At 47.1% G+C, this 121600-nt stretch overlaps 4 protein-coding genes and 1 non-coding gene across 5 annotated transcripts; 3 read left to right on the top strand and 2 right to left on the bottom strand.

The window, feature by feature from the left end:
- Window positions 1-4226: 4226 nt before the first annotated feature.
- On the bottom strand, window positions 4227-37855 carry pasha (microprocessor complex subunit partner of drosha). The gene is made up of 16 exons (XM_077654249.1): window positions 36787-37855; window positions 35884-36026; window positions 35682-35790; window positions 31910-31999; window positions 31306-31375; window positions 28936-28996; window positions 26840-26921; window positions 25808-25909; window positions 23976-24074; window positions 23140-23228; window positions 21898-21998; window positions 18180-18279; window positions 18008-18064; window positions 14725-14808; window positions 8094-8204; window positions 4227-7177 (listed from the first exon to the last, which is right to left on the bottom strand). Exons 1-16 carry the CDS (start codon window positions 37439-37441, stop codon window positions 7088-7090), a joined length of 2043 nt encoding a protein of 680 aa, XP_077510375.1. The 5' UTR covers window positions 37442-37855; the 3' UTR covers window positions 4227-7087.
- Window positions 37856-38016: 161 nt separating this feature from the next.
- LOC144121179 (BLOC-2 complex member HPS3-like) lies at window positions 38017-43206 on the top strand. Its single transcript, XM_077654248.1, has one exon. It carries the CDS (start codon window positions 38548-38550, stop codon window positions 41788-41790), a length of 3243 nt encoding a protein of 1080 aa, XP_077510374.1. The 5' UTR covers window positions 38017-38547; the 3' UTR covers window positions 41791-43206.
- Window positions 43207-45369: 2163 nt separating this feature from the next.
- slx1 (structure-specific endonuclease subunit SLX1) lies at window positions 45370-51231 on the bottom strand. The gene is made up of 4 exons (XM_077654250.1): window positions 50878-51231; window positions 50292-50343; window positions 47642-47827; window positions 45370-46683 (listed from the first exon to the last, which is right to left on the bottom strand). Exons 1-4 carry the CDS (start codon window positions 51042-51044, stop codon window positions 46336-46338), a joined length of 753 nt encoding a protein of 250 aa, XP_077510376.1. The 5' UTR covers window positions 51045-51231; the 3' UTR covers window positions 45370-46335.
- Window positions 51232-69084: 17853 nt separating this feature from the next.
- Window positions 69085-90501, top strand: LOC144119680 (uncharacterized). The gene is made up of 15 exons (XM_077652247.1): window positions 69085-69237; window positions 69841-69965; window positions 72397-72546; window positions 73989-74477; window positions 74757-75533; window positions 76583-76982; window positions 78303-78348; window positions 78827-78946; window positions 80988-81104; window positions 83496-83576; window positions 84395-84475; window positions 84673-84850; window positions 86836-87003; window positions 88650-88784; window positions 90343-90501. The coding sequence occupies exons 1-15, from the start codon at window positions 69180-69182 to the stop codon at window positions 90499-90501; spliced, it is 3084 nt and encodes a 1027-aa protein (XP_077508373.1). The 5' UTR covers window positions 69085-69179.
- Window positions 90502-117124: 26623 nt separating this feature from the next.
- On the top strand, window positions 117125-117196 carry TRNAS-ACU (transfer RNA serine (anticodon ACU)). The gene has a single exon. It is a non-coding gene; the product is annotated as a tRNA-Ser (tRNA).
- The last annotated feature ends 4404 nt before the right edge of the window (window positions 117197-121600 follow it).

The following is a 121600-nucleotide window of genomic DNA, read 5'->3' as shown; positions in this document are numbered from 1 at the left end:
TTCATTTATTGCCCTTACAGAATCATGTATGGTTTCAACTAGCTGAGTATTAGTGGAATACCCTTGTCTAAAACCATGTTGTGCATTAGTTACAAAATGATTTCGCTTAAAGAAAATCAGTTATATGTTTATGAATAATATGGCCTAAAATTCTGCATGCTGTTGAGGTTAATGATATCAGACAGTAATTTAGAACAGATGTTCTATCTCCAGTTTCTTGAGTTGCCCTGATTGTGGCCGTTCTCCAGTCATCCGAGATGTGAGACAGATATTGCGCCATTTCCTTTCCCCAAAAACCAATTTTCAATTTTCAGCCCTTTGGAAAGTGGAGATAGAAAAAAAAACTGCACCGATGATTTGTATACAATTTTGTACTATACGATCTCCACAAGCAATTTTTCCGTTGTCTCGATGCTCATTAACTAACTGCTAAATAATGCGCAAGAAATTGTACCGTGTGTTCCGTATTTATCTGTCCGGGTTGTATAAAATTCGTTGGCTGCAGCAGAACTTTCATCGAGCTGAGCGGCGCAGCTAGTCAAATCGGGCAGCTCCATTCGATGTGATGAAAATTTTGCTGTAGCCAACTGCAGTTTTTCGCAGGATTCCGGACAATCCAGGCAAGTTCTGATGTCAAATTATTTATCGAAAAATGCAGGCTATAATAAGCTACTTTCAAGGTCAGTAGTTGAGCACCAAGAGGCCACTAGTCTGCGCAAGAGAATTTTCTAAAACCCGGACAGGTAAATATGGAACACATCATAGTGATAATACACGCGTGTTGCTAACAACTGGCTTTTAAAAATAAACTGCGGTGACCAACTTCATTTCAGGATCGTTACAGTGTACTATTAGTACTAGACTGCGCGATCGGTGATCAGGTTCCGTGAGTGTGCGATCGCTTTTCATGGCCGGTGCTAAATGTGCATTGTGCAGATAGCTTCGAAGGGACAGCTGCGGGCACATACGTGCCACTGCACAGGCAAAGTTGGGTTTATGCGGAATAGGATCACTGCAACGGATCACTTTATCCAGTCAGGCAGATATTTTTACTGTGCTTGGGCATTAGCCAATTTGACAGAGCAGCTTCTCTAGTAATTAAGCTACTTGGATTGGCACAAACTGGCAGCACCTAAAAGAAAACCTTAAAATTTCTCACGCCAGACAGCGAATTTCTTGCAGAATGTGCAACATTAATGAACAACTCTTCAGTCGCGTTTCTATCACTAAAACCTAAACACGCATCAGCCACCACACAATGCAGTGTTTGCGTTTTACCAAAACATTTACCATTATGGGCTACACTATAAGGCTTCTGCAAGCAAGAATCGTTTGCACACAGCACCATTGCCACACTATACAAAGCCTTGCTTTACAAGTAGATCTTACTTTGTCGTGCTAATATTCTCGTTATACCTCATTGGCCATACCTAGATTTACAGAGGAAAGATTTTTGCACCCGTCACTGCATTTTCACTGCAATTTAGAGCTGTCCAAACAATTTGATACAATATTCACAAACAGATGTCATTTTATTGTGATCGTTTACAGAGGCTTGACCACAAAGTACTGGGCAGACTAGAAAAGGAGTTCACAAAGGCTTCCAAACACAAGATCAAAGCAACAGAATGTAAAAAGGGCACAAACACATCGTGAATAACGTGCGAAAAGAACACAGCAACAGCCAAGCAATGTATGATCGGCACAACACGATATAGACGAGAACTACTCTACACAAACTTTTCCATGAAAAAAGGACCCAACATTTTGAGGCAGGTTCAGCTGCTTCTTCAAGGTTGACCACAACAATCTGCAGCAACCACTTACAAGATACAAGATGTGGGTGTACGCAGTCAGCAATGCTCCCAGCGGCCAGCAGAATGGACTTCCACGCTTAATGTGATCATCTATCTTTGCATTAATCAAGAGGCACCTACAGGGGTTCATGGTAAAAACAACATGAGCCACTGAGGTGCAATCTCGGGACAGCGATGCACAATCAACTTGCGCATCAGTGCTCTGTCTTGTTGTGGACATCTCAAGAACAGTGCAAAGGTGCCAGACCATGCAAAACACCCAACTTTCTCAGTTTGAAATGCTTAAAAGTGGCTGCTGCTGACTGTTCAAGTTACCCGCGAAGAATAATCTGAACTGGTCTCGGAATGTCAGGACCAGTTTTCCCCTAGCACAACAGAATTCTGTCGAAGATGTTTACCTTTATAACACAACACAAAGTGTATATAATGCTGAGGCAACAACTAAGCAATATTTAACAAAATATATGCACAAGGAACACTTTAAGACACATTAATGCACATGCGCATAGTCCTGAAAATAGCCTCACTCTTATTGCTTCAAAAATATGGCTACAGACTGATTACAGCGAATGGAGGAGGAAATGTCAAATCAAGATAGCTTACTGAATTTGCATAAAAAAATTGCAATATTTTCTTTTTTGGCAACAAAAACTCAGTGTGTAGACTGCAGTGATGTGCACTCTGCCAGAGCACAGAGATAGAAGAGGATGCATGTAGAATTGGCGAAGTCAAAGGGCTCAGAAATCGCCCTCAGTCATTATTCACGATATTAAAAGTAGGAGAGCCCCAACAGACAACTGCAAAACCACCCAATAATTCAACACGAGCAACAATGTAAAAGCATTTAAAAGAGAATGTAACTGTCTCACTGCAAACATGCAGTACAGAAAAGTGAATAATACTGTCAGCAAGGACAACATCAACCAAAATGGGTGTTCTGCAAGCACTTGAAATGCCACGAGAAGCAACAAGGCAAGGAATAAAAGGATAAAGAGGGTGGAGAGGGGTTGTTAGCGAGCATTCAATAACAAACATATATGTGCAAAGGCCTAGCCTCTATGAAGACTGCCATGGACCTGCACGGCTCTTAAAGATACACTCTGGACAACTCCATACAATTTCTGGCCTCAGTAAAAACTGATTCTAAGGTTTTTTTTCCTGGTGATGACAATTTTTGTTCAGCAGCAAGATATGCATTTATTGCTGAGAAAAGTTAAAAGGGGAACTTCTTTTGATTGGTTAAAACTCGTTAAGGCCAAGACCGAAAAAGAGACTCCGTGGTCAATTTTTTGTAGTGAACGGCACTGTAGTCAACCCTCAGGGATCCATGCGGAAGAAAAAAGACGATGTCACTGCAATCTGCTTGCAAAAAGAAAACCAGAGGCGGCAATATCTGTGTTTCAGTTTTCTTTTTCTAGCTTAGATGGTCGTTTTTTTTTTCGGTGAAAGTAGCCTCGTTGTCACAAGGATATGGCAATCTACTGATACAAGCCAGCTTTAATTTTCCCCACAGTCTCTTTAATAAAACATAATTGTGCGTAGCTGTCTTATGCTGCTAGCACTTGTGAAAAACCTATTGTGTGTCCTGGTGAAGGAGGAAAATCGGTTTCGCGACAGCTGTAGCCATGTGGAAAGGACGAAACCCGTGCATGCCAGCTGCGTAAAAGTCCATACATATTGTGCTAGCACACCTACGTAAGTAAATCAGGGATAAAATTTTTTTCAATCACCTCTGTGAACATACAAGCAAAGTGTAGAAGGAAATCCTGATGAGACAGAAAGTAGGTGACATGCATTGAACAAAAAGTGAATTTGGATAACAAAAGCTAATTGAAAAGATGGAGGGCAAAAAATTAAAGAAGACGGATTTTACAACACAGACCCCTTCAGCCATGGTATGTGGGGTTTAACATATTACATTTCCACATAAATTATGACAAAGCTACAGCTGTGGGCTCCAGGCTAATTTCGACCACCATTCCGTAGTTGCAACTGTGTACATGAGCCTCTTTATCAGTTTTTCCTTTCACACAAAAAAGTAAAAAAAAAACGCGTCAGCACAAGGCTCATGAGAAGGAATCAGGTAACCACTGTCTTGAGCATTGCTCCTGTTTATGAGAAATGAAGTTAAGGAAAGAAACCTTTATTGTTCGCAGTAACCACTCAAGACTGCACCAATACATGCAAAAGGAGCAAATTTCAACAGCGATGCACAACAGGACAAATTACTCCCCCCCCCCCCCCCCCCCCCCCACACACACACATACACACACACAACAAAAAGAAGAAACAATGATTGCTTCTTCAAAGGCTGATACATTGGAATGTACAAAAAGTGACTGCATCAAATATCAAAGCAATAGACACACCCTAACTTGGAAAAGTAAAAGAGCTGCTCACATCCCTTTCTTTTTCAGATTCTAGTATACAAGGCATTCCAAGTAAAGCAAGAAAACAGTTTAATATGAAACATGTTCTCCAGCCAGGTGGACAAGAGCAAAATAAGTACTTATTTGACTGTCAATAAAGCCACCCCTCTCTCTTTCTTTAGTATTAGTAAGACCTGGCCTGTGTTCAAAGAATAAAACTAACAGCTGTAGCTTCCATGTCAAAAACTGATCTGCATCAGAAGAAAATCTGCGTGGTTTAATTCTGTAATAGCTTAACTACATACAGTAGTAAAAGCAGTTCAGTGTTCTGGCAGCTGTTGATAACACAAGGCAAGCAACAGCGACACGACCATGCAATCAAACATGGTAACTCCCATAGTGTCATTGTTACCACATAGTTTTTTTTCTAAATCTTCGGCTCAGGTTGCACAGAACACCTCACTCATACTGCGCAGTACTATTGCAGATATTCTTGCTGATAAACAAACCCCTTTTGACTGGGCTTTCGAAAGGGTGTGGAAAAAGCTCGTTATTCATAACAGCAATCCTGCACTCCAGTCGCATGTCTAACACTTTGTACCAGCGAGAAGGCCAATGCAAGTTCTAGTCAGAGGGAAGCCGAAACAGCTATCAGAAACATTTGAGCAGAAAACCTGCAAAGTTCCAAGTGCATCAAGCACAAAACAGAGCAACCGACTTCTCTTTATTAGAATGCGAATTTGTCATAATTTTACAGTACTTCTGGATTCAAGCCTTGGCCATTCTCAGAGTGCACATGCAGTTCTCTGTACCATCCATGGCTATGTTTTGCAAGAACACCATTCACATCGTTGGAGAACTAACTACACATCACAAACCTTAAGTTCCAAGTTAGAAAAAAGGAAAGGACAAGTGTTAATATGCAGAAAACAGAGAGTGCAATTAAAAACACAAGGCAACAAGCTACAAGACTAGGTAAAATGAAGTGGCATACAGTGCCCCGATTCCCAACACAGCTACTTCCGTCCAGGGTGGAAACTATGCCATTTTTGTGCACAACAACATTATCGCACAAAACAGCATTTTTGCAACTACGGGCCAAGACACCACCTTTACTGCTGCCATACGCAAAAAGTCCTACCTCGGGTATAAACATTGAAAACATGTTCCCCCACCATGCCCTTACACAGCCCATGGGCCCAGAAATGGTGTCTTCTGACTGAGTAATTAATGTCTTTGCCATAAATGGGGTAGCCATCACTGAGGCAGCTGACAGATAGTGAAGGTGATGACTTGACTGCTACAAACCCATCCCCAACAGTGACAAGACTGCAAGTGCCCCCTGAGCACACTTCTTAAAAGTAGGTAGCAAAGAAAGCCTGTCACATCTGATCCGTGATCCACCTAAAAGCACTTTGGAACTTGTGAGCCTCACTATTTGAATATGACAGCGAGTGAAGTAAAATTACACAAAGAGCTAAACACAAGCACACAGTTTCACACATTTAAGAGAGAGACGGAATGAGGCAGCTTAAGTAACAAAAGCAAACCAGCCACTGAATGCCAGGCACAAAAAATGTTCTCATACCAGAACTTTCGCACCATTCCTTATATGTATATGTAATGACCCAGACAGACAGACTGACTTAGAGTCACTAAATAAAGACTTAGTCTTTATTTAGTGACTCTAGACTGACTGACTGACTGACTGGTGCATTCATGAAAACAACCGGACCTTGAAAAGTACCATTTGGTGTGCATTTCTTCATGACATAGGCACTCAATCAGGAAGAACTGTTTCGGTGTTTTATCCCTACGTGAGGCAAAAGAAAAAATAAGCCTAAAAATGCTTTCCTGAGCACTGTGATTACATAGTAGAATGTAAGAATAAGCTTGATACAGGGAACAATAATCAAGTACGACCAAGATTCCATTTCACAGGTTCACACTGGATCAGACCATTAAGGGGGAAAAAAAAAAAAAGCATTCTTGTGCTTGCGACTACACACAGACAGCTGCGCCATTTACTTTTGCCAACATTTCAAAACACTCAAAAGAAAAGATACTATATTTATGCATGTATGAGAAGAAGTCATACTGTTTACAACCCTATTCCTGGTTTAGATAAAAAGTCTCCATAATTCCCAAAACCCTTTCTGCACACCCCTCACTGGTTGACAAGAAAAACTGCATCACCAACTTCCTACACATAATCTAGGAGTGCCAAGGAAGCATAAAAATGTTTGGGCTGGCTAGCTCAGCGCGAACGACATTCATGCGAGTAAGCTCGATGATGCCTCTCTCATAGCTGCGCACACTCACGACGACATGACCAGAAGAATCATGAAACTTAAATTCAAAGCAAGGAAAAAGGGCGGAAACAGGTTAGACTCTCAGGTGAATCTTGACTAACGTGCTAAAGAAGGGCATCGAGACACCCATAAAATTCGCAGTATGAGCAAGCAAATCCGTCCCCTAGAGTTCTGACTGTTCCAGCATCGACAGCGAAAATTGCACGAAGGGCAAGATGATGCCCGCGAAAAAAAAATGTTGTGGAGCTATCAGATGGCTGTGACTTATGGGCCTGTTAACACTTGTTTGTTCCTCTGCATTAATTGTTAAAAGAACTTGTGACACAGGCTACGAAAATACTTGTGTGCTGCAGCATCATAACCACAACAGTGCACGTGGGAAGGAAGCAAATGAGGCAGACAGAAAAAATAATTGTAGTAAAAGAAAAAGGTTTTGCAAAAGCGTTGTACAGGGAGATAGTTGGAGACAATCAAAGAAACAACCATGACAAAGAGGTGGAATGCTTGTACAGAAGTCGTGTCTGCAACATACAACCGGAAAGCTGCGTGACCAGAACATTTTGACTACAACACTGTCGCGGCTGTGGAGTCACAACTCAACGATCTTCAGGTTCGCCGTTGATGTTGATGGTAACTCCACATCCTGAGGAGTGAATTTGCCTATGGGCTTCATGGCCTCCTGCGGCAATGTGAAGAGTGGCAAAAAAATAAAAATGCTTTAGTCAGGCACACTGACACCACTGAAATGGGACACTGAACGAAATATCAAGCCAGTGATCGAGCTCAGAAAACAGACATGCTGTAAAGAAACTGAAAGGAAAGATAAAAACAACCAACAACGCAAAACCATAATTCACACAAACTACTCTCTTCGTTATCGCTATGGGTGGTGACCATAATCGGCAGTCAGAAAGAAAGCAGAAGGCTTCCAACTGTTTAACTGGGCGAATTAGAGCCCTTGAAAGAAGAGTCTTCTCAGTGACGACAGTGACACTTGGAGGCTCATTGAGATCAAAATGGTTGGCGCTCTCAGTCCTGCTCTACACATTTAACGACTGACAACATTGCAGTTAACGTTCCTACAGCCTCGAGACCAGAATCAAACATTGCAGAAGCGATTGTACCTGAATGCTGTGGTTTCGGTTTGGTTTGGTTTATGGGGGTTTAACGTCCCAAAGCAACTCAGGCTATGAGAGATGCCGTAGTGAAGGTCTCTGGAAATTTCGACCACCTGGGGTTCTTTAACGTGCACTGACATCGCACAGTACACGAGCCTCTAGAATTTCGCCTCCACCGAAATTCGACCGCCATGGCCGGGATCGAACCCGCATCTTTCAGGTGAGCAGCCGAGCACCATAACCACTGAGCCACCGCGGCGGCGATGAATGCTGTCGTTTCATCTAGCGAGATTGCATAGACAACAAAAAGATAAAGCCATGTGCCAGCAGCGACAAACAAAGAAAAAAAATTACGAATAAAAGCAAAAGTGAACACAACAGCATAATCCCCCCCCTCCAAGGTCAGTGTACAGACGAAACGCAGTGCTCCACAATTCCCCTTAACGTTAATCAAGTGGTGAGTGTAACCATGCTCACCCTTCGTAGTTTGAGCTTTGTCATCTCTTCCTTGAGCTTGTTGAGGATGGACAGGTTGGGCTTGTTGGCACTGGCTTTGCTCTGTAACTCCGTAATGCGCTGCTCTTCCTCCTGCACAGCAATTGTTGGCACCAGTTATGTCAGCTACAACGCGAGTGAACCAAGGTGCCATTACCAAACAGCACAACAAAGGCCACCATTGTTGAAAAAAATGGCAGTTTTTAAATCTATCGAGCAATCACACCGGCAGCTCTAAAACACAAAATGCTTTCTCTAGGCAACTGTCCATCAGAAAAGACAGTGGCACTTTGCCAGCTAATGAAGACCTCATGCGGTTTTGCGTTTGTACCAGCAAATAAAAAAAAAGGCTTTCAGCTTTGCTTTCCACATAAAAACAATAGACTAGAGAAAGAAGGGTTGAAATGCTGAGCACCAAATTATAAACTGCAGTTAAATGTCACATGTCACTGTATGTAACAGGTCTGTTGCAAAACTTGGAAGCACTGGCTTTGCAAACCTTTGAGTGGTGGGCACTAGTGCCCAGCTACTAGTGTGATGTCAGGACAGCGCGAAAGGAACAATGACAAGAGAGGCACAAGAACACAAAAGGGCAGGACAGGACATTCATTTTTCAGGGTGGAGTTTGTGCATAATGAAGCTGTGTTAGCACTGGCTAAAAATTTGCCTGGCGTGGACAGAAGGGGTTTGAAGAAAGTTTGAACAGAAAGTTTAAATGAGGTTTCAATGCAAGCGGTTAATGTCAAGTGACATTTTATGCCTGAAATGGACAATAGCTTTTTTTTTTACAAGGGCTGCTGGTGCCAACAAGTAAAAAAAATCTCAGGTGAGGTGAACCAGGAACACTGAAACACTGCCCTGGGCACACTGTCTTCTGGTGTATACCACACATAGAATAGTACTACTACATCAGAAGGCAACATAAACCCGACTATCAATAAGGCCCGGTAAAATAATTACACAGGCCGTGAACATGAAAAATACCCTCTCCATTGCTGAGATGCGTTACATTAAAACAAGAAAAAAAAAAAAGAATGCCATGAGCATTATTTGCCCTCCTTGGCGGACTATTGTGTTTATTAAGAAGGTCTGTATGCCATTTGTATGTAAGTGTCAAAGGGTGTTAGCATAGCGCAATCCGTAATCCCAGCTTTTCCTGTGTGGTGACAGGTATGCACTTGCACCTGGCCCCTCAGGATCGAATGGCACCCCCAAATCTGCCAGAAACCATTCATGTGAGAGTAAAAGTTAATTAGTGAAAAAATTGGCAATGGCCATCTCCTATTAAGATGAAAACTGCGCGACAACAGCAATTTTTCACAGTTTCGTCAAATACTTTCATTCATGTACATTATCGGGAGTGTCAGAAGCAAAACTGCTCCACAGAATGGTAAGGTCTCCGCGACTTCTTTCAGTCGCGGTTGTGCTGGAGCTTCTTCGCAAGTGGAGTCACACCTGAGGAGGATTCACCGCAAAAAACAACTAACAGCACATAACGAGCATGGAGTTTCGGCACTGGAAGCATGAAAATACCACGCCAACGGAAACGACTGAAGTGCACATTGGCGCAGCAGCAGCAAGATCCCTTAGAAAAACAACAAAATAGATCAGTGACAAGCCAATCACCATTCCAAATGGCGTGCAGTATGGCTAGCTGGTTGTTATGCTCAGCTGATAGCTACCGTCATTGTGGGCTGGCGCCGAAGCTCTGAAAACGAAACTATGCAAATGGACTCTCTCGGCCTCTCGATGGGGACTGCTAGAGTTGTGTGAATATTTGAACGTTTTGAAAATTTAAGGAGATAGTACGGTATGCGAACCGGGCTTCGAAGCGAATAGCAATATTCGGAAACCTCGAATATTTTCAAAGTATTTCAAAGTTTGAGAATTTATGGATTAAGCTGCTGGATGAACCAGTTGGTGGTCTTTTGTACGTTCTGATATACTTCCACATGGTCTCATAGCTCTAGGTGCTCTGATACTTCCACGCGATCTCGCAGCTGTATATGGTGGCAAGCATTGTGCACACGGTGTGGCTGCTCGGCACATCGCCGATGAGCATATGTGATGGGACAAAACCCTGACGACCAAAGTGCAAAAGCGAACATGCTGCGGCGGGAACTGCACTGCACCCACTGCACGAAAGGCCAGAAAGATGAAGATGACGAAACAGATAATGCAGAACTAGTACCAACATGACCGATGGCGAGTGCTCTGTCGGTGTTTGCTTTTGTATTTGCGGTGTCGCTGGAAACCAACTTTGAAGCAATACCTTATTCTTTACACCCTTTGACAGCTGAAATTAGATGAGGGGTGAAACGCCATTTATTTTAGGCATTGCTTCGAAGAGCAACACCCTTTTCTTGCGCTCATGATTTTGGCGTAGGGGTACGCTGCCTTGCATTTCTATGCCATCTTTTTGCGTATTTGGTCAAAAGTACTTGCCTCCGAAAGAGTTTCTTTTAAACCTGCTCACCAAGGAAAAGCACACCCCATGCCTTTACACAGCGGTGCATCTGGCGACGCAAGAGGGCATGCTCACATCCCCGCGCGCTTGTGCTGGCCACTGCCGACGAAGAGCCTCCGTCCAGAGTAGTGCAATGTTTGCGAGGTTGGTCTATGCAGGACCCATCACAGAAATCGTGGCTATCACATCCTTCGATTGGTATACGATGGCGCGCCGCGTGCCACTTCCGGCACCTGAGCAGTGTCTAAACTCATCCTATGCTGACATCTTTTGACTTTCGTGATCACGCGTGCACAGTGCAGTCATGTGACTGTATGCCAAGCAAATGAAGTTGGAGAAACTGCGGCATCAGAAGGAATGCGCCCTGAAGTTTCACGGCCAAAAAATCTGCCAGCAACTTTTATATTTAGAATCAGCAGCATGTAAAGAATTTCACGGTAAGAGCTTGAGACTATGATGCTTGGTGCACTTTGGCTTGCTGCTGTTTGAACATTGCCTAATGTAAGTTTGAAAGTATTTATTTTTATTTTGTTTAATTTTTTTTATTGCAGTTCCCTTAGTGAATTTTGCAAATCACATCTTCTGGCATATGCTACTGGGCTCTAATGAATTGCATCTTTAGGCTCGCTATTACATTTCGAGTAAGAAACTACATATTCACTCTGATTCGAAAATATTCGCTTCACTTTGAAAGTATTCGAACAAAATAACTAGTCGCTTAGTATTTTCTTTGAACTAAAAATTCACTATCTGCACATGCCTAGGTATGCCAATATTGAACACACCTGCCATTGCGTGTATGTCACAGGGACATGGGAAACGATATAAAATACAAGTCAGGCCTGGGAATAGGTATTTGTATGATTACTTGTCGAGCAGATCAGAGCTTGACATGGCGCACTTTCGGAACCTGTATGAAAAAACGAGCTTCAGATGCCATAGACTTATACCCGTGCTACACGGGCGCTTCGAATGCCTTACAACCAAATGTCATTCGGCTCGACTGCCGAGCTTACGCTGCTACACGAAATTTTTCGACGGCATTCGGTTCAGATGCCACTCGAGTCGACGGAGCTCCGCGGAGACATTCCAGATTTTGGAATGCCTTCGGAACGCAAACACAGCCCGAACCGACGAATAGGCGTTGCCGCCGCCATCACTTCGCCCCGCCCACAGCCGCGCGACTGCTTTCGGCTCTGTGGTTGCTCATTTTGATACCCGCCGCTCGCTTTTTCCTGCTCTTTGCTTAGCAAATAGCTCGTGTTCTGTCTACGTAAGTGCTTGAAGGTAATAGTACACCAATGAACATTTACCGTATGAGCATGAAATTTCTCCAGCTGTGCGCCGATGAGGACGGCTGCACTCATACTGTTGTTTACATCGCTGCACACGAACAGCTAGCGCTCGTTTTCATGACAAAATGCATTCTACACTTTAGTTCTATTAGATAAGCTCATCTCTTTTGTACCGGTTGTACCCGTGCTTGTTAACGCAGTGCGGCAATCTGTGCGAGGAAGCGCCGATACGATCGCTTGCCTGAGAAACACTTGACAGCCGGGCTGCTGACATCGTGTACGACCGGCGCTTGTCGCAAATTGTCCCGACTTCCTCCGACGCGATCAGTAGTTTATTTTAAACTGCTTTATTCAGAAGTGTGATTGGTGACCGTTCGTGGTCACCAATCAAACTTCACGCCAATCACACCAATCGCAGTGGGTTTTTAATGTGAAAGCATTACATGGCTCATCAGCAATGAAGCCCGGCATCGACTGTGACCAGCAGCTGCGGTCCCAAAAATCCCAGATGCGTCACAATGGTATCAAAGAAAAAATACAATTTTTTCTGAAGGTATGGGGAATTGAACAAAGGACTTTCACACTGCGAGGCGAGCACCCCCACAACGGTGCTGCTTCTTGGCAAACAAAGGTGAACCTAGCATATGTGCCGTTGCCTTACGACTGTATTCTAATAAGTAGGTGTGTCATCAGAAAGAGAGAAAAAATAAAAATAAATAAAAAGTAAATAAAATTTTAAAATATTGCTGTTGCATTTCAGCATGTGAGTTGTGTTAAGTGCCCTCCGTAATTTATTATTTTTTATTTACTGTGATTACACACGCATATACACATTCATCTTTGAGCTCACACAGTTGCACTGTAATGTTGCCATTATTTACTGTTATAGCAGCATATGCTAGCCCACATCCCTTCTGCAACACGTTACAACTACTCCTCCCTTGTGCTTGAACAAGTTTACATGCTCTCACTCATTGCCACTTCTCTTTCCTCTCTCAAAAATACTGCCTAGCACCTGCACTTTCCTCCTCATTCGCTAACTGGCTCACCTCTCCACATTTTAAGTTCAGACAATGAGGACTGGCTTTCCCACTATAACTGTCTTTTTAACTAGCTGATGCAGTAAAACAAGCACCACGACTTGTTTTTCAAAACTTCTCTGAGAATAAATGATGGCTTTGGTGGTTTCGATGAATTGTACGCAACAAGCTACACAATCCGCATTACGATGTTAATGCCGCAAAAGTTGAATGCATGACCAAATGTCCCAATCGGGCCAAACTGGTTCTCCTAATGTCCCCGATCTAAAGAATTACAGGTTTTGAAGCGAAAGCTTCACTACGCCAGCTAAAGCCAATTTCGCCATGCGTTGTCGATTGACCTTCAAGTGAGCCAGAGGTCATGTGTGGCTATAGGCTTTACATGTGGTCTACCACTGTGTTGCACCACTTGACCTTTAACATTTCGATTCACCGGTAGAGGGCGGCAGGATAGGCTGCACCGTTGACTGGGTGACCAACCTCTTGCAATGAACCATTAATTTTAGTGCCACCTGCCAGGGTGGCAAGGGCGGGCACGCTGCCTATCCAGTGTGCGGAATGCATTCAACGTTACAGATGCCAAGCCGCGTCTACTTGGCCGATACACCACAGCTTTCGCTCTCTAACCAGGTTCAGCAGTAGTTAAACTGCAGCTAATTTTTTTCCAGAAGGCTACTTGATATTTGTCATGTGATGCTTAACCACAGCGCTGCACATATGTGATTTTAGCAAGAACAGGTTAACACTGAGGACAACTCCTTCCACTGACTGTTCTTGATAGAAACTGATTCTCCTGCTTTTTCTGGCCATGTTGACGCTCATCGAGCAGCAAAAGACTCATTTATCACTGAGAATAATGTATTTAATAAAAATCACAGGACGGGTTTAGTGTGTAACACAAATATTTGAAAGTAAGCTGTGGTGTGACAGCAAAATAAGCCAGGAAGCGGGCAAGGGGACGCTGGTACCCACTCTTGTCTGACGGTGGGTTTCGAACCAACCACTTGCCCCAGCCACCTGTACCTCTCACCTTCTTCCCTCTTCCACTTTCCACTCTATCCCACAAGAGTGGAGAGGGGGATTTCTCTCTTCACTGTGCCACCTGCAGGCCTACAAACTTGGGGAATGAGCTAGTAAAAAGTGGTAGCGTTTTAACATAGTTATGCAGAGTACACGTGTGAAAGCATGTGTTCATTCTTCACCTCTTCTTTCCGGCAACTGCATGCACACACAACTGCGTTTTTTCTCTCTTCACCGTCCTCTCTCCACTCGGCAGCTGCTGGCTCAACGCTCTCCTCCAATTGGTTACAGATGGCACGATGCTCCTCCGAACTTTCCAAGCTTCCTCCCATTGGCTGCAGCTTGCGCGACGCTCCTCCGAAATAACCTGAGTTTGCCTGAGTTATTCCGATCATGCAAGACAAGATTGCTGCTCGGATATGGTATGTATGGAGTAGTGCTTTTGCACTAAGAGCCACCGCTCAAAAATCTTCCTGCCAGTCGGTTCAAACGCGTGACACCCTTATGAGGATAGGTTGTCGCCATTACAAAATGAATGGCTCTGCAGTGTAGCCTCTGGGATCCCTGCCAAAAGAATCAGCATAGACACACGCATTTTACTTGCGATACCAGTCAGTGATGATGACACCTGTATTTCGTTTTTTGATCTTTTTAGCTTTACAACAACCCCATTTTCGGCGAGAATTGTCTCTTCGTGATTAGAATGCAGTACCCTGTCAAAACAGGTCAGCTTCTAATTGTCCTCAATGCCCCTCCAAAGAAAGGAGTGAGAACAGAAAAAAAGAACTCGCCTTCTTCTCCTTGAGTGTCTTGCATGAGCCCTTGCCGTAAAGCCTGAGTAAGGAGCCCCATGAAGTGATGTGAGGATGTAGTCCCTGTAAAACCAAACAAAAAAAGAAAAGGAACACTCAACACCTGCCTGCTCATCTCGAATACCAAATGTCGCCATTTGTGAAGAACCTGTACAGCTGTAAAGGACCATAGCTATCTTGGGCTGAACCGCTTTCACCTCAACCCAACTGAAAATATGATGTACCCTTTCCATGTCAGATGCCAGCAAGTTTTGTAACATGGATGTCTGCAGCAAAACCACAACTGTTTAGCTGAGGAACAAGTGCCTATAGACTGACAATCGTTTCCCCCCCTACCAGTAAATCAGCAGTCTTGGTTGTCATATTAAAGGGACATTGCTTCATCTAAAATCTTTATTAACCATACCTACGCCTTTCTCTCTTTCACACAAACATGCTCATAGCAACCAGCATATTTATATTCTGGCATGCTTAAAGAAACTTTGAATAGTGTGCAAGTTTAGCATTTAATTTTTACATAAAGTGTGTAGCAATTTTTGAGTTTGTGTGTGCCAAGTTCAACCCCTCCCCTCAGTCAATATTCTGTGCACAGATCTTGGGTTACTGTGGCTATGGATTCAAACACTTTGCATGTTCAAAAGATTGTGCATAAAAATGTCAATAACAAGTATATTTGAACTGAATTCTTTCCGTTACACTGCTGGCTCAAATTTAACATGGGAACTGCATCCTGAGGTCTGTTTAGTAGAGTAATGCATTTCGCACCGATGTTAGCCTTGCTCGTGCGGTAGTAGTACAAAACTGCTTAAACGTGCAGATCTAGCTTTCCAAATAAAGGTTTAGACAGCAGAGAAGACAGTGCTGCAATCATCAGAAAAATGAAATAAGCAGACTGGCTGCTGGTCTTCATGGATGGTTTTTTTTTTCTACGCAAACAGTGACAACAGCTGACTAGGCTAACTGAATTTTCTTGAGGGTATAGTGCAATGTAATTTTAAAAGCAATCTTGCTGGTAGTGGCTACTGATGGGCCTGATCTATTTCTTCACCTTAACTAGTATCTTCGTATGCATACACAAATACACTAGAATCTTAATGATACGAACGTCACGGGATTTAAAAAAATATTTACATCATCCGAAGTTTGTATGATCCAAAACAAACAAATTTTATATGCAGAAGCACAAGGACTGCATTCATGTTGATCTCTTCACGGCCGCCGGGATTTATTAATGGTAGCACACCGTCATCACTCACTGCTTGTAGTGCATACCACGTGATGTACCGTATTTACACGATTGTAAGTTGACCCCCCCACATCACATTTTTGAAAAAAAAAAAAAACTTTGAGATCGTTTACACTTGGCCTTTAATAATAGAACGCGATAGCACAATCCTGCGGCCTCCACTTATCACCAGCCGCTATCCGCTGTTGCACGCGGGTGCGCCCGTGGGCACATTCCAAAACGAAAATGTATTAGTCACTGAATTACTCGTCCACACTTACGCCATTGTCCTCACTAGCGCTGCCGCCGTAATCGCTGATGCTGTTCCACAACACGTCGTTCTAACGTCACTGCACAGCGAAATCCCGTAATTCACAAACAGCGGCATCATGACATAGCGTGGAACAGCTGAAAATTTTGCCTCGCTGCAGCTGCCGCACCTGTATCACCTGCTGCGAACGCCCAACTTGTGACCCGGTGCGCAGTTGTTCCGTTTCTTCAGCGTAAAGAATGGCAGCCATCTTGAATGTAGGTGTGACCGAGCGCCGGTCGCTTACCGGACCCGGAGCACAAATGACGACTGACGAAGCACTACATTAAAAACTTGTAAAACGCGGTCTGCAGTAGTCAAATACGTCAGAGCCTAATAGAAACTACGCGTGAGCGCCGTCAGCTCTTCCGTCAGCTACCGACACTCCCAGGCGCCGCTGCGGTTCCGAGTGGTGCTGCCGCCGCGACTGGAACAGCAGCCTTGCCATCAACTATCGACACTCCCTTGAGCGCAGAGTGTGCGGTTTGGTTGAAAAAAAACAAAACTTGGGCGACGCTTATTAAGAGTAGAACGCGAATGCGTTATCGGCCGCCGCCGCTTATCAGCAACTGCAATCTGCAGCCACGTGTGGGGAGTGGGCTGGTGCAGATTTGCTGCCTATCGACAGCCACCATCGGCCGCCGTGCAAGGGGTGGGGATGCCGGTTCTGCGCGTTCACATAGCAGCTGCTCAAGGCCAGCACCAAGAGCGATGCGACGGAGCCGCCCAGCAAAAATGCAACCATGCTGTAGCATGCCCAATACCTCGTTTGAGTCGTCTTTATTTAAGGTGCGATGATTTGGTTTCGATTTTAGGTCGACCCCCCCACGTTGGGATTTTCAAAATTTTAAAAATAGGTCGATTTACAATCGTGTAAATATGGTACGGGCTGTGCACCGCCACTAGCTTGAGACGTCTGCGATGTGCAGGTCATGCACCGCTGCTCACTGCTCACGGTGTGTACCACATGATTGGCTATCACACGTCAGCAATGTGCAGGAGGCGCTTAGTGATCAAAGATGCGTTCATGGCTCGTGTATGTGTGTTATCTGTAGTGGCGTAGGAGAATGTATTGATTACCCGAAATTATGCACTTTGTAAATAATGCATTCCAGACAGGGAATTTCACTAATTTGTACCACCCTAAATTCGTACAAACCGTGATCACATCATCGAGGTTCTACTACAATTTAGGTCGGATATACAAAGTAGTCCCCAATGCCTTGAACCTACAGTAGAATGTTGATGATATGATCACGGTTGATACGAATTCATAAAATGCCCTGGCCAGAGCGCATTGTGTGCAAGGGGCAGACATTCGGATGTTATCAACAACCACGTGCCCCACTGCAGATGATATGAATGCGCGAGCCGTGACCACGCCATCGAGCACAAAGTACTTGCTGGCCGTACATTGCCAATGCAGGGATCGCCAGTGGCGTGGTGCACACCGTGAGTAGTGAGCAGTGGCACGCGGCCATCAGTAAACCCCATCAGCCGTAAGCTAATTTCCGTAAATTCCGCATAAGAATTTTGTTCGTTATGGATTATATCAATTTCGAATGCTACGAATATTTTTCGTGACACAAGATTCATATGACCGAGAGATTCTACTGTATATGACAGCCTTCCATACTGTTTCAGGAATTCCAATCAAATTCAGAGTGAATAATCAACACTTGATAACAGGTTCTGCTTTGCTCAAGCATACTGCGAACACAACTCACCTGAAGAATAGCTTGTGATGCCTTCTGCTTACCGTCCTTTTTGTTTCTGCATATTACCTAAGAGAGAGAACAAGAAGAATACAGCAAAGCTTTCAAGCCAAGTCAAGACAATACAAGACAATCATGCAGGCACTTGAATAACAGCATGCAGTTAACAAGTGGTTCTCCTTACACTCGCTGTGTGCTTTCCAACTGACATGATGAACTCGTTGCGATGATGCTTCATGTTCTTCATCTCTTGCTTAATCTCTGTGTCACCCATGCCATAGTTCCTGCGCAGAGAAGAAGTTAGCACAAGAAAATGGATCAAGTGGCCTTCAAACAATTCCGAGTTATTGAAGATAGAAACTTTTTTTATTGGTTTATTTTTGGCATTGCATTATTTTTGGCACAAAGGCCCACAAATTATATGCCCGTCTGTGATGTGTGCACAAGCACCTACACAACAAGGCAACAAGTTTTAGTTATTGCCAAAATTTGCAAAAAATACTTTAAATTAGTTTTATTACTAACTGCACATAAAAAGAACAGGCTACAATATTGAGTGACTTTGTTTAAATACAGCCAGCATGCAGGAAAGTTCTCAACACCAACACCAAGTTACACACTTTGATTAGTGTAGAACCCTGCTATTATGCTTTTCATGGAAGAAGAGAAAAACACGCATCAACCAGGGAACTTAGTATCTTACACCTTTTTTTATTAATATAATAAGTGTGTGTGTGTGTGTGTGTGTGTGTATATATATATATATATATATATATATATATATATATATATATATATATATATATATATATATATATATATATATATATACACAGTAAAACCTCGTTAATTCGAACTCGAGGGGGACCGGAAAATTGTTCGAATTAAGCGGAGTTTGAATTAACGAGCGGGCGCTAAAAAAAGCGGCCTTCACGCCCGGCAGCACGTGCCGAAGCTAAAACAGGCATATCTGAGATCGTTATCTCTTACTATGCGCTACTACACATTTGCGGCGGGCAATTGCACGAATTAAAATCATAGAGCCCGAATGTCGAAGGAAATAAAGTTAATTTGTTTATGCGGTTGGAGCTAACATCAAAATGCATTCACGTAAGCAGCAAGCTTAATGATTAAATATGACACTATGCTTCAAAAACATGTTTAACAGCAGATTGGCAAAGCATATCAAAGAGAAAAATAATCGGTGAAGCGCATTTGTTTTCGTTTTCTTTGCCGTGACTCGACAAGCATCGTCTGCAACTTGCCCAACAGCTCCAACGCAGCGTCCGAATTATCAAAATATCATCGGCGGAGAAGTAGCGCGCAGCCAGATCGAGTGCTGACGCTGTTTCACATGCACTCGGGGGTGGCAATGGATCGTCGCCTCCGTCGGAGTCGTCGTCGCTGTCAGCTGTGCTCGCCGCGCCGGAGTTGTGCGGCATCTGGTCACCGCAGGCCGCTTCAATAATCTCGGCATCGCTTAACGGCCCCGATGTCTCCACGCCGCTGTCAACGTCTACGAAGCTCTGGAAGTCAACACCCTCCGATAAAGCAGCGTAGGCAGGGTGCAGCGCGACGGAGTCATCACACTGAGCATCCAGCTCTGCCGTGCTGCAGGCTTCTGGGCCTTCAATGAAGCCGCACTTTCGATAACAGTTCGCGACTGTGTCCGCCTTGACAGCATTCCACGATGTTGCCAGCATGTGGCAGGCTCCGAGGAGATTGACGTCGTACGATTTGCCGCTGTCCATACACACAAGAATCCGCTATAGGAGGTGGCGCCTGTACAGTGTTTTGAGGTTTTTAATAACCCCAAGGTCCATAGGCTGCAGCACAGCCGTAGTGTTTTTCGGCAGAAATGCCAGACGGATCGCCTTCAGTTCGCTGATGTCGCAATGGGCTGAACAGTTGTCGACGAACAACAGAACATTCCTGTTCTGTGCCGCGAACTTCCTGCCAAGTGTGCGCAGCCAATCCGTGAAAATTGCTCGCGTCATCCACGACTTTGTTGAAAGTGTAATCAACAGGGAGAGTTTTTAGCCCTTTAAAGCAGCGAGGCTTCGCTGCTTTGCCTATAACTAGCAAGCGGCACCGTTCCGTGCCAGTCGCGTTTGCGCACACCAACACCGTCACTCTTTCCTTGCTTCTCTTCCCGCCTGAACACGTGTCGCCTTTGTAACTGACAGTCTCGTTCGGCAGCAACTTAAAATAAAGCGCGGTTTTATCTGCATTGAACACATCGCTGAGCGAGTAATCGGCAAGGTAGTCCTTTAGTTGACCTGCTGCAACGGCAACGGCTTGCGCCGGAGCCACCGTGGCCGGAGCATAGGCGGCGCCCGCGGTAGGGTGGCTACCCGCGTGACCGCGCGTCAGCCAAAAATAGACAAGCCAATGCTTCGATGCTCCGGCAGCGAAAACCTGCTACGGCATGCACCGGAGGGTTGGTTCGGGCAACGAAATTCACGTCTCACCTCGTGCGTGCTGACATGCGTGCTGGCTTATTTTTTTTCTCGTCATTCTGTATTTTTTAAAATTTTCAGCGCATTGTATTTGCTACGAGGTGACTTCTATATGCGAGGAGCAATGCCAGCCATCGGCGCCTAGTTCGAATTAACCGACGTGGATACCGGCATATTTGAATTATCGGGAGTTTTGACCCATTGAAATACACAGGGCTTTGCCGGGACCCGGCCGTCAGTTCGAATTAACCGGAAGTTCGAATTAAGCGATTTCGAATTAACGAGGTTTTACTGTATATATAATATATATATATATATATATATATATATATATATATATATATATATATATATTCATTTCTTGTAAGCTCAACATGCTTCTTTGAAATTTGCAAGGCTTGTGGCTTTCACCGTTGTTTTGCATGCACAAAACACCTAAGCCGCCCTACAATGATCCTCCATCTGCCTGGGCGGCCTGAACAGTTGTTGGTGGAAGGGAAGCAACGGCGAGAAGGGAGCAAGCATAGAATCACCCATACGGCATATGTGCATTTCTGCGGCTTCCGAAATGGCCACTTAACCCTATAACATCCTTGCCTATTGGGTTCTAGAAATGGCGTTCTTTAAGCTGCAGAGAACAAGAAAAAAACAGGACGACAGAAAACAAGTGCCTAGAGCCAACCCGAGCAACCGCATCTTTTACAACACTGCCTGCACTGTGCCTGTCGCGGCACAGTTTTGTTCTTAAGCCATCAGGCTTGCACGACAGTGGCAACACAACCGCGCCAACAGCCACAAACAAGACCGCCAAGTGTGTGTTATGTCGGCATGGGCGCAGCAGGCTGGAGTCACCGAACACAGCGGCAGTCAAGCGCCAATGAGTGTAGAGCCCCGCTTCAGATGGTGTGCTGTCGCAATTACGTGCATGCTAAATGCAGGCGATCAAAATGTCAGCCAGGGGTAAACCACCATCGCTAGGTTAAATTTGCAATATATCAACAGGAAACACTGCCAAAATTGCAATTTAACAGTAAAGTATGTTTTGTGTGGGCTTATATGGGCGCTGGAAAGGGAATGGCTCATTAAAACATAGCAGCTAGGAAAACACAACACCAGGGGACATAACAGCCGGGTTGTTCTGTAACAAGAAAAAATTGATTGACTGAAAGTCCTTCATTTTAAGAGGAAGGCACAAGGCCACTGTGGGGGGAAATGGGGAAAAGAAAAAATTGTTTTACTGCAAACTGGTTCCAAACAGAAAACAATAAAAAATAAAAAGAAGAAAGAAAGAAGGAAAATATGGCTCCAACACTTACACCAACCACCGTAGCTGTAAAAGAATTAAAACTGCACTCACTCAATACTCAACAGCATCAATCATGCAGGTCACACTACATCTGATGCCAAAAATGAAACTGCAGCAAAAAAATCATGTACGGCTACCTTTTCAGGCATTCCAGGAGTATCTGGTACGGAGAGAGTTGCCCAGTCTTTGCACATAGGTCATTCACACGCGGATCTTCCACTTTAATCTCATCGAAAAACTGCAAGAAAAAGAGCAGAAACTTCAAACTAAAATTCAATCCATAATTTTGCTGCACAGACAACTACAGCAGTATGCGCATGAAGCCCTGCTATAAGATTCACATCATGCCACACCCAGATACACATGGACTGCATTAATCTTGGTAATCTGACAAATCCTTGGCCATGTAGTGACAGCAAAAGCTGTGCACTCTTGAGCACATGCCACCTTTCCAATTTATATAGTTCAATCTCTACAACTCAAAGACTAAAAAATTGTTTGAATGAATTGATATTCAAATTACCGTGAGGCCTTTCAATCGTAAAATAGTTTGATGTAGCCTACCCAAAAGTCTGCAATATAAAATTTAACCAACAACAAACGCAACAGCAGCGCCATTAAAAAAATCAGCTACTCAGGCAACCCTTAATAGAAGGTGGGAAGAAATGAACCAACTAGCCCACGAGAACGTTCTACGCCTGTTTTGAATGCACACTCAGCGATTTCAGAGGCCGCAAACGCGCCGAATGTCAGCTTAAGGTGGTTTCCCGTATTACGGAAGTGTTACGTGGGAAATGACATGCCAGGACAAAGGCTATCGTTTTCACCGACTCTGACCGCGAGAGTTGAACAGCAGCACTGCAGGATGGCTACTGCAAGGCTACAACCACTCATGCCTCGCTTCACGGGTGTGTGTGTGTGTGTGTGTGTGTGTGTGTGTGTGTGTGTGTGTGTGTGTGGGTGGGGGAGGTGCATGCCAACCACCTGACTACCGAACCTCCACGTTGCTGCATTTTCCGTGCTACTGTTGGCAAGTGGGATATAAAGATGTGAACCATGGTGTAAACGCTTGCCACACCGGCGCCAGTCCCTTACGTAGCGTGGCGAAGCCCGCTACTTGGCACCTGTTTGGGCATTGTTCTGCGCTGGGGAGTTTGATATATCTGTTTTAGGCCAACGTTGTTTGGTTTATGAAGTATAAATTGCATGTGCTTCTCAAAAAATATTTAGAAAACATTCGATGTGGCCAACAAACCATAATATCTGTGTTTAATATAATGAGGTTCAACTGTATCCATACTTGCTTCACAACCGAAAATTCGAAATTCACATAGGTCTAGTTACAACAAAAAACATTGCAGTAAGGCTGCCATACTTACAGCAACGTCCTGAAAGAAATCTTCGCTCTTCTCACTCTTCAAATTTGTGTCCTTCATTTGTGGGATGAGGATTTCCAGAGTTGCTTTAGCTACAGAGAAATGAAGAGGCAGACAAGTCAGAGGAAAAAAAATTCTTGCACAGGCCGTTTATCAAAGAAGACAAATTTGTGCGGCCTAACAATTGCAATATACTGCATACTTTTGAGACATGAATCCTTGGCTCATGGTCTCAATCCTACTTGATCCACAACACAAACCTCCAACCTTTACGCAAACTAATAAATTGTTGCTGAAGGCTGCATAAGAACAGCACTCCTTCAGCAAACTCGAAACTATTGCAAATAAGGATGAGTAATGACTTAAGCTTAAAAGCAACAACGGTAATTCTTAATGGGCATACCCATTTTTATTATAAAGCATGTGATTTTGCATACCAATTTCTGAATTTTTGATTTGCACACTTTTTGTGCAACATCATTAGACATCATAAATGATGAATTTCGATGTGCTTTTCCCGTAAGAAAATGGGCTTGTAACACTCCTTGGCTTGTGATTTGCAGCATATAGAAATACATTAGTGACAATTTATGGAAAGATTTCTTTGCCAGCACTACTGCAGTAAGCAGACAATGACTTCTGGTTATGTTTTAGCCTACTTAACATAACTAAATATAACTCAGTGATGAAGCAGATGAACGGTAACAAGTTCTGCTGAACTTGCTTAAAAAATGGAAAGAACAGCGCCAAGATGACATTCCAATCTTTTATGATGAAAAATGGTGAAGGAAGTAACAGAAAAGAGCAAGCTCATGAAGAAAAAAAAGGTCACCACTTGCCTGCCTCAGACTTAGCCTGCTTCTTGCTGCTTCCATAGCCAGTGCCATATTCGATTCCACTAATGACCACAGTAGCTCCGTACGGCATGCTTGAACTCTCTGAAAGTGCAACATGGACAGACTCTTGACCACTGCTATGCAGGGTTTACATAATGAAGTGCGCACTACGATTTGTGCTTACTTAATAAGCAGCTTAGTTCACTGCATATAAGCGAACAGCTTGGCCTAGAAGGCCGACACAAACAAGGCAGGGAAAGAACACAAGTATTGAAAGAACCAATCACCCTGCGCTTATGGCAGATATACCTTTAAAGGGCAACAGATGACTGTTGTAATATTCCGAAAAAATTTTGCACTAAGAATACTCGTTTTCAAGTGATAGCTTCAGGTGTAAAGCATCATTTTAGACAGCAAAGCCTGCACTTATGCAGATTATGCAGGACATACCGTATTTACTTGCGTATAACCCGCACCAAAACTTGGGGGAAAAAAAAAGCGAATTTTTTCTTTGCAAGGGGGGAGGGGGGTGTCGGCTTCACGACAACATGCGGCCCCTGCGTAGTCCGCCATCTCCATCATTATATGCTTGTCAAGCCGAGGAGGGGCCAATGAAAGACATAGCCAAATCCACATTCATAGTCTGTTTATTCTTCCTTACGCCATTCGCCACGTTTTCTTCAGACAGCGCTGTTGAGCCTTGTGTCAGGCGCTGTTTCGTGTACTACACCCCAGTTTGCACTGTTTGCCTGTTTTGTTTTGGTGTCATAAGTGCGACAGTGTTTCACAGCGAAACAGAAGCTAAAGATTGAAGCCACTGTCAAAGAAATAGGCAGCAGAGCTGCTGCGAGACAGCATGATGTCGACGAGTCGTGCATTCATGACTGGAGGAAGAAAAAAAAGTCTTGAAACAACGAACCGGGACAGGCGCTACCTACGCTACCTAGCACACCACTGCCCCCAGGAATCATTGTGCGTGCGGAAGAAAATTCCTGGATGAAAAGTGGCCTAGTCGGTGACTGGCTTCGAATAATCTGGGAACGAAGACCAGGTGCCTTGCTGGCACGCCGGTCGATGCTTGTACTGGATTCCTTCTGAGGCCACTGCAATGATGCAGTGAAGGCTCGCCTCGCCGAGACTGGCACCGACCTCGTTATAATACCTGGTGGCATGACGTCCAGGCTACAGCCAGTAGACGTGTGCCTGAACAGGCCGTTCAAGGCACACGTGAAGGCACTGCATGCCCAGTGGATGGCCAACGGCCTTCACGCCCTCACACCGACAGGACGCGTGTGAAGGCCCGATATTCCATTGCTGTGCCAGTGGATCGTGGATGTGTGGAAAGCGATACTGGCAGACTTGGTGTGTAAAAGCTTTAAAAAATAAGCCATCAGTAACAGCTTGGATGGTTCAGAGGATGACTACGTCTATGAGAGTGGCGGTGAAGCCTAGGATGGCAGCAGTGAGAGCGGTGACGATTGAGAATCGGATAACCAGTGACATGGTGGTGATCGTTTGAATAATTGTTCTGAAAACGAAATAATCGCTGAGTGTGCTGTTGTATCTTTCTAGCGCTGATTTTTGTTTCAGGTAAACGTGCAGGTTATACGCGTTTTTCCCCCCATGGAGTTCGAAGTTAGGGGTGCGGGTTATACGCAGGGGCGAGTTATACATGAGTAAATACGGTATCTATGGCCTGCTTTCCTTGCTATTTATGAAGATGTGGCATGAGACGAGGCAATTGTTGCCTGCATTGTCGCCAACATAGTCATTTACTAGAGAAGTTAGAACACACCAAGAGTTGATAAGACTACAAGTAGTTGGGAACAACATACCAAGTTCTTTGAAAGTATACTGGGGTTGGGTCCTCATGGCATGTTGCACATACTCATGCAGAATGCACACATTTGACTTTCCACTTGGATTCATGATGAATTCTGAAAGAAGTTGAAAGAAAGACTAAGATGAGTTCTACAAGCATGGGGAAAGCAGCAGAAAACATCAATGAAGTCTTGCATGGTCTTCCATACCCTGACACACACACACAAAAAGCAAAACAAAAGGTGAAAAAAAGGGGGGGGGACAAGGAATAGTATGCCTATGGCTTGGTACCTTAAGCTCTTTGCCTTACAGAAGGCCACTGACTTAAAAAAACTAGACCCTTTCTACCCCCACCCAGCAAAAAAAAAAAAAAAAAAACCCGACTGTAATAGCAGGAAATAATAGAGTCAAATATGCACAAACACTAATTAACTGCACCACTTTAGGATCTTCCCATAGTCAGCCAATTTACCCAAATTGCCACAGAGAATTACAGCAAAACACTCCAGTACAAGCCAAATTCAGCATACTATACCAATGGCCAAACAAGATAGCATTTGGCAACGCTTTACCTAGCTTTCATGTTTTGCATGACTGAACGCTTTGCTATATACAAACCAATACCAAAAACAAAATACTTGATTCTTGCAAATGGGTTCCCTGTTAGAGTAAAACCTCCATACATTTTTTTGCATTTTTTGAATCTCACATTCCCTTTACCATGTATATATTCATGTAAAGTCTCTCTTCTGAAATTCATTAAAAAAGAAACAAATAATAAAGAACTCCAAAATTCTGCCTTATAACTTTTTTAATCCGGCGACAACTTTGTGACCACGCTGATTCACCCGAATAGCCAAAGTGATTTTAACTCCTATTTTTTTCCTTAAAATAGAACTGGAGCCTTTTTGAAACACATTAACCATAAGCACGATAAATGCACATCCCTTTCAAAACGAGTTCAACCCAACTTTACAGAGTGAGTTTAAACGAAGGCATCTACAAACAACAAAGAAGCGCTACATGCTTATAAAGTCAAGGCGTACCTCTCTTGGAGTGACCACTAGTGATCTGGCTTGTATCTGATGTAGGTGGCAGTGAACACGTGATCAGCTTGGTACCTTCCGGCTAGATGCAGACAGAATGAAAATAAAAAGGAAAAAAAAGAATCCACTGGTATCAGAGCCAACTTGCACCATAATGTAATGAGAAAAAAATTAGGAGGACAATTAAGCTCCACTTAAAGGCATGATGCAACAGCGTTAGCAGTTTCTCTTCAAACACAGCCACTGCTCTGTGTTCACATTCATGCATTTCTCACAATTATCACAACACAGTTTCCCCATTTGTTTTTGAACTCTTCCACACTGCACACATAATGTTACTCTGCTCAGTATCTCACTAATTAACACTTAAGCTCACTCCTCTAATTACCACATTACTAAGCCTCACATTAAGCCAACACCACACATATATCACCCCTCTTGTACCTCAGGCAAGTCAACATGCCTATGCGGCCTACTAGGTAGCTTGCCTGTCTAGCAACCCATTGACTCTAGGTTCATATCTGAACTAAAATATATTAAAATTTTCTTTTAAGTAAAATAAATTACTTTATAAAGTTAAGTTGTTTGAGACATGCGCCAATCTTTAATTCACCTAACAAGTCCTCTTTTCAATTACTTTCATTCCAGACATTAACACGTGACGCGGGTTTCTGAACACAACAATGCCTTCAGGACACCGCCGGGTTTTCTGTAGTATGGGAGCCTTAAAGGGAAGCTGAAATAGTTTTTAGAGAATTCGAGGCGATTCAAGAATTAGAATGTATGAAGCTTCTAGGTAAAGCATGCCAAGTAGTTTTGCGCTACCATTCAAAATGGTGACGTAATTGCTGATTAAGAACATGACATTCAGGCTTCTCCTCACTGAGCTTCCGAAGTGCGGGGAAATTCGTGATGGCGTCATAGTTGCCGAAATTTCAGATCTCTGCTGCCTTCACCCACATGCTGCCGTGCTTCGTTCAATGGTGCCAAACAACGCTTCGCAGGCTTCACCTTCAGTGGCTTTGGTTTTCTTTCTTGAAGCCACGGTTTCTTTGCTGAAAACGTAGTGTCGCGGTACGTGGCATTGTCAATCCGGCCTCTGCCCATCAATGTGCACTGCAGAGATGCCTGAATGCTGACGCGGCTTTAATCGGGGATTATGTCACCATTTCAAATGCTAACACAATAAGATTTCCTGTGCTTTACCAGCAACTTTCCCACATTTGACCCCTTTCAATTCGTTGAATTATAAAGCCTCTTCAGTTGCCCTTTAACGCTGTCATGTTAATAGCGTGAGCAAAACCACCTAAACCCAAGAGTGACCACGACTAGAGCGTACTGAGCTTTCAGTAGGAGCAGCAAGATCTAGACCAACATAAAGCCATATCAACATCAACAAAATGAATGAAATAATAGCCAGATCTGTGAATTGGAACTGCAAATAGCCAACTCAGAAGATGACCCCCCCCCCCCCATTCCTGTTTCTTAGTACTAACAGTGCTGCCACTTCACCTTGTGCCATTTTCCCCCCTCTCAGCTCCCCTTTCAGTCTTCACAAAGCTTCATTTCTCCCTTTAAAATAAAATTCTTTATTCATGCAACACTTAAATATTGTAATCATAAAATTATTTTGCCACATGACAGGGTTAATTGGAGAGACACAGGAGGGACATCTGCTCTGTAATGGGATAGTCAGGATGATGATAATAATTTATACTAATGCATGTAACTCCTCCTCCCAGATGAACACAAAATCGAAACAATACACACATTACAATCACACGTGAACGCATTAGCTGCATGAATGTTGACTTTCCTTTTCTTCCTCAGCTACAATGAACAAACAAGCACACAAGTTTCCCAAGCAAATCATGTGTGGCCACAGCAGTGAAGAAGAAACACGCACAGTGAACAGGTTGCACATGTGCACAATGAGAAACCAAGTGCTTGCTTGTCCACTCCATCTACAAACAACCTGCCATTCTCATTGTAACCTTGTGCAACAGCTAAAAAAAAGTGAAATCCAATATCAATGTAACGAATGCATCGCATTATAACTCTGACCATGACTTCTGTTGTCATGTTTGGTCACTCACAAGCGTGGGACGCTGCATCTGTTTCAGCTTCTTCTTGTGCTTACGACGGCCCGCCCATGTTCTGAGGAAAGATGAGGAACAAGGAATGCGAGGTTAGTAATCAGGGAGCAATTATGGTCAACAATCACCATAGCGCGGCCATGTAGCTACAAGTTAACAACCGCTTCACCATAAAGCTATACACCTAAAGACGGTGGACTCACCTGACCGTCTCCCGACCATGTGGGCTAGCTTACTAGTTGGCACAGCCCTACCTTGCAACTGTTATCGGTTCAGCCTCTAGGCCAGGATGTACTTAGGATGTACTTCTCATCAACTTAGAAAAATACAGAATACAGCTTTCTTTGTGAACAACTGCTGGACCCACTGGACCGAAATGGATGCTCATAACAATTACTGCTTAGCAAAATTCCCCTCAATGCATTAGAAGAAGTGCGAAGAACATTGTATCATTTCTCGAGCAATTACCTTGCTTCTCTTAAAGGACTATTTTTAGTTGAATGTTTTTGGCTCTGTAATGATGCATAGGACATTAGAACACACAGACCACCACGCCGTATTCCCCTACGACCGCTAAATAATTTATAATAGAATTTCTTCTCTCATGCTGTTTTGGTTTCAGTTTCGTCAACTGAATGATGGCTGTGAGGTTTAAGGAGTGTTTAGGTCATGTGAGTCATGAAAGAAACAGCAATTTAACCGCTGATACATTGAGTTGAGTTGAAAGTTCTTTATTAGATAAAGAAGACGCATGGCCATGGGAGGGGGTAATGAGGAGTGGGCAGTCTTCAATGTTTGCACGGTCGTCAGCCACCTCACATTGCTCTTATCAGGCCACTAAGGAAGCCATAACTTGCAAACACCATTTGGATGTTATAGTCAGTTGCTAAAAGGGAGCGGTAGTACGAACGGTATGGTGTGATCTCGGAACGTCCGGTGGCGAAGCCAGAGCACTCCCACAGAAGGTGGGACATGCCGCCATGCATTAGCATCGTAGCAACACCAGCGAGCCAGAATATGGGGCATATAAGCCGCATGGGTGAGGAGCTTATTCAAGAAGGCCTTCTGACATCGGATGGAAGGGGTCTTGTGCAAAAAAGGTGAGGCAGGCGCGACTGCCTGCATTCGACGCTGACTGAGGCTGTGAAGACAGGTTCCTGTGTAGTGCATCAGGGCAAGTAAAGGTGTGTACTACCCGCACGAGGTCTTGTAAGGATGAGGCAAGAGGGGTAGGGAGGTAAACATGGACATCTCACCTTTCAAAGCAGTATTGTTTTTTGTAATTCCAACTCTTGAAGCAGGCTAGCTTATCCATTATAGTGACCTAAACCTATGTATCAGTGATTAATTTGCACTTTTTTCCATGACTCACATGACCTGAACACTCCTGATACATCACAGCCGTCGTTCAGATGCTGAAACCAAAACCCAAACTGCATCAAGAAGATATTCAACTGTAAATTAGGATTTAGCGGTCATAGGGGTATACCATGGAGTAATCCATATATGCTGATGTCTAACACATCTTAGAAAGAAGAAAACATGCAAGCAAAAATTTGGTGTCTATAGTCCTTTGAATCGCAATGACCAGGTTAGAAGCACAATAAAATCAATCATAACGCAATGCAGTAGCGGTGATGCATCCTCGCAAGCGGCGGCATCCATGTGAGGCGGTTTCACAGCATAAACAGCGAACAACTTGTGATGAGTACGCAGTTTAGGCATACAGGAAGAACCATGTGGACAAAAGCAAGGAGAACGCACATTGGTGCCGGAATGATAAGATGCCTTTTAAAAAGAAAAATACTACAGATATGCTAACCAGCATCCAAAATGGCGGGCAGCTAGGCTTGGCTCATGCGCAGCCAACAGTCTGTCGCCCCAGGCTGGTAGCAAAGGTCAGAAAATAAAAATATGTGATGACAGGGCCCACCGACCATTGTCACACCTGCTTTTGCACGCAGGATAGTTTGCCGTGTAAGACCTTGACACCTGCCAACTTCAGGACCATGTCTGAGCAACTGGTTGGAGGGAACGAACTTACACCTGATGCGGCCCCACTAACCTGACATACCCAACCTCTGTTCCTGCTCTTTCGTGCACTGGGAACGTTGGAGCAATAAAAACAGTTCAAATTAAGTGAAACTGCAGAACAAATTAAGCAGCTTTAAAATACATTGAATATACAGTCAGCCAACAACCAAAAATATTAAAATTTGTTTAAATTAACTGAAAGCGCAAATCGTCCAAATTAGAATTCTCGCGCGTCTGCTGTATCTCAGTTTAACCACTGTAAGCCCCATAATTACTAATGCAATCATATTTCAGCGTGCCCCCCCCCACAAACATACACATTTGCAAAACACTTACTTGAACTTTCGCAGTTGAACAGTCTGGAATTCAAATACTGCTTCACAGTACTCCCGAAATGCTACAGCATCTGCAAGAGAGGCAGCAGGCTTAAAAAGTAAGCTTGGGCCAAAGTTATCATGACTCTACTTGAGCAATTAGTGAAAGTGTTTAGTGTAGAATACCACACTCAAAATAAAAACGAGAACATCAGAATTTGCTTGCAGGAATCAGTGTTTTCATAATTAAACTGTAGAAGTGGCATCCATTCTCGATTACCAGAAGTGATGCAGAACTCAAAATACATCCAACCGGATGAGGTGAATATGTTTGCTATGTGCACCACTAATGTTTTGCGTGTTTAAGCACCAACAAGCATTGAACCACAGTACAAAAAGGGCCATATATATGCTTATTAACTATTTCAAGGTGCCCCACAAAGAAGCTGCAGGTTCCCCCTTTTTAGCAACCTGATCGCCCTTTGCACATATTTTGATGTTGATCCCCCAGCGTGAGCAGCAGAAATTGAGGTGCACTGCTCTGCAAGTAGTGTGCACATTCCTAGCCTGAAAATTTTATGACATAGGTCTGAATATTTTCTGGAATTTTTCTGGTTTTGTGTTACCTAACGATCGCTCTTTCTGGCTCTCCTTCACACTCTCAACCTTCGCAGTGGGGATCCGAGCCGCCAGATCTGCAAGCTTGTCTGGAACGCCTGCAAGAGAAATTTTTAATGGTGAGGAAAGCAAATGCCCACAGCCAGCTGAGAAACGTGAAGGTGTGAAAGGCAAAAGTTTCAACGGATCTAAAAGGTACGAATACATTGGTGACGGCCTTTAGTACTTCTGGTAAACTGATGAGGATATGTAATAGAGACAAAAAAAAAACTGCTAAAAAATTCGAGTTGACATCATTCCAACTGAAACTGAGAGGACGAGATGAGCACGAGCAAACTATGATTCAAACAAAATGCAGCAAAAGCTTGTTAATTCGACCCTGTTATTTCGAAAATCAGGATAATTCAAACTGCTGACACGGTCGCAGCCAACACCCATGTACGGCTATGGCATCATTCACTAGCTAATTCAGACACTACGTGTCTCACACTGGTTCATTCAAACGGGCTCCCAAGGGGACGCCATTTCCAGGTATGACCGGCGCGGCAAGAGACCGACCGAATAGGCCTACTTAAACATGAATTCCATGCTGCAGTCAACTGCGCGCCTCTGATGTGCGTGCACCGGCAGGTGTGGTGACGAACGACCCAGTCTCCAAGAACAAACAGATCGTGTAGCTTCTGTTTTGCTTTTCTTGAGCTTAGCACCAGCCTGCATCAGCCAGCCAACTGAGCCCAGCTGCGTGCCGTTTCTGGCACTGATTGGAATGCTGCTGGTCTTTTTTATCTCAGTTTTTTGTTCTCACCACTGCAACATTACTAAGCGTTTCCGTTCGTGCGGTCCTTCCGTTCTTCCGGTGAAACTGCTCGTCACATGTCATTCACAGTTTGTGCAGTGAAGCCTCCTCAAATGTGATGCTGGTGCTCGTGAGGGGTGGGACACAGTAATGGTGGAGCTCCGTAGCTACAATTTTGCACCATGAAGGATGCCGGAGAAGCCCTTACCATTTTGAAGCAGTTCTGCTTTGATGCTCTCGACATTATGCACATTATAAAGCATTGACGGAAATGTGAAAAACAGCAATTGTCACATCCTTCTCATCTCAAAAGCAAGCAAGCATTGGCCAGACTTTCACCAAATAATTAACCATGATGCAATCAATCCTTTTTAGTTTTTTCGGTGTCATTCAATAATTCACATTTTTTTCCAGTCCCTTGAATTTGAATTAACACTCTTTTACTGCATAACAGTACTTTATTAGAGTGGCAAAGTGAGCAGCAAGAGAAGGGAAATATAACCGAAGTGACAATGACTAAGATAGAGTGATGAGGTTACAAAGCTTGCAAATATGGTTGCTTGTAACTAGTGCAAATGACTCACTGCAACATGGAAAAATGTCAAGAAAAAATGCTGAGCAAGCAAATAAGACGCTATAGTCAGCGCCACAAGGCTAATCCAAAGTTCTCATTCCACCTGCTGCACTAAACAAAAGCAGAACCTGTTGCAGAACAGTGAGGACAAACTGAAGCTGGTTTGTCACCAGACTGCCACATTCTTATGACAAAGAAGGTAGCTGTTTTCACAAGCGAACTGTGGCGACATCAAAACAGTTTTTACAGGGGCACCTATTATTGACCCAACGCTTTCAAATCCGTGCACTATGGCAAATTGTGCATGCCTGAAAAGACAAAATGTACACTCCAACAAATGGCACATGAATGAAAAGATCCAGGAAAAAAAGAAACAGACACTTCTTGCAAATACACGCGCTAGTTTCCTCCTCATTCGTCACTTAGTAGTCCCTTGTATGACCTTTATGATCACTCACTGTTAGGAAAGACTCACCCTCCCCACTTCATCCTCGCCATCACCAACGCTGCGTTTGCCACTTGTGGGCAAGGGGTGCCACTCGCTCAGTTTTCGGAAAATATGCATCCCAGACAACACAAGATTTGCATGTTGTCCGAGGACCAGCAATGGTAAGCGAGACGCATAAGCAGAACAGGTGAAGTGACGAGGTGGGTTGGACACAGGACCCCAACCATCATGCACAGGATCAATATACATGTAAAAAATGTGTTTTGACCCCAAGACCTGCAACCAACATGAATCACGAGAGCGTGAGCACCATCCTGACCCTGACCTTCAGCATATTACACGGATCACAAGGCCACTCTCGTCATTGCTGAATAATGCAAAACAGTGTATCAGTAACTCCCCAAATGAAACATTTTCTATAACAGTGTACCTCACAACCATGTCTTACTACCACCTCTCAAATCCTCTGCTGCAAACCACCTCTCATTTCAACCATTTCTTCAACTCCATCTCTCTAAACCATAGGTCGGCTCAGATGCCGCTGCCATTTGCAACACACTCACAGTGATTGTCCTATGCAATCCAGGGAAACAAATCAACGGGGAAGCAGACAATGCACGGATCTCTGAGGCTAGGCTACACCATCATTCCCTTCTGAGCAGTGATCAGAGAGTCCTGGGTCTTGACATCACGAGTTTGAACCAAGTCGCGGGAAAGATATGCTCCTGTATTTTAAGTGCAGTTCTCAGAAACAAATTTGTCTTAGCTGCCAAACAGACATCAACATAGCTAGAAAGAGCCATGCAATCAATTTTTACTAAGATGAAGATGACCTCAGCGTCGTTTTAAGCCGGCTGCATGCATGGCCACTGTGAAATTTTCGAATAAAGATAGCCAGACAATGCCACTCATAAATATAATGGAAGCATCATAAATATCATTTCAAGAACAAAATGATGAAACTAAGAACCAAACACATGTGCTTGCATATTTAGTAAGCTCCTATGCCTGGTTTTCCTCCCTCCAAATCCAGAAGACAGATATCGCTCCATGTGCGAAGTCCTCATTTGGTGCCAAAAATGGTACTTCACTGTTTCTGTGGGCGTGTGAAATGGTTTGCAATAGTAAAGAAAATGTTATTATTATCAGTAGGTGAATACAGAGTTGTTTGTTGTTTCAGTGAAAAGTGAATACCTGACTTGTTCATTCTTTGTTCATTCATATCAACATCAATGCGCAACTGCAAGTGTACTCTGGTGCGGTGCAAATTTTCTTCACCTTGTCAGCCACTCCGTACACTAGAAGGAATCGGTTCAAAAACTACTGTTCCAGAACATTTTTTCACAGCAACGTTCTAGAGTTAATTAACGTCATGGCAGATGCCATGTTTCATACCACAAACAAAGCAGAAACCTGTGCATCTTTCTAATTTGTTTGCTGCCACCTGCTCTGACCCACGCAGCGGAAGCTATGCCTTGGGCTGCATCATGCTATTTATTATGCCACATGCAATCCATCTTGTGACAGTGATTTTTTATGGCGCAAGGGCATCTGCGGCCAAAGAATGCCATGGCACAAGGTATTTTTCATTAGCTCAAGGTGGGGTCACAGACCCATTTCCCAAGCATTTCACCCTGAATAAGCCGAGCACCAGGCCAGAGGCAGCTTGTACCGACTGTATTACCGGTGGGTATCTGGCGGCACTGGAAATCGAACCCCGCACCTCTCGCATGCAAGGTGATGCTCAATCACTGGGCCAACGCTGCGCTCATACAATTTATCTATGCAGAACAAAGAATGGAGGATCGCCCGAAACCACAAATTCAACGCTGTTTTTCAGAATCTGGTGATAACACTATGCCTTTGTGTTAAAAAAAGTCCAAGCTTTTTATTTTTATGTGTCAAGCAGAGAAGGCTTATGTGCAGTCTATATACAATGGTGCAAAGTTTTGATGCACTTACCATCGCCACTTCCTTCCGAGACACCATTTGTGACAGCGCATTTTTCCTCCTTTTCCTTTTCCCTCTTGTAGTGAAGGCAGGGAACGGCAGAGATGGGGACTTCATGTTTCTGAGAAATCAAGGCACAAACTCCATAAGCATGGTGGCAAAAAGTGAACAAAGAATCTAAGACTTTCTAACCCCATCATTTTGTTGCACGTACCCGTATGCTACCTGGGCCGAGGAAGTATGGCTTGGACAGGGTGCAGACTCGCGACTGCTTGTGGAGGTAGACGGGCATCCCGCTATTGTGTGTCACTTGTATCCAGCCTTCAGGCAGCACATCAAAGTGATCATGCCCCCGCGCTAAAAGAAATGGTGCGATTTCATCAAATTTATTAATCCGCTAGTCTGCAGGTCTGATGCAGGCAGAGGCTCCTCTCTCAGACCAATAAGCTTTCTATTCAATCAACCTCGACAGCCCCTTTTGCATGATGCAACAGTGGCAGAAAAAAATACGTAATGCAATGCAGGGTAAAAAAGCACTTCTTTCTGTCTTTCCGAGGTTAACTAAGTTGTTAAGGAACATTGTGATGAAAGGTTTTCTCAGGTTTTAAAAAGTCATGTTCAATCGTTCTTATGACGTTTACACGTTGTGCTTCAGGTTCGAGCCTTCACTTCTCACTAAACTTTCACTCCTAAAGTAAAGAAGCCTTATGCAGCAACTAGCTTTTACTCTCTCTCTTTGCTTCCAGTACAACACATTATCACTTAAGGCTTTACAACACACGAAGGGCCGATGACGGTCAAAACATCACTTGTTTACGTCACCAGAAAGTCCTTAGATTTTTTAAAAATTTGCTTGCACCGGACAAGCTCACTCAAACTGCATCGCTTCACCCTTTAATTTGCCACCAATAGAAATCGTGCTCGCGGAACCATTAGCAGTGGCTGAAAACGCGGCGGAGACCGCAGCAGCCGATGACAGTGGCGGGCCTTCATTATGTTAAGGTAGCAGTGAGCTTGGAATGAACCACAGAAGCCACTTTGCATGAAACCAAAGGCACCATCGGTCGAAGTCGTTTCCACCCTGTTCCTGTTCCCGCAGCGACGGGGACCTCCTCACCTTTGAGGACAACTTTCTCCTTGACCTCGTGCGCGGTGTCATCGTCCTCCTCGACTCCCTCCTGCCTGGGCGAGCGCATGCCAGCCTCCAGCATCGCTTCGATCTCGTCGTCCGAGATGTCGCTGTCACTCGCTTCCTCATATTGGTCATCTCCGCCGCCACTGCAGCTGCCGCCGGCTTCGTGCCCGTTAGCGCCGCCGTCCTTATCTTCCTCGCCCCGACCCGTTGCTCCAACCTCGCCTAGGACGTCGAAGTTCAAGGCTGGGCGCTCCCTCCCTGTCGCGCTGCCGCTCTGGAATTCGGTACTCTCTTCGCCGAAGCCGTCGATCATGTGGTCGTTCCGGAAGTCTTCTTCGCAAAAGGAAGACATTCTTGTTTGATCGAAGGAGTCGGACGAAAGAGACCCACCGCCGCAGCGGCCCTGCTTGGCCGGCGGAGACTCATCGCGCGACGCATCGTCGGCGGCGCGTTTGGCCGCCACAGCTGCCGTTGACGTTCTGGACCCAGCGCTCGCACCTTCGCCATGCCCAAAGTCCAACCCTTCGTCTATCGTCCGATTGGACATTCGCATGGACAGGGGTGAGGCTGGCGCTTTCTCGGAGCCGGCGGCCACCACCGTGGATTCGGGCTGAGCGGGATCGCCACCAACGTCCATCGGAGACGCCGAGAAAAACAGTCACTGCAAGATGCGCTGGTAAAGAAGGAGCTCCTTTCAAGATGCAACGGCTCCTTCTTTATGAGGACATCTGCAGTGCTGCTGCTCGAAAGACTTTTTTACGCTTGCCCCAAGAGGGGCACTTTCTAGAGCTACACGAGAAAGGGACAAAAGAAAGACGGAGGTGAGGTGTGCGACCGCGCGCGCTCTGCTAGCGAGGAACGGGTATGCTTATCTAGCATGACTTGAAGAGAGTGGTCAGGATGAATCGTAGGAATGCGAGGCGCCAATGTGCCGATGATCCGTGGTTGAAGACATGAAGCGATTTCATCTTGACACAGATTGGACGCAAACTCTCGTGGCGATCACCGAACAACTGCAGCGCAGCCACCCACTAAAATGGCGGTCTGCGCTAATCTTTTAACCGCAGCACCGCAGTAACGTATGCCCATGTAGCGTGTTCTCGCGCGTGAATCTGGCTAGTTAATTCTCAAATAACCTAAAAAATAGGTTTCAAATAATACAAATATTTTAACTTCCTCTCAGTGCCCAATTCAAATTTAACGATCGTCAGTAGTGTTCTGCAGTGAATGCTGCTATCAGGGTGTTTGCGAAGCTGGCGAAGCATTGATCGCTGGACAGGCGAAACGAGCTGCATTGACCGACAACGCGTTTGAGATGTGCAGTTCAGAAGCGCAGGCCCGTATTGCAAGCAACGTTTTCAATTATTTGAGCGAATCGAGCGACTGGTGGGAAATCGAGTCGAAATTTTGCGAAGATTGTAACACGCACTACTTGCGGGGCAAGCGGACGAAGGATTCGGAGTCGACGGTGCTGCTGCCCATCTCGGTTAACGTCATGCTGAATTTTGAAGCGATACAAAACCTTCTGTCGTGTCTGCCACCTGCCCCGAAAGTGACTCTCGCTCTGCAGGACGGTGACACTAGTGTGGTCTTCTACGACATGGCTCCTGGAATCGTCCATCCTTCGAAATTAGGCGCTGCTGCTGGCGACGGTGCACACCCGACTGCTGAAAACTAAAATCTTGCTGTCCGAGTCGCTGAGTGCGAAGACCTGCAAAAAACTCGAATTACAAGTCTCCAGCGATGAAAAGCGCTGCAAAAAAACCACCGGCCGATAGCGCCAATTGGCGCATGCTGGCTTGCCACAACTTCGTTTCTCAAGACGTCTTCGTTACCCAGGACAAGGACATCGTCGCGATGTGCGCAGCCAAGGACAAGCTTCTCATTGCCACGTCCAGGATGAGCGTCGAGGTCCGGGACCTCAACTCGAAGGGACTTCTGCTGTTCGCGTTCCCAACCACTGACCAGGTGCAGATGATCGAGTTCTGTGAAGGCGCAAACTTTGTACTGGCTCTGGAGAAAAAGATGACGCGCTCCGTCGACGTGCTCCACGTGCGCGCTTACTTCAATTGGTGGGTGGAACCTTGCAACCAGGTCCCAAAGACTAGGGAGGCCGGTTCGGAGCCTCAATGCAATGGCACTCCCGACAGACGCCTCGAAATAGTCGAACTGCCCACGAAGAGGCACGGTGTGTCATGCATCGGTTGCTGCCGTCAGTCGGGAACCACACTGGTGGCAGCAGGCGACGCCATCAGCGTGTTTGTTTTGAAAGCGCAATACGACAAGACGAGAAGGCAATTGTACAATGACTTTGAACGGTTAATGACGCTTAAGATAAGCTTTCACCCAACCTCTGTTAATGTGTGTGAGGATCATGTGGCTTGTTGTTCTCACAGCGAAATTCTCGTTTTCAAAATCAGGCTGGAAGCCGAAGTGAAAAGCTTGGAGTCCAGCACAGAAGCTGCAACTGGCAGCCAGAAGAAGAAGCACGTGTCATTTAGCACTAAAGAAAGCAGCCTTATAGATGACCAAAGCCACATAAGTCTGAAATTTGAATCTGAAGATAATATAGAATGGGCAGATGCCAGTGGAGAGGAGGAACTGAAGGCTGTCTTGCATCCTGCATGCTTCCCAGTGGAGTTAACCCTAAAGTCTGCAAGCAAGTCCCACAAGAATGAAGATTCAGACATAGTTATTCTTGGTCCCAGGGTCAATCCTCCAGCAGCCTGCAAAGTTGGTGTCATCATTGATCCTGACACTGACCTCATTTCGTCAGCAGATGAAGTCTCTGCAATTACGCTGCTGTACAGGAAGCTCTGCGCAAAGGATGGTGGAAATTTGATAGCATTCCACTGGGTGCCGTACTATATCAATGACAGCATGTCACATCCACTTACTGAGGCCATGTCAGCTGTCCCGAAGACTGTTTCATTTGCCTTGCACTCCAGAATTTTCACCAAACTCAAGACATTGGCCTGCCTTGTGTCATCTGGGAAATGTGGCTACCTGTACAAATTGAGTGGTACCCCACGGCTTGTGAGTATCTACAGGTACTCAAAAGAAGCAACGAGTGTGGTGGTAGACGCACTTTTTCTTCACGCTCTTACGAGTACAAGCTTGGAGACGTACACACTTCCTGTTCCGTTCGAGCCTACAGATTCTTCTGAAGCATATAGGAGTGTAGTGGGAAAGCCAGCATTAATGGTTGGCTTACAGCCTTTTCTGGGACTAAAGAGCTTACTCATGTCGGACCAGCATCTTATCCTGGCTGCTGCAAGTAGCGCCTTTGACCTTATGGAACAGTCGTCATGCACATTGTATTCTCTCATGAAGCCTGCTGTGAATCAGTTTTTTTGTGACCTTAAAGAAGCAGCCAGTTTACATAGTGATAAAAGCGAGCTATCCTATATAAATGCAGTCAAGCAAGGGTTTTGTCTTCTGAACCTCAGCATCTCACTGCAGGGCAGGTATTCTTGCAGTTCTGAGTTGCTTTCTGCATACTCTGATGCATGCTGTGTTCTTGGGGATGCTTTTCTGAAGAGTGAACTGGCAGCTGAGAGAGACAAGGCAGCATTATATTACAGCTTCTCAGAAGAATGCCTGGAAACAGTTGTCAATAGAGTGCTATTTTTCAAAGGTCTCGTGAACAAAAACACCTTGACAAGAACTGTGGTACAGTTCATTAAGATTACCTATGACCAGTCTGTTCTGTCCGCAAAAAAGTTGAAGCCTGTGTCACCAACACTGGCAAATACCATACTCGAAATTGTCTGGGACGAGTGCCCAGAATACTTGCACAAGCTTGTCCTTTGTTCTGGAATCGCAGCCTTCTGCTCGGAGAAAGCACTGAGCCTGCTAAAGAAGAACATAGCCTACAGACAAGGTCAGGGCCATGCCGCAGACAGCTTGGCGGTTGTGCACTTGCTGCTGCGGGATGGAAATATGGAGGCAGCAAAAGGTATACTGAAGACTCTTTCCAAAGAGTTTCTTATGCCTGTCCTTCTAGAGCTTCATGATCTTGTTCACTGGAGTCAGAGCATCACACAGCTTGGTGAAATGATCAAGGCTACTAGGCCAGATGTTTACTTTTCTCTGCTTGTACATCTGAAGAACAATGGAGTGATGTCACCAGAACAGATTGTTCTTATCCTTCAGCATGCCAGTCCTCAGGCTGAGCCTCACTGCGTGCCGTTGTTGAGAGAGTTCCTCGAGGCCACCCTGTCCAGCAAGCGAACCAATGCCCAGGCCTATCCCCACCTTCTAGTCACACTTGTCAAAACTTACTTGGGCAAAATGGCGCCGTACAGTGGTTCTGGAAGTCCCCAGCAAGCACCTCTGCAGCTGGTCCACACCAAGTCATCGACTCTGTTTGGGAACCGTCACCCATGGCTTCTGGAACTGCCCCCTTTCCTTGGACGGGCCATAACGAAGACCTGTAACCAGTACTCGACGACGATGAACCTCGCAGAGTGTTGCATCTGCTCCAGCTGCTGGGACGAGCTGTTGCGAATGCAGTCACTGCTCTGCTCTGACTTGCCGTCGGCCTCCTTGCGGTCACAGGTCCTCGAGCTTCTGGAAAAGTTCTCGCTCTCAGAGTCCGAGAACTACATCTCTGTGAAGGTTCTTTGCCTGCCTCCTACCAAGGCACTGTCAATCCTCCTCAAGTCTTACCCAAGTGCTGTGTTGGGCTTTATGGAGACCAAGTTCCCGGAAGACAGCAGTGAGTGGGTGTCATTGTACACAGCTGTGAGCAACAAGCTTCAAGCAGCCAGCAAGAAAAAGAAGGCAGCTGTGTACAAGAGCATCATGGAAGGTGTATTGTCTTACCTGAGTGATGCACTGACACCGGAGCAACTTGTCGATCTGCTGCCGCCAGGCAAACAAGAGTACACAGATTATGTCAGACAGTGCATGGAGCGATACCAAGCTAAACTCCTGAGGGAGAAGATAATTGCCCTGGGGACAGAGCTGAAGGATATGATGTAGTTAGTGTAAAACAACAACAAAAAAAAACAGTGTTATCTCTCATGTATATTTATTTTTTCCCCGAACTTTGTTGAATATGTCACTGCCGGAGCCCCTTTATCTGTGACAAACTTGTGTGCTCTGGCAGTCATTTGACTAACTTTTTGTTATTTTGGATTGCTGGTAAAAAAATAGATTTAGTATGGTACATTGCCTGTATTAATGCCGCATATACATTTGTCACAGCTGGCTGCTAACGTCCTGACAGATTTAATGCAATGCTGCAGATATTTCCCGTTAAAAATTCAAACCGGTTTGGCACCATCCAGTGACGAGATTCAGAGCATTTGAACATTTTGCACAAAGAAACTTTTGCTGCAGTTATTGATGGCAGTGCTGAGTTTATTGGGAGCTGCTTTGCAACAGAGAAAATAACTGGTTTGGTTTTATGGGGGTCTAACGTCCCAGAGCGACTCAGGCTGTTAGGGACATATTAATGGAGGGCTCTGTATAATTTTAACCATCTGGGGTTTTTTAACATGCATTGACATCGCACAGTACATGAGCCTTTAGTATTTCACCTCCATCGAAATGTGACCGCTGCAGCTGGGAACCCCTTGTCTTCGGGTCAGCAGCTGAGCACCATAACCATTGATCCTCTGTGGCGGCTAAACGAAAAGAACTAAAATTCCTGTTTCTTAAAGCTGCCTTTATGGTCATAATGACATCTATTGTTAAGACTACAAGATCACAAGATTAAAGTGGCACTGAGGGCTAATTGAAGCTGGCCTGTATCTACAGGCTGCCGCATTCTAATGACAAGGTACTCTACTTTCACTGAAAACAGATCTTTTATAAGCTACAAAAGACGAAAATAAAATTTAGGCGTTGTCACCACTGGTTGATTTTGCAAGTAAAATGTGGTGTGTTGACACAACTTTTGGCACAAATCTTGGAGGATAGGCTGCACCGCTGTTCGTTTCAAAACGGTGATCACAGAGTCATTTTGGTGTAAATGTCACAGGTTTGAATTCATCAGCCTGACTATGCCCACTGCAGGACCAAGGCCTCTCCCATATCTCTCCACTTAACCTTGTCCTGTGCCAGTTGCGGCCACCCTATCCCCGCAATCGCATCTGCCCACCTAACTTCCTGCCGCCCTCTGTTACGCTTCCGTTCCCTTGGAATCCAGTCTGTTACCCTTCAGGACCATCAGTTATCTTGCCTTCGCATTACATGCCCTGTCCATTTCTTTCTCTTGATTTTGACAAAGATGTCATTAACCAGTGTTTGATCCCTGACCTACTCTGCCCTCTTCCTGTCTCATATAGGTTGGAATCGTGTGGCAGAAAAATTGTTACATGCAATTTTCTCAACAAATTTATCTTTTGCTACCGGAAAAGCATCAACATACCCAGAAATAGCGATAGAATGGACTTTTATTGAGAAAAAAAAAAAAAATGTCAAGGATACCGACGTGAAACTTCTGAGAACAACAAAGGATGTTATTTCTTTACTCAACGCATAGGGATGACACCCAGCAAGTTTCGATGGCATCAAGTGGAATGCAATTTAACATGGCTTTCAGTATTGGCTGGCAAGCATCTTCGACACCTCCATCCGGACAGAATTTGACAAAATGACGTGCAACCCAAGCAGAGCAAAAATTGTGACACATAACCTTGCAGGTTGCTTGCAGGCGCAAGCAAATTTCTCGTGTGAGAAGTTTCCGTGCCGATGTAATCACCAGTGCTGCATAAGCGCGAATGTGACATCACACAGGCGTCGCATGATGGCACTGACCAAAACAAACTGATGGCAAAAAAGCGGCTTGTAATTAATAATCCATGCTGGACTCTGGCTTTGAGTTCCTTTCATGATTACTGTGCTTATGGGCATCTTTCAAAGCAACAACACTGACATGAAAAAACTTGTGTGTATATGCTTCTGAAGTGAAAAAAACAATTATACTTGCCTATTAACATCCATGTGAGGTTACACCTTTGCATATATATATAATACCCTTCAATTTTCGGTTTTTGCAATTCTTGGAGGAGCGGGGTGAATCGGGCACTATTTTTTGACATCAGGTAGAAATCTGGTTTTTGGTGGAAATGTTGTGCTATTTAGGATTTTCAGGGTACTATTATAGTGACAAGAACTCAACTGTGAGCTGTGAATTTGTTGCAGGATATAAAATGTAGTTACAGGAACATGATATAAATCCTAGGTAGCAGCAACGAACTATTTACTTCATGTTTGTCTTTAATGATACTGTAATTCATCTCTCATTTTGATTTGCGTTCAACAGTATTTTCATGCACATTCTAGGCCTGCCAGGAGATGTATGTATTCTTACTCCGAAGGCATCCAGTGTCAAAACTGCCACACAGAATGCAGAGCAGATAGCATTTAAATATTGATGCCAACCAGTGTTCAGGAGGCTCCATAATGGGCACTGCAAGGCACCATCCACAAATGGCACCTTGCTCTGAGTAGCAAAGCAGGTTAGAAGGGAAGTGTTGGTGGTTAATTCATGTATTAACTGCAGAGTCCATTCTCTTGTGGGGATCAGTAGCTTCTGGTTTTCACAAGGTAATTCAGCTAGTCTGTTTGTATAATAAAAACATACATCTGATCTGCATACATATCGGAAAGGCAGTTCCTGAATTGAAACCGGGCTCGAGTCAATTTTTATAAAACTTTTCAGGGTGTGGAAATTGGAAAATTGGTTTTTCGGGAAAGGAAATGGCACAGCATCTGTCTCACATATTGGCGGACACCTGTACTGCCATAAGGGAAGGAATAAACGAGGGAGTGAAAGAAGAAAGAGGTGCCATAGTGGAGGGCTCCGGAATAATTTGGACCACCTGGGGATCTTTAACATGCACTGACATCGCACAGCACATGGACACCTATGCGTTCCGCCTCCATCAAAATGCTGCCGCTGCGGTCGGGTTCGAACCCGGGAACTCCGAATCACACTGAGCCACCGCGGCGGCTGGACTCGTTTTTGTTAAAAAGTGGAGGGCCCTTTATATGAAACTATGCAGGACAGACAGTACTACAGTTGTGGTGTAATTGATATGAATCTGCACAGTGGGGTGCTACCATGTCTCAATATCTCCACAGGAAAATTTTAAAAATATTGTGCTCATGCAAGCTGAAACGCTCCCTATAGCATAGAGCACATGCGCACTCTAGACATGCTATCGTGTAGCATTCTCAAAGGCTATTGTGCAAGGCAGTGTCTACTATGCAAAGTGCAAAATAAAAATTTTTTACGTGCAATGATACATTCCACTAGTTAATTTGCATGCTTGCATGTTCTCATTTACCTGCCACGTGTTGTAGCATAGCGTGATGCTCCAAAAAACTTAAGAGGAGACTGCAAAGGATACAAACCATGAGGGAGAGAAGGGCAACGGGAGCATTGTGTTCATTTATTGTTGATTCCTGCTGCTTTTTTTCAGATTACACATCTTTGCTGCATGTCTGATGGGTAAAACCTTTGAGATAGTATACTAAATGTTTGAAACAAACACAGTCATTTCAGCGAAACGTTTCTTTTAGTAGTGCATTTATTGAATAAATATTTGCATCCAGTATTAAGCTTGTTGGTGCAATATTCTTCGACATTCTATTAGAACACTGTACCAGTGCTTGTTTGGGCAGCATTGTCATAGTTTAAAAGTTTATGGCAAAATGAAGAGAAGATAAAATACACATGCAAGAATGACAAAGTATTATGTACAGGCAGGGTTACCACATATATCACATGAGTGCAAATCGGACACGTCGAAACAGGCCAAACAAAGACACTAGCTTGTTTATGTACACTATAACTGTACAGTCCAATTTTGCAACATCGAATCCATTTTCGTTAACACAAACAAAATAAATTTTCCTGTTGTCCTAGCAGGTATATAGTCGAGATGCATGACGGACTACCTCTGTGTTGAATAAAATTACCAGCAAGACTCTACAGTGGTGCATTGTCAAAGCATCGCAAAGTCATTTTGTTGAATATTATGGTCCCCATGAAAAATAATTGTTCTTTAAAATTAAACTTTATTGCAACTTTGTCTGTAACGCTTACATGAACTATTTGTTTTCAGCCACATGGCTGGTCAAAGAGCAGTTAAGTTTTATATGTGTATACAAGTTCCTCAAGAAATATGAGCTATAGATCTGAGTGTTGAGGGCAGATGAATTTACTTCATGCTTGATGTAGTAATGCTGGCCCCCTCATGCATTTCTTTTCATCCCGCTTTTCCCTCTGAGGTGTCTCAAACAACGGCATAGTCCATGCATACCACTGTAGAGGCATAGATATGTACAATAAAAATATCTATAAAAGCATGGTTTTTAATATTCTGCTTTCATGCCTGCATTCTTCATGCTACTAACAGGACACAAGTCTCTAATAGGATACATCAGTATACAATGATTTATGGAAACAAGTTCCCTAAATTTTCTTTTTTTCAAGCTGGCTTTTTAACATTGTAAGTAAAAGTACAAATGTTCTAAAATGTTTCTAGAGCTAATAACATCGCATCATGTCCATCACTTTGAACTAGTGGTGGCTTTTAAAAGTGTACGATTGTGCCTGTTGTGCCGTACCACTTCCCCCCACAACAGCCAGTTGTGGCATTCGGGGCAGCTGCCACTAACTGGTATAGTCTGACTGCGCTCGTTCTTGAGAAAAAGCCTGGCGAGGCAGCAAAGGTGTGAAACGGTGCGGCATTCCGGGTACGGGCATTCGGCCATACTTTCTGCACGCTCCACTGGCTTGCCACAGATGGAACATGGTGTAATGGTGGGACAGAAAAGGGGCTCACAAACTCTAGGGGCACGGACAGCTTTGACCGGTCCATATGCAATGGCCATGTGAAGTGGTGGTCTCAGGTCGGGCTGCAAAGGCACCAGTGCATTCCACTCATGGACTGTGGCATGCAGTGACTCTAAGTTTGTGATATTTGACTTTACCAAAAGCATTTGCGCAAAAATATGCCAGCTAGCATGTGTGACTTTAGCTGTTGCCAAGCCCTCGAGAGCACTTGAGTTTGGCTGCTAGCACAATGAAGGCTTAAAGAGAAAGGGGGACTGTCCTTGCTCCAAAGCACTTCTGAGTGCCAAGTATTGTGGGTGCTGCTTCAAATTCCCTGATAATTACTCTGGTTGCAAGCACAGTAGCATGTATACTTTCAACAAAAACTATAGATGCAAAACTGTTATACATACTGGTCAATGTCTCGGGTTAAAACGGTAAAAATGGCGTGAAAACAAGCTTGACAAGGTAAGCATGGCATTGTGTTTTTAGTGCAGTGCTTGTATTTCGCCTGGACTATCCTTGTTTTTCACTTTGGACAGAACTGCAGCTAATACCCCCGAGCATTTGGGGAAATGGTGAATAAAAACAGCCCCAGTGTTGACGTGTGCATGATGATCTCCAGTGAAATGAATTTCTGGTAAACTAAACAAATGCGAAATTACTGACAGCAAAGCTTGCATTTCTACATTAGCATTTCAGGTGAAAGACTAACATGCACTAAAGACCAAACTTTTTAACACTATTGCAAGCACTCGTATATCTTTCTAGCTTGGATGTTTTTCAGATAACATCCTGCTCAGTTATTGTCCTGAGGGTAAATATGAAAAACTATTACGAAGCAAAATTATGATGAGAAGGAGCAAGGACAAGAAAAACGCTGGATATTAGCATCTCATAGGCAAATTCAAGGAGGCAGGGCATGGCAAATTCATGAAAATTCACTGCCGTACAAATCTGCGTAACAACCAATGCAGTTTATGTGCCCTTCACAACCAAAACCACACCAGTTATTGAGGTGACACACAATTTCATGCTCACCTGAAAGTCGATTTGATAGCTCTCAATGAGCCACTGAATGGTAAGTGGCAGCCTGACCCACGGGACAGCTCTTAGCATGTGAGAGACAACTCTGAAGGCGTATGCAAATCGGCTCTCTTTTCTAAGCTTTGCACCGACATGGTTGAGCCGACGAGACCGCTCGGGATGCTGCCAAGCCCATTCAAACTGCGTTTTCAGAAAAAGAAACGCGTCATGTATTGCACGGGTAAGCAAGTTCAGCACCATGTGGACACAAAGTTAGGTGCCTAGTAGTTGCAGTGTACTGATTCTCTATAGTAACACGTGACCTATTACTGGTTCCAATGCCTTCATAGAGAGATAGAGATGCCTGCAGGTGGCACCACACAAGAGAGTATTAAAAATAATTCACAAAATGTAACAAATATACAACGGGAAAGCACAGATTAATTCTATGGAAATGTATGGGCTTGTGACAGTTCTCCAATACAGGGGAAGGAGGGAGGGCCAAACATATGCTCTGGCAGAACCCCTTCCCCCCGTTCTTTCCCCCTTGCACCACTCTCTTAAAGCAGCCAAGGGAGTGCAGTGCCCCTTTAGGCTATCGCTGCATACGCTTATGCTTACACAAGAAGTATTTCCCAATAACAAAGCAAATTAAAAAGCACGCATGAAGTTTGTATTGGCAACAAAGCCATAAGGTCAGGCAGGTCCACTTTAAACTGTTGTCTTAAACAAATAAAACACAAAGCAGCTTGAAACAAGGGAAAGGGATTTCTATATTACGATGGTGTTCAGCTTGTTCTGACACATACGTACAGTTAAACTTTTGTTGTGAAGGTCCAGACAGAGGAGGCTGTTTGATTCCTGCACTAAGTGACAAGAGGGTATTCAAATGTAGGCTGTACAAGCCATGGGAAGTACTATTTTTTTCAAGAGAGAGTGCAGCGAGTTTGCTTTGAGGCCCTGCTGTGTGTCTTGCATAATATCCTCAGTGCTCCAGAAGGTGAGGAGAAGTGCTGCCCTTACCACATCAAAACTGAATTGCAAGGGTTCTACTACGGTACCATTCCACAAATCAGGTGTCATGGGAACTTCTGAGAATGACTGCACGTGAGTATAGCTATACATGACATAAAACGTGTCATGACTTGGAACACATACAATGGACTTCTTGTAGGATAAACTCCGTCTATGATAAGCCGGATAGTTTGTGGGCCTTATTACACTATACATAACAGGAATATGGAAAGATGGGCAAGCTGGTGTCCTGTCCTTGCATTTCTATCCATCCATCGTCTTCCCTATGTTCTACTTTTCATCACGAGCATAAAAGGAAGTCCGGGTAACACAGACCATCTAGCTCACTATCTTTGGTTAACATGAAGTCTTGCATTTCACAGAACCTAGTGGCTGACCTGTTGAAAAACTCTGTCTGCGATAAGCTGAACAGTCTATGAACCTTAGTTCAGGTTCCCATGGACCCAAACATGAGAGGAAGTCTAGCTGACACAGACCTTTTAAATCACTGACTTTAGCATCAACTCTTGCATTCCACCACATCAAGTGGTTGACTGGTTTATGTAAGTATGTAGCAATGAGTATTGAAAGACAATGCTATAGAGAAGGCAGCAACATAAAAAACCCCGAGCATAATTGGGACAGTTTGTTCCTGTAGACAATCTTATAGCGTTGCGAGAGCAACAATGAATTATAGTTGACCTCGTGTGTGTAAACAGGTACACGCTGCAACACAGTCGCAGCTTGTCAGCAGCCTTACAGTTATCAGCATTATTTAGCGAACACTGGTCAGATGTCCTCGTGTGTGACAAAAAAAAAGCAACTATGAGAGAAAAAACTCAGACCCACAACAGCTGACCGGTTGGCTGTAGGTGTCGTTTTAACACTTTTCAAAATTTCTTTTTAAGTGTGCTTAATGAGTGCTTCTTTGTAAACTCTTTTCGTGCTTGTCTTATCCCCTATTTATTAGTAGCAAACATTTTGGTGACTTTAAACTGAGACTGATAAAGAAGGCAGATTTACAACGCCAAATTTTGTTGATTTTTGAAGGCATCGAGTCTGCTGTAAATGAGCTTATTTGACTCTGCTGTACAGGAGCTTAGTGTAGATAGTAGATATTTATGATTACGAATTTTCTTTTTCCCTTCCTCTTTGCTCCTCTGAAAAAGATAAGAATTAAGGAGCCCGCAGTCTGCTAGCTATCAGAATTGCCCTTCACAGCAAAAAAAAAAATATATATATATATATATATATCCACTGCAATTAGGAGCAGTAGGGAACTTCAGCAAGAGTTGTTGTCGGGTTAGTTAGCTTGGTATTTGTAATGCCATGAAAGGTTATGCGCAAAAAAGATGCTACGAAGACAGAAGACGCGACAGGACAAGCACAACGAGGTGCAGTGGCGTGTGCAACATACATTGCTGCCATACAAGTGCACATATTTTTTTCTCTTGCTCCACCATGCTGTCTTTCTGGTGACTGCAGAAAAAGATAGAAACATAGCAAGAATAACGTACTAGGAAACATTGCTCCTTTTGTTACTGTTTTTTTTTATCTGCCCAAAATCTCCCCTGTAACATCACGCTTTGAATTCTTCCTTGTGTGGCCAATCCCCCACGCGGGTATGTGCCAAGGAACGACGACAACATACCCGTAAGGCAGATATCTCGTTCGGGAAGCCGTGCACAATGAGTGCCATGTCCCTGAAATAATAAGAGTACATTCTCGGTTTCAGGAAGACATTTTGTAATCGAAGAAAAATTTGAACTCTATTCTTTTTCCTGTGATTACAAGGAGAGTAAAGACATTTTCGCGGCAGGCAGTCGTAACAATACTTGCAAAACATTACGGGGTTTGAGTTCAGATATGGAATCGACAAAGCGACATTTATCCCGAGTACATCAGCGAAACCGTGTTAGCTCGTGACAGAGACGTACGCTAACATACAGACTCCGTGCTCCATAAGTACACCTTATTCTTCTTGGAAGCAAAGCGTGATCAGAATAACCCGGCCTACTACGGCGGACAGCGTGTCACGTCTCTTCACATTTACAAGATCCGGATGTTAAAAGTGGCCGTTCATGTATTACTACCAGCTCAGTCTAGCTGCCAAAATGCGACAAAGAGCCCGGCGAGAAAGCCGTACCTATATGAAATGTTACTATAGCAGCAGCGGAAAAACAGTAATTCACGAACAACTTTACATTCTAAACAATAAATAAAATAACTTGTCCCACCATGGTCCTTTTCGACTTGTGCGCCATGCTCCGCCAGCTTTTAATCCCTTATTGTGCTGCTTGATTCTTCTGTTAGGGTCCACTGTGAATCCAATATAAGTGTGCCCCTTGTACTTGGGATTCGTGCAGTAGAGCAGGTAGCAGCCGTAGAACTGCTCGACTTCCATGACCGGCAGACATATACACGTTTCCCTGAACACGACATAAGAGATACTTCAAGTGATCGGTAGTCCCTCCTGAGGTTTCTTAATAGCTAATTGTATGAGCGGACTATCGTTACAGGTGCATTTCGACCGCAACGTCCGATTAGCGCTCTACGGGTACGCTTGTATTTAAATTCGATCTTGCCACCATGGATGGCATGGATGCGTTAAAAGTGGATGGATGTTAGGAGCATTAGGAGCGTCTTCTTTGAAACGGGCAGTAGTGGGTGCTCATATCTCTGGCGATATCAGTAATATTGCCGACAAAAAAAAAACATCAAATATCACTTCATTTTTATTATTGCTAACTGCATTTTTGTGTAGATCATTTGTTTTAAGACTTTTGAAGATTAGTACAACTTTTGTGCTACCCTCTCATCATGTACAGTACTCACGGATTGAAATAGGACATTCGGAGCGCTAGCCTTGCAGTGCCACGCAGGCATGTGGTAAACCACAGGCCGGCTGATTGGCTACTGGAATGAACAATTCTGCTTTGTAGATGTTCTCCCTCTCACGCCATACCACAATGCACCACCTTGGTTCCATGAGCGTCTACGGGCGGCGCTCCATGAAGCGACGGCCACGCGCTCCGAATGTCCTATTTCAATCCGTGAGTACTGTACATTTAGTAGAATGCAGCTTATAATCAAGAACTTTTGTAAACAAATAAAACTATTCATATTTTTTTTTAATATGCGGATTGTCTCAATAAATTCGCATTGAACATACATTTGGTTTCAGTTTCGTTTTTCTGGGTCATAGTGAACGTTCCTGTTTCATATGAAGTCGCCAAAAACAGAGTGCTGTGCTGTACGTGTAAAGAGGGGTGTTTTCCGAAGCTTACCAAACCAGAATTAGTACCGTCAGAACAACTGAAATAGACTTAAAAATGTTGACCCAGTGATCACATAGCTATTCGAGCACTCGCCGAAGAAGCTCCGCTGTTTGAAATTGAGACGGCTTGAGCCATTAACTTGCAATCTTACTCATGAAGCACCGCGCGAAAAAAAAAATGCTGTAATCTAGCTGCGTGATTTTGAAGGCAACGACTGGCGCAACCATTGCTAGAGCGTATTCTATTACATTACCATCGTGTGCAATGGCGCCCGTGTGCTGTGCGATGTCAGTGCATGCTGAACATCCCCAGGTCGTCGAAATTATACCAGAGTCTTTGTTATACAGATTAAGCGTGTCGTGATCTACCGACTGATCTGGCCGGGCGTACGAAAATATTACAGATTATTAGAGAACTCTCCAGTACGGCGCCTCTTTCTGTCTTTCTTCGTTCACACCTCTCCTTCATCCCGACTCTCACGGCGCACATGAGGCGTCCACCCAGATGAGAGAGAGAGTAAGTATACGTCCTCCTCTTTTCTCAAAACCATTTTTCATACGAGGAAAAATTGGGTGGCTCAGTGGTCAGGGCGCTCGGCTGCTGATCTGGAGTTCCCGTGTTCGAACCCGACCGCGGGGGCTGCGTTTTTATGGAGGCAAAACGCTAAGGCGCCCGTGTGCTGTGCGATGTCAGTGCACGTTAAAAATCCCCAGATGGTCGAAATTATTCCGGAGCCCTCCAGTACGGCACCTCTCTTCCTTTCTTCTTTCACTCCCTCCTTTATCCCTTCCCTTATGGCGCGGTTCAGGTGTCCAACGATATATGAGACAGATACTGCGCCGTTTCCTTTCCACAAAAACCAATTATTAAATTGGGAGGGTTTTAACGTGTGGGATTGGGTTCACCATGTTCATATTGATGCACTTGAGAGAATTCAGTATTTTGCTTCCAGGTTCGTCCTGGGTAAGTACACTCGCCCTCTTAGTTACACTGTGTTAAAGAAAGACCTAGGCTGGGTGTCCCTTTGTGAACGTGTAAAAAAATCTACGACTGAAACTTTTTTATATTTACCATAATCAAACGGGAATCTCGGCGTCTTCGTATCTTCATTCCCCTCATTATAGTCTTCCAGAAAAGATCACAACTGTAAAGTACGACCTTACACCTCTAGGACTAATCTTTTTGAAAAATACTTTTATTTTGTTCGGTCCATTGACAACCGGAATCTTTTACCTGCGAATGTGGTGTGCCGCAACTCTGTGGAAGGATTTTACAAATCTCTTTCATGCCTCTGGCACTGCGGGTTCTTTTTGAATAAATAATAAAGATTAGGATGTGCCAAGACACTTGAGGCACCACCACCTGAAAGGCAACCGCATGCAAGATCAAGGTCAAAGTTCAAGGTCAAGGGTTAGAGGCTGAGGCTTCATACGTACCCTAGGTTTTCCAGCTTTGCAAGTGAAGTAGTGCTCTCGCACTAAAAAAAAAAGCAAAGCACGTACGGAAGGAGAGAGGCGTAGAGTGCATCGCCACATCCCGCCATTATATATATGAATCAGTTTTTTGAGGAACGGCCAAAGGCCGGGTCACCCCCGTCACCCTATTTCTCCTCCGCTCCACCAAGGACCAACTCCGCCCGATCCAATTGAACTGGGTCCCTGCACACTCATCCCATGCAGGGAACGAGGCGGCCCACAATCATGCCCGAGGATTCGTCGACCGGGATGTGTTGTCGCCCGTCCTGCGGACGGCGAGAAATCCTATGGTTACATTTCATGACATAACCATGCACTACGGCTTAGGTAGACTTCTATATCTCCCCACACATATTTCTCTAACCAAACCCCAAGAGGTTGCGGGGAGGCAACTCCAAACGAACACCTTCCCCAACCCCGCGATATATGCCCGCATATACCCTGTGGTCTACTCTCCCTCCTGTCAACTATGTGGCCACTCTATCCCACATACTCTGGGCTTGCCCTCAGGACTCCCCTCCGCGAGGTTTGCAGCTCTCGAATACAAACCAGTGGGAGGCCGCATTGCTCGGTTCCGACTCGGACACATAGATCCGGGTTGTGACAAGAGCCCTAGAAGTCGCCGAACGCATCGGGCTCATGGCCACTTGATGGGGCTATAACCCCTCACCAACCACTACCTTGGTCGACGAAAATAAAGTTTATCCTCCTCCTCGTTGAGGAACGGACATGACACAATAACTGTCTCACTTCTATACGTGGACACTTCAACCGCGCCGTGAGGGAAGGGAGGAAGGTGGGAGTGAAGGAATTAAGGCAGAGAGAGGAAGAGGTGCCGTAGTGGAGAACTCCGGGATCTTTAAAGTGCACTGACGTCGAGCGCACGGGCACCTTTTGCGTTTCGCGTCCATCAAAAGGTGGCCGCCGTGGTCGGGTTCGAACCCGGGTACTCCGCCGCAGTAGCCGAGCGCCCCAATCACTGAGCCACCACGGCGAGTTGGATGAAGGCGGCTTTCTTCAATTCCTAACCTTTTCAGACAGAGCAAATGGGCTCGTGAAGTGTACTGCGACATTATTTTTAAAGACCCCAAACGGTTGGGCGCCTCCACTATATAGTGCCTTTTGCGCTAATTTCTCTGACTCCTTCATCCCTTTCCTCATGCGCTGATGCTGTCCTAAAAAAGAAACAAAAAAAAAACCGCGGCGCCGTGCTTCAATGAAGGCGAAACGCAAAAGGCGGCTGTGTGCTGTTCGATGTCAGTGCGCGGTAAAGATCCCCAGGTGGTCGAAATCATTCCGGAACCCTCCACTACGGCACCTCTTTGTCCTCTCACTCCCTCCTTTATTCCTTCGCTTACCGTTCACAGACCATGCTGTTTTGCAGCTGTCGTCCTTTTTTGGTGTCCACCGGGCTCGCTTTCATACCCCACAGCTATACCCCACAACTCCAAAACTAATTCTTCGGCGCTAAACAGTGGGTCGTCTATTCAAGCTGTTTTCGATGGCAGTTCCCCCAAAATGCAAAACTTTTACCGTCCCACATTCTAAATGAATTATTAGAAGATCATTTAAGAACCCTAAACCTACTAACGTTATGAAAGCAACCGGCGCCCCGCAATGCAACGAAAAGGCAGGTGTGGGAATATTCTGTCCGCGTCTATATAAGGTGGTCCTTTTCTCTGCGTCTTCCGCATTACACCCCAATTTTTTCAAGCAGCGTTTCTAGGAGTAGTGCTTGCTTTTCGCAAGCTACACGTCTATCCGCAGTGGCAGTCATTATTGATTCGTTGTCTGTGCTCTTCCCTCGCTTCGCCTGTTGACTCCCCCATCTTAAGCACATTCTTATTTCTGATTCCTCCATATTTGAACCTTGTACATTTAATATGGGTACCCGGTCACGGAAGTACAATAAATGAGGCAAAGGAGTCCCTCGGCGTCCCCGTGTTACCCATCCTCCCCACTACAACGTATATTACAACAGCTATAGGGTTCGGTGACGTGTGTTATTAGGCGTGCAAAACAGGTCTCTTTTGAATTTAACTTATTATCAGCAGCTGAGATTATCAACATCTTAGGATAATTGATTAGACAACAGAAGAAAAAAATCAAGGGGTGGGGTGCCCTTAAATCTCTTCACGTGCGGAAATGCGAAAGCATTTAGAGTACCGCACGCATCGGCATCCAAGAAGGAACTGACAGGGAGCTGCGCAATTTCGTGCAGACGTTTTTTCTTGTCTTTTGTGACGTCACCAGCTCGTCGATAACTTCTTGGTTAGACATGTTCCTATATCTGACCAGTTGCGTCCCATCATATGACTGGTTGATGACGTCACCATAACTGTTACTATCACTATGATTACTGTAACTAACTGTTGTTGTCACTAATTTATTACTGCCACACACTATTTTATTATTAATTATCGGTTATTATTTTGTTTAATTATTTATTACTTGTTAATGACCTGATTATATCTACTTAACATCACTCTTATCGTTGCTATCTCATGTACAAATCTCGTAGTCTCGCCATCCACTGAGGCAAGCTTTCGCAATAAAACAGCCTCATGCCGCCGGTGTCATCCGAACCCACCGGAGGCATGTGGTTGTTTTTTCTTCTGCAGTCTTATCAATTATCTTTAAGCCATAAAATAATATAACACTTAGTTTACAATTAACACCACAAATTGAAAAAAAAATCGCCTATGCTCCTTGGTTTCGGTACCTGTTGGCTTCTGTTACGTAACGTATGTCATAACGAGCACCTCTTTTCCCTTCCATTGTCTTCCCACCGAGAAGCGAGACAGTTACTGCGCGATTGTCTTCGCTCAAAAAAAAAAAAAAACACCAATATCATTTAGGAACGTTCGTTCAGTTCGTTAACTGGAGTCCTTGTACAAGCATTTCACACCGTACAGAAGGCGATTTACATCAATGAACACTTCGTTAATTAGGCTCACTAATTAGCTCGCTCCACCAGATGTGCTCCGCTGGGGTAGAGGAAGAGGAGGTATATATATATATATATATATATATATATATATATATATATATATATATATATATATATATATATATATATATATATATATATATATATATATATATATATATATATATATATATATATATATATATATATATATATATATATATATATATATATATACATACATACGCGCTTCGCCTCACCCTGTCCCCTACCTGACCCCTAATATCTGATTTAATACCTGCTGCGGATCGTTGGACCCAAGATATTAAACTTATTTTTCGAATATGGCGGTGTGCTTTGCTTGAGGCACTCTGGCACGGGTCGGCCCGGCATTGCACAGCCTCTGGGATCGGCCCGGGGCATTAGCGTGCGCCATTTCTTTCTATCTTTGCTCTCCTATCCTTTAACTCTCCTACTTTCAGCATGCAGCAGCGAGCGTGGTTCGGCTTGAGCCAGTAGGCAGGCCCGTGCACTTTCCTTTTCTTTCTTCCTATCAGCAGCAGCAATGTATTGTAGTCGTTATGGAGAGCGCGAAAGAGACGCCACAACGACAGAACGAAGCGAGGTAGAGACAACGCGCTCAAGAGACGCCAGAAGAACGCGCCGCACGACTCGAGAAGCGTCGCAACGAAGGTGCGGCTAGAAGTGCCACGTCCCGGAGTGACTCTTCAACGTTGGAAGAGACCGGTTTGAGTTCTCGAGAGCGTCGGAATGAGACGCTGCGTAGACGACGTGCCGAGGAAACGAAGCTTTCGCAATTCAACTAGGGTTAACCAGAGCTAAACCACAGCCAATTTTTTTTTGTCCATTTGATTGGAGGAAGCTGACATAACTCTCTTCACGTGGAAGATTCTTCAACGCGTGAAGCAGGGACGATTTGCTGTTCTGCTCATAGTCTTGTTCAGTTTTAGCGGCTTTAATTTGCTGATCTGGGGCGCGTCTACAGAAAAGCGTTTCATTCCCGCGTGAAACCGAGGACCAAGTTTCGCGTCACGTACACAGCTGTTAAACGGCGATAGTATAAAATAATATTCGCTATTGCGAGAGCTTACTCTCTAATAATAATGGTGGTCTGTCTGTCTGTCTGTTGTTGCCAGGAAGAAAGAAATGAAAGTGCACAGGCCTGCTCACTGGCTCGAGCCGGGCCACAATCGCTACCACGTGCACATAGTAGGAGAGTTGAAAGATGGGATAGAAAGACAGGATAGTAAAGACGCGCTAAAGACAAGGCCGATCCCGGAGGTAGTGCAATACCGGGTCAACCGGTGACGGGAGTGAAGCATCCTTCAAACTCTCCGCCACATTTCCAAAAATAAGTCCAATTGGACCCGTAACAGATACTCTACGGGGTCCGGACTTTCTATTCCTATAATGGTGAGCGAATGGCATGAATACTGCTATTCATTGTGTTGCATACTCCCCTTTTCCTAGCCATACTTCCGAAGCAACTGCAGCGCATGTTATTTTATGAATTATTCTTATTTAAGCCTCCTGCTTGTTTAAGGGCTAATGTGCTTAAACAATAAATATCTTAAAAATTAGGATGAAGTAAAGAATAAGCTAAATACAAGCTACACATACCAACCTGTAAGTGGTTAGGGCGCTCGGCTACTGATCCGGAGCACCCGGATTCGAACCCGGCCGCGGCGGCCGCGTTTCGATGGAGGCGAAATGCAAAGGCGCCCGTGTGCTGTGCGATGTCAGTGCACGTTACAGATCCCCAGGAGGTAGAAATTATTCCGGAGCCCTCCACTACGGGACCTCTTTCTTCTTTTCACTCCCACCTTCCTCCTTTCATTACGGGGCGCGTTCGAATGTCCATCGAGATGTGAGACAATTGCTGCGCCATTTGCTTTCCTCAAAAACCACTTTTCAATTTTTGTCGCAAGTTGGCCACAGGTGGCTACGTATACGTGTTGCTTCACGGCGCTTCGTATTTTGGCAGTTTTATTGCTCTCCTATTGGTTCAGCCTATTTTGTAGTCACGTGATCGAACGGTGAGCGCGTGCTCTGCGCTCGCTGAGTTCGAGACGCTCTTTTCTTCCCAGACAGTGGTCGATAGGGAGGTCCGAACTGCACCTTGCTCACTTCCCGCGCTGAAGGCCAAGGAGTGTTTCGCTGAAGTCGGCGGCGCAGGGCTCCGACGCGTCGAGAAGGCAGAGTGAGTAGCAGGTTTTTTCGTTCGAGGTCGTTCAACAGACGGCACCATGGCTACCGGACAAGGAGCATCACCGGACCTCGTCAGGTGCCGTAACTTGGCCGTGTTACTGGAGGCGCTGGAGTCGCGCGACAACGATGACGACGTGCAGTACGCGTTCTACTGGCCCAGCTGCGAGCGCCTGGATCTCCTTCGCTGGGTTCTGGTCTCGATCGATCCATCGGGAGCTACAGAACGCTACCTGTTCTCCACAGAAGACGTAGTGGAGGTGCGGGAGCGCGTCCTGGACGTGCTCACGCAGATAAAGCACTTCAGTTCCGAGCACTATGCCGAGTTCGTTTACGGTTTGGCGCTGCCTGCGGTTCAGAAGGCCCTGTGGATTCACCTGATGAAGACGGCAGAGTGGGCGCAAAACGAGCTGCTGCAGCAACAGCCGGAGCGTTAGTCGCAGCAGTGGTTGTCTCTGATCGCCGCGCAGATCTCGCGTGGAGAAAAGGTAGACTGGTCGACTCGACAGTGGACCACGCACTGAGTGCTGGACTGGACTGCACACCGTGCGACGCTTGCCAGGCCTTCGATCGTCGAGCTGCGAGTTACGCCGTAACAACGCTCCGCGCCCGTGTGTCTGTGTGTGCATGTGTTTGGTCCAGGTCTGCACTGCGTGCATGCATGTCTGCTGGTAGAAGCAGTGAGGAGAACTTCCGGCCCATCTGAGAAAACGTGCGGCGTACGAGATGATCCTGCGTTTGTAGCGAGAACACTACTGCCTCTTGTATGTTCCGCAAGGCGAAAAAATAAAAAGTGTGAAAATAGCCTGCCTCATCATTTAACAGCTCCTTCGCTGTGTGAGAGCAAGCCCGCTGATGGCACCTTGCCCTGCGCACTCGAGTAACGTCGCACGGAGTTACGTGACGGGTGAATTTGAGTATAGATCGCAACTGGCCCTTTATTTATCCCAAAACTCCTTTGCAGAAAAAAAAAACTGCAGGCACACTTTGTGGGCCTAAAGTGTGCATGGCGAAAGCTAACCTGATTACTGTGTCACCTCGACTGCCTGTTACTGTGTTACTATGCTACTTCAACTGTTCTTGATGCACCTGTCGGCGCGGATGTCGTAACTGTTGCTATACACAACTGTGCGTACGCCCCGCGCCGCAGCTGCCACGGGCGGGCGGCGCGTCTGACGTCACTGTTGCTATGCGCACATGCGCATGCGCCGCCTGCTGATGGGGGTGAGAGGAGGATGCGCGCCGGTGAAGGGGAGGGTAGCAGCTGGCACTGCGCCAAGATGAGCCGGACGGACACTGTCACCTCGATTATGAGCGCTTAAAGGCTTTCGCCTTAAAAGCGCTCCGTGTTCGTCGATATTTCACTGGCTGTACTGCCGTGTGTGCATGTGTGCTCGAATAAGGGAAAAAGCAACAGCGCGAGCGCTCCCAGGTCCGTGTAGTACCTTGAGTGTTCTGCAACAGCTCGCAAGAGTACAGAGCCCGCGTTTTTACTCAGTTGTTTTAAGTGGTGGCATCTGATGATTTGCACCCCGAAGCCACATAGTGCTACGAGTTGCTCAGCTGTGAAAACAATGCAAAACTCGGGTATTTTTAGATATTCTGTTTCTTCATTCTCTTGCGTCGTTGGCATTGGTTGATGGCAACGATGTACGATACTGGAGCCAGCGAATTACAATGTTAGTTGAGCTGTAAATCATGACGTCACAAGTCGCAATTGCCAACGGAACATGAAAATTTCTGTGGAGGATGTATCCGGAGCAGTATAGGAATACATGTCCGTGGTGCGGGGCAACCCCCACGCTGTATCATATGACATGGGAATGCATACACAATATAGCTTTCCGAGGTAACAAAGAGCCAAATGCGGAGCAGTGGGAAGACCGGCTAACCAGCAGCCAGCTCAAGGTCCAAAGGGACCTAGTGAGCCACGCATGCCGTATGGCCAGGGACAGTGGTGCCTTGGACTAGGGGCGCCAACCACGCTCAGCCTGGAAGACATCGGCAATCTTCGGGCAAGATGCAAGACTCCTTTATTAGAGCAATAAAGTTTATTCACTCACTCACTCACTGTGGAGGACATGAGGGGCGCAGAAATGACACTTCTTGTTGGACGATGGCCCCGCCGCGGTGGCTCAGTGGTTAGGGCGCTCGACTACTGATCCGGAGTTCCCGGGTTCGAACCCGACCGCGGCGGCTGCGTTTTTTGGAGGAAAAACGCTAAGGCGCCCGTGTGCTGTGCGATGTCAGTGCACGTTAAAGATCCCCAGGTAGTCGAAATTACTCCGGAGCCCTCCACTACGGCGCCCCTTTCTTCCTTTCTTCTTTCACTCCCTCCTTTATCCCTTCCCTTACGGCGCGGTTCAGGTGTCCAACGATATATATATGACAGATACTGCGCCATTTCCTTTCCCCCAAAACCAATTATTATTATTGTTGGACGATGGAAACACCCTAAAGGAAGGGAGTGAAAGAAGGAACAGGGCTCCGGATATATCTCAACAACCAGGGGTTCTTTATTCACTGATGACCCGCCGCGGTAGCTCAGTGGTTAGGGCGCTCGGCTACTGATTCGGAGTACCCGGGTTCGAACCCGACCGCGGCAGCCGCGTTTCGATGGAGGCGAAACGCAAAGGCGCCCGTATGCTGTGCGATGTCCCCAGGTGGTCGAAATTAAAGCGAAAGCTTTGCTGGCCGCGAACGTGCGATTTCACCGCGCGGTGCTCCGAGGAGGCACATGACAACACAACGCGTGCCTCGCCGCGCCTTTCTCCAAAATCCAATTTTCAGTTTTCTCTTTCTTCTTTCCCTCCCTCCTTTATCTCTTCCTTTACGGCGCGGTTCGGGTGTCCACCAGAGCTATGCGAGACGGTTACTGTGCGATTTCCTTTCCTCAAAAACCAAACCAAACAAGTGAGCCGACGGCGTTCATAGATTTCATTGGCGTTGACAACTTTGCAAAGGTCGTTCATTTTCACGAAAGGAAAGGTGCACAACCGGCTCCGTGGGTCAGTGGAGACCCCAATCTCGCTTTCATGTATGTGGCGTTGCTGTTCAACTGCAAAAGCGTGCTTTGATTGCGTTCCGCACACTGGATAGGCAGCGCGCCCTCCCTGCCACCCTGGGAGGTGGCATGCAGTTAATGGGTGATCGCGAGAGGTTGATCCCCAAATGAACGCTGCGGCCTAGCTATTGCTGCAGTGCCGCATGTCAGCAACAACGCTGTCAGCGCTAAGGCATTCTGGCCACATCTCTTTGAAGTTGAAGTTTATTCCTTTCTTACAAAGGAGGAGCCGGGACTAAAAGCTGTGGCGACAGCTTGACAATGGTCCCGGCTCCTTTACATACCCGGCAGTACAGGAGGAAAAGCGACGGCTATACATACCACAAACATACATACATACAAAGCAAAAGTAAATAAATCAACACTTCGCAGGCCACCTATGCACATCATGCAAAAATGAAAAAATAAAATGCGATGCGATGAAAAGGTCATAAATAATCATACAAAGAATGGTGCATAATAATCAGAAAGATTGCATCTGAAATTCTCAAGGAAAAGAATTGTCCCGGCAGTATTCCCGAATTTCGTGTTTTGATTTTCGGGTTATGTCAAAATTTTCTTCGTTTAATCTTTTCAGCAGAATTGGAAGGTTATAACATAAGGATTGATTCACATAATAGGCTCTTGGTGTTGGGGTAAACCAAATTTCTCTGTCTTGTGTCACGGCAGCTGGTGTTTTCTCTGAGTTGTGCAAGCAAAATGATGAGGTTGTCGGGGTGTTTTAGGTGAGATTTGTAACATGATAGTAGTCTATAAGTATATAACGCAAATATTGGAAGGATTTCATACATTACAAAAATATTCCTGGTGGGAGAAAAGAGAGGTACATTGTCAATACATCTCACTGCTTTTTTCTGAAGCAGATGTATCTTGTTAAGATTAGTTATGCCTGTTGTGCCCCACACTATGTTACAATATTGCAAATGAGAAAGTACTAACGCATTGTAAAGTATGATCTTTACCCTTATTGGAAGAATGTGCCTAAACCGCGCAAGTATACCAAGGGCTGAGGCGACCTTTGAACGTATGCAATCAATATGTTTATTCCAAGTTAAATTGCTTGAAAAGGTAACTCCCAGTGTTTTTACGGACTCAACGAGCTCTATAGGCTGGCTATTGAATACGGCTTTGATAGGTCGCGATATTTTCTTTCCCTTAGGACGGAACAACATAATTTTAGTCTTCACTGGATTTATTCGCAGATAATTTGCTTCTGCCCATAAACTGAGTTGAATAAGTGCATTGTTTGTTTGTTTTTCGACGTCTGTTTCGGAAGTACCTGTGATAAAGAAAGATGTGTCATCAGCATATGATACTACATGAGCGCTACTTGTGCTGTAGCAAATATCATTTATATAAATTAAGAACAGTAATGGCCCAAGTATGCTTCCTTGAAGCACTCCAGATGTTATAGGGAGAGTAGAAGAAGTTGCTGTGTTTATATCTACATACTGAGCTCTGTGTGATAAGTAGGATTATAATAAAGTTAGCGCTACACCACGTACACCATACCTATTTAATTTAAAAAGAAGGACATCATAATTAATGAGGTCAAATGCCTTAGTAAAATCGATATAAATACCAATAGCGAGTTTATTTTCTCTAAAAGCCTGTATTATAATTTCTTTTTGTGTTAGAAGTGCCGTTTCAGTAGACCTATGCTTCCTAAAGCCATACTGAAAGTCAAGGAATAAGCGATTGTAATCAAAATATGAAGTTATTCGGGTATGGATTATTTTCTCAATGCCCTTAGAAAGCACAGGAAGTAGTGAAATCGGTCGATAGTTATTGAGTAAATTTTTATCTCCACGCTTAAATATTGGCACCACTCGGGCAATCTGAAAATTCCAGTGGATATAATTAAGTTGAATATGTAGGTAATAACAGGGCACAGGACGTCGAGAACATACCTGACAGGCAGTATTTGCATACCATTCGAGTCCTGTGATTTGCTATTTTTGATGTTATTTATGCAAGCGAGAACTTCGGCTGAATCAGTTGGGGCTAAAAAGAGGGACTGCGTGCTATCGTTTCCTTGTACGTACTGTACGTTCCTTGTACGTTTCCTTGTTCTCACCACCGCCACATGTATCAAAGCATGAATGAGGCGTCCGCATAACCAGGGAGCCAGTCATGCGCCCTTCCTTTCCTCAAAGCCATCGCCGTCTAGAACATTGTCAAAGTCAACGCCAATGAACACAGTGAACGCCGACATCTTTCGCTTTGTATATCCTGGGTTAGCTTAGCTAACCCAACATTTTTCCGGAGCCCTCCACTACGGCACCTCTTTCTTCCCTTCTTCTTTCATTCCCTCCTTTATCCCTTCCCTTGCGGCGCGGTTCAGGTGTCAGCCGAGATGTGAGACAGATACTGCACCATTCCCTTTCCCCCAAATAGACGTGGCTTGGCGTCTGCAACGTTGAGTGCGTTCGGCACACTGGATAGGCAGCACGCCCGCCCTGCCACCGTGTGAGGTGGCCGTTAATGGTTGATCGCGGGAGGTTGGTCACCCAGTGAACGCAGCGTCCTATTGCTGCAATGCCGCGCGTGTCAACGCTAATGCATGAAGCCCACATCTCTCTCTCTCTCTCTCACCACCCCACGTGCCTCAATGGGCGATTGAAGCGTCTAATGACCCAGGTTGCCAGTTATGCGCCCTTACTTTCCTCAAAATCATCGCAGACTAGTCTTCTCAACGCGAACACAATGAACTAATCACGCGTGCAACCTCTGCACATTTCTTATTGTGTAAATATTTTGAGTATATTGTTACGTGGCGGCCAGCCGAAGAAAGAGACACAATGATCGATGGCAATGAAGTGATTTAATGGCTGCTGGCCAAGCGCGAGCGCTCCTGCCCGCGCCACTGCACAGTTCGTCATCTTCGCCCCACTACCCGGTGCCACCGAGCGATCGTCCCGATCGGTGACAAAGAGACGCGCGAAGTGGTTACGGGCTTAAGAGGATGGTTGGACAGGAACGAAAAAGGGGTGAGGTGCTGGCTGCCACGATGAACGAGATGGCTGAATGAATCCTGGTCTTGAAGCTTCCGGGCCGCAGGTCGCCAAGAGCCTACGTTCGAGGCCCCAGGACGCGCCGAACGGCCTGGGTTGAGGAACGGTGTCTTCAGATGTAAGCGGCGTCTCGGGTCGGTGGGGTCGATAGGTCAGGTCCTTGCGTCGGGTTCAGTTCGTCGTGTCGAGTGGTCTGGGCGGCGGACGGGGCGGGGGCGGGGGGAGCAACGGCGAGGTCGCTTCGGGTCTGAAAGGCTGGGGCACGGCCGAGCGACGCACGTCAAGAACTCACGGCTGACGACCACGGCTGACGCAGGACGCCGAAACACCCCGGACCAGGATGTCGATGGTACCCCGCAAGCTCCACCAAATGTTACCGTGGCGGCCAGCCGAAGAAAGAGACACGATGATCGACGGCAATTAGATGATTTATTGGCTGCTGGCCTAGCGCGAGCGCTCCTGCCTGCGCCACTACACAGTTCGTCGTCTTCGTCATCACAATATTACCTCTCCCCCGGTCCTCTCTTCCGGTCCCCTCACCTCTTTCATTTCATTTCTCCATTCTACATGCTATCCTTTATTTCCGCTAGAAAAAATCTTATCCTTGCTTTTGATTATTATTTTAATAAACCACTACTATTGCTTCTACGCCGGCGGCCTATAGAAACAGGCGAGCGCTCGGTTTCGGCGGCGGCGGCAGAGTGACGTCATAGCTGTCACGTGCTTTCTCCTCTGTTCAAGGCCAAACTCGCGCACACGGCGCCCTCGGCGAAGAAGCTACGGAGGGGAGTAGTAAAGCTTTCGCTTTAAAAAATGAAAACTGGTGTCTGAGGAAAGGAAATGACGCAGTAACTATCTCACATATCTCGGTGGACACCCGAACCGCGTTGTAAGGCAAGGGATAAAGGAGGGAGTGAAAGAAGAAAGGAAGAAAGAGGCGTCGTAGTGGTGTGCTCCGGAATAATTTAGACCACCTGGGGATCCTCAACGTGCACTGACATCGCACAGCACACGGGCGCCTTTTGCGTTTCGCTTCCATCGAAACGCGGCCGCCGCGGTCGGGTTCGGACCCGGGTACTCCGGATCAGTAGTCGAGCGCCTGAACGACTGAGCCACCAGAACGCTTTGACGTGCACTGACAGTGCACAGCACACGGGCGCCTTTCGCGTTTCGCTTCCACTATGGCACCTGTTTTTCTCTTCTTTCACTTCCACCTTTCTCTCTTCCCTCATAGCAAGGTTGAGGTGTCCACCGAGATGTGATGCGGTTGCTACGCTGTTTCGTTTCCTCAGAACAGCTAATGGGTGATTGAGGGGTCCACCGAAAAGTGAGTCGCTTCGCAATTTCCTTTCTTTAAAAGCGATAGATTAAAAGGCTCCCGTTCTGCTGAAAATCCGGCGTGGTGGTGGTGGACTTTAATACATATTGAGCCTTCTTTTACAGGCTTTTCTTGGGTTGTATCTTGGTCTCGTGAAGTGGGCAGCAGTTGGTGAAGCTCGGCGATTTCCAAAGCCCAGACCATCCGCTCTTTTTGGACAGCTGATTGGCGCTGGACACCACGACAATCCCGTCTCTCGAGATCAGTGAGTAGCCACTCTGATTGCGGCTGGAACTCAGAGCGTATGTAGAGTGTGTGGTGGAAATAAAATTTGGGGCTCCGCACTGAGTACACTCTGGCGAGAAGAGTCCTGGCTAAATTAATGCTAAACGGGCGTGGGAGATTGTAGATGGCGCCACGACACTTGCTATAATTTAGTGAGTTATTTGTGAGGCGGAGGATAGCGACGTCGTTCCTCCCTGCCGTGGATTGAGATCTCGTGGTATGCCTCGATTCGGTCACGGATGCTCCCTGGCTCGGCGGCTTCCCTGCTCAGTTGACGTACGCTAAAAACGTCCTATGGGCGTCTGTGGAAAAAACTACGTCCATCTATGGCCTTTTATGAACGTCTATAAGCACCCATAGAGGTTCTTATAGGCAGCTTATTGGCAGCTTTTGAAACATCTCTGCCACTAAAGCTATAGCTTTGGAACCATACAACTGTCCTAAGCTCTCTATATAAAATATACCAGCCTGTATATACAGCTATAGATAGAAACAGGAAAGGTTTATAGCTTTTTGGGCCAAAATCCTATAGGCGGCCATAGGACATTTTGTATGGGGAGCGGCGTCATGGGCGGCTTTGCTGCCTCGATGGCCCGCGTGCGCGGTTACCCATGTGAGTTGAATGGGCCTAGTGGGTGGCTGAGAGGAATTGAAAATTTTATGAGCGGCTCCTTCAGCTGCTAGCGAGGTGTCTTCGTCGGCGGCGTTGTGAGCGGAAAAGCAGATGGCACACCTGCCACCTAGGTCTCGTAACCTTGTGACGTCAATACAGCCTGACCACTGAGGCAGGTGGCAGTGAAAATAGTGACTGGCCGCGAGAGGTTGCTCGGGACGGGCAACACGGGCAACACGGGTCTCACAAGCCCCACCAGTGGCTATGTTTGAAACAGCCACTCGCCGGAGAGTGGCGCTTCACTTAACCGGGCTATCACTGCGCCAGTAGTTGCATGAGGATTCCCCGCGATCTACACATGTAGAGAATGACCATTCCCGAGTATGCGGGCATGTAGGCAAAACCTATACTCCGTTTCATACAGAGCGTGCAATGCTGTGAAAGGAACGGAGGTATAGTCCACGTAATAAAATGAAGGGAAGCGTGTTACTCCGCGCTGGTTTTGTGGTTAGCAGGCCTAAGGCACAAAAAAGCGATAGCGTGTCGTCAGGAATAAGAGCGCATTTAATCAAGTCCATGGCAAATGTATCATGTAATAAGCCAGCATGCACGCAGGAGTATAGGCCAGCACTAAGGCCCTAGTGAAAAAGAGCGCTTGCTCCGCCAAGGCCCGCTGATGATCTGCCGAGCCCGAGTGAAACCAAGCACTCCAGGAAGGGTGGGTAAGGGAAATAAGGAGAGATAATGGCTGTGGTAAATGAGTAGAGAATGTGCTTCGTGTCTGCCTTGATCTCTGGACAGTTGGGAGAGTGAGCTGTGTCACGCCATCCGAAGTTGTAGAGCATTAATGGGGTGAAGATAGTGTTAGAACTCTGCGAAGGACGTGTGCTTGTTCCGTAGTGAGTGACGGGTGAGGTTGGGGTAAAATTGTAAGATTTTCCATGGTGTTTGGTAGGTTCAGCTATTTACTCCTTGTACGGTGCGGCATCTTCCACTGACGTGGAATTTTTCCAGGGGATCAAAGGTTTCCGGATGCTGCTTTCGCGGGCCCGCTGATTAACTAACTCATTTCCCTCGATCCCAGCATAATACAGAGCGAAATCTCTCTTAAGCATGGTTAGACACGGTTTAGCTCTGGTTCATCTCTATTGTTAAACTTCAGCGAGAGCAAATCACGTGATGCATCACGTGTCACAAGTGCAAGAGCGAGCGTTCAGGGCGGCGGACGTGACTGCCAAGCGCGCAGGTGTGGCGACTAAGGTGAAGAGGAAGATCGAAGCACCTGCCACGCGCGATTTTGCACTTGCGGCGCGCCTCCCGTTAGAGGTCAAATCTAAGAGCCAGATGACCTTCAGGAGGAGTAAGAGGAGTAGAGGTTTTCGCTCTAAGAGTTTCATTTTTCAAGTAGCCTCCTCGCGTTAGAAAATGAAAAACAAATTTGAAACCAAAGAAATGGTGTTATAGAAGTAATCTAGAAGGCGCGGCTTGTTCAGGAGCACAGACGAATTTTTGGCGGCACGTTCAAAACGTCGGTCTGATATGGCATTGACGCGGAAAGGGGGCCGTGGCCTTCCTTGACATCATCATAATAAAGAAAAACTGCTGGCGTATTTGGTGAATATATCTTGGAACTATGTTCGAAGAACCCCAAAGCAGCAAATAAAATCACTGTCATCATTTACAAATTAAGCGCACTATATAAAATACAACGTAAAAGGCAAAACGATACATGTGCGAGCACGCGCTCATGTCCCGGGCATCTGAGACCAAGTCTTGCTATCTAAACTAAAATCCGACCATTCCAAATGGTTGTTCAACTCACCAATACTGCCCTAAAGAAAGGACAGCATACGAACCGACAAAAGTGCTCAGTTTTGCCTTCCGCCTTTGAGGAGCGCGCGGAGAAACGGAGGCCATGATCGGCGATTGGCTGATTACGTCCGGTCAAAGTTTAATTTCTCACGTCGCCTCCTAGCGTTAGAGAATTGAAAAAAAAAACTGAAACCAAAGAAATGGCGCTATAGATGAAAGCAAGATGGCGCAGCTTGCCCAGGAGCGCCGAATTGAATTTTTGACGCCTTTTTCAAAGCATCGGTCATATATCACCCATGGCCTACAGCGCGGTAAAGAAAGCCTGAATGTCCCCTTGCACGTGTCGCGTGGTTTCATACACGGGCAGGCAGAGAAGTAGAAGACAAGGAGATCGCGCGCCTTTCGCCGTGTGGTCTTCGGAACAGCGAAGCTGTGCACTGAACAGCCCTTCCGCGGAGCTCCTTTTCCACAAGACTTCCCCACGCTTTACCCGTGCTGTCGACAGCAGGAGGCCCAGACGGAGACATGGCCTCTGGGGGCCAACCGCCGACACTTCCGCCAAGCAGTGAGCGGTACATTCCAGGTACGGCGGCGTAGTCGTGGCGTGGTTGTCCGATCCGTTCCAGTGTCTTTACACTGTGAACCAGGGACACTTCTAGGCCACTAACTTGGAAACAGTGCACGGAGAAATCTATTCTCCACGCTTTTTGGCAGCGATAACTCTCTCAGGGGGAATTTCCTGGTTCAGGGCATAGTATAGTTAAAAGCTTTTTTAAGTGGAATGCAGGTTGATAAAGGAGGAGGTCTCAGAGTCCGCGACTGCATTGTGGCTTCCTCGCTTTAGTATCTTGGAAATTTATTCATTGACTGTTTCCCATTGCTCTGGTCAGTGCGGCAAGGAGTATGGCCATTAGGAAGGCGACCAAGCTGTAGAGGCGAGGCTGGGTCAAGTTACCCAGTCGCAACCAATGTACACATATCATTGCTACAGCTGTGTCTCCTGGAAAGGCGAAGAGTCCGGGGTGCTCTTCTTTTCCTCAGATCAAACGCCGAATAGCAACTGCGGAAGATGTATGGCGGCGATGAAAGCGCAATGCACTTTTTCCGAGACAGAGGCGGCCGAAGCTGTTGAGCGATTTGGACAGGAAGACCTCTCGTTGACCATCTGGGCTTTGTCTGCGCACAGGCGACGCGACCAAGAAGAGCTCGACGACCCAGGAAGCGGAGATGCAGCGAAAGGAGCGAAGCTTCCAAGAGTGCATCGAGTTCCTCATGCCGGTCTACCTGCTGCCTTTCCTCTTCGGAAACAAGGTATATAGGTTCCGGGGTGAGGAAAGGTGGTGTCGTTAAGTTTGTGTATATCATGCCCAGATTTTCGGACAAAAATTTTGAAAATTGAAAAATTATCAGACACGGTTATGGATGGTAATGGCCAATTATTCTGATATGTAGCAAACTCTTTCTTTTGAAATGTTTCCATCAATCGCATCGTACACTTAAGACTGCCATGGACAACCAATGGGGAACGCTTTTGACGATAGAAAAAACGTGAATAGAAAACAATATACAAGACTGCCGTCAGGTGATCTGCGGATGTATTTTTATATGAAAAAAATTAACGTTCATAATCGGTTTTCTGCTCAAAAATACTTTTGTCCATTATTGCTGAGGTCGAGTATGTGAGGTTTATAGAAATCGAGTTTGCGTAATTGATGCTTGTATAGTGTAGGACGTACAAGAGAAAAGAGGGGTGAACTACGCGATGACCGGCGATGAGCTGACATTCACCATTTTCTTCAGCAGACTAAATGTTAGAGACCTGAAAGAGGAGCGAAGGAAAAAAAAACGACGAAAATTCAAAAGCAAAATGCAAAAGCAGCCACGGTCGCTTCATCCGCTGCGGTGGCTCAGTGGTTACGCCGCCCGTCTACTAAGCCGTTGTTCCCGGGTTCGAACTCGGCCGCGACGGCCACGTTTCGATTGAGTCAAAACATAAAAGGCGCCCGCGTGCTGTGCGATGTCAGTGCACGTTAAAGATCCCCACGTGGTCGAAATTATTCCGGAGCCCTCCACTACGGCACCTCTTTCTTCCCTTCTTATTTCACTTTCTCCTTTATCCTTTCCCTTACTGCGCGGTTCGTGTGTCCACCGATATGTGACAGACAGACAGAAAAACTTTATTCAGCAAGTGAGTTTTAGACTCAGCTGAGTCCCTGGGCCACTGCGCGGTCCCGCACTGCATCAAGTAGGTCATGCCGGGACATGACGTCGGCAGCCCGAGTCACCGCAGCAAGCTGCGATGTCGGGTCTGCAGACATAAGCAGGACCTCCCAGTCCTCCCAGCTCGAGATGGCGTGCTGTCCCCGCGGGGGAGGGTCAGCAGGGCAGCCGAAAAGGATATGGGAGAGAGTGGCGTCGGGGTCACCACATAGGGAGCATGCAGGGGTTGTGCCGCAATAGTGGGATAAAAGCTGAGGGGATGACAGAGAGCGGGTCTGGAGGCGTCTGAAGAGGATCTGTTGGGAGTGCGTAAGAGAGGGGTGGGGAGGAGGGTAAGTCCGACGGTCCAAACGGGGTATCTGCGTGAGCTCTACAAAGGTGTGCGCCCGCTCCCTCGAGAATCCTGGATCGAGACTGTCTTGAGCCCGGAAAATCAGACCTCGGGCCAATTTATCGGCAGCCTCGTTTCCAGGGTTCCCAGAGTGAGCCGGCGCCCACTGAAGCTCTACCCTGCGCGGTAAATTTTGGGTAGGGGTGTTCAACAATTGCCAGGCAGGGGCGTGAATCCTGCCCCTGGCAAAGTTGGACAGAGCCGTTTTGGAGTCGCTGAAGATGTATTGGGCGTCCGAATGTGCAAGGGCTAGGGCGATGGCGGTCTCCTCTGCCTCCTCAGGCGTAGAGCCCGAGGGAAGACGGTGAGTTAGGGGGTGAGGTAGGGTTGGATTGTAGGCAACTGCTACCGCTTCATGCGCTGTACATGCGGCATCTACCCAAACGGCATCGTGGGCTTGCCCATAGTACCTATGGAGGGCATTAGCGCGAGCTACGCGGCGAGGGATGTGATATTGGGGATGGACGTTTCGAGGAAGGGGTTTCACAACGAGAGGTGTATGGATGTGTCGAGGGATGGGTATAAGAGTTGACTGGTTAGCGGGTATGTTGATGCGAAGGGAGGCGAGTATATGGCGGCCAGTGGCGCTCGTGGCAAGTCTAAGGTACTGTGTCTGAAGGTGCGCGTCAACTAGTTCCTGAATGGTGTTATGCATGCCTAGTGCAAGGAGTGTGGCTGTGCTAGTGCTACGAGGTAGGTTTAGGGCTGCCTTAGTCGCAAGGCGGATCATTGCGTTCACGCGTTCGGTTTCCGTGCGGTTCAATTTGAGACAGATACTGCGCCATTTCGCTTTCTCAAAAACCGATTTTTCTATTTTTTTTACTGTCGCTTCGAAAGCCATGATTTATCAATAGTAAGCCACATTACTATCTTGTCATCACTGGAAAAGCTTAGTTATTACCTTTTACGCTGGCTCTTAACCAGTCGCCACTCTTGGAAATGCTAAAAGAGAACATACATCACTTATTCCTTGGAGTGCAAAACGGATGCCTAGAAAATGTATACTGTAATGAAATGTACTGTAGAGAGAGTGTTTATGTACTGGACCCTCACGAATAGTTCCGATGCCCGAGCAGCATTGAGAAGTCGAGCAGATTCCGGCAAGATGAGCTGGTATTTGGTGACGTGCAGGAGGGTGCCTGCATCTACTGCGTCCTCCTGACAGTGGCGGGTCTCATGGGTCGCCTGTTGCCGTCGCCCGTGGCTGCCATGCTGCCCTTCGTCATCCTGCCGCTGGCCGAAGTTTGCAGCGTGGACCAGCTGGCCGCAGATTTCTTGGGCGTCAGTATGAGTGCAGCAAACGGGCCTTTGCTAAAATAGGCCACACTGTGTTTTCGCGTTTAATTTCTGGCCCGTTTATAGGTACAAGAGGCGTCCGACAATTACTTTTGTAGGCAGCTTAAAATCGTTAACAAAAGAAACCTATTCACTTCTCACGTTGCTCGAAGCTACGCCGAGGTCGGGCAGTGAAGCTTCTGCAGCAGCTTGTGAGAACTAGCAGTTACGAAGGACACTGTTCTTTTTTCGCTTTAACGCTTCGTTACAGTGGGCGTGCCACGCAATATACAGAGCCCAGCTTCATGTAAGCCCTCCCAAAGATGCAGGTTCGATTCCGGCCGTGGCTGCTGTGTTTCGATGAAAGCGAACTACAAAAACAGCCACGCGCTGTGCGATGCCAGCGCACATTAAATAACCCCACGCGGTTTAATTTAATGTAAAGCCCATCCACTACGGTGCACCTCAAATCCCATGTGTCGCTTAGGAACGTCATACGCTTTAATTTACGATTTACGATTCACGGCCGCTGTGAGTGCTTTGCAGAAACGAAAGTTTGTCGCGACTGATGCAGGCTCGAACAGCGGATAACCTGCATGTGCGAGCGATTGCGCGGCATATACCGGGAGTTCAAAAATAAGCATTTTTGTTAAAATGATAACTCTTTCGCGACCGCAGCGACAGCATTGGCGAGCATCATAAAATGTGTGGGATAAGTTGATTACTCCAGTAAATTACTGAAATCTCATTATTAGCTGAGGAATTTCGTCTTTTCAGGCACATTGGACTGGCGCGCGGCGGCCGAAAAGCGCACTTGGCCGCGCTCACTACTTACTGTTCGCGCGGTACATCACAACCTGTTGCTCGAACCAGAGTTCAGGAGGGAAAGGAGTAAGACGCGTCCGCTCCAAGCGAAGTCAGCCAGTGTACGTGGATCCAAAACTCCCAGCCGAAATCGACGCCCCATAACGACAAGGGCAATTGCATTTCTCCGCATATAATATCGGACACTGTATGCCCTGATCGCCCACAACAATTCGCTAATTGCGACCAACCAGCTGAAGTTATAAGTACCACAGGAATCAACTTATCTCACACGCTTACGCCGTCCACCGGTGCCGTCGCCATGATCACGACTGTTATCATTTTATCTTAAAAAATTGGCAGTGGCTTAGCTCAGCTATTCCAGGATGTACGTAGCGAAGGCTAAAGCATAGCTTCGTTAGCCTTGGTTAATCTTGATTGCAAGTCCAGGTTAGTCTGGTTGTCTGGCTAGTTGTTGTCACGTGGTTCGTCACGCGGTTGGTCACGCGGAGCGGTGCGACCACGGCGAGTTCGTGGCCAATGTAGCGAAGCCCTACACCCTGTACAGTTGTTTGATCTGTGCGACGACCGCCCAGCAGAACCAAACGAAGCAAGTAAATTTTCTTCCGAAAATACCTGCGCAGCCCTGCGTCCTGTCGGCTTCCCTGCTGTTCGCCCTTGCCATCATCGGCGACGAGACGACCATTTTCTTCCGCCTGTGCCTGTACGCGCTGAAGCAGTACGCCCTGCGAATGCAGCCGCTCTTCGTCGGCATGCACTCGATCGTGCTCGGACTCAGCTTAATCTTACCCAGCACGCTGGTCGTAATCTTCAGCACCGTGTTCATCGACCGCTTCGTCACCACTGTCAGCAACGAGATCCTGGGCACCGACCAGAGGAACGGAGTGCGCTTACAGACAAGCTCGAACTACTTCGACGGAGGGCGGCGACCACGCTACGGTCGAAAGAGCAGCGTGAGCACTTTCGCTAGGAGGGTCCGGAGCGTGTCCGTCAGCGACTCTGGCACGCTGGCCAGTGAAGCGTCCGGCAGCAGTTTGGTCGCCAGGCCGCGTAGGAGGCAACCTTCCTTTTCCACGTTCGAAGGACAGGGTGCACCACGAGGACAGCTTAGGGTAAGTAGCGCAGCTTTGCATACGACAAGTGCTGGATGTGCGTAGCAAGACGCTGCAGTGGAACGCATAGTGAAATATTTCGCACTCGGAATTATTAAAACTTAATTCGGTGCTTAAGAGACAGCGCGCTCGTAAAAAGATGCCGACATCGGTGGGTTTTTCGTTGCTCACACTGTAGCTCTACGCGATGTCGGACATGCTGAATTCTGCTTGTATTTATACACTCACTTCGATAAACTAAGAGTGGTGCGGGCCTGAGTTCAAAAGTCTTTTCCGCAGGCGCACAGAGGACCTCGAAAGACATCGTTCGCCGGTCTCGGCAGATCTCCGGGCGGAGACGACCGGCCGTGCCACTTACCCGTGAGGCGCATCCGGTCGTTCAGCGCGGAGCCCAAGCAGCCATCTTCCATCCTGAAGCGGAACGTGCCTCCGGCAGCGCCACCTCCGTCGCGTCGAACGCCTACATCGACACCCCCATGTCCACATCCATCGCCATTGGTGTCGCCACCGCAAGCCATCGCGGGTACAGAGGACCGAAGGGGCACCTTCCCGATGGGATACTTCCTGACGGCATCCGCGCAAGGGACTCCGGAGCCACCCGATGTCCACGAAGACACGCCAGTCTCGACAATGCGCTCAGCCCTGTCTTCCGCCATTGCCACTGCGTCTACGCCTGCAGCGGTCACTGCGCTTCCGTCGCTTTCCATGACCAGCCCTGAGGCGAGCCAGCTCATCTCGGCGATGCAGACAGCGCCATCTTCGGCCGTCACGTCTTCGTCCACGCCCGCTGCAGTCACTGCGCCTCCGTCCATGTCGATGACCAGCCCGGAGGCCAGCCATAGCGCGGCGGCGGATTCTTCTCCCGCTGCGTTGGCTTCGCGAGTGCCGAGACGTTACAGCGCAGCTGTGACGGCGACATCGCCGCTGTCGGCCAAGCGCTCAAGCAGCGCATCACGCACCAGTTCTTCGAGGAAGTCTCGCGCGCGAGCCAGCTCCAGGCGAAGCACCGACGGCGAGGTCGACTCTTCGGCGAGGATGTGCGATGACCACGCTGAGGTATCGGAGTGCATGCAGTTGGAGCAAAAATGCGCCTGCCAACTGGGCCTACTCAGAAATGTAGTAGGGATCTCATTTTGAAATGTTTCATTTCGTTTTAATTTCATTTGGCTCTGTGCCAGTGGTCGCTGCTCCCAATGAAGTAGAATGGGCGGCACGACGACATGCTGGTCGTGGCAGAAAAACGTCCGTAATGTTATTCAGTTGCAAAATGTGCCCCAGAGCCATGCCGCACTGGTGGACCAGCGCCGACTGATGATGCAGCATGACATGTTTATCATGCCTAACGAGCTTTATTGGCTCTTATCCCGTCTCCGAAGACAAGCTGTCCAGTGGCTGGACGATAAACAGGCGGATAATGCTCTGTCCGACTGTATGCTGCGGCAGTGGTGTAGCTAGCAGCGGCGCCGAGACCAGACCGGCCGTGCCTATGGTTGGTCATTAGCTTCCCTATCTCCGTTTGCTTTCGCCATCATTCACGGCTGAAAAAAAAGAATGTAAAACGAAATGAAATGGTAAATGTTAAGATTACTTCCTACATGGGCCTAAACACGAGGGATATGTGGGTGTAATGTGACGTACGCTGTCTTAAACGTGCCACATACAGTGATTTGATCAGGGACCTGAAAGTGAGTGCTCGCGTGGGACGGAAAGCGAGTTTAGTGTGCAAGAAAGGATCACGGTAATTTTACTTCACATGTGTTCAGCAGTACCAAGGGGTCCTAATGCTTCTGGCGTACCAGGCGCTTGTTTGCAGTGAAGAATCACACCAACTTGACTGATGATATATGCATGTAGGTGCGTAACTTAGATTCAGATAAGGTAACCGATGGGTATTCAGGGCAACGGACTGGATTCTAAGGAAGGCCAGGGCAGCAGGGTGTGACAGAAAGTCGGGTGGGTTGCCCGGATAAGGTGGTCGCAGCTGCGGCCACCTTATCCGGGCAAAGTTCCTAATGGGAGAGGCCTTTGTCCTGTAGTAGGCGTAGTTAGATTGTTGATGATGGTGCTGATGAATGTGGCTAAACGTTAGGTGCCATTTATTTCAGACGCCCCAACAGTTCCAGTCGAACTCGACAAGTGATGCGTATCAGCTCACGCCACTTGTTGATCGGTCGGGAGCTTCAAAGGAAGACACAAAGCTCGAAGCACGACGCCCGGGAAAGGCGAAGCAGAAGGGTGTGCCCCATCCAAATCCACAGGCAAAGGTCGACCCTGTGCAGGTGCCAAAATCTGCCCTAAAGTCCGATCCGAGGGCGGAGGAAAAGCCGGAAGCCAGCACAGAGCAGGAACCGGAACAAAGGCCAGAGGTGCGCAGCGTCCTCAAGAGACGCAACCCGTCCCTTCAGCCCAGCACCGGCAGCCGCAGCGGTAGCGTGCGCAGCTGGTTTCCGTTTCCGCAGTTCGAGAATGAAGAGTTCAATCTGGATTCTAGGACCACTCCCCGCGGTGAGCTCCCGAAGGTAGCCTCTGCTCTGAACTCGTCTAGCCGAGGAAACTTGACCGCACGGCGGACTTCTGTGGGCAAGCTCAAATTGCCGGTGCAAAGGGGTTTCGAGCTTGTGCGAGCTGTTACTCATCTTTTTCATAACCAGCAATTCTGGACAAAAGAATTTTTGAGCGGGAAACCGTTTATGAGCACAATTTTTTCATATAATGTAAGATTTAACCATAACAATCAATATATACGCAGATCACCCGACGGCAGTCTTGAAATTCTTTTCAATTTACGTTTTTGCTATCGCCTAAAGCGATCCCCATTGATTTTCTATGGCAGTCTTAACTGTTCGATGCGAGCGATGGAAACAGTTTAAAAGAAAGATTTGGCTACGTCTCAGAATAACGGACCATTACCCTCAATATTTACATAACAGTGTCTTATAATTTTTCAATTTTCAAAATTTTTGCCTGAGAAAGTTGGGCTTGATCGCTGCTTTTATACCTGCCCTGATGCTTTTTACCGTGACAGATTACGGCAGTGTGTGCGAGACTGGCGCAACTTACTCGTTTCCTTTTTCTCATAGTACAATTTCTGTCTAAAAAAAAATGAAATACGGATGCGACAGCAGAATTGCAATCAGTAAAAGACCGACCTTCTGGCTAATGGATCATACGATCGATTCCATTCCATTCCAGTCAGTATATTAAGTGACACTGGTATTTCCGGTTTTCCGCTGCTATATGGTGTTGCAGCTCTATAGATAACTGCACCACTTCCCCGTCTTCACCCATGTCCATTGAACCTATTATTTTTTTACGCTGTGGTTTTGTTTTTGCGTAAGATGGCATGCGTCTTGCGTGGGAAGTTGTTTTGAACAGCGAAACATATGCGTAAACACAGCAAGTGGCGTGGCGTTTTCAACATGCTGTACCTCAACTGAAGGCAGCCCGGCCGAATCAGAACATCTTCAGTACTCTCTCCGTCTTTAAAGTGCGCTGACGTCGCACAGAACACGCGCGTTTTAGTATTTCGCCTCCATCGAGAGATACGGTCGCCGCGGCCTTGATGGAACCCGCGACGTTGGGACCAGCAGCCGAATGCCAAAGGCTCTCAGCCACCGTGGCGGGTTTGTTGAACTATAGGATCCATGTTTGCACCCTGAAAATGAATTTTTAGAAGCCATTTATTTTCTTAGGATGTAAACCATGCAGGCGCGTGTCATCGATTCGTTAACGTGCAATATATTAATTACGTCCCGTTCGTGTCTGTCCCTTGTGTTTTTTGTCGCGCTACAAGCATCCCCTCGAGCAATATATTAATTGTTGCAGGCTTCACCGGAGCTGAACCACAGACATCATCTCTGCGCGTACGAGCGTAAGTATTTTGTGCTTGATTGGTTGGTTTATATGGGTTTAGCGTCCCAAAGCAACTCAGGCTATGAGAGACGCCGTAGTGAAGGGCTCCGGAAATTTCGACCACCTGGGGTTCTTTAACGTGCACTGACATCGCACAGTACACGGGCCTCAAGAATTTTGCCTCCATAGAAATTCGACCGCCGCGGCCGGGATCGAACCAGCGTCTTTCGGGCCGGCAGCCGAGCGCCATAACCACTCAGCCACCGCGGCGGCTGTATTGTGCTTGAATGACGGTCCCTAAGAAAAGACGTGGAGAGGGCGTCAGTCCTGGCCAGGTCTCTTCTTTGATGCCCCATTTCGCGCTATATTTTGGTCTTGAATTTCCAGTACGTTCACATAACCAGCTTTCATGCCCTCTAGTCAACCTTGTTATGTTGGGTTTATTATCGTCACCTCCGGCTTGCCACGCGTAAACGGGTCCCGTCCAATCTTTGCAGCCTCACGATGGCAGCGCGCCCGGCGTTCATTGCCGGTGCCGCCTACACCGCCATATTCGGGAACGTCGCCAGCTTGAGCACCGTGCCCGCGCGCAACACGGTCCTCGTCACCCTTGGCTGGTAATGGACTATACCACTTGCTCTACATGGATGCGAAAGCGAGAGAGAATATTTTGTAAGAGTTCAAAAGGGTAAAATTCTAGCTCCACTGCTGGTTGATGGTGGTTGTCAACGAACTGGAATAAGATCTGTTGTGGTAATCGCTCTATAAATCTTGCAGAGCTTGAGCAATACGACAGGAAGACACACTGCATGCCTCCGCGGCGACTGCGTACAAACACTTTGCGGCCTTTAAAGAAGACAACGACACTTGATGCCAGCAGCGCAGAAGAAATAGTGCGAACAAAATAATTTTGTTGGTGTCTCACCACACGAGAAATGCTGCAGGTAATCATAGCTGCAAAAAAAAAAACAGCAGGAAATATGTGTTCAACCCTGCAGTCTAAAGAGAGGCTGTTTATGCGTTATTTCTAGTCATAACATTAAAAAATGAAAATACGAAAAAGGAAATAGCAACTGCCCGTTTCATGGCACAAGCCACAAATTTTAGGTGAGTCTGGTCATACTGCTTCTCTGAACCACTGAAGTTCTCAAGCGGCGGTGACAAAAAATTTTTGCCGGCGGTTTAGCATTGCTAAGCACTAAATAGTCTGCGAAAGCACGCTTTTTGTTGTTGTCGTTGTTGTTGTGACTGAAGGAAGAATGAAAAGGAAAGTGCACAGGGCTCTCCACTGGCTCAAGCTGAGCCACAATCGCTGCAATGTGCAGACAGATATGAGAGTTGAAAGAGATGTGAGAGGAAATATTTAAAGAAAGGACGCTCGTCGCGACAACCGCGCCATCTGAAAAGATGACGGTTTAGCAGCAGATGACACCGGGTGACAAGGAGCCCTCGCCACATTGGTGAGAGCTCCTAGATCCCAGACCCGGGTCAGGAAGCCACCCATCACACCACTCCCAACCACGCTTCTTTAATCTGGACAACACCGCCACGTACCTGAAAACGCGATTAACGTGTTCACTGACTGCGCCTTTAGTTTACTTAAAATCATCGAAGCCTGTACCATTCTCCTGCAACTTCTGTACTGCATAAGACAGTATTTTGATTTGTATAGTAATTCGCAATGGTGCACATATTTGTAACGTGCGCCGAGAATGCCAGCGGGCCATTGTTAAATGTCGCGTTTGCGCAAGAATGTTGTCAACGCCAACGTGTTTAGCTCCAGTGCCGTGATTGTGACAACGCATGCAGCACACATCTCTGCCACTACCGCCACATACAGCTCAAAGTGCGAATCGGGTCCACTGCCCCAGGGAGTCATTTATGCGCGTTTCCTTTGCTTTCGCTACTGTCTCACAGGCTTCATGTCCACCTATGCATTTTGCAGGCTATGAGGCAAATAGCGCTTTCTGCGCATGTATGGAAGTTTATCAATACGACGACGTGTAATGCACAGCACGAACGTGTGGCAGTTTAACACGAAACGTTATCGGCTGCGGCGGTAGCATAGTGCTCTCGCGCAGTGGCCAGCGAAGCAGATCTGTTTGTGCCTCCGTGCGTTCGAAACCCAGTCGCGGCAATATTTATTTAATTTATGCAGGTATCTGAGAGGCTTCTGACAAATATCGCCTCTTTCAGGACTGGTAGTGAAGTAGTGCTTTCGCACCAAAAGAGGCGGCCCCTATACATCAGCGAATCGTTAGGGTGAGAGGAACGGACTGAAATAACTGTAGTTATGCACGAAGAGACTAAGCATCCCTGCAAGCGAAATACAGACGGAACTTCAATATGAATGAACGCGGAATTCATGCATGCATGCCTTAGGTCAGATTAGGCTAGGCCAAGCCATGTATAGTGAGAGTAAAAGCCCCGGTTGCTGCCTCAACCATGGGGTGGATCGATGAACCAAGTTGCGAAGGAACAGATGAAGACAGTCCAAAGAGGACGTTGGGAAGGGCAGGTACCGCTAGCCACATTAAAAAAAAAGTATTTCTTAAAAACGTGGTCCGCTCTGCATACCGTGTCCATATATGTAAAGCGTAGGTGAGATAAACTCGTAAGGATCAACTCGGGAGCCCCATTTTTTAACCATGTCCACAGCCGTGACAAAGACTGCCCAGTGAACTGGTGGAGCTGGTTCTTGGTTTCCTTGCCCGTGGCTCTGGTCTGCTGCATCGTGTGTTGGACTTCTATCTACTGCGCCAGCCTCGTAAGCTGGTGAGCGCCTGCTTCAGTTTCATCCAGAGTTCGGCAAAACTATGGTCAATCATAGTACCGTGTGTACATAGGAAACTACCCCGTAATTTATTGGGTGCAGTGTCACGTGATACTTGAAGGCTACTACTACGGGGTAAAACAGGCAGCATGTCGATGTACCGAACCGTTCTTAAAAGCTGTGGCGTCGCATATGCGGGAAAGTGTGGCAAAAGTGTTGTGTAGCAATGCACACTGTGAGACGCCTACTTAGGAACGAAATAATCTTGCGCACTGTGTTGCATGCGGGACAGTGACTCGCCGCCCAGCCGGCACCTGTCATTGTGGTATCATGTCGGCGTCTTTCTGTAGCCAGTGAGCACCGAAGGATTAGGTAAAAAAAATGTGGCTGCTGTCGTTTTGGTATATCCCAGTCTTCGGAAGGGCTCAGCATTTTAGCCTTCCAATGGTCGCACACATGAGGCATAGGCATTCCGAACACCAGGAGAAATTCAGTTAACGCTTTGAGTTATCGGAGATTAATTCGTTACATCACCACAATCCAAGAAAATCCTGGGTCCGCACCACAGGCAGTCCAAGATCGAGAAAGCTTAGCGTTCTTATGGTACCCCACCCTATACAATATAGTATATACCGTTTACTGTTGTACTACTCGTTGCACTGCTTGCGCTGTTTACCTAAGTGCCTTATCGAGTCGGTCATGCAGAAAATTGCGTAATGCTAGTCGCCAGCACATGCATTCTTGAGGCCTCAGCGATTATACCAGATGTTTCAGGGAAGACAAAGTAATTTTCAAAAATAAGCTTTTAGGGATAAAAATATGGCTTTTGCGGTATAGTACTACCAGTGTTCGTGGACACTGGAAAGTCGGTTCATTGTCTTAAGTAATAAGCTGGTTAACGAACTTGTGATAATTATCTTTTAAACCATCACAGCTAGGCAACTGGTTGCAATTACTACTAAGATTTGTTTTTAGGATTTCTTAGAGTTTTTAGAAAATTTTGAAAATGCGATTATCCTCGGCGCTGTGGCGCGGCAAAATCTGAAAACATCGTGCCAAAATACAAACGCTTTCGAAGAGCATGCAGGCAAAACAACCTTTCCAGAGCACGTAATTAGTCAAAAAATCCTAATTTTGTCCACCACAGCGCCAAGGGGAATCGCGTTTTCGAAATTCTAAAAACTGATATGCCTATTACTAACGCCCGGCTACAAACCTGTAATTGTAACCCGGCGTCTAATTCTACTGGTTAAAAAGTTAATTATTAAAAATTAGTTAACCAGCTTACTAAAGCCGACTCACCGGGTTTCTGATCTATCTCTACCAACACTGGTAATACTGTGCTGAAAAAAATAATTATTGTTAATCAAAAAACCTATTTTTGAGCATTACTTAGTCTTCCCTGAAATACCTAGTGTATACCGTATACACTCGATTAAAGGCCACGATCTAATATGGGCCGCTCTCCTTAACTTGGAAGCCGATGATTTGCGGACAAAAAAAAAAAACTTCAAAGAGCAACGGTGTTTCGCATATGCTTACATTTGCTCGCGTGGCACACTCCGCGGGGAGCTGCGATAGGACGATGGTTGCCCGCTGCACGCATCTTCTAGCATCCATTCGCTGTGCGGCTGTGTGCCGATTGAAACAGAATCCAGACGCCTGTGCTATAGGAGTGAATGGCAACTGCCAACCTCGAAGTGACGCCGACAAGATTGCTCAGAAAAGCACCACTTCAGCTCGGCTGCTCGTGGATTTTGAATTCATTACGTGCGGTTTCGCTGCACGCAGATGTTGAAAGTTTTCTAAAGTCACAGAAGTTTGGAATCCAGTGAGTATAAACGAAGATGACTTCATTTGCGAGGAGGAGCTGCGCTCAGCAGTTTCGACAGCGACCGCGACCGCGACGAAGAAACTTAAGCTATAGCACCAGATTGATGGTACAGTAAAGTAGTTTCCCCGAAATACATTTGCGAAATAGAACCGACAATTGCTGCTTTCTTGCAAGGGCCGCGCCACGTCAAAATCTAGAAAAGAAACTACGGCCCATAGTGGAGTGTAGGTGCATAAATAAGAATTAGCATTCACCATTTATTGCGCTGACCGGATCGACCTTTTTAACGGAATTGAATACACAAAAGCACCCGCATATCCTAAAAATAAATTGGGAATCGATACCCCACGGCTATAAGTACAGTGCTAAGAATTGGTCCTATCAATGCTTGGTATATAAAACAAAACCTCGTAGAGCGAGCTTTGCAATTGGTTGATCCTTTAACAACAGTTTAATTGTTCAAGCTTTGCGCGACAATTTATGCACATATTCTGTATTCACAATCAATGTGCACACTTGCTACGTGCGCCACCAACCTTCTCCTTTCCTTTATATCCAGTGATGACGATGTCGACGAGCAAACACACGAAGACATGTCCAAGAGCGCCCGGGTTCGTCACCGCAACATGAAGAGGCACTCGTGAGTTTACTATATTATGACAACTCAAGAACGAAGCGGCAAATGCTCCTCAAAGGAGCGCCCCCCTCCCCTCCCCGCCAATGGCATCGACCGATTCTCATGATGTTATGGTTAATCCCTTCGTACCTGCTAGCGTGGCATCGCAGGGGGCGGCAGATGAAAGGGGATCATCATCATTATCATCATCTTTATTACCAGCCTGACAAACCCACTGCAGGGCAATTAAAAGCCTCTCCCATGTCTATCCAGTTAACCCTGTCCTTTGCCAGCTGCGGCCACCGTATGCCCGCAAACTTCTTAATCACATCCGCCCACCTAACTTTCTGCCGCCCCCTGCTACACCTGCCTTCTCTTGGAATCCACTCCGTTACCCTTAAGGAACAGCGGTTATCTTGCCTTCGCATTACATGCCTTGCCCAAGCCCATTTCTTTCTCTCTATTTCGACTATAGATGTCACTAACCCGTGTTTGTTTCCTCATCCACTCTGCCCGCTTCCCATCTCTTAACGTTGCACCTATCAATTTTCTTTCCATAGCTCGCTGCGTTGTCCTTAATTTAAGCTGAACCCTTCTCGTTAGCCTCCACGTTTCTGCCCCATTGATGAGTACCGGTAAGATACAGCTGTTGTATACTTTTCTGTTAAAGGATCAACCATGGCTAAATGAAATTAGCCGGAGCGTTAGGAAAATAGGTTGACGCTATTGGCTGGAGGGACTCTTTTCAGGGACATTTGCCTCTTGGTTTTTGAGTTGCATCCGACTTTGGTTCTTTATTACCATGTGCACAATAAAACTGAAAGCCGAACTGAAATACGCAGTGTCCGCGAGGCCCTGGCGTTCTACTGGCTGATGGGGATCCCTGTCGCTTCCAGTGCTTACAGCGCACAGCATCCTGGATGGTGGGTACATTCAATGAGTCTTGCATCAAACATCTGCCCAGACGAGAAATAGCTTAGTGGGCACCGGTACCAGCGGCCGGTGCTAGTATGGTATAAAGATTAAAATGTGGATGCCATGAGGTCTGCAGAGCTGGCATGTTTTCCAGGTAAGCGCACCGCTGCGTTAACTAGATGCCTTCGCGTTCGCATGCGCGCAGGCGCCTGGAGGTCCCCCTGTTAAGCCTCGCTGTGCTGGTTCTGAGCGTTGCGCCCGGGTCTCTCAGGCGACGCTGCTGGTCGCATCGTATGCTTAACTGGCAGTCCCTCTGTTCGCGCATGCCGTGGAGCATCATCCTGATGCTGGGCTCCGTCATGGCTCTCTCGAGGACAGTGGAGGTAGGTGTCTTTTGGCTAAAGTAGATCTGATTACTGCTGACGTATAGTATAAAGGTAGATCCCACTCTGACAATGACACTGTACAGAAGAGGAGGCCGCTTTCACCGAGAGTGAAGGACTTTTCATTAAATGTCATTTTACCTCCATTTTTCCAAGTAAAAAAAGTTGATATGCATTACAAATACAGCTCATAAATGCACTTCGGAGAGGTGTTCATAAATAGTTCGTATTACTGGCACGAAGGAACAGACAGAGTCTAATGAGACTTGTGCGAGAGTTCAATTCAGGGGTAGGAAACCGGTTAGTTTCGGTTTCAGCCTCTTCAGAGCATCTGGTTACAGGAGAAGAACTGTTTAAATAGGAATAATTCCTGCACATGCATGCAGAGCGAGATGCTTTTTTTATGTTTTCACATAGTACATGCACTTAAAACATTGCATCACTGTAATAAATTCCATGTAAAATAAAAAGCGGCGATGGCCTAATTATCTCAATTATCTCAGGCACTGCGAAGCGAAGCTGCTCTGTTTTCGCCGGCGACTGTTCGAATCCCGCTCGGGGGTGAAGTTTTCTGTGGCGGATACCGTTGCCATGACACCGATATGACGCCCTAATTGGGTTTCCTCCGGCCACTATGAAACTAATTGGCGCTGACATCTTGATCAGCTGGAAAATTGTACATATCAGGAAGTCTCCAACCCCTGTTTAAAATGGACGTGGCTCTGGTTAAACAAGGAGTGACGCGATAGCTACAACTGACCGAGCTGAACTAGCTCAGTCGAACTGCAAAGTCAGTCTTTCGCCGCTCCGTTTCGCTGGGCGTCCCTTCTTCATCTTCGTCGCACTTGACATGGCGCATGCGCACAGCTGGTTGTTGTAGCTGTTGCGCGCCGCGCCGCCAGCAGCAGCAGCTGCTCCGCACCACGTGATCAACCCACGTGACCAACCACGTGATTAACAGCGCCGCCACGGAGCTACAATATTTTTCTACATAATCTCTTCCCATGACCGCGCTCCTCTGCCAGCGATGGATGAGCTGCCGCAGAATATCCCTGCAAAAATTCCTCATTTTGAGAATTCAGCAAGAGCTCCACTTAAGTTATCACCTCCTCATCGTTCCAGAAATGTTTCCCACGCAGTGAGATTTTCATGCCATCGAAGGGGAAGAAGTCACTTGGTGCGAGGTCAGGAGAATACAGGGATGGGGTAAAATTTCATAGGTTAAGGAGGCCTCGTTTATCACCGTCACCAGTTTTGAGTGATCCGGTGCATTGTCATCGAGAACACGGACACATTTCGTGAGAGCGCGGCTACCTTCGTCATGTGCTGTTGTTGTTGTGAACGGTGCTGTGCACTGAGTCTCCGATATTTCAACAGTTATCCGCCTGCCAGCGAGCACTAGAGCCTCCACTTGCGCTGCAATTCGAGGTTCACCATCCAGCGTCGCTCGGCCACTCCATTCTTCGTCGTCCAGGCTTGTATGGCGGCATTCAAGACAGTGTCATAAGCTGGGGAATTGTTACGGTACACCGCCACAGGCCCACGGCATGAATCTTCTTGGCATCGCGTCCCTTCAAATACAGAAAGCGTATCACTGCATGCGTTTCAACTTTCCGGATGGATTGTGCCATTTTCGTTTTGAGGCCCTAGCGATGTTGGGCCGTACTATATAAAACACAAGTTATGTTCCGCTAAAACTAGAGACGTGCGCTCAGTATGATACCTATCGTGTACGCCTGTTATAATTTTTTTCTACCGACAATACGAAATTAATAAGTTGCCCTCGTATTTCACCTCACTAGCACAAAGATATCTGAGCATGAAACACTTACTGTTAGTGAATGGGAGCCCGTGCAAGTGTGAGTTGGTGGTCTAAAAATAAATTCTTCAGTGAGTGAACCACGTAGGCATACCATCTAAGATACGTTGCACTAATAAATGCAATGTCCTTGAACTTGCACTCGGCGCGCCTACTGGCGGAGTAGGACTACCGACTAGTGGAGCATGGCCTGGCCAAGCTGGACGACCAGTTCTGGGCGCAGCGGTCCACCAAGTCCAGCCAGTTCATCCTGGTCAGCGTGGCCGCTGTCCTCTCAGAGCTGCTTGTCGGCGAATCCGTCGCTCGATCCATGGCGACCACGGCGGTTCGTGTGGTAAGCCCGCCACTGCTTTACTCTGTTTTGTGCTCGTCGAAATGCAGCGTTTATGCCATGTAACCAAACTCTGCGGCACTGAGGCTGCAGCATAATCCGCGCTAACGCACTGCGGCTAACCGCTCAACGGCTGGCTTCACAAAACGACTCCCGCTTTCACGAGGAGGACCGGGCAGCGATCAATGCTTTCGCTTGTACGAATAGGCTTTGACCATGCAATTGTCTTCGTGACCCATGCTTTATGTTACGCGAGAGAAAAGAACAATGCGAATAAGTGTGTGAGCGCTCCTGGAGTGGATGGCCGCACATGTGACGGAAGCTCGGCAAGTGTGCTTCGCTTGCAGATGACAATGGCTCCCTCTGTTTTCTTGTGCTATTGTACCGTGCTGCGAGAGGACATGTAAATATTGGGAATTTATTGGCAAAGGCCAGTCCTGTAAACGACCAGATTAAAACCATCATTTGGCCGATTATCTGTGCTGCTTGGGTAGCTGTCGGCAGTGCAGTCGCTCCCTTGCGGCTTGTGTTCCTCGTGCGAATAGATGTGTTAAAATGGTCTTTTCCACACTACCACTGACACAACGGCATCTCTTGCAGGTATTGTAAAGGAGATCAAACCGAATATGCGGCCACTTTTTAGAACGTTAGGAGCACATCTAATGGGCCTAATATTTAAAATGTATTGGCAAAGGCCGGTCCTACGAAGGACGAGAGTGAAACCATGCTATTCCAATACTGGGCCGATTACCTGCGCTGCTTGGGCTGTGGCAACTAGTTGTCACTTTAATCTGGCATCTCTTCGTCCTATTCGATCGCTTTTCCCATCTGTGTCTTCACTGTCGTCGTTGCTCGCCTATGAACGCTCCATTGCCATACACTGTGCTGTGTTAGGTCTTATGTGCTGCAAATGATGACTTCATGATATGTCCGGTGAAGCGTCGCGCATGCTTCTTTCATTTTCTTTGCTTTATGATGCTTTATGAGGCTCTCTTCAGGTGATTTTTTTTAACACATTTAGCCTGGACGTCTTCAATATTGTATTTCTTACAACAAAATAAAGAAGAAATTTTTATGTTCTGGAGTTTTATGTTCTGGAGCAAGTGAGGTCAAAACATATGGAATGTGTGAAATTGCCATGGGAATGATGAAATGGAGAACATTATAGGCTTTGGAGCCCGCGTTCAAAGGCGACAGTGTCAGCCCCGACGAAAGTCATACGTTGTCCGCGCAGCATTTTTGAGGAAGCAATTTCGCGAACCTAGTGAAATACCTGTCATCGTTAAAGAAGCCTAGAAGCGAAATGTCGAATTTTACCATGAAATGCTGTTTTTAACTGTTACCAATTTTCTGGGATTCACTGCTGTTTACGCGTTTCCTTCTTTCTATGCTTCAAATATGCACTATAGTGTGCGCTTTGCTGTACAGTCTCGGGTAGAAATATGGACAGCTGTAGGTTCCAACTTCTCCCTAGCAACTTTCTTCCTTTCCCTTCGTTATTTTTCGGCTACTTGTTAAATGTGTGGCACAGAACAAACATTCTCATTTTCCACTGGAACCGCAATACTAAGCACGCAGGAATAAGTGAGTGCAAGCAATCTTTGCGTCCCCGGAACGAAAGACGCTTCTGTCGCGTTCGAATTACGCAGGCCGTGGTGACAGAGACCCCGGTGTCGTTCTACGTGGTGCCGGTCAGCCTCGCAGCGTCCATCAACGTCATACTGCCTGTGTCCCTGCCACTGATCGTCATGCGAGAGTACGCCCACGCCAACAGTGCCCAGATGGTGAGTATGCGCCGAGGACAGCACGAGAGAAGCGCTTTCTTTTCCCATAGGCGACAACCGCTGCGCTTCTTTTTCACTGCGACAGTTGTGTGTGTTCGATTCACGGAAAGAGTATGGTTGAGCGTCATACGCACAAGTTCCCTCTCTTTCTGCCCAAGCCACAGACTGTGTGTGTCTGCGTTAGGGGTTACAATTAGCTCAGATTCAGATTCACGGTTTACGGGGCTTACGGTTACAAAGTTACTCAAACTGTGAAGGACGCCGTTTGGGGGGACTCCGGAAAGTTTTGACCTCCTGGAGTTCTTTAACGTGCACTGACATCGCACAGCACAGTGGTCTCTAGCGTTTCGCCTCAATCGAAATGGGACAGCCGTGGCCAGGATCGAAACCCGAGTCTTTCAGGTCAGCAGCCGAGCACCATAACCGCTGAGCCACAGCGGCAGCGGATTCAGATTAAGTTATAAATAAAGAAAAGGCGAGGTTGTGAAGCGTCACTATGGGTTATTGACTCCTCAAGCACGCCCCGGTGGAAGGGATTAAGAAAGAGATGTAAAGGGCAACGTTTTTTTAAAAAAAATTCACACTGTAAACGCTGACTATCTCTGAATTTCGTGTGTAAGCTTTTATTTTTCACTCATTTTTATTTTTCAAGCGCGTTTGTTGCGGCCCCAAGCCTTAATCGAGAATGTCTAATCAATGGGGTGAGCGGAAAATAAGATGTCCGATTAATCGTTTTCTCGTGCTTTAGAGCGCTCGGATGACTGCCTGCGCACGTTTAGAGTCGCTAAGGGGCACGCTTTCAAGTTGCGCTGGTTATTCTAGAGGTCTTATAGATCTAATTCGTCACGCGTTCCGAGATACTGTCACTCAGAAATGAGAGCACACTCGGGACCTTCCGAGGATTTATCACACGATGCCTGCCACTTTAGCTGGCGGTCGCACTCGCCCTCTTCGGTCAGCATTCATAAGCGTGTTTGACGGTGGCGGTATAGTGTCAAGCGCAGCTGGAAGTTATCCGTTTTCTGCGCTCTCGCCCCTCTGCCTGTGCGATGAGTGTTAGACTGAGGCGTTATTCCGGCGATTTAACTCGCGAGCGGCTAAGAATTTGGGCGCGTTTTCAGTTGCGCATTTTATTTTTTACTTGACAAGTAAAAGAACTTGGAAAACTTGGAAAAGAACTTGGGGAGGACGGGCGCTGTCAAGTTCTTTCTGTGTCCTCGTCTTAAAAGTGTAGCGCTGGATTACTTTTAAAGTAAAAAAAAATGCATAACCAACTATCCCCGCAACGTGTTTTGTTTAGCGAATTTTCAGTTACGCACAGGACGGCGTCCTGGAGACTCGAAACTAGAAGAAGATCCCGTCCACAACTATTGTCCTAAGAAAAAGCAAAAGCGGATAGCTTCAGTCCCTGGGCCCCAGCCAGTGTAACAGTTAGTGCTCCAGCTAATACTTCGTTCCCCCGAAGATGAGAGCAAGGCACTGTTTTCATTTGCCATATAGCGTAATGAGAACCACTACCTTTACTAAACCTGACTCTGCCTTGCGCCTTGTTCGCCAGGTGGCGTACGGCGTCTTCATCAAGTGCGTCGCCGTGACGGCCATATTCCTCTCCATGAACACCATCGGCCTCGTCGTCTTCCAAGGAGAGCAGCTGCCGAAGCAACAGGCCATGGGAACCCTACACAATACTACAGACATGGACAGCGCAGGACTTTGACACCTCTTGGGTGTTACCTGCATTGTATATCTCCTTCATATTTTTTTTTACCTCATTTCTTGATAGCTTCAGCTTACCGCTTTCACGTTTGAAGTTGTGAACTTCGGTGAACTCAGGCGAAAGATAATGTATCGCTAAGTTCAAGTTTGGTTTCTGCTACCGAATGTTCGCAGTCGTTTCAAAGCCTCGTTGCTATAGTGCATAACGTATTATCTTAGTGCGTACCTGCTGCTACAGACTGTTTTGTTGTCCTACAATGTCTGATTATCACATCTGCGCTTGGATGCTCGTGCTTTTCGGCGCTCACTTCGTGTTTGTAAATTGGGAAATATGTCATGCGCAGTTACGAAGAGTTCGACGATTGCAGACCTTCTGCGCTGTTATTCTGAAGCTTTTGCTGACTGTTATGTGGTGTGCACTCTATGGACGGCTAACAGCTAGTGCACAGGACTGTCTTGCCCCCAACGATCACAAGATGGTGGAGTGTATAGCACATGCTACCGGCATGTACTTTTGGGAGCACTCCTTAAATGCAGTGTCTCGACAGATTTTTATTTGCTATGTAAGATGTAGTGTTGCGTATTGTCAGTGTTACGCATGAAGCAAAGGCTCGCAATCAGCTGCGCCAAGATAATTCATGTAGTGACGCCAAGTTGGTGATGCCATCTGCACCGGCCTCTGTGATGGCTCCTGGCTGCTTTTTCTTCTCTCACTACCGAAGCTGTTGACTTTTCCTCAGAGGGGAATTTCTAGCTTTTCTTGAGGTTACAGTTGTGTTTTCCTTTGGGCACTGCTGCAGGTCACTCGCCGGAGCGCTCGTGTAAGCAACGTGATGCTCAATTCAGTGGCCTAAATTTTGTTCTCAAGAGGAGAGCCTTCGTTGAATTAAGATTCATTCGTGAAAGCCGCTCGCATCTGGACGTTCCGAGCACACGTATACACTGCACGCCTTTGCACATCACAGAGGCGTCTGCGCCGTTTTCATAACTGAAATGTAAAACTGGCATTAAGAGTAAAATACTAGAGCCGTATCAATAAAAGTGGCTATCGATCGAGGTTTGGTTTTCTGCGGCAAAACCTGCAGGTAAAGGCACGTGACACCGAGTGGACTAAGATTATAATCGCTGGTTTTTCTCGCAGCACACAACAAACTGTTTCTTATATTCTGAGCCGTCATGCCAATACACAACGGCTTTCTTGCTAAGCGTTATGGTGCACCGCGACACACTAAACACGAATACGTCTACATGGGAGTAAAAAGGGGACTAAGTTCTCCTATAGCGGATCTCCTTTTATAAAAAAGGAGTAAGCTAGAAGACAGCTTACTCCCTTTTTTATTCCTTTTTGTTTAGAGTGGACGGCACTCCAAGCCCGCTTTCCAGATTTGTCCGTGCGCCTCTGACGAAGCACGCAGGACCACGACCACATCGGTCTGCTGTCGCTGCGTTGGGTGCTCTCGAAACGGCTGATCAAGAACGGCGTAGCACAGTGGGGAGTGGAGCAAAGTTCCACGACCTGTTCAGAGCTTACTAGTGCTCTGAATGTGACAGCGCGTGGTGTTCTAAGGCCTCCGACACTGCGTATCGAACATCGCTGTCATGTGCACACAGTTTTCCTGCATAACACCCGTATTTCCGACATCACTTAGTTGGTGCTCTGAGGATAGACGCACATGCGAGAGCGCATAATGTCTGAATGTGCATCTCGACGTTATCTTGTTCGCTCTGCGCGGAAGTGAAAATCGCTCGAGAGGCTTCACGAAGGACTTTCTCATGTTTGGAAGAGAGATGAACACGCCGACGGACATGATTCTGATCAGGGGGTCGGATGACAACCTCGTAGTCACCGAAGATAACGACTACACCCAGCGATTGCGCGAACGTTTGGCGAATAGGATTAAGGAGGCGAATCGCAGCCACGAGAAGTCTAGGGCAAGTGAGAATGCTAGCTATGGCTACGCGCACAGGGACGTGGACTTTCAGGTGCGAGCCACGGTTTTAAGCGTAATCACGCATTCAACAAAGCAAGCGCGGGATTTGGGGCCGGTCTTACGTGCAAATGGATGGGACTCTTTGAGTTTGCTGAGCGGAGGTCTGGCAGAATCAGCGGACCCGTTCACGTGGAAGAGCTGAAACACTAACATGCAAATTGTTGCGCAAGCGGAAACTGCGCACGCGCATGATAGTGTAGAGGTGAGTTAATCTGGTTTGGTTTGGTTTATGGGTGTTTAACGTTCCAAAGCGACTCAGGTTATGAGGGACGCCGTAGTGAAGGGCTCCGGAAATTTCGACCTCCTGGGGTTCTTTAACGCGCACTGACATCGCACAGTACACGGGCCTCTAGAATTTCACCTCCATCGAAATCCGAACGCCGCGGTCGGGATTGAGCCCGCGTTTTTCGGGCTAACAGCCGAGCGTCATAACCAGTCGGCCACCGCGGCGGCTCGCGACTGAATCTCTGAGAAGTCCGTATATAGGCATCGCTACAATACACGCGGCAGGTAAATCGCTGAAAGAAAAAAATACCGCGCATATGAGATAACGCAAACCACGACTTCCGAGACATCGCTGGATTATGGAAATAGGAGGTTTCCCAATGTAGGGGAACGCTCGTAGGACCATGACAGCGCAGCTCTTATCAGGCACCCAGGCTACGTTTAAAAAATGAATATTTGCTAGTGTAATTACGAGCCGTGCTGTTTATTTAAAAAAAAAAACATCTTGCGAGCACACGGGGCTAACCGGCATAATCCAAGCAGGAATATTTTTTTCTGTCTCCGATTTCATGCGTGTAGGGTGATATAGCTTCCTTATATGTTATCAATGGAGAGGGAGAGATAGGGACGGTTTCATTCGAAATCCATTTCATTCTTATGGCCTTCAAATTTTTTTTACGCTTCATAACCACATGTGGAATTTGAATGAAACCTGTTTGCTAAGATATAAACCAAGCTCATAAACTACTATACTAAATTAATACTATTAAGACGCTAGAGAAATTAAGGACTAAAATTCTACAGAGACTAGTCCTTTGGGGAATAGCTGCGCCCCACAATCACTGCTCAGAGGTGAATTTAAATGGGATTAGCAGTAGTTTGTCATTCCAAGTACAAATGTTCGTAGCAAGTATTAAGAGCTGCTGTTTGTCCCATTTGTAGCTCAGTGTATGGGGATGTACGACCATGTGTTGAATGGGACAAGGCCTGCATAAAAATAAGACGTGCCCCTTGCGTTGGCACGTGACAGTAATACAGACGGAGAACAGCATCCCTCGAGCGTTCTTCTCGCGGGTATGGGACATGTGTGAAGAGACAAACATCAACGTGTACTTTAGCGAGTTTCCCGTGGTCGCAGCGGTCGCATTTCGATGTGGGCTAAATAAAAAAAAGAAGCGCACGTATGCTGTGCGACATCAATACCAATATGGTGGAAATTAATCCGGAGCCCTATACTTTAGTGCCTCTCAGAGACCTTGCGCAGCTTCATGACGTGAAACCCTGTATACCATACCGTACCATACCTTACCAAACCATACCATACCGTAGCGTACCACACCGTACCGTACCACACCACACCGTACCGTTCCATACCGTAGCGTACCACACTGTACCATACCATACCGTAGCGTAGCGTACCACACCGTACCGTACCACACCATACCGTACCATACCATACCGTAGAGTACCACACTGTACCGTACCATACCATACCATACCGTAGCGTACCACACCGTACCGCACCACACCACACCATGCCAAACCATACCATACCGTAGTGTACCGTACCACACCACACCATACCGTAGCGTACCACACTGTACCGTACCACACCGTACCGTACCATACCATACCGTAGCGTACTACACTGTACCGTACCATACCGTAGCGTAGCGTACCACCCCGTACCGTACCACTCCGCACCATACCATACCATACCATACCGTAGCGTACCACACTGTACTGTACCATACCATACCAAACCATACCGCACCGTACCACACCACACCATACCATACCGTATCATACCACACCGTAGCGTACCACACCGTAAAATACCAAACCATACCATACCGTAGCGTACCATACCACACCATACAATATCATACCATACCGTACCATACCGTAGCGTACCACACTGTATCGTACCGTACCACACCATACCATACAATTACAATACCGTACTATTCCACATGCTGCCATGCAGCAATCAGAGAGTTCTCTCTATTGCTGGCACCAGAAAACTCGAGCAGTAGAATTTCAGGATGCACTGAAACATCAAAAGAAATTTGTTGAATGCAAAGAAGGTGTCTATAGTATACCGGGTGTCTAGCTGTGTCATGCGGGAAATGCTACATCGGATAAAATGGCCGATGCTGTAATGAGCAGCAGGGAGAACATGGGTCGCAAGGAACGCCAATGCACTGTAGGATCCATCTCATCTCATTGTATTGCCGTTCTGGCAGCAAAGAGTGTAGGCGAGAATTCGGTCGTTGCAGAACTTTGTATTCGCACAGGAGCCATCTCACATGTAAGATGACTTAATTAAAGAGAGATTCATCGTTATGCCCATGATAGCATTAGCGGTCCATAGCATATAACAAAGACTTAAAGATCTTGGGAGTCGATGTGGTATGACGAAGGGCGCGTTTGGTTAGCGGAGCGTGTGGCTTTTGTTTTTCCGTATCGTTCTGCTGATTGCGAGTGCAGGCATGTAACACGCAATCAGAATAAAGTTCAGTTCAAGTAGCGACTGTGTGGGTGTTACTGTCGTCACGCACCGTCGAAAGCACATTGTCGGCGCGCATAAAACAGCTCATAAACGTCTGTACAAGCCACGTGTCGTAAGACGCCCTGGAGACTAGCGGTCCACTAATTCGATGGAGCGACAATTGCAGTGCACCCTGGCACATGACGAAAGTGCACACAGCCCCACCAATGCTGGAGATAGGTTCTTACAGCCTTAGGTAACACGGTGATAGTTTCTTTGAACAACGGAAAGCGATTACTGTATCGCATGGCTCGAATACACCAAAGTAAACGTCATGTCTCTGTGCTATACAAGGGTGCATCACATTTAGCGAGGTGACGCCGAATTGTATGAAAAATCGTATTCATCGCCGATTTCGATTCGTTCGTACAACCAGCCATCCGTCGACGCCTCGTAGGAGCGGAGTAGGCTTAACTCGCGCTATCTTGGTGTTAGAGGACCGGCCACACATTTCTAGAAACGCCCCGGTGCACTGCCTTCGGACTGTTTAGGGCCCCGTTTGTCATCGCCCACGGAATCCTTAGCGCCATCCGCTTTGCCTTTCGGTCTGGCCGACTTCCCGGCTTCGCTCGCCGTCGCCCGCTTGCCTGGATCTGCCAGTAGCTTTTGAATCTGGTGGCGCCGCACGCGTGGCGGCACCGTCTTGCGCCGGCTCTTCGCGCTCTTCGACCGCTGCAGAAGCGCGGTGCAATGGTTCGTAGCTCGCGTAGCCCGGGTAGACAGAGAAGAAATCGGAGTACCCCGGAGCGAACGTGCCGGTGTAGCCGTAGTAAGGCACCGGAGTAACCGGCGCGTACGGAGCCGGGTATGGAACCGACTGGAACGCATTTGAGGAGACCAGTAGGAACCCTGGCCCAACTGGTACGGCGTGAAGACAGCGTAAGGATTCGCCAACGACGGGGCCCCGAGTTGAGGCAGGAGTGCCGAGCCCGCATATGGAGGAGGCATGGCACCGCCATATGGGGGCATGAATGGCGCAGTCCAAGGATACAGGCCTTGGGGTAAGAAGTACTCATCCATCTCTCCGTCCAGGTACCATTCGTAGTCGTTTTCCTTGCGAAGAGTAGGGCGGCGAAGCCGGGGAGTTCAGCGAAGGAGGCGCCCAGCGTACCTGGGATCTGCTCACTCGGGTACTGCTGGATGCTTCGCCGCGACGCGCCGATCGCTCGCTCGAACTTTGCGCGGTTTCTTCCGTAGATCTCCGGCTCCCCGGCTGGTTGTTCTCAAGCGTCGTAGCGTCGACTTGCCTGCGAAGCGGCTCCCCATCTGGCTTGGATGCAGTGGCGATGGATCCTACGGCGCCTGGTGGTTTGGATGTCTTAGCGGGAGGTTTAGGCTCCTTGCTGGGCTTCTCCTCTTTACCGCGCGGTGCTTTGGTGGCGTTGGCGACGCCATTGCTTATCGAAAGCCGTTCAATCGAGAGGGAGTGTATGCCCGGCGCGTCCGCCATCTTCGACGTGCCCTGCAGTTGATGTGACCCAAGTGTTAGCCATCTGTCGTCCTGCCTTGGTGACATTGTGTACCCTCTTAGAAACTATCTCAGGGAGTGTCAACATGTGGCCTATCTCTCAGTCCGCCTCACTTTCAGTCCTATCACCGAAAGAAGGTGAGCTTTGCGACGAGCGGGCTCTCCGCCATGATACCCGACATCAGTTGTTTAGCTGAAAAATCTGGTAGGAAGACATATCGCGACGCATTGATGATGCGTTCGTAGTCCCGATTAGCTGCCAGCTCAGCAATTACCTCACTGTTCCTGTAGGAGCATGAGTAGGAACGCTAAATAATGATCCCATCCGCGGGTAATGCGTTCTTAGTTGCATTTATCCACCACTACTGCAGCACGCGCCCAAGCCGTCTGTGCTGCTGGCATATTGTCCCATTTAATGTAAACGTAGGCTATATGCAACCGTAAGCTGTTTTGTCTGGCTAAAGAAGCTCTCTGTTATATCCACGTCTAATAATAGTCAAGCAGGATATGTTGCTGGGCGAGTTGGTGGTGATCGAACATCATGGTTATTTTTTCTGCTCCTCACCGTACTTTCCAGACTGTGCAGGCGCGTAAACAGACCAACCGAACGAAGGAAAGAATGCACAATAAGACATAAATACCCGTATGTACCATGCGCCACGGGAGTTGTCTACTCTATCCCTCTGTCCTGTGGCAAAGAATACGTTGGACAGACAGGTCGCTGTTTGAACAAAAGACTGCAGGAGCACAACTTGAACGTGAAACATAAAAATCAAGCATCTTGGCCATCCACTGTCGTGCCTGCTCACCTTGCAAGAGCCGACCTCCAATCTTTGGGAACACCAGAATCTTGGCAAAAAACAAAAATTAGCTTACTCGGGAAATAATTGAAGCAGCCATCATTGACAACCTGAAAGCAGGCTGCGCCAGCGTGCCTTCAGTAGCCCTTTTAGAAAAAGAGATCGCATACCTGTCTGGGTCAGTATGATTGTACTGTTCTCGAGGCCACCTTAACCGTTTTCGGCACCCATCTCAGCTCTCATCACATCTATTTTTTGGCCTGTTAATTGTTGCCTCACTAACGTCATCCTTTTACCTGCTTTTAGCGCCTCATTGAATTTTTTGGTTGTGTTAATTTTTTAGCCTGCGCCCTTGTTATACGTTTTTATCTTTTTCATGAATTTTTGCGTGTTAATTGTTGCCCCATCTATGCCATTTTCTGACTTGATTTTATACCGATTATTCGCCTGTTTTTAATGTCTCGCTTTTTTCTACTTATGTTTATGCCTGGCCTTTTCCTTGTTACCTTTTTTTGGTGCGCTCGCGATTGGAAATTCTCGACCGAGCCTTGACTGCTATTGCGTTTTTTTTTTCGTGCCGGTGTTTCTTGTCGGGATCAAACCCTCCCTGAATGCACTATCAAAACGTGACTGAGACTATTCCCGTCGTATCTGTGCAGTAGATGCGCTTGTGTGTTAATGCCCATCTGTTACATATAAGGCACAGTTCAGACAAGTTCAAAATAAAGTTGACAGTTCAGCGCAAGTGTGTGCGTCCTCCCTGTGTCTTTGTCTGCTATAGCGCTGCGATTATAATGATGTTTAATAATAGCCGTGTTGGATACCTACGTAGGGCACAACGTTTCAGAACAACCACCTTGAAAATCATGGCAAACCAAAACGCTGTTAACCCAATATAGCTACTGCACTCACCTTCTGAACCAAGGGTTCAGTGGACGCTTCTTCTGCTTTCGCTTGGCCCTTGTTCTCATTGCGTGCGTTGATAATCCTGGCGCTGCTGGTTCGGATTACGTTCGGCAAGTTCCCGCGGATGGCGACGCCATGCTCTTTGTACCAGGCCGCGGTGCTGTCATCCACCACCAGGAGGCGCGTCTCGTTGGGCCAAGATTTGATGCGTTGCACGACGTCCCGATGGCTAGCACCCTCCATGTTAGCTCCGTTCACCTACGCGACCCAACAGGAAGCACGAAACGCTAAGAAGCAGAAAAATACTTTGAAAATATATCGAGAAATGGTGGCTAAAATTAGCATTTAAGAACTTAAAATCACGAGAAAAAAAATGGAGTAGTGCATGTACCTACAAGACATTGCGTGAGTCACCATTACAAGAGCAGTCACTAAATCAGCGCGTTATAAGTCATGTAAGAAGGCACTCAAGTGTCGGTAACGTGCACTCTGTGATATACAGGTCCATTATCGTGGTATCAGCAGAGTAACAATAGTTCAGCAGCGTGGTTGACGACACCACTGTGCGTTACTCGAGTTATGCATGCACGCTATTGTTACCAAAGGGAAACGGTGCACGCATCAGCATTGTACACAGGGGCTTCAGTTATGGTCTCACTCACCCACCGACCATCTTGAAGTTGAGCAAGCAAACCAGGATGCTCAGGATGCATGGCACAATGGCTAGCGTGTGGAGATACTCCAAAGGAAGGACAAAAACAGTAAGCGACACTAATGCTCCACTTTAATGGTATGACACTACAGCTTAATGGGTTGATTGGTCATTTTTTACTTGACATTCATAGATCCCTGGGAGTCATACCACTCCTGACGCCGTGGTGCAGCGGTTAAGCAATGCGCCACTGCCCTGCGATGGCAGGTGCTGCATGATGAAACTTGTGAGACCCAGGTTGCTCATTCCGAGCCACTTCTCGTGACCAATCATTAATACAACCGCTATCTGCCACGGTGGGCAATTTGCGCACAGTCCGGTGGGCAGATTCTGATAACGTCACAAGGTCACGTAACCTACCCGCCCACCTGCTACCTAAGTTGCTTCGCTTGGGGATTTTTCGTGCAGTTTTCTCTTTCGACCAAAGACGCCGAAGACGACGCTTTCTGCGACACGGTACCCTTGACGCTATCGCGTTAAAGCTATGTTCGCAGGGAACCTAAAAAAATTGACAATAAAATTGACCCGTGCCACTAAAGGAAGGACAAAAATTATTGTGGGGCGACGAAAAAGAACGAAAAATAAAGTGTCCCTGCCCGTGCCACTAAGTATAACGGGCTTCCAAAGGAACGACAGTATCACTTGCCACTGTCCGCACGTCTTTTATGCGTGAAATCTGTCCGAGATTGGACGCATCGCACCAGCTAGCCGGTTACAATAGCCGACGAGACGATAGCCAATGCGGACATCGTGACTGGCATGTGCCCTGTACACTGGGGTCATGAACTCCACCGGTACGGCATCGCTAAGGCGAGTATCCAGAGCTTACGCATGAAGTCACGCAGCCCTCGGATCGAGCCCGTAAACTCGACCGGCTGGAGGACGCTCATGGGTGTTTCTTAAGTCATACTCAGGCAATCTCTTGACAGACATTGGAGACACAGACAAGAAGCATTGGTGACATGGTCAAGAATCTTGCTCGTAGAAACAAAATGCGCGAATAGAGGGAGATAAAGAGAAAAAGGGAAGGCACGGAGGTTAATTAGAAGAGTGTTTCGGTTGGCTACCCTGCGCTGAGGCAAAGAAAGAGTGGGCGTAAAAGGGAAGAGGGAAAGGGGTTCACGAGCAAGGATACCAGGCATGGACACTGGCGCTGCAAAGTCGCAATCCGCTGTATAAGCAAGATGCCGGCCTCAAGAAACGAGAGTGCTCTGCACGCCTTGTGGGCCGCCGATCGGTGCTGCCTAGACAGGACGAGGACCAGATAGGGAAGTGGCAAGCGCAGTCATAGGTATATCTGCACCCTTGCCTCACCTAATATGCTCGTGTTTCGTCATCTAGGCAGACATATGCAGCCTGCCGTACAGCAGACAAGTATACTTAATGCGCACCTTAAAATCGTGCAAATCATTTTAACTTGGCCAATGAGGACACATAATGGCCAAGGGGCGCTAACTTCCGTTCTCTGCTCTAGTCCCGCCTCACGTCGTGTCCTCTGTCTATCTGCAGAATGTTTTTTCAGGCGAGATTGTTCCCGCTTCACCCAAAGCACTTTCATCACGTCATTATCACCATCACTACAACTATGTGTACTGCAGGAGTGAGGCGTTCATCATGTATACGGGCATAAAATTAAGCACGGACACACCCTGATATACTCTAACCGACAATCCTCTCTCACCTCGACGATGCGGTCCTTGACTCGAAGACCTGCGGCTTCAGCCGGGCTTCCCTCTTCGACATCGATCACGGTGGGCAGCTGCCGCCGGTTGTCCGCCAACAGTGTGAAGCCGTACCCGTCGAAGTCGGGCCGCCTTACTATGTGGCAGAGCCGAGGTGCGGGAGCGTCCGCCGGAAGTATCGCCTTGTCCTTATCCTTCCGAAGCGACGTCCCCGAAACGTCCAGACGCGACTCTGACCTATCTGAGTCCCGGCGCTGTTCAGTGCCGCCAGAGCCGCCCCTTTCCTTCGTACCCGAAGGGGCAGCCGAATTTAAGTTTACATTAGAACCTGAGGCCCGGGCGCCCATTACTGCCGCGGAGCCGCTCTTATCATTCTGCAAATGAAAGAAGAAAAAGACCCCTACTTACAAGCTCCAAGCAAACTTTAAGCGATAATTCAATGTTCTAGTGTGTTCCACAATTCGTTATGAGGTTACTGGGGCACACTTTCGTAACGTTTCACACAGAAATGGTAGAGACCTTTACGAACGACGAATAATTATTTAAAAAAAAATACCTATTTCTTAATGCATGACCTTCCGTAGTGGTTAAGTGGCAACAGCACTGGGTTGCTGTGCACGAAGTATAACAATCTTATCTCGCTTGGCGCGCACTGGCGCACACAGCTAGTCTATATCACAGCGTACACTGGCGGAAAGTCTCCGTCATTCTGATAAAACCTGCGGGCCCCAAGTCCCTTCATCTTGCAAGTTACACGAGCCTACTGTGTCCAGCCGATACTGTGGTCTGTAAATGCCGAACGTTCGACAAGAGCGTTTGAAGCCACTTGCTGCTTTTTCACGTTGTTAGGGTTGGTTTAGTTTATCAGAGGGGGGGGGGGGGGGTGGGGGGGGGGTTCCTTTCCGTTTTTCGATTACATTGCGCATGTCGTCATGCCTTCAGACCGAATACCAGTAATAATGCTGAGGGGGGGGGGGGGGGGGGGGTTGGAGGTCGTGCTGGTAGGCGTTCCAAAGGCATTACAGTAACACTCACACACGAGGCCTCCCTGCTGCAGACTTACTATAACGACAACATGTTAGGCTGCGTCAGTCCCCTGTAACCTCACCTGATCGGAGCGAGGCACAGCAGGGGTCATCCCGAACAACAGAGCAGCTCGCAAAGCATTACAATGGCACTCCTTTTCTTCTCCGTTTCATCTTGCTTTTCTTCTTCTACATCCTGCGATCGCAACTGTACGCATCTGTCAGCAATAAACTGCAAAACATTACGGGGTTTGAGTACAGATATGGAATCGACAAAGCGACATTTATCCCGAGTACATCAGCGAAACCGTGTTAGCTCGTGGCAGAGACGTACGTCAACATACAGACTCCGTGCTCCATAAGTACACCTTATTCTTCGTGGAAGCAAAGCGTGATCTGAATAACCCGGCCTACTACGGCGGACAGCGTGTCACCTCTCTTCACATTTACAAGATCCGGATGTGAAAAGTGGCCGTTCATGTATTAATACTAGCTCAGTCTAGCTGCCAAAATGCGACAAAGAGCCCGGCGAGAAAGCCGTACCAATATGAAATGTTACTATAGCAGCAGCGGAAAAACAGTAATTCACGAACAACTTCACATTCTAAAAAATAATAATAACTTGTCCCACCATGGTCCTTCTCGACTTGTGCGCCATGCTCCGCCAGCTTTTAATCCCTTATTGTGCTGCTTGATTCTTCTGTTAGGGTCCACTGTGAATCCAATATAAGTGTGCCCCTTGTACTTGGGATTCGTGCAGTAGAGCAGGTAGCAGCCGTAGAACTGCTCGACTTCCATGACCGGCAGACATATACACGTTTCCCTGAACACGACATAAGAGATACTTCAAGTGATCGGTAGTCCCTCCTAAGGTTTGTTAATAGCTAATCGTATGAGTGGACTATCGTTACAGGTGCATTTCGACCGCAACGTCCGATTAGCGCCCTACGGGTACGCTCGTATTTAAATTCGATCTTGCCGCCATGGATGGCATGGATGTGTTAAAAGTGGATGGATGTTAGGAGCATTAGGAGCGTCTTCTTTGAAACGGGCATTAGTGGGTGCTCATATCACTGGCGATATCAGTAATATTGCCGACAAAAAAAAATATCACTTCATTTTTATTATTGCTAACTGCATTATTGTGCAGATCATTTGTTTTCAAGACTTTTGAAGATTAGTACAACTTTTGTGCTACCCCCTGATCATGTACAGTGTTGTGCGTTTTTATCGTGAACACTTTAAAAAATTTCCCCGCCTCAACCGCTGGCTCATTTGCCGTGAAACTGCACACAGAGCATGCGTATTATGGCAACTTTGGTATCGTAGCAAGTTTCACAACGGTGCTTACTTATGGTGTCTTCGGCTGACGGCACTCGTGGAGTTTTCCGCGCACTCGTGCGGTGCCCCACGTTCGGCTGGATGCCACTCGTGCAGTGCCGTGCGTTCGGCTGGGACGAGCACGACACGAGTCACCGTGGAGACCGACGGTGGAGCGCGGTGCAATCCCGTCGTGCAGGTCGCGCTAGCAGACTGTCGCGGGCGGACGATGCTGTTGGCGCAGACAATTCACTACACAGTGGCCGATAGGAAGCATCGACGAAGAGGAAAAAACACGAAGCATCACAAGTGTGCATACTATAAAGAAATGTTGAATATTGTAGCGGCTGCAATGCATTTATTCGCGCTGCAATCATGCAGCCACCGGCCGGTGAGCGCTGTGCCTTGACCGTTTGAAAAAATAAAAGGTTCGTCAATATTTTTAGTGCGGCGGACGGCAAATGCGGTTCATCTGGCACGCCTGCACTTTATGACATCATACTTTTTGTCAACGTGAGCATAGGATAAAAGATATATCAATACAGTGACAATGTGGGGAGCTGAGATTGGATTGAGAATCGTCGGCAGATATATTCGGAAGTCCCTCTAGCTGCTCTAAAGCGTATGCATCAAAACCGGCAAGCATAACGCCGTGGTGTGTCTGACAAACCTGCACAAGCACAGTCACAGTATTTCATGAGCATGGTCGTGGTTCCCGCCTTGCCCACCATCGCTATAAACGCCGTTCCTGCGCATTGCTAGCTGTACAAATATCCGACTGCAGTCGTTGGCGTCGGCTGCTCGTAAGAATGGCCTCCGAAATTTTTGAGAGTCTCGGAGGCCATCGTGAACAGAGGGCAGAAAGAGCAACAGCACGATGAGAATATTTTGCACGTTCGGCTGAGTTGCAAGTGGACGCGCCACTCGTGCAGTATTTGACGTCACTTCCTAAGCACCGGCACGGAGGCAGTGCGGCTCAGCCGAAGACACCATTAGTTGAGCCGTGCATGATGCGAAAACGTAATCGTCTACGTAGAGATCGGCAACCAAAACCCGCAGACGACGCTTTTTCGCTGAAGGGCGGCAGTGGCGCCATCTGTTTTGGGCAGTGGAAACCGTCACGACAAGGCCGCCGAGGCGAGCCTTGCAAACAATATTCTTTAAAAGGTAAAGCCTCGTTAAATCATTTGTTCTGATATTTTTTCGCTTAATTAGTCGAAAATGTTGTAAGCGCTTCAGTAGAAGCAGACGAAACGATGGGACACAAACGAAGAGAGACACGTGGAACACGGCCCAAATCATGGATTCATACCAACTAGACGAATCGACAGAAACAGCATATTCAAAGGGCCCGCGCTCCTTGCAACGCTTCCTCGACGGCCTTGTCGTGACGCTTTGCGCTACCGCAAACAGATGGCGCCACTGCCGCCTTTCAGCGAAAAAGCGTCGTCTGCGGGTTTTGGTTGCCGATCTCTACGTAGACGATTATGTTTTCGCATCATGCACGGCTCAACTAAGTAAGTACCGTTGTCAAACTTCCTACGAAACAAAAGTTACCATAATACGCAAGCTCTGTGTGCAGTTTCATCGCAAATGAGCCAGCGGTTGAGGCGGGGAAACTTTTGAAAGTCTTCACGATAAAAACGCACAATACTGTACATTTAGTAGCATGCAGCTTATAATCAGGAACTTTTGTAAACAAATAAAACTATTCATATTTTTTTTAAATATGCGGATTGTCTCAATAAATTTGCATTGCACATACATTTGGTTGCAGTTTCGTTTTTCTGGGTCATAGTGAACGTTCCTGTTTCATATGAAGTCGCCAAAAACAGAGTGCTGTGCTGTACGCGTAAAGAGGGGTGTTTTCAGAAGCTTACCAAACCAGAATTAGTACCGTCAGAACAACTGAAATAGACTTAGAAATTTTGACCCAGTGATCACATAGCCATTCGAGCACTCGCCGAAGAAGCTCCGCTGTTCGAAATTGACACGGCTTGAGCCATTAACTTGCAATCTTACTCATGAAGCACCGCGCGCAAAAAAAAAAATCGTTAATCTAGCTGCGTGATTTTGAAGGCAACGACTGGCGTAACCATTGCTAGAGCGTATTCTATTACACTACGATCGTGTGCAATGGCGCCCGTGTGCTGTGCGGTGTCAGTGCATGCTGAAGATCCCCAGGTGGTCGAAATTATGCCAGAGTCCTTGTTATACAGATTAAGAGTGTCGTGCTCTACCGACTGATCTGGCCGGGCGGACGAAAATATCACAGATTATTAGAGAACTCTCCAGTACGGCGCCTCTTTCTGCCTTTCTTCGTTCACACCTCTCCTTCATCCCGACTCTCACGGCGCACATGAGGCGTCCACCCAGATGATAGAGAGAGTAACTATACGTCCTCCTCTTTTCTCAAAACCATTTTTCATACGAGGAAAAATTGGGTGGCTCAGTGGTCAGGGCGCTCGGCTGCTGATCTGGAGTTCCCGTGTTCGAACCCGACCGCGGGGGCTGCGTTTTTATGGAGGCAAAACGCTAAGGCGCCCGTGTGCTGTGCGATGTCAGTGCACGTTAAATATCCCCAGGTGGTCGAAATTATTCTGGAGCCCTCCACTACGGCACCTCTCTTCCTTTCTTCTTTCACTCAATCCTTTATCCCTTCCCTTACGGCGCGGTTCAGGTGTCCAACGATATATGAGACAGATACTGCGCCATTTCCTTTCCACAAAAACAAATTATTATTATTATTATTATTATTATTATTATTATTATTATTATTATTATTATTATTATTATTATTATTATTATTATTATTATTATTATTATTATAAAATTGGGAGGGTTTTAACGTGTGGGATTCAGTTCACCGTGTTCATATTGATGCACTTAAGAGAATTCAGTATTTTGCTCCCAGGTTCGTCTTGGGTAAGTACACTCGCTCTCTTAGTTACACTGTGTTAAAGAAAGACCTAGGCTGGGTGTCGCTTTGTGAACGTGTAAAAAATCTACGATTGAAACTTTTTTATATTTACCACAATCAAACGGGAATCTCGGCGTCTTCGTATCTTTATTCCCCTCATTATCTGTCTTCCCGAAAAGATCACAACTGTAAGGTACGACCTTACACCTCTAGGACTGATCTTTTCGAAAAAATCTTTTTATTTTGTTGGGGCCATTGACAACCTTACCTGCGGATGTGGTGTGCCGCAACTCTGTGGAAGGATTTTACAAATCTCTTTCATGCCTCTGGCACTGAGGATTCTTTTTGAATAAATAATAAAGATTAGGACGTGCGAAAACACTTGAGGCACCACCGCCTCAAAGGCAACCGCATGCAAGATCAAGGTCAAAGTTCAAGGTCAAGGGCTAGAGGCTGAGGCTTCATACGTACCCCAGGTTTTTCAGCTTTGCAAGTGAAGTAGTGCTCTCGCACTAAAGAAAAGCAAAGAACGTCCGGAAGGAGAGAGGCGTAGAGTGCATCGCCACATCCCGCCATTATATATATATATGAATCAGTTTTTTGAGGAACGGCCAAAGGCCGGGTCTCTCCCGTCACCCTATCTCTCCTCCGCTCCACCAAGGACCAACTCCGCCCGATCCAATTGATCTGGGTCACTGCGCACTCATCCCATCCAGGGAACGAGGCGGCCCACAATCATGCCCGAGTATACGTCGACCAGGATGTGTTATCGCCCATCCTGCGGACGGCGAAAGATCGTATGGTTACATTTCATGACATAACCATGCACTACCGCTTAGGTAGACTTCTATATCCCCCCGCGCATATTTCTCTGACCAAACCCCAAGAGGCTTGCGGGGAAGCAACTCCAAACGAACACCTTCCCCAACCACGCGATATATGCCCGCATATACACTGGGGTCTACTCTCCCTCCTGTCAACTATGTGGCCAACATGCCACTCTATCCCACATACTCTGGGCTTGCCCTCAGGACTCCCCTCCGCGAAGTTTGCAGCTCTCGAATACAAACCAGTGGGAGGCCGCATTGCTCGGTTCCGACTCGGATACTCAGGTCCGGGTTGTGACAAGAGCCCTAGAAGTCGCCGAACGCCACGGGCTCATGGCCACTTGATGGGGCTATAACCCCTTACCAACTGCTACCTTGGTCGATGAAAATAAAGTTTATCCTCCTCCTCGTTGAGGAACGGACATGACACAATAACTGTCTCACTTCTATACTTGGACACTTCAACCGCGCCGTGAGGGAAGGGAGGATGGTGGGAGTGAAGGAATTAAGGCAGAGAGGAAGAGGTACCATAGTGGAGAACTCCAGGATCTTTAAAGTGCACTGACGTCGAGCACACGGGCACCTTTTGCGTTTCGCCTCCATCGAACGTGGCCGCCGCGGTCGGGTTCGAACCCGGGTACTCCGCCGCAGTAGCCGAGCGCCCCAATCACTGAGCCACCACGGCGAGTTAGATGAAGGCGGCTTTCTTCAATTCATAACCTTTTCAGACAGAGCAAATGGACTCGTGAAGTGTACTGCGACATTCTTTTTAAAGACCCCAAACGGTTGGGCGCCTCCACTATATAGTGCCTTTTGCGCTAATTCTCTGACTCCTTCATCCCTTTCCTCATGCGCTGATGTTGTCCTAAAAAAGAAACAAAAAAAAACCGCGGCGCCTTGCTTCAATGGAGGCGAAACGCAAAAGGCGCCCGTGTGCTGTACGATGTCAGTGCGCGGTAAAGATTCCCAGGTGGTCGAAATTATTCCGGAGCCCTCCACTACGGCACCTCTTTGTTCTCTCACTCCCTCCTTTATTCCTTCGCTTACCGTTCACAGACCATGCTGTTTTGCGGCTGTCGTCCTTTTTTGGTGTCCACCGGCCTCGCTTTCATACCCCACAACTATACCCCATAATAATAATTAATAATTGGTTTTTTGGGGAAAGGAAATAGCGCAGTATCTGTCTCATATATCTTTGGACACCTGAACCGCGCCGTAAGGGAAGGGATAAAGGAGGGAGTGAAAGAAGAAAGGAAGAATAGGTGCCGTAGTGGAGGGCTCCGGAATAATTTCGACCACCTGGGGATCTTTAACGTGCACTGACATCGCACAGCACACGGGCGCCTTGGCGTTTTTCCTCCATAAAAACGCAGCCGCCGCGGTCGGGTTCGAACCCGGGAACTCCAAAACTAATTCTTCGGCGCTAAACAGTGGGTCCTCTATTCAAGCTGTTTTCGATGGCAGTTCCCCCAAAATGGAAAACTTTTACCGTCCCACATTCTAAATGAATTATTAGAAGATCATTTAAGAACCCTAAACCTACTAATGTTATGAAAGCAACCGGCGCCCCGCAATGCAACGAAAAGGCAGGTGTGGGAATATTCTGTCCGCGTCTAAGGTGGTCCTTTTCTCTGCGTCTTCCGGATTACACCCCAATTTTTTTCAAGCAGCGTTTCTGGGAGTAGTGCTTGCTCTTCGCAAGCTACACGTCTATCCGCAGTGGCAGTCATTACTGATTCGTTATCTGTGCTCTTCCCTCGCTTCGCCTGTTGACTCCCCCATCGATCGTAAGCACATTCTTATTTCTGATTCCTCCATATTTGAACCTTGTACATTTAATATGGGTACCCGGTCACGGAAGTACAATAAATGAGGCAAAGGAGTCCCTCGGCGTCCCCGTGTTACCCATCCTCCCGACTACAACGTATATCACAACAGCTATAGAATTCGGTGACGTGTCTTATTAGGCGTGCAAAACAGGCCTCTTTTGAATTTAACTTATTATCAGCAGCTGAGATTATCAACATCTTAGGATAACTGATTAGACAGCAGAAGAAAAAATTCAAGGGGTGGGGTGCCCTTAAATCTCTTCACGTGCGGAAATGCGAAAGCATTTAGAGTACCGCACGCATCGGCATCCAAGAAGGAACTGACAGGGAGCTGCGTAATTTCGTGTAGACGTTTTTCCTTGTCTTTTGTGACGTCACCAGCTCGTCGATAACTTCTTGTTTAGACATGTTCCTATCATCTGACCAGTTGCGCCCCATCATATGACTGGTTGATGACGACACCATAACTGTTACTACCACTATGATTATGTAACTAACTGCTGCTGTCACTAATTTATTACTGCCACACACTATTTTATTATTAATTATCGGTTTTTACATTGTTTAATTAACTATTACTTGTTAATGGCCTAATTATTTCTACTTAACATCACTCTTATCGTTGCTATCTCATGTACACATCGCGTAGTCTCGCCATCAACTGAAGCAAGCTTTCGCAATAAAACAGCCCCATGCCGCCGGTGTGATCCGAACCCACCGGAGGCATGTGGTTGTTTTTTGTTCTGCAGTCTTATCAATTATCTTTAAGCCATAAAATAATATTACACTTTGTTTACAATTAACACCACAAATTGAAAAAAAAAATCCCACATGCTCCTTGGTTTCGGTAACTGTTGGCTTCCGTCACGTATGTCATAACGAGCACATCTTTTCCCTTCCGTTCTTCCCACCGAGAAGCGAGACAGTCACTGTTTTCTTTGCTCAAAAAAAAAGCGCCAATATCATTTAGGAACGTTCGTTCAGTGGGATAACAGGAGGCCTTGTACAAGCATTTCACACCGTACAGAAGGCGATTTACATCAATAACACTTCGTTAATTAGGCTCACTAATTATCTCGCTCCACCAGATGTGCTCCACTGGGGTAGAGGGAGAGGAGGTATATATATACATACGCGCTTCGCCTCACCCTGACCCCTACCTGACCCCTAGTATCTGATTTAATACCTGCTGCATCGTTGGACCCACGATATTGAACTTATTTTTCGAATATGGCGGTATGCTTTGCTTGAGGCACCCTGGCACGGGTCGGCCCGGCATTGCACAGCCTCCGGGATCGGCCCGGGGCATTAGCGCGCGCCATTTCTTTCCATCTTTGCTCTCCTATACTTTAACTCGCCTACTTTCAGAACGCGGCAGCGAGCGTGGTTCGGCTTGAGCCAGTAGGCAGGCCCGTGCACTTTTCTTTCTTCCTATCAGCAGCAGCAGCAGCAGTGTATTGTAGTCGTTATGGAGAGCGCGAAAGAGACGCGACAACGACAGAACGGAGCGAGGTAGAGACAACGCGCTCAAGAGACGCCAGAAGAACGCGCCGCACGACTCGAGAAGCGTCGTAACGAAGGTGCGGCTAGTAGAAGTGCCACGTTCCGGAGTGACTCTTCAACGTTGGAAGAGACCGGTTTGAGTTCTCGAGAGCGTCGGATTGAGACGCTGCGTATAGACGACGTGCCGAGGAAACGAAGCTTTCGCAATTCAACTAGGGTTAACCAGAGCTAAACCACAGCCAATTTTTTTTGTCCATTTGATTGGAGGAAGCTGACATAACTCTCTTCACGTGGAAGATTCATCAACGCGTGAAGCAGGGACGATTTGCTGTTCTGCTCATAGTCTTGTTCAGTTTTAGCGGCTTTAATTTGCTGACCTGGGGCGCGTCTACAGAAAAGCGTTTCATTCCCGTGTGAAACCGAGGACCAAGTTTCGCGTCACGTACACAGCTGTTAAACGGCGATAGTATAAAATAATATTCGCTATTGCGAGACCTTACTCTCTAATAATAATGGTGGTCTGTCTGTCTGTGTCTGTCTGTCTGTCTGTCTGTCTGTCTGTCTGTCTGTCTGTCTGTCTGTCTGTCTGTCTGTCTGTCTGTTGTTGCCAGGAAGAAAGAAATGAAAGTGCACAGGCCTGCTCACTGGCTCAAGCCGGGCCACAATCGCTACCACGTGCACATAGTAGGAGAGTTGAAAGATGGGATAGAAAGACAGGATAGTAAAGACGCGCTAAAGACAAGGCCGATCCCGGAGGTAGTGCAATACCGGGCCAACCGGTGGCGGGAGTGAAGCATCCTTCAAACTCTCCGCCACATTTCCAAAAATAAGTCCAATTGGACCCGTAACAGATACTCTACGGGGTCCGGACTTTCTATTCCTATAATGGTGAGCGAATGGCATGAATACTGCTATTCATTGTGTTGCATACTCCCCTTTTCCTAGCCATACTTCCGAAGCAACTGCAGCGCATGTTATTTTATGAATTATTCTTATTTAAGCCTCCTGGTTGTTTAAGGGCTAATGTGCTTAAACAATAAATATCTTAAAAATTAGGATGAAGTAAAGAATAAGTTAAATACAAGCTACACATACCAACCTGTAAGTGGTTAGGGCGCTCGGCTACTGATCCGGAGCACCCGGATTCGAACCCGGCCGCGGCGGCCGCGTTTCGATGGAGGCGAAATGCAAAGGCGCCCGTGTGCTGTGCGATGTCAGTGCACGTTACAGATCCCCAGGAGGTAGAAATTATTCCGGAGCCCTCCACTACAGGACCTCTTTCTTCTTTTCACTCCCACCTTCCTCCTTTCATTACGGGGCGCGTTCGAATGTCCATCGAGATGTGAGACAATTGCTGCGCCATTTGCTTTCCTCAAAAACCACTTTTCAATTTATTTCGCAAGTTGGCCACAGGTGGCTACGTATACGTGTCGCTTCACGGCGCTTCGTATTTTGGCAGTTTTATTGCTCTCCCATTGGTTCAGCCTATTTTGTAGTCACGTGATCGAACGGTGAGCGCGTGCTCTGCGCTCGCTGAGTTCGAGACGCTCTTTTCTTCCCAGACAGTGGTCGATCGGGAGGTCCGAACTGCACCTTGCTCACTTCCCGCGCTAAAGGCCAAGGAGTGTTTCGCTGAAGTCGGCGGCGCAGGGCTCCGACGCGTCGAGAAGGCAGAGCGAGTAGCAGGTTTTTTCGTTCGAGGTCGTTCAACAGACGGCACCATGGCTACCGGACCAGGAGCAGCACCGGACCTCGTCAGGTGCCGTAACTTGGCCGTGTTACTGGAGGCGCTGGAGTCGCGCGACAACGATGACGACGTGCAGTACGCGTTCTACTGGCCCAGCTGCGAGCGCCTGGATCTCCTTCGCTGGGTTCTGGTCTCGATCGATCCATCGGGAGCTACAGAACGCTACCTGTTCTCCACAGAAGACGTAGTGGAGGTGCGGAAGCGCGTCCTGGACGTGCTCACGCAGATAAAGCACTTCAGTGCCGAGCACTATGCCGAGTTCGTTTACGGTTTGGCGCTGCCTGCGGTTCAGAAGCCCCTGTGGATTCACCTGATGAAGACGGCAGAGTGGGCGCAAAACGAGCTGCTGCAGCAACAGCCGGAGCGTTAGTCGCAGCAGTGGTTGTCTCTGATCGCCGCGCAGATCTCGCGTGGAGAAAAGGTAGACTGGGCGACTCAACAGTGGACCACGCACTGAGTGCTGGACTGGACTGCACACCGTGCGACGCTTGCCAGGCCTTCGATCGTCGAGCTGCGAGTTACGCCGTAACAACGCTCCGCGCCTGTGTGTCTGTGTGTGCATGTGTTTGGTCCAGGTCTGCACTGCGTGCATGCATGTCTGCTGGTAGAAGCAGTGAGGAGAACTTTCGGTCCATCTGAGAAAACGTGCGGCGTACGAGATGATCCTGCGTTTGTAGCGAGCACACTACTGCCTCTTGTATGTTCCGCAAGGCGAAAAAATAAAAAGTGTGAAAATGAGCCTGGCTCATCATTTAACAGCTCCGTCGCTGTGTGAGAGCAAGCCCGCTGAGGGCACCTTGCCCTGCGCACTCGAGTAACGTCGCACGGAGTTACGTGACGGGTGAATTTGAGTATAGATCGCCACTGGCCCTTTATTTATCCCAAAACTCCTTTGCAAAAAAAAAAAAAAACTGCAGGCACACTTTGTGGGCCTAAAGTGTGCATGGCGAAAGCCAACCTGATTACTGTGTCACCTCGACTGCCTGTTACTGTGTTACTATGCTACTTCAACTGTTCTCATGCACCTGTCGGCGCGGATGTCGTCACTGTTGCTATACACAACTGTGCGTACGCCGCGCGCCGCAGCTGCCACGGGCGGGCGGCGCGTCTGACGTCACTGTTGCTATGCGCACATGCGCATGCGCCGTCTGCTGATGGGGGTGAAAGGAGGATGCGCGCCGGTGAGGGGGAGGGTAGCAGCTGGCCCTTCGACAAGATGAGCCGGACGGACCAAGATGAGCCCGACGGACACCGTCACCTCGAGTATGAGCGCTTAAAGGCTTTCGCCTTAAAAGCGCTCCCTGTTCGTCGATATATCACTGGCTGTACTACCGCGTGTGCATGTGTGCTCGAATCAGGGAAAAACCAACAGCGCGAGCGCTCCCATGTTTGTGTAGTACCTTGAGTGCTCTGAAACAGCTCGCAAGAGTACAAAGCCCGCGTTTTTACTCAGCTGTTGTAAGTGGTGGCATCTGGGGATTTGCATCCCTCAGCCACATAGTGCTACGAGTTGCTCAGCTGTGAAAACAATGCAAAACTCGGGTATTTTTAGATATTCTGTTTCTTCATTCTCTTGCGTCGTTGGCATTGGTTGATGGCAACGATGTACGATACTGGAGCCAGCGAATTACAATGTCAGTTGAGCTGTAAATCATGACGTCACAAGTCGCAATTGCCAACGGAACATGAAAATTTCTGTGGAGGATGTATCCGGAGCAGTATAGGAATACATGTCCGTGGTGCGGGGCAACCCCCACGATGTATCATATCATATGGGAATGCATACACAATGTAGCTTTCTGAGGTAACAAAGAGCCAAATGCGGAGCAGTGGGAAGACCGGCTAACCAGCAGCCGGCTCAAGGTCCAAAGGGACCTAGTGAGCCACGCATGCCGTATGGCCAGGGACGGTAATGCCTTGGACTAGGGGCGCCAACCACGCTCAGCCTGGAAGACATCGGCAATCTTCGGGCAAGCAGCAAGACTCCTTTATTAGAGCAATAATGTTTATTCACTCACTCACTCACTCACTGTGGAGGACACGAGGGGCGCAGTAAATGACATTTCTTGTTGGACGATGGAACCACCCTAAAGGAAGGGAGTGAAAGAAGGAACAGGGCTCCGGATATATCTCAACAACCAGGGATTCTTTATTCACTGACGACCCGCCGCGTTAGCTCAGGGGTTAGGGCGCTCTGCTACTGGTTCAGAGTACCCGGGTTCGAACCCGACCGCGGCAGCCGCGTTTCGATGGAGGCGAAACGCAAAGGCGCCCGTGTGCTGTGCGATGTAGCCAGGTGGTCGAAATTATTTAAGCGAAAGCTTTGCTGGCCGCGAACGTCCGATTTCGCCGCGGCGGTTTCTCCGAGGAGGCACATGACGTCACAACGTGCGCCTCGCCGCGCCTTTCCTCAAAATCCAATTTTCAGTTCTCTCTTTCTTCTTTCCCTCCCTCCTTTATCTCTTCCTTTACGGCGTGGTTCAGGTGTCCACCAGAGATATGCGAGACGGTTACTGTGCGATTTCCTTTCCTCAAAAACCAAACAAAACAACGGAGCCGACGGCGTTCATAGAGTTCATTGGCGTTGACAACTTTGCAAAGGCCGTTCATTTTCACGAAAGGAAAGGCGCACAACCGGCTCCGTGGGTCAGTCGAGACCTCAATCTCGCTTTCATGTATATGGCGTTGCTGTCCAACTGCAAAAGCGTGCTTTGATTGCGTTCCGCACACTGGATAGGCAGCGCGCCCTCCCTGCCACCCTGGGAGGTGGCATGCAGTTAATGGGTGATCGCGAGAGATTGATCACCAAATGAACGCTGCGGCCTAGCTATTGCTGCAGTGCCGCATGTCAGCCACAACGCTGTCAGCGCTAACGCATTCAGGCCACACCTCTCACCACCGCCACATGTATCAAAGCACGAATGAGGCGTCCGCATAACCAGGGAGCCAGTTATGCGCCCTTCCTTTCCTCAAAGCCATCGCCGTCTAGAACATTGTCAACGCCAATGCCAATGAACACAGCGAACGCCGACATCTTTCGCTTTGTATATTCTGGATTAGCTGAACTAACCCACATTCATTTTTCCGGAGCCCTCCACTACGGCACCTCTTTGTTCTCTCACTCCCTCCTTTATTCCTTCTCTTACCGTTCACAGACCATGCTGTTTTGCGGCTGTCATCCTTTTTTGGTGTCCACCGGCCTCGCTTTCATATCCCACAGCTATACCCCACAACTCCACAACTAATTCTTCGGCGCTAAGCAGTGTGTCCTCTATTCAAGTTGTTTTCGATGGCAGTTCCCCCAAAATGCAAAACTTTTACCGTCCCACATTCTAAATGAATTATTAGAAGATCATTTAAGAACCCTAAACCTACTAACGTTATGAAAGCAACCGGCGCCCCGCAATGCAACGAAAAGGCAGGTGTGGGAATATTCTGTCCGCATCTATATAAGGTGGTCCTTTTCTCTGCGTCTTCCGGATTACACCCAAATTTTTTCAAGCAGCGTTTCTGGGAGTAGTGCTTGCTCTTCGCAAGCTACACGTCTATCCGCAGTGGCAGTCATTACTGATTCGTTATCTGTGCTCTTCCCTCGCTTCGCCTGTTGACTCCCCGCATCTTAAGGACATTCTTATTTCTGATTCCTCCATATTTGAACCTTGTACATTTAATATGGGTACCCGGTCACGGGAGTACAATAAATGAGGCAAAGGAGTCCCTCGGCGTCCCCGTGTTACCCATCCTCCCGACTACATCGTATATCACAACAGCTATAGGGTTCGGTGACGTGTGTTATTAGGCGTGCAAAACAGGCCTCTTTTGAATTTAACTTATTATCAGCAGCTGAGATTATCAACATCTTAGGATAACTGATTAGACAGCACAAGAAAAAAATCAAGGGGTGGGGTGCTCTTAAATCTCTTCACGTGCGGAAGTGCGAAAGCATTTAGAGTACCGCACGCATCGGCATCCAAGAACGAACTGACAGGGAGCTGCGCAATTTCGTGTAGACGTTTTTTCTTGTCTTTTGTGACGTCACCAGCTCGTCGATAACTTCTTGTTTAGACATGTTCCTATCATCTGACCAGTTGCGTCCCATCATATGACTGGTTGATGACGTCACCATAACTATTACTACCACTATGATTATGTAACTAACTGTTGCTGTCACTAATTTATTACTGCCACACACTATTTTATTATTAATTATCAGTTATTATTTTGTTTAAATAATTATTACTTGTTAATTACCTGATTATATCTACTTAACATCACTCTTATCGTTGCTATCTCATGTACACATCTCGTAGTCTCGCCATCCACTGAGGCAAGCTTTCGCAATAAAACAGCCTCATGCCGCCGGTGTGATCCGAACCCACCGGAGGCATGTGGTTGTTTTTTCTTCTGCAGTCTTATCAATTATCTTTAAGCCATAAAATAATATTACACTTTGTTTACAATTAACACCACAAATTGGAAAAAAAAATCCCCTATGCTCCTTGGTTTCGGTAACTGTTGGCTTCCGTCACCTATGTCATAACGAGCACCTCTTTTCCCTTCCGTTCTTCCCACCGAGAAGCGAGACAGTTACTGTTTTCTTTGCTCAAAAAAAAAAAAGCCCCAATATCATTTAGAAACGTTCGTTCAGTGGGATGACTGGAGGCCTTGTACAAAGCACACCGTACAGAAGGGGATTTACATCAAGGAGCACTTCGTTAATAAGGGTCACTAATTAGCTCGTTCCACCAGATATGCTCCGCTGCGGTATATATATATATATATATATATATATATATATATATATATATATATATATATATATATATATATATATATATATATATATATATATATATATACACATATATATATGCGCGCTTCGCCTCACCCTGACCCCTACCTGACCCCTAATATCTGATTTAATACCTGCTGCGGATCGTTGGACCCAAGATATTAAACTTATTTTTCGAATATGGCGGTGTGCTTTGCTTGAGGCACTCTGGCACGAGTCGGCCGCGGCATTGCACAGCCTCCGGGATCAGCCCGGGGCATTAGCGCCCGCCATTAATTTCTATCTTTGCTCTCCTATCCTTTAACTATCCTACTTTCAGCAGCCCCGCCGCGGTGGCTCAGTGGTTAGGGCGCTCGACTACTGATCCAGAGTTCCCGGGTTCGAACCCGCCCGCGGCGGCTGCCCTTTTATGGAGGAAAAACGCTAAGGCGCCCGTGTGCTGTGCGATGTCAGTGCACGTTAAAGATCCCCAGGTGGTCGAAATTATTCCGGAGCCCTCCACTACGGCACCTATTCTTCCTTTCTTCTTTCACTCCCTCCTTTATCCCTTCCCTTACGGCGCGGTTCAGGTGTCCAAAGATATATGAGACAGATACTGCGCCATTTCCTTTCCCCAAAAAACCAATTATTATTATTATTACTACTTTCAGCACGCGGCAGCGAGCGTGGTTCGGCTTGAGCCAGTAGGCAGGCCCGTGCACTTTCCTTTTCTTTCTTCCTATCAGCAGCAGCAGCAGCAGCAGCAGCAGTGTATTGTAGTCGTTATGGAGAGCGCGAAAGAGACGCGACAACGACAGAACGAAGCGAGGTAGAGACCACGCGCTCAAGAGACGCCATAAGAACGCGCCGCACGACTCGAGAAGCGTCGTAACGAAGGTGCGGCTAGAAGAAGTGTCACGTCCCGGAGTGACTCTTCAACGTCGGAAGAGACCGGTTTGAGTTCTCGAGAGCGTCGGATTGAGACGCTGCGTATAGACGACGTGCCGAGGAAACGAAGCTTTCGCAATTCAACTAGGGTTAACCAGAACTAAACCACAGCCAATTTTTTTTGTCCATTTGATTGGAGGAAGCTGACATAACTCTCTTCACGTGGAAGATTCTTCAACGCGTGAAGCAGGGACGATTTGCTGTTCTGCTCATAGTCTTGTTCAGTTTTAGCGGCTTTAATTTGCTAACCCGGGGCGCGGCTACAGAAAAGCGTTTCATTCCCGTGTGAAACCGAGGACCAAGTTTCGCGTCACGTACACAGCTGTTAAATGGCGATAGTATAAAATAATATTCGCTATTGCGAGAGCTTACTCTCTAATAATAATGGTGGTCTGTTTGTTTGTCTGTTGTTGCCAGGAAGAAAGAAATGAAAGTGCACAGGCCTGCTCACTGGCTTGAGCCGGGCCACAATCGCTACCACGTGCACATAGTAGGAGAGTTGAAAGATGGGATAGAAAGTCAGGATAGTAAAGACGCGCTAAAGACAGGGCCGATCCCGGAGGTAGTGCAATACCGGGTCAACCGGTGGCGGGAGTGAAGCATCCTTCAAACTCTCCGCCACATTTCCAAAAATAAGTCCAATTGGACCCGTAACAGATACTCTACGGGGTCCGGACTTTCTATTCCTATAATGGTGAGCAAATGGCATGAATACTGCTATTTATTGTGTCGCATACTCCCCTTTTCCTAGCCATACTTCCGAAGCAACTGCAGCGCCATGCGCATGTTATTTTATGAATTATTCTTATTTAAGCCTCCTGGTCGTCTAATGGCTAATGTGTTTAAACAATAAAGATCTTAAAAATTAGGATGAAGTAAAGAATACGTTAAATACAAGCTACACATACCAACCTGTAAGTGGTTAGGACGCTCGGCTACTGATCCGGAGAACCCGGATTCGAACCCGGCCGCGGCGGCCGCGTTTCGATGGAGGCGATATGCAAAGGCGCCCGTGTGCTGTGCGATGTCAGTGCACGTTACAGATCCCCAGGAGGTAGAAATTATTCCGAAGCCCTCCACTACGGGACCTCTTTCTTCTTTTCACTCCCACCTTCCTCCTCTCATTACGGGGCGCGTTCGAATGTCCATAGAGATGTGAGACAATTGCTGCGCCATTTGCTTTCCTCAAAAACCACTTTTCAATTTTTTTCGCAAGTTGGCCACAGGTGGCTACGTATACGTGTCGCTTCACGGCGCTTCGTATTTTGGCAGTTTCATTGCTCTCCTATTGGTTCAGCGTATTTTGTAGTCACGTGATCGAACGGTGAGCGCGTGCTCTGCGCTCGCTGAGTTCGAGACGCTCTTTTCTTCTCAGACAGTGGTCGATCGGGAGGTCCGAACTGCACCTTGCTCACTTCCCGCGCTAAAGGCCAAGGAGTGTTTCGCTGAAGTCGGCGGCGCAGGGCTCCGACGCGTCGAGAAGGCAGAGCGAGTAGCAGGTTTTTTCGTTCGAGGTCGTTCAACAGACGGCACCATGGCTACCGGACCAGGAGCAGCACCGGACCTCGTCAGGTGCCGTAACTTGGCCGTGTTACTGGAGGCGCTGGAGTCGCGCGACAACGATGACGACGTGCAGTACGCGTTCTACTGGCCCAGCTGCGAGCGCCTGGATCTCCTTTGCTGGGTTCTGGTCTCGATCGATCCATCGGGAGCCACAGAACGCTACCTGTTCTCCACAGAAGACGTAGTGGAGGTGCGGGAGCGCGTCCTGGGCGTGCTCACGCAGATAAAGCACTTCAGTTCCGAGCACTATGCCGAGTTCGTTTACGGTTTGGCGCTGCCTGCGGTTCAGAAGCCCCTGTGGATTCACCTGATGAAGACGGCAGAGTGGGCGCAAAACGAGCTGCTGCAGCAACAGCCGGAGCGTTAGTCGCAGCAGTGGTTGTCTCTGATCGCCGCGCAGATCTCGCGTGGAGAAAAGGTAGACTGGGCGACTCGACAGTGGACCACGCACTGAGTGCTGGACTGGACTGCACACCGTGCGACGCTTGCCAGGCCTTCGATCGTCGAGCTGCGAGTTACGCCGTAACAACGCTCCGCGCCCGTGTGTCTGTGTGTGCATGTGTTTGGTCCGGGTCTGCACTGCGTGCATGCATGTCTGCTGGTAGAAGCAGTGAGGAGAACTTTCGGCCCATCTGAGAAAACGTGCGGCGTACGAGATGATCCTGCGTTTGTAGCGAGCACACTACTGCCTCTTGTATGTTCCGCAAGGCGAAAAAATAAAAAGTGTGAAAATGAGCCTGCCTCATCATTTAACAGCTCCGTCGCTGTGTGAGAGCAAGCCCGCTGAGGGCACCTTGCCCTGCGCACTCGAGTAACGTCGCACTGAGTTACATGACGGGTGAATTTGAGTATAGATCGCAACGGGCCCTTTATTTATCCCAAAACTCCTTTGCAAAAAAAAAAAAAAACTGCAGGCACACTTTGTGGGCCTAAAGTGTGCATGGCGAAAGCCAACCTGATAACTGTCACCTCGACTGCCTGTTACTGTGTTACTGTGCTACTTCAACTGTTCTTGATGCACCTGTCGGCGCGGATGTCGTCACTGTTGCTATACACAACTGTGCGTACGCCGCGCGCCACAGCTGCCACTGGGGCGGGCGGCGCGTCTGACGTCACTGTTGCTATGCGCACATGCGCATGCGCCGCCTGCTGATGGGGGTGAGAGGAGGATGCGCGTCGGTGAGGGGGAGGTGAGCAGCTGGCACTGCGCCAAGATGAGCCGGACGGACACCGTCACCTCGAGTATGAGCGCTTAAACGCTTTCGCCTTAAAAGCGCTCCCTGTTCGTGGATATATCACTGGCTGTACTGCCGCGTGTGCATGTGTGCTCGAATAGGGGAAAAAGCAACAGCGCGAGCGCTCCCAGGTTCGTGTAGTACCTTGAGTGCTCTGAAACAGCTCGCAAGAGTACAGAGCCCGCGTTTTGACTATGCTGTTGTAAGTGGTGGCATCTGGGGATTCGCATCCCGAAGCCACATAGTGCTACGAGTTGCTCAGCTGTGAAAACAATGCAAAACTCGGGTATTTTTAGACATTGTTTCTTCATTCTCTTGCGCCGCTGGCATTGGTTGATGGCAACGATGTACGATACTGGAGCCAGCGAATTACAATGTTAGTTGAGCTATAAATCATGACGGCACAAGTCGCAATTGCCAACGGAACATGAAAATTTCTGTGGAGGATGTATCCGGAGCAGTATAGGAATACATGTCCGTGGTGCGGGGCAACCCCCACGATGTATCATATCACATGGGAATGCATACACAATGTAGCTTTCCGAGGTAACAAAGAGCCAAATGCGGAGCAGTGGGAGGACCGGCTTATCAGCCAGCTCAAGGTCCAAAGGGACCTAGTGAGCCACGCATGCCGGATGGCCAGGGACGGTAATGCCTTGGACAAGGGGCGCCAACCACGCTCAGCCTGGAAGACATCGGCAATCTTCGGGCAAGCAGCAAGACTCCTTTATTAGAGCAATAAAGTTTATTCACTCACTCACTCACTGTGGAGGACACGAGGGGCGCAGTAAATGACATTTCTTGTTGGACGATGGAACCACCCTAAAGGAAGAGAGTGAAAGAAGGAGCAGGGCTCCGGATATATCTCAACAACCAGGGATTCTTTATTCACTGACGACCCGCCGCGTTAGCTCAGGGGTTAGGGCGCTCTGCTACTGGTTCAGAGTACCCGGGTTCGAACCCGACCGCGGCAGCCGCGTTTCGATGGAGGCGAAACGCAAAGGCGCCCGTGTGCTGTGCGATGTACCCAGGTGGTCGAAATTATTTAAGCGAAAGCTTTGCTGGCCGCGAACGTCC

The sequence above is a fragment of the Amblyomma americanum genome, chromosome 2 (assembly GCF_052857255.1).
Source record: "Amblyomma americanum isolate KBUSLIRL-KWMA chromosome 2, ASM5285725v1, whole genome shotgun sequence".
NCBI lineage: Eukaryota > Metazoa > Arthropoda > Arachnida > Ixodida > Ixodidae > Amblyomma > Amblyomma americanum.
Note: the sequence above shows the minus strand (reverse complement) of the source record. Positions and strands in the feature narration are given on the sequence as shown.

Excerpts from the sequence above, each read along its gene's own strand:
- pasha (XM_077654249.1), bottom strand. The coding sequence starts at position 37,441 with ATGGACGTTGGTGGCGATCCCGCTCAGCCCGAATCCACGGTGGTGGCC. Across the intron at positions 21,999-23,139 it reads ATTTCTTTCAGGACGTTGCT|TTTTTCGATGAGATTAAAGT; the intron begins GTAAGTATGGCA and ends TTTTTCTTGCAG. Across the intron at positions 14,809-18,007 it reads CATCACAAGCTATTCTTCAG|GGACTACATCCTCACATCAC; the intron begins GTGAGTTGTGTT and ends TTGGTTTTACAG.
- LOC144121179 (XM_077654248.1), top strand. The coding sequence starts at position 38,548 with ATGAAAAGCGCTGCAAAAAAACCACCGGCCGATAGCGCCAATTGGCGC.
- slx1 (XM_077654250.1), bottom strand. The coding sequence starts at position 51,044 with ATGGAAGTCGAGCAGTTCTACGGCTGCTACCTGCTCTACTGCACGAAT. Across the intron at positions 50,344-50,877 it reads ACAAGTCGAAAAGGACCATG|GGACATGGCACTCATTGTGC; the intron begins GTGGGACAAGTT and ends TTATTATTTCAG. Across the intron at positions 47,828-50,291 it reads ACGAGATATCTGCCTTACGG|TTTGAATGGGCTTGGCAGCA; the intron begins GTATGTTGTCGT and ends CTGAAAACGCAG.
- LOC144119680 (XM_077652247.1), top strand. The coding sequence starts at position 69,180 with ATGGCCTCTGGGGGCCAACCGCCGACACTTCCGCCAAGCAGTGAGCGG. Across the intron at positions 72,547-73,988 it reads TGGCCGCAGATTTCTTGGGC|CCCTGCGTCCTGTCGGCTTC; the intron begins GTCAGTATGAGT and ends ATACCTGCGCAG. Across the intron at positions 84,851-86,835 it reads CTCTCTCGAGGACAGTGGAG|GACTACCGACTAGTGGAGCA; the intron begins GTAGGTGTCTTT and ends CTGGCGGAGTAG.